We start from the raw sequence: 116246 nt of genomic DNA on the forward strand, positions 1-116246 counted from the left end.
ATTGCCCTTGTAACCCTGGAGAAGATCATTGGGGACTATGGTTTTGATGAGAAGAAGTGGGCTGAGACTATGCTGGATGTGCTTCGGAGAAACCCTGGCACCTGGCTGATGGATGTAAGCAGAGTGAGGCAACCCTGCCCGCCACAGCTCTTGGGAACTGAAGCCATTTGAAGGCAGCAATGAGCTGTGGGAAGGGCAGTAATAACACAGCCTGGGAGGCAAATGGCTGCAGTCCAGTGGCAGCAGCAGTCTCCCTGTGTTCTCACAACAGGTGCCAGAGATTCTGGGATTCATCCACGCCAACCTGAAGATCCAGAGCACATCAGTTCAGCAGATCCTGCTCTCAGTGCTGGATATGCTGACCGTCCAGTTTCCCAGGGATGTGCTGAGGAGTGTGTTGACCGACCTCCCACAGAATGACAGGTATCAGCCCAGACAGCCCCACACATTTGTTCCACGTGAAGAGCAGGGCTCAGAAATGGTCTGGCTGCCAGAGCCAAGGAAAGCTGCAGGACATCCCAAGGAGCAGGCCCTCCATCCCACTGTGCTTTCCAGTGCTGGTGGGCAGCTCAGGGCTGCAGCAGCCAATACCAACCATGGCAGCCCAGAGCCCCCCATCAGGCTCCTGCCTGAGCCATGGTGCTGTGGCTAAGGCAGCCCTGCTGACGCAGCATTGCTCTCTGTTTATAGCACTACCCTGGACATACTGAAGAGTGTGCTGACCCTGCTGGAAGCATCCAAGCGGATCTGGGATGAGCTCAGCAGTGTTCTACAGGACCAACAGCTGTGTGAGATATTGAGCATCAGCACAGAGGAGTTGGGCCTCCTTCGCTTGACTGTGAGTTACTGGACAATGCACCGTGCTCTCCTACAGAGCACTGGTAGCTCAGGCTGGGCTGTGTCTCCCTAGTGCCCTGCCTTGAGCTGCCAGAGCAGCCAGGAGCTGCAGGGTGCAGGATGTCCTGCTGCCTCTGCCTGCCTCTCACTGCTGTGTTGGTTTCAGGCGATGCCTCCCACTGAAGAGCTGGTGAAGGAGCTGTGTAAGCCAGCACTGCTCCAGAAGCTTCTGAATGTGGAAAGCCTGCCAGTGCTCTGGCTGGTGCTCAGACGTCTCGTGCTGCTGTCTGATAGACCTGAGACGGTGAGCAGGACCTTGTCAAACGAAGGCCTCATGTTGACAGCCTGGCGCTGGGGCAATGGGCAACACTGTGCCTTGGCATCTGTCCTCCTGATGGAAAGGAAATTGTGTGTTTTGTACAGGCAATTGAAATCCGGGCCCTGCTTCCAGGCGTCATGGAGAACCTGCTGTTTGCCAACACAGCCATTACTGTGAAGGTGCTGAATATTTTCAGGAATGCAATGCACCATCTGGGGAAGAGGCATGCCAGTCCGTTTGCTCTGGAGCTGGCTGAGAAGATCCTGCCTCTTTTTAATCACGTAAGTCTGTTGTGGGAGGCTGAGCTCTGCGGGTGGGTGCTTGACAGGAGCGTCTTCTCCTTTCTTTCCTTCTCTGGGCTCTCAGGAATGACATGTCCTGTGGGCTCTGTAGCACTGCTTGCCGTGTCCCTGCTAGTGCAGCTTGGTTGTTCTTGGTGATGTCAGGCCCCTGTGCTGGGGCTCAGCCTACACTCATGCTCACCATGGGCAGTGAGAGTGTGCTGCTGAGGTCTGAGGTCCTCCTGTTCTCCCTCAGGCATCATCTGAAGTGCGAGAAGGTTCCATCCGCCTCTTCATGGATGTGATGGATGCTGTGCTGTGGTCTCAGAAGGGAAGCATGAAGAAGATCGTGCGCAGGGCCCTGCACCCTCTGCTCTTTCACATGAGTGACGAGACCCTGAGCGTAGCACAGGTACGAATTTCAGAGCTGAGCAGTGTGCAGGCAGTGGTGTGCTGACAGTTCAGCTGTGATGTGCAATTGAGAGCAAGTTCAGCAAGCATTCAGACACTGGGATGTGTGTCTGTGTGTGTGGTGCCATGTCCCTGCATCTGTTGTTCTGCAGGCATCTGGGGAAGCCCTTGTGTCCTGTGCAAAGTTCCTGAAGTGGAAGGAGCTCAAGCAGCAGACCCAGCAGAAGAACACAGTGGGGATCATGAAGTGTTTGGTGAGGACAATCTCACAGCCCCCACCTTTTTGCTGGGGGAAAGGGGATGCTGGAGGAGGGGTTGCAGCAGCAGCTGTGGCTGCTCTGCAAGCCCCATGCTCTTGTTCTCTTCTTCAGCTGCAGCAGGACAGAAAGGGAGTGGAAGGGTACCTGCAGCAGAGCCTGCCATACCTGGAGGATTCTCAGGCCTCCTTGCGATGCGAGGCTGTCAGATTCATTGGTGAGCCCAACCCCTGCGTCCCTCTTTGGGCCCTGCCCTGGCAGGAAGGCACAGCCCTGAAGCCCCCAGGTACAGCCTGCCCATGCCGGTAGCCACAGTGGGTGCCTTGCTCAGGTCCCCCCTCAGGTGCCGTCCCTGCCTGCAGCATGGAAGGGGAAGCAGCTGGGCTGGCGGGGTTGGGGTCTGAGCTTCTGGCAGCATGTTGGGGAGTGGGTGTCTGACAGAGCTCTTTCCCTAGGGCTGATTGGGAAGCACGCCAGGGAGCAGAGTGAGGAGATGCTGAATGAACTCTGCAGTGGTGAGTGAGGGCAGTGCTGTGTGTGTTGGGGCTGGGGGCAGAGCTGGGCAGCATGCAGCTGTGCTTTGCCCTGCTGCAAGGAAATGCTGCAGGGGCAGAGGAGCATTCATGGCAGTCCTGAGCAGTGTCTTCCACTGACCCGTCAGTCTCCCGTGCTCCTCCTGGCCAGGAAAAGCAAGGAGTGGGGCTGGCAAGGCCCAGAGTGGAAGCTGGTGGCTCTCTGTAGACTGGGGGTCCCATCTCTGCTCTGTTTCCTTCTGTTGCAGCCCTTCAGCCTTTGGAAGATGACCCCCATCTGACAGTCTGTTCTATGGCATCTGAGACCATCCAGAAGCTGAGACACCAAAGGCAGAAGGCGGCACCAGCACGGAGAAGGCTCCCAGCACTTTTCCGCTGGTCCTGCATAGCCTTCTGAGGGATAATTCTTGTTCATTAACGTTGCTAGGACACCTGTACAGCAACGTTGCTGGGACATGTGTTCCTGTCACGCAAGACAGACCCCCTGAACAACAGCGGGAGCCTTGGAGCACAGACATCTTGGAAGAAAGAACAGGAACCAAGCTGGTTAGAACTGGGTCTGTAGTTAGCGATTAATTAAATTGAAAAGCACAATTGAAAGCCTTTGGAAGGAAGATATGGAGAATATGACCACTAGAGAGCAGCACGTATGCACACAGATGCAGAACTGATCATAATTACACTGACTAAATTGTAACTCCTCATATGAGTTCTTGGAACTTAAACAAGCAAGCAGAAAAGTTGTGGTTTATTCTAGCTTTTGCAAAGCCGGAATGCTGGGCAGCAAAGCTCCTGCTTGCTTATAGTGCTGTGTGCCTGGACATAAGTGTCATGTGGAAAAAGACAAAGAAACACATTTTCTTTGCCTATGTCTTGGAGAGCCAGGAATCCAGAATTCAAGATCTTTGCTTTTGAGTTTGCAATTCAAAACCGGATTAGAAAGGATTCTGCAAACTTTCTTTGATGACATTAGACTCTTCATTAACAACAATACTGTTTCTAATACTACTAATAACAGCAACACAGCAACAAAATAATGGAAGATGAAGGAAGACATGGGGACAAGAGTCACTGGAGGAAATTTCTCCTTTGAACTGAATTGGTGTTAGTGTCCCCGTGCACAAGAACCAAGGAGAGAGCAAGCATGTTTTGTACTCTTCAGAATGCAGTGTGGTTCATCTTATTGTCATCCAAATGAGACCGGGATTTCACTGCATTGTTGGAAATGGGAAAACAGTGCCAAAGTTGCATGTTTTGAAGCGGAAAAATAGTAATTTTAAAAACCCACAACAATAGAGTAGAGAAGATCACCAGCAAAGCCTGTATCACTTGACCTCAGAGTAAAAGCAACAGTCAACCAAAGAAGCGGATGCTGATCCATTTCATGCACTTTTGTAAGGATGTGAAAGCGAGCAGACTTACCTGAAGGTGGTGTAACGTTAGTGGTAAACATCACCAAGCTCCCTCCAAAAGTGGACTTGACCTTTTGTCTCTGCGACCATCTACGTACAGAGGGAGCTACTGGAGAGCTGTGCTCGGATCCTTCAGTTTTCATGTCTCTTACCATCTCTCTTCCAGGAGATCTTGCGAAGAAAGGCTTTTCCTGTGAGGATGAAACACAGATAGGAAATGTTACATCTAGTTTTGCTGTGGGAGTTTACCTCTGTGTGTGACACATTCATTCTTCTGACAGCTGCTAACACTCAGTTTATTAATAAAAATCATACCTTTATTACTTTGTGCCTTGCAGATTAATCTGAATGTAAGAAAATCGGGTTGACTTTGTTTGCTTCGCTCAACACTGGCCACATCAAGATAACAAAGGACATTGTTTTCAAGAATAATTGCAGCTATCTTCCAGTTGGCTTGTGCTTCTGTGTTTCTGAGAAACACCATCTAGCAATTTCTTTTTCTTCTTTTTTTGCACGAGTCCTGGATGCTGGTGTGTGTTGTGCTCTGTTGTTTGCTGACCAGCAGGTGAGAGGACTGTGTTTTGTGTTGGGTGTTGAGTTTTGTCTATCTCAGGGGCCATCCAATTGGATCCATCCTCTTTTTGCAGTGTTTAGGGACAGTTAATTTGCTGTTGCCTGGAGCTATGTATGAAGTGCAGGACTAGAAGCTGTGATCGCTGAATCTCCTTGGATGAGCCCCAGCTCAGGTTCTCTCACACCAACCAAGAACATTTTTGCCAGCCCTGTTGTATTGCTGCAGCTCAGTGACCCCGACAATCTTCCCATGGAGTGCCGAAGACGGAGGTGGGAGCCTCCTTGCTGAGATCTGCATGCAAAGCCCTGAGCGGCTCTAAGGTCGGAGCCTGTTGGGTCGGTAACACTGTGTCATGGTTTTGTGCTGTTGCTGTCCATATTCCACATCATAACATCACATGCAGTATGAATCATTAATTGAGGGTATAAATAGTGGAATCATGTACAAAGGAAAAAGGGTTAAAGAGAAAGTAACTTTTTGTTTATAACTGAACAATACGGATTGCTAAGGGAACGTTATATGGTATTAAAGGTGTTTGAATGGGACAAACTGTTCTGATGGTATAAGAAAGTGTAACTGAGGGTATGTGGAAGTGTAATAGAGGGTATGTGGAATTGTGATCGAGGGTATGTGGAAGTGTGGAAGGAGGAAGGCTGAGGGACCTGGTCTAGGTCCTGCTATCCTGGAAAGGCAGCCTGGGGATCTGGCAGTGTGTGTGCCAAGTGGCTCTGTGTGCCTATGGGTGTGTACTGAAGGGCACCCAGAACTGCCACTTCCCCTTGGGACATAGGCTTGGAGCATCAGTTGCTATGTTACTCTCTGAGAAGAGGATTCAGGCCCCAAGTCTTGCGTCCAGCTTGGTGATTTGGATTGACTCTGGGGCAGCAGTGGATGATCTGCAGCCCTGCAGCTGAGTGCATGAGGCTGATTGTGATCTCTGCTCTGCCATGTACCTACAGCAAATCCCAAGAGCACACAAAGATTGGGTCTGTACCCTGGCCTTCATCCCTGGCTGCCCCATGTTGTTGAGTGCGTACCAAGGAGGCGTGATCAAAGTCTGGAACATGGATAACTTCGGCCCAGTTGGGGAGATCAAAGGGCAGCCCCATCAACGCCATCTGCACCAACTCCAAGCACATCTTCACTGCCTCCAGGTGAGCCTCGGGCTTGGTGCTCCCTAGATCCTGCAGGAGGTGAGAGTGCCCTGTGTTGACTTGTCATCCCTGGGCCTGGGTGGGTTTGCACTGAGTGGGGCCAGGAGCCTGGAGGGCGAAGAGGGCAGAGGGGATCTTGCAGCTTTCTGGTCCCTCAGTGCCTTCCTCTCACCTTGCTGTCTTAGTCTGTCCCCTGCCCGCTCTCTGGGATATCCCCATGCAGGGTCCCCTCTTCCCTGGCGCTGGGCATCCCCTGCTGTTCTTGGGGAGCATTTTGGCAGCAAGACTCTGAAATCCACTCTCTTTTGTTTGTGCAGCAGCCGGAGCTGCGCATCTGACCTGGCTCACCCTGAGCTTCCCTGCAGAGATCTCTGAATCCCAACTGCAACGTCTGCTGACCCTCTGCTCTTCCCTGGGTACCCACTTTGCTCTGCAATGGGGTGGGGAAGGGCTGCAGATGGGTGAGGATGGAGATGGTTGTGCCAGGAGCGGAGTGTGGACGGGTTGGACCCTGATCCTGCACGACTCCCCCACGGCTGCACACCTGAAGGACAATCCTACAGAGAACGATGGTGCATGGCTGGAGCCCTTCAGAAGGCTGAAGGCTCAGCCCAGGAGTGTCAATGAGGACGCAGCCTCTCCAGCTGCCCTGCTCATGTTTCTCTGCTCAGGGGGCCGACGAGGCCCTGGTCTCACACTGGAGCTTTCTTCTACCTCTCCTGTGGTCCCTTGGAGCATCCCCTGCTCCATCCTGCCCTGCCCCGCGCTGGGCTCGTGGGGGAATGTGGGAATACAAGAAAAGCTGTTCAGAGCAGCAGCTGTGGAGCCAGATCAACAGCCTGAGAACCAAGGACACCTCTGGAAGGAGAAGAAGGGACTCACGGCTCTGATTGGATATGTTAGAAAAAAAAAAACTTGTGAAGGTTTATAATGGATGTGAGAACTTGTAATAAAGGATTTGGATCATTCACATCTGAGTCCGTGCTTCAAATGCTGCAGGGGAATGGCTGCGTTGAGCCCTGGGAGTTGTATTCTCTCCTTATGCGCTCTCACTTCCCTTTGGTCACTGAAGAAACGACTTTTGAACTCGGACTTAAGGATTTCTCTGCATGATCCCATTGGTGCTGAACTCGGATCTCAGAGGAGCTCCAGGATGTGCCCCATAAAGCACAGACCAATTTCTTTCTGCTTTCTGCAGCCCCGTTTGTTTCGTGTCACCAGTCCTTGTTCAAACCACTGCAGGGTGGGAATTTCTGCACACCTTGAAACAGGAGCATCTCTATTGACTTGATGGAGTCTGTCTTTTATCATTCTGGGGATGGGGGGGGGAAGAAGAAAATGCAGTTTCCATGGCCTGGTGGAGGGCACGATGGCATGCGCAGGGTCACCCTGCCATGGACAGGATGGTGGCTGCTCCTGGGTCACAGCTGAGCCCCGTGCTGTGGGGCTGGGCAGGATGGATCACAGGACCCATGGTTGCCCTGTGACGCACAGCACTTTTACAAAGTAAAAGAATCAATTTCCTTAAATATTGAGCATCCATACGTAAATTGCAGCCTAGTGGAATCTTTTCCTATCCAAACAGAATTCTTTATCTATTTCTGTTACATAAGAAAAGCAAATAATTTTTTATCGGTCGACTTTGAAATTCAGGCAAGTGTTCACTTGAAGTGTTATGAAGTGTCAGCTTTTCTAGAGCATTTACTTTTCATGCTCTTAATTTCTCATTATCTCGCCTTATTCTCTTGCCACGTCAGTGTTTTCATTCGATGGCTTCCATGTGACAAGAGCTCTTGCTGTGTGAGCGATACAAATGTAGCTTTAAAAGTGGTACAACTTGCTATTAAGGCAGCTCCCCTCGGGAATTCCTTAAAGCTGCAGTGAGACAAGGGACACAAGAGAAACTTTGCTATGCACAGCAGGCTGAGCCCTCCTGCAGTCCCAGCTATGGAGTGCTCTGCACAATCTGTCTCTTTTTGCTCCTGATGTGCAGAGGTTTGATCTGCTTTTGCACCAGCAAGAGAGAAGTGGCACCTCACACTTATATTTCTGAATATTCTTGCTGCATTCAGTGGGATGTAAGCAATAAATAAAGAAATAAAATAAAAATATTATTGCTTTGGTTCTCAAAAAAAAAAAAAAAAGAACTGCCCAGCTTAATTTTGCTCCAGATCCTTCACTGCTTTGTTGCCTTTCACTGGACAAGATTTAGGGCCTCAATATCTTTCTTATAGTGAGGGGTCCAAAACAGAACACTGATAAACAGACCGGTACTGTGATCAATAGAACTTGAGGAAGAAATTCATCTTTCATGAGGAGCTCCTCTTTGAACAGCACCAGGAACTAAGACAGGTGTTTGATTATTTCCTGCTATGAGGCAAAGATGGATCAGCAGATACAGCTGGAATCTATCTCTCTCCTCCCCACTTTATTCCCCACCTTCAATTCTTTTTGGAAAGGAAATGCTGCAAATCTGGACTTATTTGGGAAATCACCGTGCACACAATGAAGTGAGAAAGCACCGTGCACATGAACAAGGCAAGATCCTGGATCAAGCTTTCAGTGGAAGGGAAATGCCTGAAAGGATTGAGCAAAGTCCTGGCGAAAAATACCTGGGGTTCCTGTTGGTGGGAAGCTGAACATGAGCCAGCAGTGTGCTCTCACAGCACAGAAAGTTAACCATATCCTGGGCTGCATCAAAAGAAGCACGGCCAGCAGGGCAAAGGAGGCGATCCTGCCCCTCTACTCTGTGCTGATGAGGCCTCATCTGGAGTACTGCATCCAGATGCAGAGTCCTCAGTACAGGAGAGACATGGACCTGTTGGAGCATGTACAGGTCACTGATACATGCCATAGAACTGATTCAAGGGCTGGAACACCTCTCCTATGAGGACAGGCTGAAAGAGCTGGGGCTGTTCAGCCTGGAGTACAAAAGGCTCCACGGTGACCTGAGAGCAGCCATGAAATCCTTAACAGGGGAAAGTAGAAAGAAATACAAATAAAAGAGATTTCCATTAGGATATTTAGCAACACAGTCAGTAAGGGAAGTCAGTAAGGCACAGATGATTTGCTACATACTACCAGAAGAAGAAATAAATATTACAATTCAATGGTAAATTCAGTTGTATTCACTTTTACTTCTTCATAGACTAAGATCTGAATACATAGAAAACCAAGAGAAAATTTATTACAGGGATTATAGCTCTTTCATTAAAAATGTCTGAAATCTAATAAAGAAAGTCAGCCAGGGATGGATTTATTGACCATATCAAATATGACCCCTGACTTCAATTCTTTGTGTTGCTTTTTACAAGGAAATGTTCTCTTGGCAGTGGGGTCAGCATATTTGGTGTTGAAAGATGCTGTAGAGCAAGGACTGACTCCACTCAGACATCAGGATGCCCAGGACAAGTAGGGTTCCCAAAAGGGGAAACTACAAGCTGCCATCAACATCTCAAAGTAAAATCTCTTGGAGAAGGCAGGTTTGTGCAGAGCCAGAAAGATCATGAGGCTGCAAACACTTTCAAGGCATATTATGGTAAAAGCGAAGTTCTCCAGCACATGTAGATACCAGGAGGAGAGAGAAGGGGGTCCATGCACTGTCACTGTCTTTCCTCTGATATTCTATATAGTTCCATAGCAAATTAAATTCTTTGGCAGGTGAATTGCTGTAATAACAGAAGTAAAATAATAAAAAAAGCCATCGCCTGGGCACAATGAGGCACACTGAGAAACAGTGAAGGGACAAGAAGGAGAGACCTCAGCTTCCTCTGTTGTGGGTCTTCAAAGTGCACCTGCAGCAGTCAGCTATTTTCCCTTATTATTTGGCTCTTTTCAAGATTTTCTTTGTGATACTGTTTTTATTTTTTTATTATTTTTATTTTTCTGTTTCCTAAGAGTCTCTACATGTTGTAGGTACTTCCCTCATCCAAAATTTCCTTTCTTCTTACGATAAAAGAATACAGATTATTCCCTCAATAATGGGAAAGGACAAATAGAAGCTGCTTCACCCCATCTGAGGTCAGGCTGTTTCCACACATAGGAAAATTGCAGGTAAGTGGAGGGGATTTTATCTAAGTGTAGGAACCAGGGGTGAAAATGTTGATTTTCTCCTCTATGAGAAGGGCAGAGCCAGCCATGCACACCCACAGAGCACAGAGCTTTTCATTGCTTCTTCATTTTTAAGTAAAATCATAGGGAAACTGTCAGACAATCAATGTGCAGAAGTGGTACAATCTCTTGAAAAGCCACTTACAGATCTGCAAAACTTGCAAAAAACAATTTTCTGTTTATCCAATTGTTTTCCCATCTCCAGATAAGACCCCGTGCTCTGATCCATTTTTTGTGCGTGCATCAACAGATTTACAAAAAGAAACAAGTCAGCAACTGGCAATTTATTCAAGGTGTTGAAAGTATCAGACAGTTGGTAGATTAGAAAGCAAACTGATTCCTCCAGAATTTCTTGGGGGACTCTCAGGAAATGGGATCCAGTAGGAGCTGGTCTGAAGTGGGGACTACTCCATTTCTAAGGAACTGTACATCAATGAGGAACTAGTTCAATGCTTTCTCAATCAAAGAAAAACCTGACTTCAGTACACGTCTGACCAAATGCCCAAGCTGTACAAACCTAAGTCAAGGTGTGAATGCAACTCTCTGAAAGGAAATTTTGTCATTTATTTCATTTATTTCATTAGTAAACATGGAAGTTTGGTGGCCCTTCCAGGCAGGGGGGCTGGAGCTTCATGATCCTTGGGGTCCCTTCCAACCCGGGTCATTCTGTGATTCTGTGATTCATTTCTCTGCATTGACAAGACTATCTGCCTTGTGTAAGCAGAAAGAAGAGCTGCTGGAGAGGAGCTCTGCTGAGAGGGACCTGGGCGTCCTGGTGGACGACAGATTGACCATGAGCCAGCAGTGTGCCCTTGTAGCCAAAAAAGCCAGGGGTGGGTAAAAGATCTAACACACATCTCTATGATGGGGGTGGCCCAATCACAAGCAGTGCTGCGCTCAGTTGTTCTGCTTGCCTGCTCCTCGAGGAGTTAGGAGAAATCTATGCCTGTTGCGTGTTCGAGTGCGTGTGCAATGCCATGTGGAGGGCTTATCGCAATAAAGATTGGCGGATTTGCTGCGTAGACCGGTAAGAACTCAGATCTGCGTTGTGCTTCCTGCGGCACCAAACGCCCAACAGTGGCAGTTCCGTGTATTGGCCAGCAGGTGGCAGCAGAGACCACGGAAAGAACGTCTGCGGGACAGACCCTGGGGATCCGTTCTCTTTTGATTATAGGGGAAATATATTGAAAGCTTCAGATTTCATTAATCTTTGTGGGAATCATATAATGTGCAACTCAGATCTACCTCTTCGTGCAGTGACTGCCTGTAAATTTGCTAGAGCCTGATATAATATGGCCTCGTGCTTTCCACTAACTCACCTTCATTTCATTTTCATTAAATTTGCTTGGTAGTCAGATTTTGGTGTGTGGATATTTTAAAACAATCTAACTGACATTGGCAAAAAATTAAAAATAATAAAAAAATGCACGACAGCATCAATTGTATCAATTTTTATAGATAAGATAAAGAAGAGCAGTTTCCCTTAGTTTTCTGTGCCTCTTTACTTTCTTACCCTCTCCCCTTGTGTGAGAAACTCTCAAAGTCAAAGATTTCTAGTTAGGCAAAGATGGCAGCGATAGCAGCAGTGCTTATTCATTACTGCAATACTGCGCGCACATCCCCTGTTGGCAAGGGAGAAACTGCACACCAGTCAGTGAAATCAATTCTGTTCTATGCCCTAAACCCAATGCAGGTGATGCTCTCATGGCTCTCATTGGTTGAGCATCTCAGGCTCACAGACTCCTCGAGACTGTTGCTAGGATTCATTTCCATAGAAGGTCAATTACCAACCTCTTGTTTTTAGGTCTGCCTTGTACTTTTCTGCGGAGAGAGAAGGGCAATGTTTCCAACAGTCAGTACATTCATTCTGTCCTGTGCTGGGCTCTACCCACCCTGTGTATTTATCTTGTGCTTGTCTCAATTCTACCCATGTCAGAATGCCCCCAGTCTGAACTTAACTCTGTTCAGCAACTTTCTTGGTGCAAAAACTACTTATACAGCTGTTTTACAAGAGGGTTATACATTCAGTTAGGGCCTACACTATGTACTGAAAATACTGGAAACTTCCACTGCAAAAACACAATCTACCTCTCCCATCTGTGCAGCCTTGCAGACCCAGAGCACGCCAGGTTATTTCTGCTTTCATAGCATTTGCATGCTGTAGGGTGAGCACAAGGTTCTGCTGCTTGATTCTTCTGCAAGAGCTGCCTACTGGCAAATGGTTGCAGGGATGGAGGATGTGACAGAAAGCATTTGTCTCCACAAGAGCAGAGTTACATTCAGTGCAGAGTGAGAGTCAGGTTGGTGTGGAAAAGCACTGACACGCTGGGGATGATGCAGTGCTCACATGTCTAACACTCACAGACATTACTGTCAGAAGGATGGTGCTGTGTTGTGCTTCTACCTTTGGCAGCCCCTGGAGAAATGCTGTGGCACACAGAACACCTTTGTATTGCACTGACTGCTGCCATGCAGCATGGATTTAACACACCAAATCCAGAGGAGCATGACTGCATCTAACTGCCCTGAGAAAAACTACTGTAGCTGAAGAGATGAGGAGGCAGCTGCTCATCTGCAGAACAAGCAGTACTGCCAGACACTGGGCCAGGTGAGCACCTCCTGCTGCAGCGTGATGATGACAGGGCTGGAGATGATCTGCAAAGCCAGCTTAAAAGTGGGAGACGTGAGTCAACATGGCAGGAGGACAGAGGTGTTAGGGAGCAGCCAAGGCATCAAAGAGTATCAAAAGGCTTTGAAAGGTATCACAAAGCGACAGCCAGGAAGACTGGGATTATCATGAGCAGCAACCTGGATGCTAGAGATTATTTGCTCCCATACAAAATGGTAGAGATCTTGCTGCTGACATCCCAAAGCCAGGCAAAATGGGAACCCAGAGCTCTGCCTGCACGAACCCCACAGCCATAGCATTGCAAGCTGAGCTGCCTTGCTGTTTGTTGCATTCATCCCAATCCCTGTGAATGAAGACTCGGAATGCAGCCAAGGCGATGATTGAGCATGAGAGTGACTTTATTCAATAAAAGACAGGAGGGCTTGAGAGGTCAAGGGTGAAGATAGGACTCCTCTTGTCAAGATGAGAGTGGCTCAGAGCTGGTGCTGCTGCCTGGTGCCTGGGACTGGCAGCCTGACTCTAAGTCCCCATCTAAGATGCTCAGCTTCACCTCACTGATGCTGCCCTGCTCCTGCATGGTGGTGCTGCTGCTGGGGCACTCGGGCTGTGCTTGGGATGGGCAGCACTGCAAAGGCGCTGGGTCACAATCCAGGCAGGTGACTGCTGTGTCTGGCAGGCTCAGGTCAGGAGCTTCAGCAGAGCCAGGAGATATGAGAGCATGAACGTGGATGAGCCCCTTGTGTCCATCACTGTTACCATGTGGAAGGCTGTAATCCGAATTGCAGCGATTTGTGCTTAATAAGAACTCTCCATTGATGGAAACACACTGCACATCACTACTTGGTTTGGATCTTTGGGGTTGACAAGGGCTCGAATTATCTAGGAAGGCATAGAAACACAAGGGTTAGTGTCAAACGTTTGCAAGTTGAATCATGCAAGAGGTTGCTGATACTTGGTAATAGAGTGGCGGCAGGACGAAGCAAATAAGCTTGAAGCAACAGAGCCACTGTCTTGAAAGTGATCCTCGTGCAGGTCCATAAGTTTTGACTCTGCCTGGACTTCATATGGGGCAGTATGACATCACAAAGGGGTGATATGATGTCACAAATGGGCATTATGACGTCACAAATAAGCATTATGATGTCACAAAGGGGAACTATAATGTCAAAAAGGGGCATTATGACATCACAAATAAGCATTATGACGTCACAAAGGGCATTATGACATCACAAAGGGGCATTGTGACGTCACAAAGGATCATTATGACGTCACAAAGAGACATTATAACATCACAAAGGGGCATCGTGACGTCAGAAAGGGGCATCGTGATGTCAGAAAGGAGCATTATGACATCACAAAGGGCATTATGACATCACAAAGAAGCATTATGACGTCACAAAGGGGCATTATGACATCACAAAGGGGTGTTACCATCACCCTGCGCCCAACTCCTCTCTCCCTCCTATTGGCTCCCTCTCCCACCAATCCCCGATCTCCCCTCCCCTTAGGCATTGAATTCTCTTCTCACTACCTCCTCCCAGTCCTTCCCTAGGAACAGAAACCATTCAGATTCTACAGCAAACTACAGCATCTGCACTGCAAGAGCTCACTGAACCACCTGCAACAATGAAAAACGGTTTTGGAGAGTGGGTTTGAAAACACACCTTTAGACAGCTTTCTCCCTGTAGCCAAAAGGAAACCAAGCAGCAAAAGAAGAGTCCAGCCTGAAACATGCCCATGCTACTAGCCCAGGTTTTTCACAGTCAATGCAGAATCCATCCTGTTCATGAGGTGACAAATGACCAGTGGGTCTCCCCTTGCTCCACCCCTTCTCCTTCAAAGCCAGAAAAAGAAAGAAAAAACAAGCTTCTGTACAGCTGCCGTTATTTCTGACAGCGAGTGTAATCACAGAATCATAGAATGGCCCGGGCTGGAAGGGACCTCAAGGATCATGAAGATCAATCACCTCCCTGTCCCGGCTGGCCATCCCCTCTTCTGATGGAGCCCAGGGGACCATTTGCTCTCTGAGCTGCAAGAGCACGCTGATGGCTCACGTTCTGTTTTTCATCCACCAGGACCCCCAGGTCCTTCTCTGCGGGGCTTCTCTTAAGGACTGCTCCTCCCAGGCTGTAGAAATGCCTGGGATTCCTCCAGCCCAAGTGCAAAACCTTGCACTTTGCTGTCTTGAACCTCATTAGATTCACCTAGGCCAACCTCTCGGTTGAGCTCCCTCTGAATGGCATCCCTTCCTTCCACTGCATCAGCCGCACCACTCAGCAAACAGCAGAGGGTGCACTCCATTGCATCATTGGTGTCACTGATAACCATGTAAAAAAGCACTGGTCCCAAGACAGACTCCTGGATGACACCACTTGTTATTGGCCTCCACCTGGACACAGAACCATGAATCACCACCCTCTGTCTGTGGCCTTTCAACCAATCCCTTATCCACCAGGTGGTCCACCTGTCAAATCCACATCCCTCCAGTTTAGAGATAAGGATGTGGTGGAGGGCCATGTAAAAGATCTTGCTCAAGTCCAGGTCAATGACATCAGTTTCCTTCCTTTTGTCCACAAATGCCGTCACTCCATCATAGAAGAGCACCAGATTGGTTAGGCATGGCCTTCCCCTGCTAAAGCCACGCTGACTGTCTTGGATCACATGCTCATTCCTTATGTGATCAAGCATGTCTTTGAGGCGGATCTGTTCTTCACCATCTTCATCACAGTTCTACATTTGAATCAAATAATTGGTGTTGCTGTCACCAAGAAAACCTCTTTGTCTTCTACTCCTGCTGCACATCTGTGCTTTCACCAGAAGCAAAGGGAGAGGCCACCTCCTAGATCCAAATTTTAAGAAACCAACACCCAATAGGTGTCATCTGAAGTAAAATAGCAGAGAAATTAAGATGACTCTTTTGCATCCAGCTTGGATCACTCCCTCACTCAGGCACACCACCATCAGATCAAGGAGATGCTGCCTTCAGCTTAGAGACTGTATGGGAAATCACAGCTTGAACCTCTGATTAATCAGCTGAGGCAAGTGTTGGGCCAGCTGCGGGAGCACAGGTGAGAGTAATCTAGCTGTGCTCCCAGAAGGGGTGGACCTCGACTGCACCTCTTCTGAGACCTCACCTCATTTAAACGCTGACCACCACTAAGGCAGAATCTCTTGGAGACTGCTCCCCAGTTGAGACTGCCTCAGCTTTCTGGTCAAGGCATCAACATTGGTCAGTTTTCCTTTGCTAATAATCTTTGACTATTTACCACCATCTTGGTTAACATCTTTTTACTAGCCACCCTTACAGAGACCATAAGGGCTTGGGCTTCCAAACTCTCAGCAAGCATTTGGATCAGACAGCTTCCTGCTGGGGAGCCCCCTGCATCACTGCTGCCTCCTCGTGTTCCGTACCCGCAGATGCTACAGAGCTCATTAGCATGGACTTCCTTCCTCCCCTCAGCAGCTGCTCCTGCACTCACCTTCATTCCTACTCAGATACCGGCCGCTTCCAGCACCAGCTGACCTGCAAGACACAGAAAGGAAAGGTGGGAGTCATGCAAACGCACAAGCCCAAGGCTGCGTCACCACCACGTATGGCAGCCTCGGGAAGTCAGCTGCAACTACATCCTTTGTCAGAATGGAAACAGGCACCGTCAATTAAGTGTGACCTCTGAACTCATTGCCACCATCAGAAATAGGCACTGAAATCGCTCACTTCACTGCAGCTGGTTACCTCCTGATTTTGGGTAAATGCAGACACTGTCTTGAGGGCTACCAGAAAAACGACATCAACTTCATTGTAGGTGGTTAAGCTTGGAAGCTGGACTTGAGCAAGAAAAGTTTCTCAGCTCAGAATCACAGAATTATCAAGGTTGGAGAAGACCTACAAAATCATCTGGTCCAACCATTACCAATACTTCCCGGATAAATCATACCTCTCAACACAACATCCAAACGTTTCTTGAGCACTCCCATGGTCGGTGACTCCACCACCTCCCTGGGCAGTGCTATCCAATGCCTGAATACCCTTTAGGGGAAGTAATATTTCCTAATGTCCAGCCTGAATCTTTCCTGGCACAGCTTAAAACCATTCCCTCTAGATCTATATCTGATCACACGAGAGAAGAGGCCAAACCCCAGCTCACTACAACCTCCCTTCAGGACGTTATAGAGAGTTATAAGGTCTCCCCTGAGCCTGCTCTTTTCCAAGCTGAACAATCCTAATTCCCTCAGCAGCTCCTCGTAAGGTTTGTGCTCCAGACCCCTCACTACCTTCTTAGCTGAAGACGTTCCAGAACCGCAAGGTTTTCTTGCAGGGAGGGGCCCAAAACTGAATAGGTCAAACATCCTTCTCTCCATCATTGCTGTCACGTGGAAGGCTGTCCTTGGAACTGCAGTGACTCATGCATCCTAACTGCACTCCATTGATGGAAGCACAACGTGCATCATTGCAACTTGCTGGTGGGTTCCTGTATTGGCAAGGGATCGATTCACCTGGAAAGAGTAGATACACAGCATTTAGCGTCAAACTTTCACTGTCCAAGGAGGCAAAGGCTTGGTGCTGCCTGTCAAGCAGGTTTCAAGCAGCTTGTGAGACTCATCTGGGAAAGACAGGAGTCAAACAAAGATGTCAGGCATGGGCTTGAATGCCAGAAGGAGGTACAAGCCCACTGAAAGCATGAATTCTACCTGTGTTGCTGACAAGCAGTGTTTTGAAAGCTGGATTTGCACCCTTACCTGCCAGGACCACGACTTCTGCTTCAGAGGGCTCCCTGGCACTGCTCTGCAGTTGGTGTTTGGCCACAGGGGATGGTTTGCCCAGGCAGAAGCAGGAACGCCAACTGCCAGCTGGTGACTCTGCCCTCTTACTGGGAGAACTCAGTCTGGAGAGAAAACAGAGCATGCTGTCAGTCGTGGTGCAGGGTGAGGGACGAGCTGCACCGAGCCCTTGCCAATAGTTGCCTGTTCCCGCCACTGCCTGCTTTCTGCTGAAACACAGCCTAGAAACACCCTCTGTTTCAAACAGCAGAGGATGCTTCCATTCCTATAGCTCAGCCCTCAAGTCCTGCTGGCTACATTCCTCTCAATGATTTCAAGCAAGATTCGGAGCATGTGAGCAAAGGCTCCACAGCCGGACAGGAAAGGAGCTGGCAGGCGTAACTGCTTTCTGAGGAACCGTACAGTTATAAGGGAAGTTCAAAAGCATCCCTGACTCTTACATTAACACCTCCTCGGCCTCAGCTCACTGCCACCTTTAATTTCTAGTGCCAGCAAGTCTGACCAACAGCTCGACTTACAGGAGAAGCACAATTGGTTTCAGGCACATGGCCCTGAAATCTGGAAAACCCCAAGATTTCCATGTACAGCCAGCACAGAACAGGACAGACGCCAGCGTGGCTTTCTGCATCTTGTGACTGCCTGCCCAACCAGGAAGGAAAGGCACCTTGTGTGGCTCCACTGAGGCCATAGGGCAACTGTGTGTTAGTTGAATCCTCAAAGATATAATGGACAAAAAATAAACCAATAAAAATCATCCGAACAATGATGGTAGAGGCTGGAAAGGGAATTCCTCTTTCTTTATCTTTCAGATGGAAAATCAATGATTGCGTTGAAGTTCCTCAGTACAGCTGCAGGCCCTTCCTCCACTTGTATCTTGCTGCTCCGTGTTGCAACAGGAGAGCTGCTCTGGCCTCTCCTCTCAGCCTGTGCCACCTGCACGGTGAGCAGCTTTGTGGATGGAGAGACCCACACAGACTTGGGCCCAGGCAGAGAACTGTGCCCTGCAAGGGAAAACCACAGCTAAGACAGAAAAGGAAGCAGCAGCACAGCCATCCCCATTCTGCATATCTCTCAGAATTGCTCATCCGAGCCACTGGAAGAAGAGGAGCTCAAAATAACTGTGTGCTCAGTGGTATGCTCGTGGCAAAGGACACAGCCACAATTAAGAGCAACTCACTGTATCGAAAAAGGCAAACAAAAAGCGTAGAAAAACTAGGGGGCAGGGATCTCAGAAAGCATCACTGCCACACTTCAATCAAGTTTCACCTGCTTGCAAAACATCTTAAGAGCAGTGATGGTTTTCTCCATGTAAGGCTTGGACACTCTCAGGACCCATCAACAGGGCACCATATTCTAACCTAAGCCCAGAAGCCTGCTGTCTCCTCAACAGTAACAGAATTTTCAAAGGTCTTGGAGAAGCCCTGGATTGGATGAAGCTGTCAGATTTAGACCAAGCTAATGGAGGAAGATGCTCACCTACTCCCTCTCCCATGGCTGGTGTGGATTTGGAGCAGAAAAGGACGTCTGTGTAAATAGTACTGTTGAAATATCAACTGGTAGAGCAGTGTTGCACATTGTACAAATCACAGTTGGACATCCATGGACAGCTGATGATAAAAGTAATTGTAGGGGAAGAGCTGGATGAAATATTGTTAAAAACAAATAATCATTTTAGCTGCACGTTTGTAAGCATTTCTTTTCATCCTTCTCAAAACAGTTTCATGGCAGAATAAAGAGGACACGTTCACACAGACATTTCCACAGCCAGACTAGGGAATAATCAAAGAATATCAACCAAAACGTGTTTCCTACCAGTTACATGAATCTTGAAGGTGAGTTTCTAGCCAGCAGCCTCGCAGCTGTACTCCCCTTTGTTGCAGTAATTCATTCCTGGATGTAAATCACATGTAGAAAAGTGTTGCTATGATACTAGATGACCAAGAAAGTCCTATAGCCAAAATGTTTTGCACCAGAGAGGCTGTCAGTTGATCCTCCAAATGCAAGACACACCAAATGAAGCGTTCCTTTATCTCTGGGATTCCAAGCATTTTCTCACCTCTGACTTTCACTTGGAATGTTGCTTTGTCATCTTTTGTTTCACAGCTGTAGCTCCCTTGGTCTTTCAGGGTCACATTTTTGACCATGAGGTTGCGGTGCGTCCCCTTGGAGATGATGGTTGTCCTCTGGTCCTGCTTCACCTCTGTTTGATCTTTCTTCCATACGACAGCTCTGCTTGCAGCTGACACCTCACACACCAGCTCCAGGTCTTCAGAAGGACTGACTGATATTTCTGGAGTCATTTTGGGCTTGTTGACAACATTAATGGCTTCATCTGAAGAAAAAAAGAGAAAGTGGTTTACATCCTGACTCAGGCTTATTCAGCACAGCATGAAGATACAGTTAGAACTGATTGTAATGTCTCTGCTCATTACATTTGGGTGATTGAGTTTCACCTCTGGAGGTACTCACATACAAACGTGTGCTTGATTCTCCTGTGTAAGGAAAGAGTAAGTTCTATGCAGACAGTTCTTATTTCTTTTAATCAATTCTGTATTCTGCACACGTTCTTCTGAAGCTAAAATGAAGGCAGATAAGTAACGTGTTTGCAATGCATGAACAAACCTATTCAACACTTTGTCTCTAAGCTAACAAGGAGCGTTTGAAGAACACATCAGTATTTCATGCCCTTCATTCCATCCAGACAGAACCTGCCTGAGGAGCAAGCTGATGGCTGTCAGCTACAGGCAGACCTAGCTTAGCATTGCATTTCTTAGAGCAACAACTGTTGCTTTCAGTCACTGAATATACCAAGGCCAATTGCTATGCCAGGCACATTTATGGCATCAGTGAACAAATAATGAGTTAAAAATTGTAATAGACAGGAGTCATCTATTCTTGTAAAACTAGGTGACCAAAGAAGAACAGTCCCTCTAGATTCAAGCTGTTTAGAACTAATAGCATCAATCAATGTCACGTAGATAGATTACTTCCCTGCCCTAAGACCATCTTGTGACCATTTGTTGCTCCTAATTAAGCCCCCTCTTGATGGCATTTTTGTCTGAGCCACGTGACATTTTGTGATAGGAGTTACTGCTAGTGTTCCCTTCACCCTACACCAAAGTAGGAGGTATCCATTCTCAGGGAATCATGCAGGCTTCCTCTGTATTTGATGCTCAGAGACAGCCCCAGAACTTTTTAAATCTTAGCTTAGCTCTCATCCAATAATGTTCATCAAACAGTGCAACTTGTCCTTTGGGGATGCCTTTGTTCTGCATCAACCAGTTCCAACGGAGTCTTCTCAGCTTGTTTTAGATCAGTTTTTTAACAGATAAAGAAAGGGGCTTTGAATTACAAAGTGAAATTGCAGAATGCATGATTCTCAACCAAACAGAACGGGAGGTGGGATGCAGGGTGAATACCTGAGCCAACACCACCTGCAAGCAATCCTTCAATATCTTAGGAATCTCTAGCCATCCCAAATCCAGTGTTGGGCTTGATCTATCATCTCTGCTGAGTTTTTAGCTAGCTGATGGTGAGCATCTTGGTGGAGATGGGTGAGCAGTCGGACTAGAGGGTCTTAATCAACCTTAAGGATCCTGTGATCAGAGGAATGTGAATGTGCTGTTAAAGGTCACAAGAGCTGCACTGCAGCATGAGCATACACAGCGAAAGGTTTTCAGTAGAGCTTCGGTTCATAAATGAGGACTGGGTTATGGAAAATAGGCTCAAGAAATAAACCAGAAAACAGATCTTAACACCAGGTTCTGTGAATGCAGCCAGCTGAATTTCACAGATATTGAATTTCAATGACAATTTCTTGTGTTATTTTACCCTCCAGCTCCACCCTGAACAGGAACAGGTCAGTGACAAGCATTACTCCTCCAGGCTTGACCTGACAGTGCTTTACTTGTACTATGAGCTAATGCCAGGAAGAGCAGGAAAAGAGTTTCATCCACGTGCCTTCTCCTTCCTTAGTAAAACCAGTGTGAAACTGCAGCCACGTCAGGCTGAAGGAGACGTCTCAGATGTCCTGCCTGGATGCAGGAGCTCACGTGTCAGAGGATGTCTGGCACGTCAAGTCTCATGGCAGTGCAGTGCATGACAAACTGCAACAACACTTTCCTGTGGGCTCCTTTGGGCACGAGGCCCAGCGGGTGACACACCTCTGGCTGCAGCTCTTCAGAGCCTCCCAGCAGCCACGTGATGCCCATGGGAGAGACACAGCTGACCCGCACAGCAGATGATTTACCAGCTCGCTCTGATTTACAGCAAGAGAAGATACAAGTGGTGATGCTGAATGGTGAAATACTGCGAGTGTGTGGCATAGGTATAAGATTTGTGAGCCTGAGGATGTTCAAAGTCAGGATGGACAGGGCTCAGAGCACCTGATGGAGCTGCGGTGCCCCTGTTCATTGCAAGGGAGTCCAACTAGCTGACCCTTAAGGGTCTCTTCCCTATCTATGAGATACACGAAAGCTGATTCTGCAGTAACCAAGCTACCAACAGCAGCTGTTTGTCTTACAGCTTGCCAACACAGATTTTAAAATAACAGCATTGATTACTCATTTGATAGTCACATTACAGTGCAAAGCACATGGAAACGTCCATCAGCTAATTCATTTAATTCTTTGGGCAGACCTGCCAGTATGAAATATTATGCTAACATGACAGAGAGAAGAAAAGCAAAATTAAGACTAGCTGACAAGCCGTGGCAGGAAGTTCTGCTCTCCATCAATTTAGTCCCATTATTCAATTCTGTTTGGAGATGTCTCCACGACTCTCTGGAGTTTGTTCTTTGAGAAGAAGCAATTAAGTAAGCTCTCCAATGCCAAAGTGCATACACTACTCTAGGCCTTTCTTGTTTCTCCATGGATCAACAAGGGTGACAAGCCAGCAGAAGATGATGAAGAGCCTCATCATGCAAACTCATGCATTTTATCCCCCTCACAGATGCACTGACAACTTACAGCATCATCCATTGAGACGTTGTGAATTTTCAGGGTGTGTTTCTTCCCCACAATGTGCAGTTCATATTTTTCACTGGCCCTGAGCTCCTTCCCATCCTTCATCGACTCCACAGTAGCGCCTGTGTCTGAAAGCTCAGCCTGCAGTTTGGCTTCCTCACGCAGCCGAGCGCAGATCTTTTCTACATCTTTGCTCTTATTGGTAAATCTCACTGCAGCACCTGTCAGGAGCAAAGGCCTCGTTAGTTCAATTGATATCAGGCTAACGTGGTCAATGTTTGCTGCAACATCTCTGAAAAAGTATCACCTTCTGTTCCTGCACTCATCATTGTGTCACTGCTGAGCAATTCAAGATATTTCATTTGGTCTTCTTGCCGGATTTACTAAGTAAAAATCAACCAAACATCTCCTTCTACTGATTAATAATGCTCTAAACATGCTTCTGCAGAGGTTTCCACCCAATGACAAACAGGTCCTCCCATCATGAATGTTTATTTGTTCTATTTTGTCATGCAAAGCTGATTGATAGAGATATTATTGGAATGATTGCTCCCCTACTTCTAAACTATTCCAGTGCAATCAGAAAGGCTGTCTGAACCTGGAGCTGAAAGTACTGCTCTATGGTGATGCAGTGGTAAACCTGGTGACTGAATGCACTGGCCAATAGCTGTGAACTGCAGACATTCATCAGCTGGCATGAAGCAATCTGGTTCAGATACCAAGCAGCTGGGTAGACTGGCTTACCCTACACTCAGTGCTATCATGTTTAGGTAATTACCAGGACTCACATCAGTCCATGGGATGCAATTTCAGGTATTTGGTACAGGCAGTGAATGCCTGCAGCCCCAGTTCTAATCAGCAGATCACAGCAACTATGCCTTGACTGTAAGAGGAAAGGAGAAGGATCAAAGCAAATACCTCTCACTCTCATCTTGGTGCTGACATCAACATTTTCGGCAACAAATTTCACTTCTGCTCCACCATCATTCTTGGTGATGTTCTTTATGATTAGGCTGTGAGTAGTTTGGGTTCTCTTGATGATGCAGGTCTCGCTTTCCTGTAAGACTTTACCACTGAGGTACCAAGTGCTGCAACACATTGTTGTAAGATCAGTAGTAAACATGGCATCCCCTCCAGGTACAGCTTCACCAGCTGTTAGGGGGGATTTCACAGCCAGGACTGGTTCTGAGGAAGAACAACATGGATGTCTTAATGCTCTTTAGATGCAAGTCTGGTATCTCATTTAGAGATGGAAGATTAAATCATAGGTACATTTCTACTTCTCCCTTTGCATGAGTGCTGGAAGAAGCACTTCTATGCTTAAGATCTGTTACAGAAAGTTCTGCCTCTTGCACATGTGTGATATCAAAAGATAAGGATATTCATGTCTCTGTCACAGAAACAGAACTTGTATCACTTTAGTGGTAGCTGGAGGTTGATAGGAGATAGGAGAACTAGGAATAAAGGAAAGCCTTTGGTGTGTTAATGCACTACTATCCTTAAAGTCAAAGGAAACATCTTTAGGGAACCAACACAGCTGCTCAGCTCACACTGACCCATTTCCATTGGGGTTTTTGTGCTTACCAAGGTGCACGCTCCCTGGGAATTCCAGAGACGGGCTCTGTCCATGTGCATTGACTGCAGACACTCGGAACTGATCATCAGCCTCTTCAGACAGATTGCTCACCGTGAACTCTGGGACGGGGACATGAGACTCGTGGCACCTCACCCACGTGAAGCCAGTTAGTTTATTGCCTTCCACAATGTAGCCATCGATTGGAATGGGGCGTTGCATCTTCGGAGGGGACCATGCCAGCGTCACTGAGGTTTCTGTTTTATTTTTCACCACGGGGTCAGCTGGGGGCTGGGTGGGAGGTTTTCTGGGAGCTGAACAGAAATAAATACAGAAATATTAGCATAAGGTCATGTAGGCTGGAAAAGACCTTCAAGATCAGCAGACTCAACTTTCAGCATGACCTACTGAGTCCCACCATTAACTACTGTGCTACCTGAGGACATACATGACAAGCTTATTCCTGCAGGTATTTGCATAGTGAATATATTCACCCTCTGGTTGCTTTGGAACATTTTAGAGGTTAAAATCCCATCAGACTTTTTCACTGTGTGCAGCCACTGATACAGGCAGGAGGCTGGGAGTTACCTGATGGGCTCTAGTTACAGACTACTGACACAGTAAAGGATTGATTTCATTTCATTTTGGCCATCAAAAAGTTTGGAGTCTGGTTTAAGTCATCCATCTAGACTCCAATTATAATCATATGGAGAACAGCGCATTTAGGAGAACTCATCTCATCTTAATAAACCTGAATGAAATCACAGAATCATAGGATCACGGGAGGGCTTGGGTTGGAAGAAACCTTCAAGACCATTAAGTTCTAAACACCCTGCCATGGGCTGGCTGCCCACTAACCAGCTCAGGCTGCCCATCACCCATCCAACCTCGCCTTCAACACCAAGGACAGGCACCCACAGCTTCTCTGGGCAGCCTGAAATGGAAGCAATGAGCCACATGTTGAAGATACTCAAACATTCATGACTGTAGAGAGAGCCAAATACTCCATACATATTGCCTGCCTGGTCAATGGTATTAAAATGCCAACAACAGACTCATCCAGCTCATGGAAAATGGTGTGAACAAAGCGTACAGGATTCTTCCAGCAGCGAGTTAGATCTGCAAAGTGTAAAAATAGGAAATCTCAATGCAATGCAATTTTCCCTCATAACATAAATAGACACATAACTGTTTTGGGGTGCACTGTTACCAGCCTGTCAGTTGCTGTTGGTCAGTGCTAGATGCCAAAGGTCCCACTAACATAGCATGAAGCCGAAAGCTAGACGCTGGAATCAGATCTCCTGACCTTACCATCAGAAACGGAGATGTCATATTTTGCTCAGAGGTGCCTGCTTGTAGGAGGGACAGCTTCCGAGCTTTTTCTGCTCCAGGAACCAGCTCCAGCTTCAGGATTTAAACAGCAGTCAGAAATTAAACTGAGCTTTGTCACCTCCATCAAATAGAAGGAGTGGTTGGGTGGTACAGCTTTCCAAATAACTTAGAAACTGGCACAACAATCAGATGCCTACCTTTTCTTTTTGAACTTGTTAATACATAGAGCTTAATAGCATCAGAATGCCCCAAGCACTTCAGATAACACGACAGCTGTAAACCCTTCTTTAAGGATTCCTTTGTTTAACCACTGAGTAACTGTAATTCAGTGGTGCTGGTGGGAGAAGGGAAGTCCTACTCTTCCCAGATGGTGAATAGAGCTGATGTTCACATGCAGACTGGTGCTGCAGCACAGCCAGAAACCACTCATTTGGGAAACACAGCACCAAGAAAATAATGGGAATAGCTTCATAAAATCAGGCAGCTTCACCCAAATTTCATGTCAGGTCCATTATTCTTCCTATTTTCAGGAAGAAAGGTTTTCCCTTTTTCTTGTAGTTTTATTTTCTTTTCCTTTCATGCAAGCAGCTTTGTAGCTTAAAAAATTGTTTTCTAATCACCTCCTGGTGTGGACAAATCACACAGGTTTGACTCCATGTTTTACATAGTTAGCATTTTATATTTGTTCCAGTATGGAACTGTACAGCCATAGAATGGCCTGGGTTGAAAAGGATCTCAAAGATCATCCAGTTCCAACCCCCTGCTATGTGCAGGGTCGCCAACCACCAGACCAGGCTGCCCAGAGCCACAATCCAGCCTTTCCTCATAGGAGAGCTGCTCCAACCCTCTGATCATCACAGTGGCCCCTCCTCTGGACCCACCCCAACAGCACCACAACCTTATTGTCCACAGAAAGCATATAACCCTCATTCAATTGCCCTTCCACTCAGCTTAGAGCACTACTAAAACCAGCATCTTCACCTTAGCTCATCACACTGCTGCAGTTCCTTTTACAAGGATTTCACTGGCAAAAATTAAATCAAAGCCATCACAAGGGATTTAGCACAGTTACGTGTTACTGGCTACGAGAGCTGTCAGCACAGTCACCTGTCAGGCTTTGCTGCTGTTCTCTTTATGTAGAGGCACAACAAGGTTCAGACACCTCACAGTGCAATTCTCACTTGGACTGTAAAGAAAAAGGAGGCTTGAAAAGCAGCGTGTGGAAAACAAAGAAACAAGAATTAGAACAACAGTGGGGCCATGGCACTTGTAGGAATTGTTCTGCCTTTAACAGCAGAGCTTTTCAAGAAGTATGAGGGCATTGCAAACCAGACCAGTTTGGACAGATTAACAACTGCAAGTAGTGGGTTCCAAAATTCCAGACATGAAATCAAAGATAGAAAAACTCTTCACATTTTCATCTCTCAATTTTTCGTACATTGTGCATTACAGTGCAAACAAGTCTTCACATACAACTTGGAAGCTAAAGACAAGTCTGACAAAACAGACTGCACAAAAATGATGGATAATTAACAGAGCAAATTGCTCTTTCAAAAACAGAGTTTATGTCTTCTGGTCATAACACTTCAGAAGCCTCAGAGGCTTCTTCTCCTTTGTATATTTTCATTAATCTTAGATTTTGTTTTCATTCAATGTGACCTCACTAAACAAATATTGTCTAAGACCATGAGTATCACATAAATGTGCAGATCTCAAGCTGCTCACTTATCTAGTACCCTTGGCATGATGCTTTATTTTCCTCAGCTGATCATCTAGATTGTGCCTGTTGATTGTGCAACAACAGCCTGTTGGTCTCGATTACCTGTGAGAGGCTCTAACTTTGGCCAGGAAAAATCATTTGAGGACAAGTAATTCTCTTGGAATCAGTAAGGCAGTCTTCCCATTCTTTCTTACCAGCACCCATCTTACATGTTAATAAAGGATTCTGGAAATCAGTTTGAAGATCAAGAAACAATTCAGTTCAAGCATATGCAATCACAGGATTTGTACGTCACCTGCAAAAGTCATTTTATTCTATCCACAATCTCATCCTACATGCAGTTCCTTAGAGGGTTCCTTAGGCACACCAACCCCATGCTCCTATTACAGACCCTTGCATAAGACAGGTGATATACCTACAAGATTATCTACAGCTTAGACTATGAAAACAGGGAGTCTAGCTAGAGAAAATTATCTACCTGTGCTTCTGAGCAATCTGTTAACCACTCTCACACAGTTCAGGCCAATCCAAACAAGATGCAATGACATGTCAGCCACAGAAACAGCTTGATTTTAAGGAGTTTCTTTGGACAAGCCCCTGTTGCATACGGTGGTCAAACATGCATTACTTGGGGGCACATTGTATTTGATTTAACACATCCTCTTACCTCTGGCTTTGCACAGAGTCCAAAGTCTATCAGCTTCAAATTGTCAATCAGCAGATTTTCCCGGTGGATGAGAAAGCAGTCAGGAATGATATCCACCCAAGTGCCCAAGGAAACATCTTTTCTCTTCTCTTATTTCCTGCTGTGGACAGTGGTTCCCAGTCTACTCAAAGCTCGCTCGCTCTCGCTGTCTCAGAGATCTTCACTGACTGCTGGCAAGTTCCCATCTTCCAATATCCCAGGTGGGAAATACTAGCTTGTATCTGTTGGAAAGGACCTGGGGACTAGGAGGACAAGTGGTGAGAGACCACAGGCTGAATGCAAGCCAGCAGTGTGCTCTGACAGAAAAGAAGTACAACAAGATCATCAGCTGCATTAAAAAGCAGCACAACCAGACCAGGACAAGTCATTCCTGCTTCAACACTCATTGCACCACATCTACAATACTGTATCTGGTTTTTGGCCAGGAAGGATAACAACCTGAAACAAACTCTGAAGCAAGTTCTATGGATGACCTCCAGCCTGTGCAGGGGGCTGAAGCTCCCACTCAGAGAAGAGAAGCTGGGGAGAATGATCTTTGTGACAGAAAATCCATTGGATGGGGCCAGAGGAATGCATCTCACCCCATACCCTCTGTACAGCCACCATTTGTTTAAAGGATCACTCTTCCTTGAGGCACAAAACTAGAGCAGGTTACACAACAGACTGACACCACAAGGGCTTCTCTCGAGATACAAACTGCAGCAAAGAGCATCACAAAAATGTGAAACCAACACTCAGATCAGATCTGTGTCTCTGCTCCGCTCATTAGGAGCATCATGTTTTACTCCCCTTTCAGAGGAAGATACTTCTTCAAGGATAACAAAATCCAGCTCAGCTACAGAACACAGTACCACATAGCAATAAATATCTAACATTTCCTGTAGGGAAAGAATCCTAAGCACAAGTTATTGTCTGAGTTTCAGCTGGGACTGAATTATCTTCTTCAGTGTCTGATATAATACTACGTTTTCATTCTAGAGAAACAATGGAGATAGCGCAGTGATGCTTACAGTTGCTGCCAGGCAGCGTTGTACAGAGCCACAGTCAATCTCAGCTGAGAGCCCAAGGAAGTGAGAAGGAACAGAACTAGGACAGCTGACTTAAACTGGCCAAAGGATATTCCATACTATATGACATATTGTGGAAGGAGTTTTGAAGGGGGTATAACTTCATGTAAATCTCTTCCACTACTAGGAGGCTAACTGGACACTGATTGGTAGGTGGTGAGCAATTGCTTTTGCATTCATCATAACTATTATCCTTTTCTCTATCTCAGTACATAATTCTATCTCAACCCATGAGTTCTACTTTGTGTAGAACTCCCTTCTGTGTTACTTCTCCCCCCTTCAGTTCTCTCCTGCAATCCACTGGAATGGAGTGGAGTACTGTAACTCTCTCTGCCAACAGAAAAATAAAAACACATTCATTATTATTTATGGAAGACTGACTGCAGTTCAGGCTCACTGGTTTGAGGTCTCTGGGCATAACCCTGACTGTGAACAGAAGCAATTGCTGAAACAGTCTGTCAAAAAAAGACTGGAGCTTCCTCTTCCAAAAGGCGGTCCTTAGAAACAATGCAATCAAACAGCTTCCCTGTAAGATAAGGTTATCTGAAAATGCATTTAGAGAGTATCAGAGAAAGATAAGTAAGAAAGACAGCACAGAAAGCAGAAACTATTTCTTACCTCTATGACTATAAATATTTCTTTGATGTCTCTCTTACGTGATCCAATGGGCAAACACGTTGATGACTTCAGTTCTTCATGGCATCAATTTCTGTTTTAGCATGAGGCAAGTCATCCTTAAGAGACCATAAAAGCAAGCGATGAGATTGCTAACTACTGTGACATACCAGGTACCACATCTGACTGCTGTGAAACATAACAAGCACATACGGGACAGTACACAATTCATCATCAACCCAGCAATGACTGACATCACTCCCATAGAAATTCTGAAACAGAGCTGTGAAAAATGAAAAGTAAAACATTCAGCATTTTCATTGGCATTTTGGTAAAGTTGCTGTAATAATGTAACAATAATGTAATGTAATGTAATAACATAATAACTTCCTCCATTTTACAGCCAGAGAATTCTGCCCTCTGAACAACCAGCAACAAGATTTGTGGTGCTCTGTTAAACTTTTTCCAGCTCTACAGCATCTTTCAAAAGGCAATGGGACCAGTAGGCTGCATTCGTATGTACCATCCCACCTGCCCCCGTGTTCTTGAGAACTCCACAACTCCAACAGAAGATATTATCATATTTAAATGCCTTTTGGCTTACCCCTACAGTAACTTTCTCCATGATTTTTAGTGCAACTTTTTCACCAGACAGAAGATGCCGCCCGAGTTTTACCTTGGCAAAACCACCTACAAATCAAAACACAGATGCTTAAAGTTGAGTGTGAATTCTTCTCTAATATAATATTACAATTTCCAACTGGTTTAAAAAACGAATTTCAAATTTATACAAATGAAACCTGACTTAGAGAACTGACAAGAGCTGTTAATCTATTCTCAGATTAATTCTAGAGTGGTGAGACAGACTGTTAGGCGTGCTGTTTCTGTACAAAGATGACACTTACCCGTTCCAACTCTTTCATAGAATTCCTAGTACTTGAGAATTTCCTCGTAGTCACTGACAGACATCCTGAATGTGCAAGAACTGAAGATCCTCCAAGCACATGCAATGAGGAAGTGCCAGCAGTGTTCACATCCTACTTAGGACATATTCTTAGAGGCAGAAGGGACACTCGTGGCAGATCCAGCAATGCTCATCTTCTCACCAACGTGCATCCCCCTCTCACCCAGCAACAACAAAACACAGTGCATGAAGCTGGCTTCACTTAGGTTAACAATATGGAACATCCCTCAGGGCTTTGTGCCACAGAGCAGTAGCAGGGCTGGACTACAGCTTGAGGAAGCAGTGGAAGCCTTTCCCTGTATGGTTACAGTGTCCCTGCACGCACCCCACAGCCAGAGCGTTGCAAGCTGAGCTGTCTTGCTGTTTCTTGTACTCATCCCAATCTCTGCGAATGAAAACTCAGAATTCAGTCAAGGCGTTGATTGAGCACGAGCGTGCCTTTATTCAATAGGAAAAAGGAGGGGGTGTGAGGTCTGGAGGAAAGATGGGACTCATTCTCTGTTGTCTGACGAGAGTGTCTCAGAAGTCGTGCTGTTGCCCGGAGCCTGGGACTCTTGGCCTGATTCTACCTCCCCCTCCAAGATGTTTGGCTTCTCCTCTGTAATGCTGACCTGAGCCTGCATGGTTGTGCTGCTGTCGGGGCACTCGTGCTGTGCTTGGGCTGGGCTGTCCTCGAAAGGCACTCGGTTCAGGCTGGTGCCTGAGGAGTCTGGCAGGCTCAGGTCAGCAGCTTCAACAGGTATGGGATGAACGAGAGCTTCAACGATGATGGCATTCTTCTCTTTATAACTGATGTTATACGGAAGGCTTTCATCTGAACTGCAGCATCCTGTGCTTAGTAACAGTTCTTCATTGATGGAATCACAGGATGCTGCATCGTAACATGCCTGGCGTCTTGGAGATATACAAGGGCTCGGGTCACCTAGGAAGGAGTAGACGCACAGCAGTTAGTGTCAAAGTTTCACAAGATGAATCATGAAACAGGTTCTTGACATTTGGCTATGCAGTGATGGTGGGCAGAAGCAAATAGGCTTCTAGCAACAGTGTCACTGTCTTGAAAGTGATCCTCGTGCAGGTCCAGCTCTTGTGTTGACAAGAGACTCATTTGGGAAACACAGGGGTCAACTGAAGATGTCAGGCACAGGCTTGAATGCCAGAAGGATGTACAAGCCCACTGAAAGCATGAATTCTACCTGTGTTGCTGACAAGCAGTGATTTGAAAGCTGGATTTGCATGCTTACCTGCCAGGACCAAGACTTCAGCTTCAGAGGGCTCCCTGGCACTGCTCTGCAGTTGGCGTTTGGCCACAGGGGATGGTTTGCCCAGGCAGAAGCAGGAACGCCAACTGCAAGCTGCTGACTCTGCCCTCTTACTGGGAGAACTCATTCTGCAGAGAAAACAGAGCATGCTGTCAGTCGTGGTGCAGGGTGAGGGAAGAGCTGCACCGAACCCTTGCCAATAGTTGCCTGTTCCTGGCAATGCCTGGTTTCTGCTGAAACACAGCTTAGAAAAGCGCTCTGTTTCAAACAGCAGAGGATGCTTCCATTCCTACAGCTCAGCCCTCAAGTCCTGTTGGCTAAATACCTCTCAACGATGTCAAGCAGGGACATGGATCCCGAGAATGTTGGAGGCTCAGGCTGCTTCGCTCTCCTGGGGCAGGCCTTCAACAGGGAACGAAGGCAGGAGATGAACTTGCCCCGTTTCTTTGGCTCTGCGCAACAAAACAAAAAAACAAGTTCATTTCAGCCCTGGCTCGGTTGGACGAGGCCGAGTGCAACACATTCAACAGAACACGTAACAACAGAAAGCATGTTCCCAACAAAGACACGCAAGAATGGATTTTCCCCATCCCTGGAGGTGCCCAAGGAGCTTAATGCAGTTCTCTTTCTAAGCTTGCTCAACTCGGGCATTAATGAACCCCCTGAAAGCCACGTTCAGACCCCATTTTACTAACCCGCATTGTCAAATGTAAAATACGCACCTGGCTTTGGCAACGGATGTAGGATGGACTCGGGAAGTTTTCCCCTGATGAGTTCCACGCACTCACCAGGGAAAAAACCAACCTGTAATAAGAACAAAAAGACAGGTGGGCATTAGCCCAAGCCCAGAGCCAAAGGGAAGGTCCTCTGACACCGACACAGGGCAACTGTTTGCATCCAGAAGCCATCCTGTGCAGGCAGAGCAGCTCCAACCGGAGATTCTAGACACTACTGAAGCTGTGCTCTCTAGTCAAAAATGTGTGCCTACCTCAAAGCCACGCTTGCCTCTCCAAAAGGGGCTCATCTCCTTTGGTGGCATATCAACAATGCACACGATGTCTCCAACCTGCAAAAGATTGAAACATCAATCCCAGCTTCAGCACAGCTAAAACAAAAGCCTTCTTCTACGACACAAAATATGAGAGTATTCCCGAGGCGTTCACACTCTATACTAATTCTGTGCACAACAACAAGGAACGCCTGGAACTGCTTACCTCCAGAGAGAGCTCATCCGGCCCCTGGGCGACGTGGCTCCTAATAACATGGGCTGCCGCAATCGCTGGTACGTTTAAAGATGACATAGCACGCACCAGCTGCGGCTCCCGCATGTTATCAGCCTGCAAAACAGAGCACAGGCCGTGGTCAGGAGATGAGGACAAACCAGGAGGATTTCAAGGTGAGGAGCACATCTGCAAAGAAAGCTGCAGCAAATGCGCTCCGTCCTTATCAGGAGCACTTCAGAAGGAGCTGCACGTCTCATCACAGTTATTTCCCTTTCTGGCGTGCATTGCCAGGCCATGCAAAGATGCATCTCTCTCTACCCAGACTAATCAGCAATGGCACTGGCACAGACAGGTGGCCAGGCCCTTTTTGGCCCATTCTTTCCTGCAGGAGAGTACACCTGCAGCTCCTTCTAATGGCTCAACACAGGGAAAAAAGACCGGCCAGAGCTTCATACTGTACCTCCGTCGCCGCCAACTCAGGCTCACGGCTGATCTCACTGCACGCAGCACCCATCACAGCAAGTGTGAACAGCTGGAACAGAGCAGAAACACACTTCTGTTTTCTCTATTCACACAGCACAGTATGGACAGACTTCTTCAGAGCTACCCGCGCATACCCTGCGGCAAAACCATGCGGGGGGACAAAACATGGCACGTACCTGGCAGTGAGATCACCTCAAGCTATCTGCAGCAGTTCCTTGTCGCTTTGCTCGGATGAAATGAGAGCAAAAGCTGCACCGAGGCAGTGGGCGGAGGGTGAGGAGAGGAGAGAGAAAGAGCAGGTCAGTGAGCAGGGCTAAGACAGTCATGGAATAACACACACAGCACAACTGTCCCACCCACTTGCTGCAAGACATGCTGAGTCTCAGGCTACGTGATGCCTGTCCGCCCAGCAACTTTACAATGCTTCCACTACTGAGCAAAGACAATGGAAGAAGCACGGGACAGGTGCCAACTTTACTGATACCCCCTTTGGAACGTGTGTACCGGGGAAAATTACGTCTGATGGTCAAGAGTAAGCAATACGGTGCTGTGAGCTCAAACAGCCAGCAGTTCTCAACACCTCACTGCCCACCCATCCATCCCACGTCAGCTCAGCTTACCTACAAGCTGCTGCACATGACGGTGAGAAGAAAAAGCACTAAAGATACTAACTAAAGCCACTAACTAAAGGCACTAACTAACTAACGGCACTAACTAACTAAAGGCACTAACTAACTAACGGAACTAACTAACTAACGGCACTAACTAACAACAGTAACTAACTAACAACAGTAACTAACTAACAACGCTAACTAACAACACTAACTAACTAACAAAACTAACTAACTAACAAAACTAACTAACTAACGGCACAAAAGGCACAAGAACAACAAGACAACCAACCACTCCGACCACTAGCTCACCCACAAAGGAACACAGAACGCACCGCTCCTCCCCTCATTCCAGACGCTTATGACATCACCAACGGCCAACAGCCTGGTCCACCATGACCCCCCACAAGGCGGGGAGCCAAGACCACGTGGTCACATCTGATTCCAACACGGCACCACAACATTCCAGGACTCAGTGTAGGCTTGGAATTCTATCCTGGTGTGGCAGCGCAATGGGAGGTGTTAGGGCACAGCTGAAGAGCTGACAGACAACGGACGTTTCCAAAGGAGGGTGCCAGATTAACTCTCAGCATTCTCTTGCGGGGCTCTTAGGAATGCTTCAAACCCATTTTCACTGCCTAGCTCATTTCTAGAAAGTCCAGTTGAGAAATGCTCACTTTGTCTGGGGAACGCCTCTATGCATCATGAATGAAAAATAAAATAAAATGGGCACGCGACCCTATGAAACTTACCTCTCTGCTCTTGCTGTCAGCCAGACACCTCAGATGAGCATGACGTGTCCCTGCTCCTGAATGAAGATTCACCCAAGTCTGTGTTCTTCTCTGCTCCATCTCTGGGTCTAAAAGAAACACAGACAGAGATGATTACAAGATCCTTTGTGCAGACAAAAGACAAGCGTGCACATGAATTCTGTTTAGCAAGAAATACTACATTCCCAATGGTAGTACTTGAATCCTCCTTTGGGGCTGGAGCTCAACAGGTCAACACATCAGAAATAACACAAAGTGCATCTGGAAGACGTGTCTCAAAGCCCAGAAAATCCAACACGGGAGGGGGCTGGACAGTGGACCACAAGTGTCCATTTCCATTGCAGCTCCCTGTAGAGAACAGCACCAATCAGCAGGCGTGAATCAGTTCATTCACAAGCTGCACAATGACTCTGTTCTTTACATGATAAAGAAACACACAGAGATTCCTGACCAAAAAGTTGGGAGTTAATAACGACCAAAGAGGTTCCTGTTCCTACGCCTCATCCTCTCACCCCAACTCCTGGGTGATGCCCACAGGCTTCAAGTCAGCTCTCAAATCCATTGAACTCCAGTCACAGAACACCATCAAGAAGGATGTCACACATGTGACACTTACATACATTTTGCATCAGAAACAGTGACGCCAGCAGGAGCAGAGAGGTGACTGTCCCCCTGTACTCAGCACTGGTGAGGCCACAACTCGAATTCTGCGTCCAGTTTGTGGCCCCTCACTGAGAAAAAGACACTGAGGCATTGGAACGTGTTCAAAGAAGGGCAACAAAGCTGGTGAGGGGTCTGGAGCACAATGGGGCCATATGAGGAGAGGCTGCAGGAGATGGGAATGTCCAGCCTGGAGAAGAGGTGGCTCAGGGGAAACCTCATTGCTCTCTATAACTTCCTGAAGGGAGGTTGCAGTGAGCTGGGGGTCGGCCTCTTCTCTCGTGTCATTACTGATAGAACTAGAGGGAATGGTTCCAAGCTGCGGCAGGAGAGGTTCAGGCTGGACATTAGGAAATATTACTTCTCAGAAAGGGTGGCCAGGCACTGGAATGGACTGCCCAGGGAGGTGGTGGAGTCACCCACCCTGGGGGTGTTCAAGGAACGTCTTCAGAAATCCCTGCTGAAATCCTGACCTCTGCTACAGGTGGCTGAGTGACACAAAAGCTGTGTCCTTGGTTCCCGGCCTTACCTTCCCATGCCGTTCATCTTGCTCTGCAGCTCCTGTTCTGAATAGTCTTCTTATATTCCCATGTGATGTACCCTGAAATACATCATTTAGTGAGTCTGAACAAAACATAAGACATTAATTGGAACTGTGAAGAAATGTTTTTTGCACTTTACTTGGAGGATGTTACATGCTATACCTTCTTTTCTCAATTGTAACACATGATTTTTTATAAAAAGAAACATAGCAAGTCAGCTCTTCAGTGTGCATATTGATGAAACTTGGTGAAATACAACTTTAGAAAAAGGTAATTTGAAAATTTAAATATTCTTATCAGAATCTCTGCTATTAGTTACCGTTCCAATGTTCTGATTTGATGATGATTCTCTCAGAGCTGTTTTGTCACTCGCCACCTCAAATGCACTTCAAGTGCTTTAGGAGCATCACTGGAATTTTGAATAAACTCGATATATTTTAGGAAAGCTGCTACAGATGCACGACTGCAGTACTTTGGAAAAATATAATCTTGATTGAACGCTGAACAGTGTTATTTAATTATAATCCAGGTAATTAAATTAATTAAACCAAGGGAATCACCTCCCAGTCAGTCAGCTCCCACCAGGGAACTCGCTTCCCTGCCAAGCAGATGCAACCAACACAAGCTGCTACATCACTCTAGGGCCCCACTGAGTCTTCCCAAGGGGTCTCCAAAGGCTTCCCTGTTGACTTCTGGGAACCTGGAAACACTCACATGGAAACCAGTGCCCCCTAATGTGCCCCAGAGGTTTCTCAGGGCCCTGCAATTAGCTCTACAGACATCCAGACATGCCCCAGAGCAAGTATGTGTGCTGTAGGGAGCCCAAGAGACATTCCAGAGTATGCTAGTACTCCTCAGTGCGCTCAAGGGTTCTTCACCTGTCTCTAAATATGCCATACTTGACTTTGTTTTCTCTTCTGGAGCTTAGTTCTCAGCTTTGCTTTCTCATGCCATTTATCATTCAGTTTAGAGATTATTTTAACTAAAATATTTTAATCCACCATATTTTCTGAAAACTAAGAATTGATCCCGCTCAAGGAAACAGAAGAGAAAAACATCACCCACAGGCTGCAGATATTTACCTCGACTTCTCTACATGCCATCCCCAGTGTGCTTTTCAACTCACCTTGCACAGTGACCCTGGCTTTTGTTTCAGAGTCCTCTGTCTCACAGGTGTACTCCCCGCTGTCCTTGGCGGTAGAGTCATGGATGATCAGAATGGCCCCAGTTCCCTCCTGCTGCAAGTCGTACTTCTGGCTTTTTCTGATTGCTTTGCCATCCTTGTACCACCTGATGTTCACATCTGATTTCGACAGCTCACGGCTCAGGCTGGTGTCCTGCCCTGCTGCTGCTGTCTTATCCTCCAGCTGTTTTTTTACCTCAGTAGGTTTTTCTGAAAGAAAACATGCTTTTTGAGTAACATACACTTAGGGTAGGATGCCTCTCTCAAAATACACGCATCTACATGCTGGAGATAAGTTAGAGAGGCACTTGCAACAGATGCCATCCTACAGCCAGCAGTAATCTGTAAAGTACAGACAATAGAATTCCAGGCACCATTAATTCTCTCTTAAATCTACCCCATTGAGGATGATGAACCATGTCTGAAAACTGCCTCTTCCTTCTCTCCACTGATCACACTGGGAGCCTCAGATGATGCTCTCAGATGCACATGTTCTAGATAGGAATTTGTTGTACAGCTAGATGATGTGAAGGCCATCCCTTCAGCTTATACTTAGAGGATATTTGCTCCCACAGTTCCCTCAACAGATCATTCCTGATTTACTGTTAATGGAACAAGCTGTAGTGAGATGCCCATTTCCAACACTACCCCAGTGCTTTGGGTAGTTCTCACATTTGTGTCAAATGGTTCCTCCTTTTACTTATTTTTAAGAGAAATTCTCAGTGCTTCAAGGTTCAAGTAGAAGGTTGCTATTCACTTTAACCATATTATGAGTTAGCTCTCATGACAATCTTATCAGAAGACAGTTGAAGGAATCAGACCCCAGAATCTCTCCCATCTCATTACCTTTCACAGACAGAGAGGCTTTGGAGGTTAGACCACGGGCAATAAAAACGACTTCCCCAGAGTCAGTAGGAGTCACAGTTTGATAAGGAGAGTCTCTTACCAACCCACGTTAGAAGCTTTAAATCGCCCACCACTTTCCACTCTGCTTCCATTCAGTGTCCACTTGAACTCATCAATGCTTTCATGGGACAGAATGCATTCAAAAGTGCAATCTTCTACCTCCTGGATTTCATTGTTTTTCAGCCGTTTGCTAATGTCAATATTCAGCTCTGGAAGATAAGAGATAGGTTAGTATGAGGTTTAGATGGAGAAAAGGCATTCGTGACCAATGTGAGTAGCAGTACTGGTGTTTGAACTCAGGATTTGCAGATCATGGCTGCGTTCCTCACTGATGTATTCTCTAAGACATTCTCCTCTCAGAATTACCAGAAAGCTATAAAAAAAGAGAGACGTGAATCTCTTGGCTTTGCTCTGGAAGAACTACAAAGAGAGCAGATCAGTCCATGGAGCACAATGAAGATTCAATGAGCTACAGAGGGAAAAACCTAACAGAGAGGACAACTCTAGGATGCTGCGTGAGAAAAAGGGTTTTGCCTACGACAAGACATTAAATGTTTCTATTAGCTAATTTGTTACCATCCTACCCCTACTGGTGTTCAAACCATTTCTCCATTTTAGGGATGTTTAGAAAGGAAACATTTCCAGGACATTCTTGACGTTTTTTGTGATTTTCATGGCAAAAGGAGATACATTTACTTCAAAAGCAATGGGAATTTTCCAGACATCACTGTGCTAAATTGCAGAAATACAGTTCTATTGTAGAAACTATTAAGGCTCGTGGGGGAATAGGTGTAAGACATAGTGACCACACTGAATGTGCTTTTAGCACTCCTTCACTTTCCACAGTACTTACCCTGAACGCCGACATTTGACTTGGCAACATCAGTGCCAATATCACAGGTATAGAAACCTGCATCTGGCTTCTCGAGGTCATGGAGAAGGAGACATAGGGTCTTCCCAGACTGTACCAGCTCATACTTGTTGCCAGAAGTGAGCACAACACCGTCCTTTTTCCTCACTGGTTTGACCTTCTCTTTAGAGACTTCACATTCCAATTTAATCACACCCCGCTCCTCACCAAAAACATCATCCAAGGACTTCATGAAGACAGCAGGCTTCTCTGCAATTAAACAGGCAAAACAGAACAACGTGATACAGAAGTTGAGACATTTCCAGTTGCTTTCAGCTTTTTAAGGAGAGATCAATAAATCTTTACCAGTACTGACAACACCAATATAGAACCTAAAGCGGTTTCATGTCTCTTGACAGAATGCGCTTTAAGGAATTCTGAACTAATCAGTAGGAGAATACAGGGAACAGGAGGGACAGCCTGCATTGCTGTGGGTGGGACTGATATCATATGAAGTTATTGGGATGCAGCTCTTCTAAAGCTGGAGAGCTGGCATTGCCCTCACATGGAGCAGAGCTCATACAACAGGCCACAGGATTAAGAGGATAAGCTGATCTCTCCCTGCAGTCATAAATCCTTGGAGACAACAGCATTGACACTGCATGGCACTGAAGCAGTAAAAAAATTGCTCCTGTAACTCTTCTTGTGTTAAGTAAAATGATGATAAAAAGCAATGGAATGCTTTGGCAGGACACCAAAACCATCCTCCTTCGTTGATATCTGCTGCAATGGAACCTTCCACTGGAAGAAAGCCCCTGATAACTTGTCACCCCAGAGAGGTGAGCTTTAGAAGCAGGATTGCTTCACAATAGAATGAACTGGAGCTCCTTAGCATCTCTTACATCCAGGAGGGCTGTGACCAGACCCACCTATCACCTTCAGGCGCGCGCTTTCTGACACCTTGTCTGACTTCACTGTCACTGTGCCAGCATCTTCAGGCTTAACCTGACTCATTGTCAGTGTGCAGCAACTGCCAACGTTCTTGATGTCATTGTAATTGTTGGTGTAAAGGAGGTTGCCATTCAGGAACCATTCCACGTCCTCGTCATCATGGGACAGCTCGCAGGAGAAGACAGCAGAGCTCTCTTCTTCAGTTTCCACATCATGCAGGTGCTTCGTCACTTCTACATTGCGAGCTGTGGGGAAACAAGGTGAACTGTTACAAAAATAAGAACCTTAAGAAGAGAAATCTGAGGTGAAATAGGACATGGAAGAGGCCACCCTCCATGCTCATACCTTCAGCTGTCAGCGTGGCCTAAGTCTCTGCAATTTCTGCCTTGCACTTGTACACACCAGCATCATCGGGCTTCAGCTTCAGAATCTTGAGCTCTGCTGAATGCTTATCCCTCTTGATCTTGTACTTCTCAGAGGGCTCGATGGGTGGGTGGCCCTTGAACCATTTCACAACCTTTGGAGAAGGCCTGAAGTCACAGGACAGGATGACAGAATGACGTTCCAAAGCTGTCTTGTCCTCCAACTTCCTGGTGATTTCTATATGGTAATCTGCAAAGCAGGGGTGGAAGAGAAGAAAGGATGAGGACAATTGGAAGAAGAGGAAAGTCTCTTGCGTGTATTCCATTCCAATTAATTCCATGTTCACAATTGTTCTTTGAACCACTCTAAAGATAAAACAAACGATTGCCTATAGGGAATGCCATTGACTACATTTCTATAAAGTAATACTGTATATTATCTACTAAATGCAAGGTCCAGCTCTTGTTCTGTGCTTATTAAATTGCTCCCAGTTGAGGCTTTTTTTCAAATAAGAGTGAGTTGAAAATATAACAAGTACTTTAGGATGTGAATGGAGACTCTTACGCTGGGGACAACAGCAGATAAGAAGCCTGGAAGTTTCCTTCAGATGAAATCAATGACAAACTGCATCAAATTTAGGTGCTACCAAACTTAAACTTGTCTAGTTCAGAAATACAATTAATTCCACCTGATTTGACTTCTTTGGTATAGCCAAGGACAAAACCTCAGCTCTGTAGGTCTGAATAGTAATCACATCACAACTATTCAAACAGATCTTCTACTGAGATGCAGCTGTCTTATTTAGTGTCCAACGACTTTTAAAAGGAAATGGAGCAGACCCTCCAGAAAACACACAATATTTCAAAGACTCCAGTGAAGGAAGACTGTACGTTAATTAATTCTTCATCTTCATGATGTAAATCAAGCCAGGATACGTTACCTCTGATGAGCAGATTGGCTGTGGATTTGGATTTGCCAATTGAGAACTCAATGGTGCCTGTCAGATCAGTGGTGGTTTTCGGTATGGTCAGCCGGTGGATGGTGCCTTCTTGCTGCATAATCAAGTTTCTGCCAGCCTGTAAGATTTCTTCACGCAGATACCACTTGGGAGGTTTCATAGAAGGAATGGATATCTCGCATTCAAATTTGGCTTCTTCAGGCTCAGTCACATCCTCATCACACAGCTCCTTTACTAGATTAATGGATTGCTCTTTAAGAAGGATGGAACAAGAGAAAGCAGAGATTTAGAAGGAATATAAAAAACCCATACATTATCACCCTACTTACTCATGTCAGCATTACTGCACATGAACACTACACCTATCAGCTCAAAATGCCTTAAAACATCATTAAAAAAGTAGTAGAAAGAAAGGAAAGTTGTTAAGAAGTCAGACAATAAGACTGACAACCTGAAGAGAGCCCAGATCTTCTGATTCCCAGTCCAACATCCAAATCAAATCATGACCTTCCCATCTCGATATCAAACTCCTCGCATTACGAAATGGAATAGAGGATCAGTGAAACACAGACATTGATAATTACTTTGGTTAAATACAGCAACGTAGCTCTGAACAACAAGTTTTCTCCTAGTAAAGGTCACTGTAGCTCAAATGTAATGACTCTACTTAGGAGAAATTCATTTTCCAGGATGTTCTTGCCCTTATAATTGTAACAGTGGCAAAGCTGGGGACTGAACTCTTGAGTACTGTGCTAACTCAAATGTCTCCCTTTTCTTTACCACACTTAACATCATATATATACCCTAACATTGTATATACTAAAAAAAAACCACAACCTGTGCTCATTTCAAACATACAGAGAAGATGAAGAAAAATTCAAGCTATGTTTTTATCCCTCAACGTTCAAACACAAATCTGAAGTCTAAAGGTAGAAAATCAACTTCCTAAGAAAATCGCCTGTTTTACTTAGCAAAGTAAATCCCAAAAGACAAGCTGGATATTTTGTGGGCAGAAAGGCAGGTAGGTTGGAGCTTTTATTTCTGTGAAAGGTCATGGTGGTGTTTAACTTCCTTGACATTAAAGCAAAGGATGTTAGCTGGTTTATAACATAAGATAATTTAAGCAAAATCGTCATCAGAAGCATAATTACCTTTCACTGTAAGATGGGCACGAGATTCTGCCTTTTCTGCTACAGATTTTATTTCTGCGGCATCCTTGACTTGGTCACGTGTGTAAGTCAGCGAGTAGGTCTTTCCTGAAGCAGAGAACCACAGAGTCACTAAGGCTGGAAAAGACCACTAAGCTCATCTAGTCCAACCGCCAACTCATCCCTACCAAACTGTGCTCTTGAGAGCAAACCCACAACTACACTTGGCTTCCTTGAGCAAACAGCTCTGAGGCACATGGCCAGGCTGAGCATCATCCATCTGGTTTCACAGCATCACTGCCTGTTCTCTCATGTCAATGAAACCAGCCATTCCCCCACATCCACATCCCACCAAAGCTGCTTAGTGTTCCCAAAGCAAATGCTCACCAGTTGTTTCCAACTTGAAGGTCATCTTCTGGCCAGCAGCCTCGCAGATGTATTCTCCAGCATCTTTCTTCTCCAGCTGCTCCACAACCAGACGCCGTGTTTTGCCCACAGATTCCATTCTGAACTTTCTGGAGGAGGCAAGCAGTCTTCCATCCTTGGATCATTTTACTTAGATTGGATCCTGTGCTACTTCACAGCTGAGGGAGGCACTTGCTGCCAGGGCAGCACTCACCTCTTTCTGCACCTTCTCCTGGTTTATAAACACAGGTTTTGGCTCTGAGGGAAGAAAAGAAAAAGTATTGACTGAGGGACTGAAATGAGACCATCTTGCAGGTTTGTATGTACAGGTTGGAACAGGTTTAGGTTACCACTTGTGCCCAAACTAATAGCCTTCACTAGAGAATATCAGCTCTTCTGTTGAAACTAAGTGTCAAATCTAGGCAAGAAAGAACCTAGGAACTGAAGGAACCAAGAGGGTCCTTGAACACCAGTCCCATGGTTGCAAGTCACTATGCAAACATATTGAACCCAAAAGAACATCTGTCCTGCAGGCAACCAAAACCTGAGTTCCTTTTACTTCAGACCCACTGTGAAACATCAAAACACATAAACGTGTGATAGTCAAACCACTGGCTGCCTTTTCATGACCCAGAACAGTACTCCTGGCTTCCTGAACAGACTCCTCATGGCATCTACCATTGCCACAACTGTGACTGTCAAAGACACAAAGGAAATATGCTCACCAATGCAGTCCTTTGTTCTTTGTGTGTGATTTGCAGATATCTATTTTACTTTGAGCTCTGGGAATAGTCAGCTCTACCAGGTCTCTTACTGTGAGGAGCAGACTCACCTATCCAGATGCAGCCTCCAACATAAAGGCATAGGAAAAAGGCAGTGTACTACTAGGAGAAGTTCCTGCTTCTCCTACCATGAAAGCCTGCACGTACAACATGCACTCCAGCCTCACTGCACATACTTATCTTAGTCAAATGTTTCGGTGAACAAGAATTACAGTTTGGGATCTCAGGCACAGGAGAGATTTGAATAATATCTTGAATATTGCTTCCATTGTACATATATCAGTAATTATTATTCTACAGACAGACTGAAACAGGTCTTTGTGCCATACTAAAACCAAATACTTTCTACAAACCCAGGCAATCAAGTCTAGGGAAAAAACCTCAGCACAGACTACTGCAACTGGATCACTGTATAATAGAAACTAGATTTTACTTTACTGTTCTCTGCTGTATTTCAGACAACACCTGTCTCACCTGTGACATGAATCTTGAAGGTGAGTTTCTGGCCAGCAGCCTCGCAGCTGTACTCCCCTGCATCTTTCTTCTCCACCTGGCTCACCACCAGCCGACGCTGTTTGCCCTCTGACTCCACCTTGAACTTCTTGCTCCAGGTGATCAGTTTCCCCTCCTTGTACCACTTCACCTCCATCTTCTCCTGGGCCACCTCGCAGCTCAGCGTGGCATTTTCTGTTGGTGTAGCCTTCATCTCCTTTTGTATCTTGTCCTTCTCTGTAAACACGTCTTCTTTCTCTGCAGGGACATCACAAGAGTCACACAGTTTTGCTGTAGTCTGCTGCAGAGCTTACTCCAGTTGCCCGTTTCCATTATACTTGCACTTCACAGGGAGCATCGTGATGCCTCACTAAGACAGGAAAATACTTTCCCCTCTATTTTCCCTTGGGAAATGATAGACATATCATTTCATGTCATACATATCATATCACATCATATCATATCATATCATATCACATCATATCACAAAGCTAAACATTTTGCAGTCTGATAGCAGATTTGGACATGAGATTTAGAACACCTGCATGCACTGCTGAACCTCCTATCTTATCTTTTTTTCTTCTGATGTCTCTCTACATTTCCAGTAAATCAGAAGGGAACGGTCCTCTAGAACAGGTTGCCCAAGGAGACTGTGGATGCTCCATCCCTGCAGGCATTCAAGGCCAGGCTGGATGTGGTTCTGGGCAGCCTGGGCTGCTGGTTGGCAACCCTGCACATAGAAAGAAGGGGGTTGGAACTGGATGAGCACTGTGGGCTTTTGCAACCCAGGCCATTTATGAGTCTGATTATTGGCATTTTCCACCTAATTGTGTCACTCAAATTTTGTAACCAGATCTCATCAAACACCTCCCCTTTTCTCACTCCTTGCATGCCTGGTGTGCTCTTGCACTGTAACCCTGCAGACACCAGCTGACTACAAGAGCTGCACAAGTTACCCTCCTTGCCTATGGTTTGTTGCAGTAATTCATTCCTGGATGGAAAAGCACATGTAGAAAAGTGTTGCTATGAGACTAGATGACAGAGAAAGTCCTAGAGCCAAAATGTTTTGCACCAGAGAGGCTGTCAGTTGATCCTCCAAATGCAAGACACACCAAATGAAGCGTTCCTTTATCTCTGGGATTCCAAGCATTTTCTCACCTCTGACTTTCACTTGGAATGTTGCTTTGTCATCTTTTGTTTCACAGCTGTAGCTCCCTTGGTCTTTCAGGGTCACATTTTTTACCATGAGGTTGCGGTGCGTCCCCTGGGAGATGATGGTTGTCTTCTGGTCCTGCTTCACCTCTGTTTGATCTTTCTTCCATACAACAGCTCCGCTTGCAGCTGACACCTCACACACCAGCTCCAGGTCTTCAGAAGGACTGACTGATATTTCTGGAGTCATTTTGGGCTTGTTGACAACATTAATGGCTTCATCTGAAGAAAAAGAGAGAAAGTGGTTTACATCCTGACTCAGGCTTATTCAGCACAGCATGAAGATACAGTTAGAACTGATTGTAATGTCTCTGCTCATTACATTTGGGTGATCGAGTTTCACCTCTGGAGATACTCACATACAAACGTGTGCTTGATTCTCCTGTGTAAGGAAAGAGTAAGTTCTATGCAGACAGTTCTTATTTCTTTTAATCAATTCTGTATTCTGCACGTGTTCTTCTGTAGCTAAAATGAAGGCAGCTAAGTAACGTGTTTTCAATGCATGAACAAACCTATTCAACACCTTGTCTCTAAGCTAACAAGCAGCGTTTGATGAGCACATCAGTATTTCATGCCCTTCATTCCATCCAGACAGAACCTGCCTGAGGAGCAAGCTGATGGCTGTCAGCTACAGGCAGACCAAGCTTAGTATTGCATTTCTTAGAGCAACAACTGTTGCTTTCAGTCACTGGATATACCAAGGCCAATTGCTATGCCAGGCACATTTATGGCATCAGTGAACAAATAATGCATTAAAAATTGTAATAGACAGGAGCCATCTATTCTTTTAAAACTGGGTGACCAAAGAAGAACAGCCCCTCTAGAGTCAAGCTGTTAAGAACTAATAGCATCAATCAGTATCACATAGATAGATTACTTCCCTGCCCTAAGACCATCTTGTGACCATTTGTTGCTCCTAATTAAGCCCCCTCTTGATGGCATTTTTGTCTGAGCCACGTGACATTTTGTGATAGGAGTTACTGCTAGTGTTCCCTTCACCCTACACCAAAGTAGGAGGTATCCATTCTCAGGGAATCATGCAGGCTTCCTCTGTATTTGATGCTCAGAGACAGCCCCAGAACTTTTTAAATCTTAGCTTAACTCTCATCCAATAATGTTCATCAAACAGTGCAACTTGTCCTTTGGGGATGCCTTTGTTCTGCATCCACCAGTTCCAACGGAGTCTTCTTGGCTTGTTTTAGATCAGTTTTTCAACAGATAAAGAAAGGGGCTTTGAATTACAAAGTGAAATTGCAGAATGCATGATTCTCAACCAAACAGAACGGGAGGTGGGATGCAGGGTGAATACCTGAGCCAACACCACCTGCAAGCAACCCTTCAATATCTTAGGAATCTCTAGCCATCCCAAATCCAGTGTTGTGCTTGATCTATCATCTCTGCTGAGTTTTTAGCCTGCTGATGGTGAGCATAATGGTGGTGATGGGTGAGCAGTTGGACTAGAGGGTATTAATCAACCTTAAGGATCCTGTGATCAGAGGAATGTGAATGTGCTGTTAAAGGTCACAAGCGCTGTACTGCAGCATGAGCATACACAGCAAAAGGCTTTCAGTAGAGCTTCAGTTCATAAATGAGGACTGGGTTATGGAAAAGAGGTTCAAGATAGAAACCAGAAACCAGATCTTAACGCCAGGTTCTGTGAATGCAGCCAGTTGAATTTCACAGATATTGACTTTCAATGACAATTTCTTGTGTTATTTTATCCTCCAGCTCCACCCTGAACAGGAACATGTCAGTGACAAGCATTACTCCTCCAGGCTTGACCTGACAGTGCTTTACTTGCACTATGAGCTAATGGCTGTGCTTACAGCACCTCAGGGAGACACCTCAGAGATCACAACATCCTTCGGGTACAGCAGGAGACACTCAACTCTCCAAATGTGGAGTTTAATTTGTCAAAAGAGGAGACTGGATTCCCATGCTAAGAACTTAGGACCGTTTCAGTCATAGGTTTAAAGATGATGTAAGTGCTGAGGCAATTCATGAACTAGAAGAATGAAGCCCAGATGTCAGGGCTCAAGTCGTGACTCCAGTTGTCTCTTTGTTTATGAAGTTTGCCAGTGCTGAAACAAAATATGGGCACACAAAATATGTACGATGGTAAAGAACTGCAGGGACATTGCTGACCATGAGGCATTCATTTATCATAAGGCCAAACTTACACGTTTAATCCTAGTTCTAATTGCTAGATTCTAATTCAGAAGCTGGCAAATTGGCAGCTTTTATAAACCACGTACCAGATTACCTTATCTCCACAAGTTGAAAGACATACACTGTACAGGGGACAGAGCCAAAGGAAGAAGCCCAGGGCTTAAAGAAAATGTCTAAACTCGGAAAACTGAGGAAAGAATTGGAACAAGCAAACTAGAAGGAAATAAATGGAGGGTGTTCTATTACTGCATTGTAACCCCCTGGAAAACAAATTGAGCCTAAAAGATGGAGACAACACTTAGGACTGAAAAGAAAAACAGAATTCCTTTATGGAAGTTAATTGGAGCGCAAAAGTTAGATGATGAAACTGGCCTCTATTAACACACAGTGGAATAATTGTAGTCACCTCACCACTGCTGTATGTGAGCCCAGCCACACAAAAGCAGCTGCTGGTTTTCACTGCAGATACTGCAGGAAGGAGGAACAGCCTCCGGACTGGACCAGCTGAGCGTGGCCCTACCAGGATTTGCTCCAAAAGTCTTATTACCAGTAGTGCTTCCTGCTGAAATACATGGAGGTCCTCCTTTGATTCCAACCCCAACCCACCCCACCATGCCCCCTGATAACATCCATCAGGGCCACATCTCCACAGTTCCTGAACACCTCCAGGGATCCCACCACCTCCCTGGGTAGCCTGTGCCAGTTAATTCTGAGGGCAGACCTGCCAGTATGAAATATTATGCTAACGTGACAAAGAGGGAGAAGAAAAGCAAAATTAAGACTAGCTGACAAGCCTTGGCAGGAAGTTCTGCTCTCCATAAGTTTAGTCCCGTTATTCAATTCTGTTTGGAGCTGTCTCCATGCCTCTCTGGAGTTTGTTCATTGAGAAGAAGCAATTAAGTAAGCTCTCCAATGCCAAAGTGCATACACTACTCTAGGGCTTTGTTGTTTCTCCATGGATCAACAAGGGTGACAAGCCAGAAGAATATGATGAAGAGCCTCATGCATACTCAGTGTAAAAAAGAACAAGGCAATTGTTGCTGGGAAGAAGGTGCATTTGCATTTGTGTCTTCTGCAGAGGGTACTGCAGAAATGGAAAGTCTTCCACTGGAGCAAACAAAGGGCTCTCATTTATTGCAATCAAGGCCCAGCGTGTGGATCTTGGAGATCAGACCTAAACCCTGCAGCAAAACAGAGACCTGCGTGGGAAAGTTCAGTTTCTCCCTACATCTGTGTAAGAAAAAGCCCACCATGGAATGACAGCTAAGTAAACATCCCTGTGACTCATCACAGGTCTCTTCTACATGTCAGTGCTGAGCAATTCAAGATATTTAATTTGGTCTTCTTGCCAGATCTACTAAGTAAAAATCAACCAAACATCTCCTTCTACTGATTAAGAATGCTCTAAACATGCTTCTGCAGAGGTTTCCACCCAGTGACAAACAGCTCCTCCCATCACGAATGTTTATTTGTTATATTTGGTCATGCAACGCGGATTGATATTATTGGAATGATTGCTCCCCTACTTCTAAACTATTCCAGTGCAATCAGAAAGGCTGTCTGAACCTGGAGCTGAAAGTACTGCTCTATGGTGATGCAGTGGTAAACCTGCTGACTGAATGCACTGGCCAAGAGCTGTGAACTGCAGACATTCATCAGCTGGCATGAAGCAATCTGGTTCAGATACCAAGCAGCTGGGTAGACTGGCTTACCCTACACTCAGTGCTATCATGTTTAGGTCATTACCAGGACTCACATCAGTCCATGGGATGCAATTTCAGGTATTTGGTACAGTCAGTGAATGCCTGCAGCCCCAGTTCTAATCAGCAGATCACAGCAACTATGCCTTGACTGGAAGAGGAAAGGAGAAGGATCAAAGCAAATACCTCTCACTTTCATCTTGGTGCTGACATCAACATTTTTGGCAACAAATTTCACTTCTGCTCCATCATCGTTCTTGCTGACGTTCTTTATCATTAGGCTGTGAGTAGTTTGGGTTCTCTTGATGATGCAGGTCTCGCTTTCCTGTAAGACTTTACCATTGATGTACCAAGTGCCGCAACACGTTGTTGTAAGGTCAATAGTAAACATGGCATTCCTTCCAGGTACAGCTTCACCAGTTGTTAGTGGGGATTTCACAGCCAGGACTGGTTCTGAGGAAGAACAACATGGATGTCTTAATGCTCTTTAGATGCAAGTCTGGTATCTCATCTAAAGATGGAAGATTAAATCATAGGTACATTTCTACTTCACCCTTTGCATGAGTGCTGGAAGAAGCACTTCTATGCTTCAAATCTGTTACAGAAAGTTCTGCCTCTTGCACATGTGAGATATCAAAAGATAATAATATTCATGTCTCTGTCACAGAAACATAACTTGTATCACTTTAGTGGTAGCTGGAGGTTGATAGGAGATAGGAGAACTAGGAATAAGGGAAAGCCTTTGGTGTGTTAATGCACTACTATCCTTCAAGTCAAAGAAAACAACTTTAGGGAACCAACACAGCTGCTCAGCTCACACTGACCCATTTCCATTGGGGCTTTTGTGCTTACCAAGGTGCACGCTCCCTGGGAATTCCAGAGACGGGCTCTGTCCATGCGCATTGACTGCAGACACTCGGAACTGATCATCAGCCTCTTCAGACAGATTGCTCACCATGAACTCTGGGACGGGGACATGAGACTCGTGGCACCTCACCCAGGTGAAGCCAGTTAGTTTCTTGCGTTCCACAATGTAGCCATCGATTGGAATGGGGGTTGCATCTTCGGAGGGGACCATGCCAGCGTCACTGAGGTTTCTGTTTTATTTTTCACCACGGAGTCAACTGGGGGCTGGGTGGGAGGTTTTCTGGGAGCTGAACAGAAAGAAATACAGAAATATTAGCATAAGGTCATGTAGGCTGGAAAAGACCTTCAAGATCAGCAGACTCAACTTTCAGCATGACCTACTGAGTCCCACCATTAACTACTGTGGTACCTGAGGACATACATGACAAGCTTATTCCTGCAGGTATTTGCATAGTGAATATATTCACCCTCTGGTTGCTTCTGAACATTTTAGAGGTTAAATTCCCATCAGACTTTTTCACTGTGTGCAGCCACTGATACAGGCAGGAGGCTGGGAATTACCTGATGGGCTCTAGTTACAGACTACTGACACAGTAAAGGATTGATTTCATTTCATTTTGGCCATCAGAAGGTATGGTGTCTGCTTTAAGTTACCCAATTATAATTTAAGAGTCCAATTATAATCATATGGAGAACAGCGCATTTAGGAGAACTCATCTCATCTCAATAAACCTGAATGAAATCACAGAATCATAGGATCACGGGAGGGCTTGGGTTGGAAGAAACCTTCAAGATCATCCAGTTCTAAACACCCTGCCATGGGCTGGCTGCCCACTAACCAGCTCAGGCTGCCCATCACCCATCCAACCTCGCCTTCAACACCAAGGACAGGCATCCACAGCTTCTCTGGGCAGCCTGAAATGGAAGCAATGAGCCACACGTTGAAGACACTCAAATATTCATGACTGTAGGGAGAGCCAAATACTCCATACATATTGCCTGCCTGGTCAATTGCATTAAAATGCCAACAACAGACTCATCCAGCTCATGGAAAATGGTGTGAACATGGCGTACAGTATTCTTCCAGCAGCTAGTTAGATCTGCAAAGAGCAAAGACAGGAAATCTCAATGCCATACAATTTTCCTGACCCATCCTGACACATAACTGCTTTGATGTGCACTGTTACCAGCCTGTCAGTTGCTGTTAGTCAGTGCTGGATGCCAAAGGTCCCACTAACATAGCATGAAGCCAAAAGCTAGACGCTGGAATCAGATCTCCTGACCTTACCATCAGAAATTGAGATGTCATATTTTGCTCAGAGGTGCCTGCTTTTAGGAGGGACAGTTACCGAGCTTTTTCTGCTCCAGGAACCAGCTTGAGCTCCAGAATTTAAACAGCAGTCAGAAATTAAACTGAGCTTTGTCACCTCCATCAAATAGAAGGAGTGGTTGGGTGGTACAGCTTTCCAAATAACTTAGAAACTGGCACAACAATCAGATGCCTACCTTTTCTTTTTGAACTTGTTAATACATAGAGCTTAATAGCATCAGAATGCCCCAAGCACTTCAGATAACATGACAGCTATAAACCCTTCTTTAAGGATTCCTTAGAGTAACTGTAATTCAGTGGTGCTGGTGGGAGAAGGGAAGTCGTGATCTTCCCAGATGGTGAATAGAGTTGATGTTCACATGCAGACTGGTGCTGCAGCACAGCCAGAAACCACTCATTTGGGAAACACAGCACCAAGAAAATAACAGGAATAGCTTCATAAAATCAGGCAGCTTCACCCAAATTTCCGTCTGATCATCACAGTGGCCCTCCTTTGGACCCACCCCAACAGCTCCACATCCTTCCCAGGCCTGGACACAGTGCTGCAAATAGGGCCTCACAAGAGCTGAGCAGGAGGGGACAATCACCTCCCTCTCCTGCTGGCCACCCCTTTTTCAGTGCAGCCCAGAACACACATGGATCTATCTTTTTCATATGTATATTCCCATAGATGTACATATATATACCACACCTACACCCCCACAATCTGCTACAACTTCATATTCCTCCCCACAGTCCCCGACAGCCCCCAGTAGCCCCATATCACCCTAAGGCCCCCACAACCCTCTATCTCTCCATACACCACCCCTTAAAGCCCCATACCTGCCCATATCCTCCAATAGCTCCCCACAACCCCTACACACCCTCACAGCCCCCTAGAGCCCCTAGTCCTCCTATGGCCCACCACAGCCCCATATCCCCCCTACAGTCCCCCTCAGCTCCTTTTACAGCCCCTGCACAGCTCTATAGAACAGTCTGATAGAACTACCTCTAGTAGAAGCAATACTCCACACAGAGATCCTTTCCCAGTGGCACTCAGCCCTTCAGTGGGGTCTAAGAGAGCTGCAGCCAGACTCAAACACAACTGCTCACACAGCTCAGCTGCCTTCACCTGTGCTCCTGACGCTGACACATTGCAGCCCCACATCCCCCTCTGCCCCCCCACAGCCCCACACCCCCCTCTGCCCCCCCCACAAGGGCCACTCCCGCGCACTGCGGCTCAGCCAATCGGAGCCGGCGGAGCTGCCGCTGCCCAATGGGAGGCCGGGGGAGGCCGGCGCTGGGACGGGGAGAGGAGAGAAGAGACAGAGGCAGCACTGAGGTGGGATGGGCTGATGGGGAGTGCGGGGAGGACAGGGGGGTGTGGGGGTGTGGGGGGGCAGAGGGGGATGTGGGGCTGCAATGTGTCAGCAATGTGTCTTTTCTTCCCTCAGAGTTATGATGAATGCCAAAGCAATTGCTCACCACCTACCAATCAGTGTCCAGTTAGCCTCCTAGTAGTGGAAGAGATTTACATGAAGTTATACCCCCTTCAAAACTCCTTCCACAATATGTCATATAGTATGGAATATCCTTTGGCCAGTTTAAGTCAGCTGTCCTAGTTCTGTTTCTTCTCACTTCCTTGGGCTCTCAGCTGAGATTGACTGTGGCTCTGTACAACGCTGCCTGGCAGCAGCTGTAAGCATCACTGCGCTATCTCCATTGTTTCTCTAGAATGAAAACGTTGTATTGTATCAGACAGTGAAGAAAATAATTCAGTCCCAGCTGTAGCTCAGACATCCTTCATTATCTTGTGCTTAGGATTCTTTCCCTACAGGAAATGTGAGATAATTATTGCTATTTGGTACTATGTTCTGTAGCTGAGCTGGATTTTGTTATCCTTGAAGAAGTATCATCCTCTGAAAGGGGAGTAAAACATGATGCTCCTAATGAGCGGAGCAGAGACACAGATCTGATCTGAGTGTTGGTTTCACATTTTTGTGATGCTCTTTGCTGCAGTTTGTATCTCGAAAGAAGCCCTTGTGGTGTCAGTCTGTTGTGTAACCTGCTCTAGTTTTGTGCCTCAAGGAAGAGTGATCCTTTAAACAAATGGTGGCTGTACAGAGGGTGTCGGGTGAGATGCATTCCTCTGGCCCCATCCAATGGATTTTCTGTCACTGAAGACTTGAAGCACAGGTTAGGTACTGGAAGGCTTGAATATTTCCTCACCAGTAGGTTAGAGCTTTGCATTTTGTAAGCTGCTGGTATCTCGGAGTAAAGCAAATCATTACAGCACGAGCATTTTCCTAGGCATCTTATGAAATCCCTCTATCTAAGGCTACTGGAAGGCACTCTGAACAAAGATCATTCTCCCCAGCTTCTCTTCTCTGAGTGGGAGCTTCAGCCCCCTGCACAGGCTGGAGGTCATCCATAGAACTTGCTTCAGAGTTTCTTTCAGGTTGTTATCCTTCCTGGCCAAAAACCAGATACAGTATTGTAGATGTGGTGCAATGAGTGTTGAAGCAGGAATGACTTGTCCTGGTCTGGTTGTGCTGCTTTTTAATGCAGCTGATGATCTTGTTGTACTTCTTTTCTGTCAGAGCACACTGCTGGCTTGCATTCAGCCTGTGGTCTCTCACCACTTGTCCTCCTAGTCCCCAGGTCCTTTCCAACAGATACAAGCTAGTATTTCCCACCTGGGATATTGGAAGATGGGAACTTGTCAGCAGTCAGTGAAGATCTCTGAGACAGCGAGAGCGAGCGAGCTTTGAGTAGACTGGGAACCACTGTCTACAGCAGGAAATAAAAGAAAAGATGTTTCCTTGGGCACTTGGGTGGAAATCATTCCTGACTGCTTTCTCATCCACCGGGAAAATCTGCTGATTGACAATTTGAAGCTGATAGACTTTGGACTCTGTGCAAAGCCACAGGTAAGAGGATGTGTTAAATCAAATACAATGTGCCCCCAAGTAATGCATGTTTGACCACTGTATGCAACAGGGGCTTGTCCAAACAAACACCCTAAAATCAAGCTGTTTTTGTGGCTGACATGTCATTGCATCTTGTTTGGAATGGCCTGAACTGTGTGAGAGTGGTTAACAGATTGCTCAGAAGCACAGGTAGATAATTTTCTCTAGCTAGACTCCCTGTTTTTGTAGTCTAAGCTGTAGATAATCTTGTATGTATATCACCTGTGTTATGCAAGGGTCTGTAATAGGAGCATGGGGTTGGTGTGCCTAAGGAACCTTCTAAGGATCTGTATGTAGGATGAGATTGTGGATAGAATAAAATGACTTTTGCAGGTGACGTATAAATCCTGTGATTGCATATGCTTGAACTGAATTGTTTCTTGATCTTCAAACTGATTTCCAGAAGCCTTTATTAACATGTAAGATGGGTGCTGGTAAGAAAGAATGGGAAGACTGCCTTATTGATTCCAAGAGAATTACTTGTCCTCAAATGATTTTTCCTGGCCAAATTTAGAGCCTCTCACAGGTAATCGAGACCAACAGGCTGTTGTTGCACAATCAACAGGCACAATCTAGATGATCAGCTGAGGAAAAGAAAGCATCATGCCAAGGGTACTAGATAAGTGAGCAGCTTGAGATCTGCACATTCATGTGATGCTCATGGTCTTAGACAATATTTGCTTAGTGAGGTCACATTGAATGAAAGCAAAATCTAAGATGAATGAAAATATACAGAGGAGAAGAAGCCTCTGAGGCTTCTGAAGTGTTATGACCAGAAGACATAAACTCTGTTAAAGCAAACGTTTCTCTCTCTTTTTTGTGTTCTTCCAGGGAGGCCTTGATTACCGCCTGAACACATGCTGTGGAAGCCCAGCTTATGCAGCACCAGAGCTAATCCAGGGCAAAGTGTCTATTGGCTCAGAGGGATGTAGAGCGGTGTTTGTTTTCCCCTCTTTCCCTTCCCTCTGCACAAAGCATTGAAAGGCAGTGGAGCTCAGGTAGGCTCTCTTGGTTTCCCTTCTGAATTCTGCTAGGTTGCATTGCTTGGTAGCTCTCAGAAGCTGTCAGTGGCCACAGACTAGAAAAGTGCAATTGGTCTCAGTTCACACAGCTGGCTGGTTTGTCTCTGGCTAATCCTGAACTGCCTCAAGCGACTGCTTTGGGGCTCTACAGAACAGCAGCTTCAGAGATCTCTTTCTATTACTAAGTTTTTGAAAGAGCAATTTGCTCTGTTAATTATCCATCATTTTTGTGCAGTCTGTTTTGTCAGACGTGTCTTTAGCTTCCAAGTTGTAGGTGAAGACTTGTTTCCATTGTAATGCACAGTGTACTAAAAACTGAGAGATGTCTGGAATTTTGGAACCCACTACTTGCAGTTGTTAATCTGTCCAAACTGGTCTGGTTTGGAATGCCCTCATCCTTCTTGAATCGCTCTGCTGTTAAAGGCGGAGCAATTCCTACAAGTGCCATGGCCCCACTGTTGTTCTAATTCTTGTTTCTTTGTTTTCCACACACTGCTTTTCAAGCCTCCTCCTTTTTCTTTACAGTCCAAGTGAGAATTGCACTGTGAGGTGTCTGAACCTTGTTGTGCCTCTACATAAAGAGAACAGCAGCAAAGCCTGACAGGTGACTGTGCTGACAGCTCTCGTAGCCAGTAACACGTAACTGTGCTAAATCCCTTGCGACGGCTTTGATTTAATTTTTGCCAGTGAAATCCTTGTAGAAGGAACTGCAGCAGTGTGATGAGCTAAGGTGAAGATGCTGGTTTTAGTAGTGCTCTAAGCTGAGTGGAAGAACAATTGAATTAGGGTTATATGCTTTCTCTGGGACGATAAGGTTTTTTTTTCTTGAGATAAAGAGCCAGCTTTTCATGGGCTATATGTGGGCTTTGGCAAGGGCAGACAATCCAGTCTGTCAGGAAGCCATTTGAGGTGCTTCAGGTTTGTAAGCTTGTCTTTTTGTTTTTTGAGGCGGATATTTGGAGCGTGGGTGTTGTGCTGTATGCTCTGCTGTGTGGGTTTTCCCTTTGGATGATGACAATATGATGGGACTCTACAGGAGGATACCAGTGGATATCAGTGGTACTAGAATACATTGAGAAGGGAAATAGCTGAGCTTGACAAGAGGCCTTGCTTTTCGGATGGCAGAACATGCTGAGCTGTGGGTAGAAAGGCCTGTCTGCTGAATATTGTCCCTGTTTTTGCTGCTTTGTCTGCCAGTATTTTGTGGATTTGGTTCTACGCTTGGTTGGCCTATGTGGCACTGTAGCCTGATTCTATACCATGATAGCATACAGAATTTAAGGAGAAGTATTTTCTTGCCAATGGGCGGATTTTTTGTATCTGGTTCTTCAACTGGCTGCTCCCTATACTATCTGTAGTAAAAATAGAGACACATCATTTGATTTCCCAGAAATGAATGTTACTAAATGCCAGCTCTTCTCATGTCTACGAAGAGCAAAGTTCTGCATTTGCTATTAGAATTTCCTCTTCCAGAATCAGGAGGTAATGTAGGACCCCACAGATTGCCTTCAGAATCCAACAGTTAGTTCTGTTTCCTTTGGGAGTGCATAACAACCTGAGCACATGAACTGAATGACGTGGCTTTTCAGTCTGGTACAAACTCTGCTGTACACTGAAACTTGGTCCATTTGTAAGCAGGACTTTGTCCATTTCTGCAGGACAGCAGAAAACCCTTTGTGCTAATCATGATGCCAAGAAGCATAATGCGGCAAATGGCAGATGATCCCACTGCTTCAGGTGTTCATTTCCTTAAAACTGAGAATAGTTTTGGACTGAGAGTTTGTAAGCAGAACGGAGCTCTTAAAGCTGTCAGAGATTATTTCTGCACTGCTCAATTCTATCTGCCTAACATACACAGGATCTCAGAACTGCGTTGCGTGAACTGGTGGAACTTGTTGAAGTGAACTGGGATGAGCAAATTTTAGAACTTAGTCATAACGCAGTAAAAAATGAATAATCTCATGGGTATTAAGGTACAGGCTTGCTATTTCTGCACTGAATTTGTTTTTATTTTACATGGTTGTGATCTGAAAGTTGCTTGAAACGCAGGCACCTCGGCACTGTTGTGTAACTGAATTTCACACATTATAGACCCTCAAATATCCTGGAATCTAAAACTCTGACTTGTTTTAAGTCTGCTGCTTGAGTCTATTCAGGGTCATAGTGTCTGTGTGAAGTGGAGTGTGTGGGGAGATTGTTGCTGCAGATCCTGGGAAGTTGCTGTGTATTTGCAGACAATGGCTGCTGTTGGTCACTGGGTGCCCCTGTTCCTCTGCAGAACAGCTGTGCTGTGCATGCAGCACAGCATGCTGTGCACGCCATGGAACTAGGAATCAAGAAGAGATAGAAGCTTGGCCTTGATGGCACGGGCTGTGCCAGGAGGGGTGTTAACTCTTTGAAAGGGCTGATAATATCAGGACAAGGGGAAATGGTTTTAAGTTGAAAGAGGGAAGATTTATGTTGGTTGGTAGGGGAAGTTCTTTACTAGGAGAGTGCTGAGGTCCTGGAACAGGCTGCCCAGGGACGTTGTGGATCCCCCATCTGTAGAGGTATTCAAGGCAAGGTTAGATGTGGCCCTGGACAGACAGGTCTAATAAATGTGGAAGATAGGTGGCCCTGCCAGGCAGGGGGAGTGGAGCTTCATGATCCTTGAGGTCCCTTCCAACCCGGGTCATTCTGTGATTCTGTGTTCCCCAGATGCCTCTTGGAAGTCATCAAGTCTGCCTCAGTGCTGACCACCAGTGCACTGTCCCCATGGGACTTAATGAGACACTTGGTGTCTCTGGCTGGGATCTGCTCGGTGATAAACATGGACGCGAAGAACTTAGCAATTGTGTGGGCTCCAAACCTCTTAAGGTAAACTTCTTTTTCCTTTTCAACACGATGCTTAGTTCTGCTCTCCTCCAACCCCAGGGGAACAATTTCTAGATGACAGTTTCTACTCACTTGTTTAGCTGGGACTGCTGTGTCCCTGATCATCCAGGATAATTTCGTCAGTGGCATCACTGTTTGCCCACTGCGGAAATCTCCGGAGCCCAGTTTGACAGTTTTTGGCTACAGAAATTCAGACTTGGGGAAATGATCTTGGGGAAATGACTTGTAAGATCTGCCTTTTCTTCAGATCCCAGCAGAGCCAATCTCCCTGCGCCAGTGAAGCTGCCTGCATGGAGCTGCAGACCCAGTCAGCTGTTGTGGAATTCCTCATCAGCCACGCAGATGTCCTCTTCTGCTCCAAATCCACACCAGCCTTGGGAGAGGGAGTAGGTGAGCACCTTCCTCCATTAGCTTGATGTTGATCTGACAGCTTCATCCAATCCAGGGCTTCTCCAAGACCTTTGAAAATTCTATTACTGTCGAGGAGACAGCAGGCTTCTGGGCTTAGGTTAGAATACTGTGCCCCGTTGCTGGGTCATGAGAGTGTCCAAGCCTTACATGGAGAAAACTATCACTGCTGTTAAGATTTTTTGCAAGCAGGTGAAGCTTGATTGAAGTGTGGCTGTGAAGCTTTCTGAGATCCCTGCCCCCTAGTTTTTCTACGCTTTTTGTTTGCCTTTTTCGATACAGTGAGTTGCTCTTAATTGTGGCTGTGTCCTTTGCCACGAGCATACCACTGAGCACACGGTTATTTTGAGCTCCTCTTCTTCCAGTGGCTTGGATGAGCAATTCTGAGAGATATGCAGAACTGGGATGGCTGTGCTGCTGCTTCCTTTTCTGTCTTAGCTGTGGTTTTCCCTTGCAGGGCACAGTTCTCTGCCTGGGCCCAAGTCTGTGTGGGTGTCTCCATCCACAAAGCTGCTCACCGTGCAGGAGGCACAGGCTGAGAGGAGAGGTCAGAGCAGCTCTCCTGTTGCAACACAGAGCAGCAAGATACAAGCGGAGGAAGGCCCCGCAGCTGTACTAAGGAACTTGGATGCAATCATTGATTTTCCATCTGAAAGATAAAGAAAGAGGAATTCCCTTTCCAGCCCCCATCATCATTATTTGGGTGATTTTTATTGGTTTACTTTTTGTCCGTTACATCTCCAAGGACTCAACTTACACACAGTTGCCCTACGGGCTCAGTGGAGCCACACAAGGGTGCATTTCCTTCCTGGTTGGGCAGGCAGTCACGAGATGCAGAAAGCCACACTGACGTCTATCCTGGTCTGTTTTGGCTGTACCTGGAAACACTGGGGTTTTCCAGATTTCAGGGCCACACACCTGAAACCAATTGTGCTTCTCCTGTAAGCAGAGCTGTTGGTCAGACTTGCAGGCACTACAAATTAAAGATGGCAGTGAGCTGAGGCCGAGGAGGTGTTAACGTAAGAGTCAGAGATGCTTTTGAGCTTCCCTTATGGCTGCACCATTCCTCAGAAAGCAGTTACGCCTGCCAGCTCCTGTCCTGTTCTGCTGTGGAGACTTTACTCACATGGTCTGCATCTTGATTGACATGGTTGAGAGGAATGTAGCCAGCAGGACTTGAGGGCTGAGCTGTAGGAATGGAAGCGTCCTCTGCTGTTTGAAACAGAGCGCGTTTCTAAGCTGTGTTTCAGCAGAAAGCAGGCAGTGCCAGGAATGGGCAACTGTCATCAAGGGCTCGGTGCAGCTCATCACTCACCCTGCACCACGACTGACAGCATGCTCTGTTTTCTCTCTCCAGACTGAGTTCTCCCAGTAAGAGGGCAGAGTCAGCAGCTGGCAGTTGGCGTTCCTGCTTCTGCCTGGGCAAACCATCCCCTGTGGCCAAATGCCAACTGCAGAGCAGTGCCAGGGAGCCCTCTGAAGTAGAAGTCTTGGTCCTGGCAGGTAAGGGTGCAAATCCAGCTTTCAAAACACTGCTTGTCAGCAACACAGGTAGAAGTGTTTCTTCTTCTTTCACAAGCTTTCAGTGGGCTTGTGCCTCCTTCTGTATTCCTGCGTTCGAGCCCGTGCCTGACATCGTTGGTTGACTCCTGTCTTTCCCAAATGAGTCTCGCAAGCTGCTTGAAACCTGCTTGACAGGCAGCACCAAGCCTTTGCCTCCTTGGATAGTGAAAGTTTGACGCTAAATGCTGTGTATCTACTCTTTCCAGGTGAATCCATCCCTCGCCAACACAGGAACCCACCAGCAATTTGCAATGATGCACGTTGTGCTTCCATCAATGGAGTGCAGTTAGGATGCATGAGTCACTGCAGTTCCAAGGACAGTCTTCCAGGTGACAGCAATGATGGAAAGAAGGAGCTCTGACCTATTCAGTTTTGGGCCCCTCCATGCAAGAAAACCTTACGTTTCTGGAACGTCTTCAGCTAAGAAGGTAGTGAGGGGTCTGGAGCAAAACCTTACGAGGAGAAGCTGAGGGAACTAGGATTGTTCAGCTTGGAGAAGAGGAGGCTCAGGAGAGACCTTATAACTCTCTATAACGTCCTGAAGGGAGGTTGTAGTGAGCTGGGGTTTGGCCTCTTCTCTTGTGTAATCACTGATAGAACTAGAGGGAAAGGTTTTATGCTGCGCCAGGGAAAATTCAGGCTGGACATTGCGAAACATTACTTGTCGGAAAGGGTATTCAGGCATTGGAATGCACTGCCCAGGGAGGTGGTGGAGTCACCGATCATGGCAGTGTTCAAGAAACGTTTGGATGTGGTGCTGAGGAATATGATTAAGCCGGGAAGTATTGGTAATGGTTGGACCAGATGATCTTCTAGGTCTTTTCCAACTTTGATAATTCTGTGATTCTGAGCTGAGAAGCTTGTCTTGCTCAAGTCCTGCTTCCAAGCTTAACCACCTACAATGAAGTAGATGTCAATTTTCTGGTGTCCTTCAATTCCATGTCCGCATTTTCCAAAAGAAGGAGGTAACCAGCTACAGTGAAGTGAGCAATTTCAGTGCCTATTTCTGATGGTGGCAATGAGTTCAGAGGTCACACTTAACTGATAGTGCCTGTTTCCATTCTAACAAAGGCTGTAGTTGCAGCTGACTTCCTGAGGCTGCCATACGTAGTGGTGATGCAGCCTTGGGCTTGTGCGTTTGCATGACTCCCACCTTTCCTTTCTGTGTCTTGCAGGTCAGCTGGTGCTGGAAGCGGCCGGTATCTGAGTAGGAATGAAGGTGAGTGCAGGAGCAGCTGCTGAGGGGAGGAAGGAAGTCCATGCTAATGAGCTCTGAAGCATCTGCGGGTTCGGTATCAGAAGAAGCGGAAGTGATGCAGGGGGCTCCCCAGCAGGAAGCTGTCTGATCCAAATGCTTGCTGAGAGTTTGGAAGCCCAAACCCTTATGGTCTCTGTAAGGGTGGCTAATATAAAGATGTTAACCAAGATGGTGGTAAATAGTCAAAGGTTGTTAGCAAAGGAAAACTCACCAATGTCAATGTTTTGACCAGAAAGCTGAGGCAGTCTCAACTGGGGAGCAATCTCCAAGAGATGCTGCCTCAGTGGTGGACAGCCCTTAAATGAGGTCTCAGAGGAAGTGGAGTTGAGGTCCACCCCTTCCAGGAGCACAGCTAGATTACTCTCACCTGTGCTCCCGCAGCTGACCCAACACTTGCCTCAGCTGATTAATCAGAGGTTCAAGCTGTGATTTCCCATACAGTCTCTAAGCTGAAGGCAGCATCTCCTTGATCTGATGGTGGTGTGCCTGAGTGAGGGAGTGATCCAAGCTGGATGCAGAAGAGTCATCTTAATTTCTCTGCTATTTTACTTCAGATGACACCTATTGGGTGTTGGTTTCTTAAAATTTGGATCTAGGAGGTGGCCTCTCCCTTTGCTTCTGGTGAAAGCACAGTAGTGCAGCAGGAGTAGAAGACAAAGAGGTTTTCTTCGTGACAGCAACACCGATTATTTGATTCAAATGTGGAACAGTGATGAAGATGGTGAAGAACAGATACACCTCAAAGACATGCTTGATCACATAAGGAATGAGCATGTGATCCAAGACAGTCAGTGTGGCTTTAGCAGGGGAAGGCCATGCCTAACTAATCAGGTGGTCTTCTATGATGGAGTGACGGCATTTGTGGACAAAAGGAAGGAAACTGATGTCATTGACCTGGACTTGAGCAAGATCTTTGACATGGCCCTCCACCACATCCTTATCTCTAAACTGGAGGGATGTGGATTTGACAGGTGGACCACCTGGTGGATAAGGGATTGGTTGAAAGGCCACAGACAGAGGGTGGTGATTCATGGTTCGATGTCCAGGTGAAGGCTGATAACAAGTGGTGTCATCCAGGAGTCTGTCTTGGGACCAGTGCTTTTTAACATGGTTATCAGTGACACCAATGATGCAATGGAGTGCACCCTCTGCTGTTTGCTGAGTGGTGCGGCTGATGCAGTGGAGGGAAGGGATGCCATTCAGAGGGAGCTCAACCGAGAGGTTGGCCTAGGTGAATCTAATGAGGTTCAACACAGCAAAGTGCAAGGTTTTGCACTTGGGCTGGAGGAATCCCAGGCATTTCTACAGCCTGGGAGGAGCAGTCCTTAAGAGAAGCCCCGCAGAGAAGGACCTGGGGGTCCTGGTGGATGAAAAACAGAACGTGAGCCATCAGCGTGCTCTTGCAGCTCAGAGAGCAAATGGTCCCCTGGGCTCCATCAGAAGAGGGGATGGCCAGCAGGGACAGGGAGGCGATTGATCTTCATGATCCTTGAGGTCCCTTGAAACCCGGGCCATTCTATGATTCTGTGATTACACTCACTGACAGAAATAATGGCAGCTGTACAGAAGCTGGATATATTTTGGGACAGTTCTTGTAACCAGCTGATTTTAAGACCTTGCCCAAGTCGTGAGTCTTAATTGCATGTCAGAAGAAAGCTGGGAAAGTGGTTATTGCTCATTCTTTCTCATTTGCTGATTCTTTCTTTAGTGTTCCTTTTCCAAAGGAGATTCTGGTGATGGAAGCAGTTGAAGAAAGAACCAAAGCAGCTCTTGCCAAGAGTGCTTGAAGTCCCTGTGGAGAGAAGCAAAGAACTTGGGCTTCCTCTGGGATGCTCCCCACCATGTCTCAGGAAGGAGACCAACTGCTGTTCCACTTTCTGCTCTGTGTGTGGAAAGGTACGTCTGGGTTTCTTCTGCTTGTTTTTTCTTTCTTTTTCTGGCTTTGAAGGAGAAGGGGTTGAGCAAGGGGAGACCCACTGGTCATTTGTTACCTCAAGAGCAGGATGGATTTTACATTCACTGTGAAAAACCTGGGCTAGTAGCATGGGCATGTTTCAGGCTGGACTCTTCTTTTGCTGCTTGGTTTCCTTTTGGCTACAGGGAGACAGCTGTCTAAAGGTGTGTTTTCAAACCCACTCTCCAAAACCATGTTTCATTGTTGCAGGTGGTTCAGTGTGCTCTTGCAGTGCAGATGCTGTAGTTTGCTGTAGAATCTGAATGGTTTCTGTTCCTAGGAGAGGACTGGGAGGAGGTAGTGAGAAGAGAATTCAATGCCTGAGGTGTATCTTAGTGAGAAATGTTGGCATGAGGTGCTGAAAGTCTTGAGCTGTCAAAGGCCAGTGAGGCTCAGACTCCTTAACCTGCTGGAGCAGGGTGGAAGCAAGGAGTGGGCACTGCCGTCCCACAGGCTGCACTTGGTTCTGGTCTGCCAGGTCTGTGCTGGCCTGGATTTCTTCTGAGAAGTTTGTTGGAGCTGCTTGGAGTAGTGAAGGGTGTGGAAGAAGTGCTGCTCAAGAGCTAAAGCTCTGCTTGATCATTTTGGATGGATTTAACCATGGTATCTGAAGACATAGTTTCCATCAGAATGATCCCAGCATTGTGCAAGTGTCTCAGCTGAAGCCCCTGAGCAGATGTGTGAGAGCACCCTCCTACTCCAGCTGAGCCATAGGAAAGCTGACTGTGCCCAGTAATTACAGCTTCTGCAGATTGAATGTGCTTCCAAGTGTTTTCCTTAGTGATCAATCATGTCCCAGCACTGTGATATTCCATCTCTGGCACAATCTGGAGCATCTCTGCAATCCTTGGGTGCCCATTCCCACCAGCATTTCTTCCTTTCTCTCTTTAGAATCAGTGTGGTGCAGTTCCCTGTGTTTGTGAGCAGCAGCCAGCAGGCTGCAAGAGATCCAATGGCAGCTTTCAGCACACAGAGGGATGTGATGGGGACAGACTGTCCTTAGTGCCATGCAGAAGGGAGTTTTTACTGTCCTCTATCAAGAAGTATGAAAGAATAGAGTTTGAATGATACATGTGAGCAGGTGCTGTGCTGTAGGGGATGTCAGGTAACCATTAATTTGGGGGTGCAGGAAGGAGCAGTGAAAGTGATGTATTAGTTTGTGTTTTGACTGTTGGAGTGCAGTTCCATTTTTGGGAGCAAAACTATGGGCTAAGATGGAAAACAAGGGAGAAGGCTGATACCTGGATAGTGGGCTGAGCTTTGGTGACTGCAGCCATCTGCAGTAGAAGTTAGAAGTTTTGCACAGTGGGGTTCAGAATGGGAGCTGATGATGAATGGGAGCTGCTCAAGGGACAGACTTCCACATACAAGTTCCAGTGCCTCAATGACTTTCTTGTAGCGAGGAGCCCAAAAGTGAACATAAGACTTGAGGCACAGCCTCTCCAGTGTTGAGTCCAAGGGGATGATTACCTCTCCGCTCCTGCTGGCCACACTATTTCTTATACAGGCCAGGATGCCGTTGGCCTTCTTGGCCACCTGGGCACACTGTTGGCTCATGTTCAGCTGAGCATCGACCAACAGCCCCAGGTCCATTTCCTCTGCACAGTCCTGCAGCCACTCAGCCCCAGGCCTATAGCGCTGCATGGGGTTATTGTGGCCAAAGTGCAGGACCTGGCATTTGGCCTCACTGAACCTCATCCCATTCACCTCAGCCCAGTGAGGTTGATCCAGCTTATCTAGATCCCTCTGAAGGGGCCTCCCTTCCCTCAGGCAGATTGACACCAGCTCCCAGACAAAAGACAAAAAGAGAAGAAAGCAGAAATGAAGAAGGCTTCTCTGAGAGCTGCCCCTGCACCTGCAGAGGTGAGTCCTTGTTATGGACAGACACAGCTCTTGTTGTCAGGGCCTCCATCTGTCAGACATGAATGAGACTGTAAAATCCTGAGGGAAGTGGCGTCCTGTTTCTGCACTTGCTTTGTTTCTTTGCAGTGTTTGAAGTGTTACACAAAATGAAGGATAAAGCTCTAAAGCAGGTGGTCGGGATGCCGGCATGATGATGTTACTTATGTAATTAGTGCTATTATTTTGTAGTATGTTAGCAGTTTGCTAATAAACAAAAAACAAGGGGGGGTTGGAGGGGTCGGTAACAGAGGAAGGGGTCCTGGTAACAGAGGATGCTGAGAAGGCGGAAATACTGTATGCTTTCTTTGCTTCTGTCTTTAGTGAAAAGGCATTCCCTGAGGAATCCCAGAACCTGGAGGTTAATGAGAGAGTCTGGGGAATGGGAGATTTCCCTTTAGTCAGGGAAGAGGTGGTCCGTGAGTGCCTAGGAAACATTAAGGTCCATAAATCCATGGGACCTGATGGGGTGCATCCACGGGTGCTGAGAGAGCTGGTGGAGGTCATTGCTGAGCCGCTCTCTGTAGTCATTCAGAGGCCTTGGAAACTGGGGAGGTGTCTGAAGACTGGAGGATGACCAGTGTCACTCCGGTCTTTAAAAAATGGCAAGAAGGAGGACCCAGGTAACTATAGGCCAGTCAGCCTCACCTCTGTCCCAGGGAATGTGATGGAACAGCTTGTGCTGGATGCCATCTCCAGAGAACTGGGAGTAAAGCAGGTTATCAGGAGTACTCAGCATGGGTTCACCAAGGGGAGGTCGTGCTTGACCAACCTGGTGGCCTTTTATGAAGATGTCACTGGCTGGGTGGATAGGGGGAGAGTGGCAGATGTAGTCTACCTTGATTTCAGAAAGGCTTTTGATATTGTCCCCCATGACATCCTTATAACAAAGCTGAGGAAGCATGGAATAGATGAGTGTACAGTGAATTGGGTCAAGAACTGTCTGACTGGCAGAGTGCAGAGGGTTGTCGTTGGCGGTGCTGAGAGGGGATTTGATCCAGGTTTATAAATACCTGAGGTGTGGGGGCCATAGTGGCACGGCTGGTCTCTTTTCAGTAGTGCGTGGGGACAGGACTAGGGGTAATGGGGTGAAACTTCTGCATAGGAAGTTCCGCACGAATGTGTGCAAGAACCTCTTTACAGTGAGGGTGACGGAGCACTGGAACAGGCTTCCCAGGGAGGTGGTGGAGTCTCCTTCTCTGGAGATATTCAAGACACGCCTGGACACCTACCTGTGCAACGTGGTGTAGGGAACCTGCTTTGGCAGGGGGGTTGGACTCAGTGATCTCTAGAGGTCCCTTCCAACCCCTACAATTCTGTGATTCTGTTGGAATGTGGGAATGCAAGAAAGAATATTCTGAGCAGTAGCTGTGGAGCGAGATAAATGGCATGAGAAAGCAAAGCTGAGAAGTAAGGAAGGCTCCAGAAGAGAAAACAAAGTCCAATAGGGCATATTTAGAGACAGGTGAAGAACCCTTGAGCGCACTGAGGAGTACTAGGGTGCCCTGGAATGTCTCTTGGGCTCCCTACAGCACACATACTTGCTCTGGGGCATGTCTGGATGTCTGTAGAGCTAATTGCGGGGCCCTGAGAAACCTCTGGGGCACATTAGGGGGCACTGGCTTCCATGTGAGTGTTCCCAGGTTCCGAGAAGTCAACAGGGAAGCCTTTGGAGACCCCTTGGGAAGACTCAGTGGGGCCCTAGAGTGATGTAGCAGCTTGTGTTGGTTGCATCTGCTTGGCAGGGAAGCGAGTTCCGTGCTGGGAGCTGACTGACTGGGAGGTGATTCCCTTGGTTTAATTAATTTAATTACCTGGATTATAATTAAATAACACTGTTCAGCGTTCAATCAAGATTATATTTTTCCAAAGTACTGCAGTCGTGCATCTGTAGCAGCTTTCCTAAAATATATCGAGTTTATTCAAAATTCCAGTGATGCTCCTAAAGCACTTGAAGTGCATTTGAGGTGGGGAGTGACAAAACAGCTCTGAGAGAATCATCATCAAATCAGAACATGGGAACGGTAACTAATAGCAGAGATTCTGATAAGAATATTTAAATTTTCAAATTACCTTTTTCTAAAGTTGTATTTCACCAAGTTTCATCAATGTGCACACTGAAAAGCTGACTTGCTATGTTTCTTTTTATAAAAAATCATGTGTTACAATTGAGAAAAGAAGGTATAGCATGTAACATCCTCCAAGTAAAGTGCAAAAAACATTTCTTCACAGTTCCAATTAATGTCTTAGGTTTTGTTCAGACTCACTAAATGATGTATTTCAGGGTACATCACATGGGAATATAAGAAGATTATTCAGAACAGGAGCTGCAGAGCAAGATGAACGGCATGGGAAGGTAAGGCCAGGAACCAAGGACACAGCTTTTGTGTCACTCAGCCACCTGTGGCAGAGGTCAGGATTTCAGCAGGGATTTCTGCAGACGTTCCTTGAACACCCCCAGGGTGGGTGACTCCACCACCTCCCTGGGCAGTCCATTCCAGTGCCTGGCCACCCTTTCTGAGAAGTAATATTTCCTAATGTTCAGCCTGAACCTCTCCTGCCACAGCTTGAAAACATTCCCTCTAGTTCTATCAGTAATGACACGAGAGAAGAGGCCGACCCCCAGCTCACTGCAACCTCCCTTCAGGAAGTTATAGAGAGCAATGAGGTTTCCCCTGAGCCACCTCTTCTCCAGGCTGGACATTCCCATCTCCTGCAGCCTCTCCTCATATGGCCACATTGTGCTCCAGACCCCTCACCAGCTTTGTTGCCCTTCTTTGAACACGTTCCAATGCCTCAGTGTCTTTTTTGCAGTGAGGGACACAAACTGGACACAGAATTAGAGTTGTGGCCTCACCAGTGCTGAGTACAGAGGGACAGTCACCTCTCTGCTCCTGCTGGCATCACTGTTTCTGATGCAAAATGTATGTAAGTGTCACATGTGTGACATCCTTTTTGATGGAGTTCTGTGTCTGGAGTTCAATGGATTTGAGAGCTGACTTGAAGCCTGTGGGCATCACCCAGGAGTTGGGGTGAGAGGATGAGGCGTAGGAACAGGAACCTCTTTGGTCGTTATTAACTCCCAACTTTTTGGTCAGGAATCTCTGTGTGTTTCTTTATCATGTAAAGAACAGAGTCATTGTGCAGCTTGTGAATGAATTGATTCACGCCTGCTGATTGGTGCTGTTCTCTACAGGGAGCTGCAATGGAAATGGACACTTGTGGTCCACTGTCCAGCCCCCTCCCGTGTTGGATTTTCTGGGCTTTGAGACACGTCTTCCAGATGCACTTTGTGTTATTTCTGATGTGTGACCTGTTGAGCTCCAGCCCCAAATGAGGATTCAAATACTACCACCGCAGTCCATTGGGACTGTAGTATTTCTTGCTAAACAGAATTCGTGTGCACCCTTGTCTTTCGTCTGCACAAAGGATCTTGTAATCATCTCTGTCTGTGTTTCTTTTAGAGCCAGAGATGGAGCAGAGAGGAACACAGACTTGGGTGAATCTTCATTCAGGAGCAGGGACACGTCATGCTCATCTGAGGTGTCTGGCTGACAGCAAGAGCAGAGAGGTAAGTTTCATAGGGTCGCGTGCCCATTTTATTTTATTTTTCATTCATGATGCATAGAGGCGTTCCCCAGACAAAGTGAGCATTTCTCAACTGGACTTTCTAGAAATGAGCTAGGCAGTGAAAATGGGTTTGAAGCATTCCTAAGAGCCCCGCAAGAGAATGCTGAGAGTTAATCTGGCACCCTCCTTTGGAAACGTCCGTTGTCTGTCAGCTCTTCAGCTGTGCCCTAACACCTCCCATTGCGCTGCCACACCAGGATAGAATTCCAAGCCCACACTGAGTCCTGGAATGTTGTGGTGCCGTGTTGGAATCAGATGTGACCACGTGGTCTTGGCTCCCCGCCTTGTGGGGGGTCATGGTGGACCAGGCTGTTGGCCGTTGGTGATGTCATAAGCGGCTGGAATGAGGGGAGGAGCGGTGCGTTCTGTGTTCCTTTGTGGGTGAGCTAGTGGTCGGAGTGGTTGGTTGTCTTGTTGTTCTTGTGCCTTTTGTGCCGTTAGTTAGTTAGTTTTGTTAGTTAGTTAGTTTTGTTAGTTAGTTAGTGTTGTTAGTTAGCGTTGTTAGTTAGTTACTGTTGTTAGTTAGTTACTGTTGTTAGTTAGTGCCGTTAGTTAGTTAGTTCCGTTAGTTAGTTAGTGCCTTTAGTTAGTTAGTGCCGTTAGTTAGTTAGTGCCTTTAGTTAGTGGCTTTAGTTAGTATCTTTAGTGCTTTTTCTTCTCACCGTCGTGTGCAGCAGCTTGTAGGTAAGCTGAGCTGACGTGGGATGGATGGGTGGGCAGTGAGGTGTTGAGAACTGCTGGCTGTCGGAGCTCACAGCACCGTATTGCTTACTCTTGACCATCAGACGTAATTTTCCCCGGTACACACGTTCCAAAGGGGGTATCAGTAAAGTTGGCACCTGTCCCGTGCTTCTTCCATTGTCTTTGCTCAGTAGTGGAAGCATTGTAAAGTTGCTGGGCGGACAGGCATCACGTAGCCTGAGACTCAGCATGTCTTGCAGCAAGTGGGTGGGACAGTTGTGCTGTGTGTGTTATTCCATGACTGTCTTAGCCCTGCTCACTGACCTGCTCTTTCTCTCTCCTCTCCTCACCCTCCGCCCACTGCCTCGGTGCAGCTTTTGCTCTCATTTCATCCGAGCAAAGCGACAAGGAACTGCTGCAGATAGCTTGAGGTGATCTCACTGCCAGGTACGTGCCATGTTTTGTCCCCCCGCATGGTTTTGCCGCAGGGTATGCGCGGGTAGCTCTGAAGAAGTCTGTCCATACTGTGCTGTGTGAATAGAGAAAACAGAAGTGTGTTTCTGCTCTGTTCCAGCTGTTCACACTTGCTGTGATGGGTGCTGCGTGCAGTGGGATCAGCTGTGAGCCTGAGTTGGCGGCGACGGAGGTACAGTATGAAGCTCTGGCCGGTCTTTTTTCCCTGTGTTGAGCCATTAGAAGGAGCTGCAGGTGTACTCTCCTGCAGGAAAGAATGGGCCAAAAAGGGCCTGGCCACTTGTCTGTGCCAGTGCCATTGCTGATTAGTCTGGGTAGAGAGAGATGCATCTTTGCATGGCCTGGCAATGCACGCCAGAAAGGGAAATAACTGTGATGAGACGTGCAGCTCCTTCTGAAGTGCTCCTGATAAGGACGGAGCGCATTTGCTGCAGCTTTCTTTGCAGATGTGCTCCTCACCTTGAAATCCTCCTGGTTTGTCCTCAGTGCCCTGACCACGGCCTGTGCTCTGTTTTGCAGGCTGATAACATGTGGGAGCCGCAGCTGGTGCGTGCTATGTCATCTTTAAACGTACCAGCGATTGCGGCAGCCCATGTTATTAGGAGCCACGTCGCCCAGGGGCCGGATGAGCTCTCTCTGGAGGTAAGCAGTTCCAGGCGTTCCTTGTTGTTGTGCACAGAATTAGTATAGAGTGTGAACACCTCGGGAATACTCTCATATTTTGTGTCGTAGAAGAAGGCTTTTGTTTTAGCTGTGCTGAAGCTGGGATTGATGTTTCAATCTTTTGCAGGTTGGAGACATCGTGTGCACTGTTGATATGCCACCAAAGGAGATGAGCCCCTTTTGGAGAGGCAAGCGTGGCTTTGAGGTAGGCACACATTTTTGACTAGAGAGCACAGCTTCAGTAGTGTCTAGAATCTCCGGTTGGAGCTGCTCTGCCTGCACAGGATGGCTTCTGGATGCAAACAGTTGCCCTGTGTCGGTGTCAGAGGACCTTCCCTTTGGCTCTGGGCTTGGGCTAATGCCCACCTGTCTTTTTGTTCTTATTACAGGTTGGTTTTTTCCCTGGTGAGTGCGTGGAACTCATCAGGGGAAAACTGCCCGAGTCCATCCTACATTCATTGCCAAAGCCAGGTGCGTATTTTACTTTTGACAATGCGGGTTAGTAAAATAGGGTCTGAACGTGGCTTTCAGGGGGTTCATTAATGCCCGAGTTGAGCAAGCTTAGAAAGAGAACTGCATTAAGCTCCTTGGGCACCTCCAGGGATGGGGAAAATCCGTTCTTGCGTGTCTTTGTTGGGAACATGCTTTCTGTTGTTACGTGTTCTGTTGAATGTGTTGCACTCGGCCTCGTCCAACCGAGCCAGGGCTGAAATGAACTTGTTTTTTTGTTTTGTTGCGCAGAGCCAAAGAAACGGGGCAAGTTCATCTCCTGCCTTCGTTCCCTGTTGAAGGCCTGCCCCAGGAGAGCGAAGCAGCCTGAGCCTCCAACATTCTCGGGATCCATGTCCCTGCTTGACATCGTTGAGAGGTATTTAGCCAACAGGACTTGAGGGCTGAGCTGTAGGAATGGAAGCATCCTTTGCTGTTTGAAACAGAGCGCTTTTCTAAGCTGTGTTTCAGCAGAAACCAGGCATTGCCCGGAACAGGCAACTATTGGCAAGGGTTCGGTGCAGCTCTTCCCTCACCCTGCACCATGACTGACAGCATGCTCTGTTTTCTCTGCAGAATGAGTTCTCCCAGTAAGAGGGCAGAGTCAGCAGCTTGCAGTTGGCGTTCCTGCTTCTGCCTGGGCAAACCATCCCCTGTGGCCAAACGCCAACTGCAGAGCAGTGCCAGGGAGCCCTCTGAAGCTGAAGTCTTGGTCCTGGCAGGTAAGCATGCAAATCCAGCTTTCAAATCACTGCTTGTCAGCAACACAGGTAGAATTCATGCTTTCAGTGGGCTTGTACATCCTTCTGGCATTCAAGCCTGTGCCTGACATCTTCAGTTGACTCCTTCCTAGGTGACCCGAGCCCTTGTATATCTCCAAGACGCCAGGCATGTTACGATGCAGCATCCTGTGATTCCATCAATGAAGAACTGTTACTAAGCACAGGATGCTGCAGTTCAGATGAAAGCCTTCCGTATAACATCAGTTATAAAGAGAAGAATGCCATCATCGTTGAAGCTCTCGTTCATCCCATACCTGTTGAAGCTGCTGACCTGAGCCTGCCAGACTCCTCAGGCACCAGCCTGAACCGAGTGCCTTTCGAGGACAGCCCAGCCCAAGCACAGCACGAGTGCCCCGACAGCAGCACAACCATGCAGGCTCAGGTCAGCATTACAGAGGAGAAGCCAAACATCTTGGAGGGGGAGGTAGAATCAGGCCAAGAGTCCCAGGCTCCGGGCAACAGCACGACTTCTGAGACACTCTCGTCAGACAACAGAGAATGAGTCCCATCTTTCCTCCAGACCTCACACCCCCTCCTTTTTCCTATTGAATAAAGGCACGCTCGTGCTCAATCAACGCCTTGACTGAATTCTGAGTTTTCATTCGCAGAGATTGGGATGAGTACAAGAAACAGCAAGACAGCTCAGCTTGCAACGCTCTGGCTGTGGGGTGCGTGCAGGGACACTGTAACCATACAGGGAAAGGCTTCCACTGCTTCCTCAAGCTGTAGACCAGCCCTGCTACTGCTCTGTGGCACAAAGCCCTGAGGGATGTTCCATATTGTTAACCTAAGTGAAGCCAGCTTCATGCACTGTGTTTTGTTGTTGCTGGGTGAGAGGGGGATGCACGTTGGTGAGAAGATGAGCATTGCTGGATCTGCCACGAGTGTCCCTTCTGCCTCTAAGAATATGTCCTAAGTAGGATGTGAACACTGCTGGCACTTCCTCATTGCACGTGCTTGGAGGATCTTCAGTTCTTGCACATTCAGGATGTCTGTCAGTGACTACGAGGAAATTCTCAAGTACTAGGAATTCCATGAAACAGTTGGAACGGGTAAGTGTCATCTTTGTACAGAAACAGCACGCCTAACAGTCTGTCTCACCACTCTAGAATTAATCTGAGAATAGATTAACAGCTCTTGTCAGTTCTCTAAGTCAGGTTTCATTTGTATAAATTTGAAATTCGTTTTTTAAACCAGTTGGAAATTGTAATGTTATATTAGAGAAGAATTCACACTCAACTTTAAGCATCTGTGTTTTGATTTGTAGGTGGTTTTGCCAAGGTAAAACTCGGGCGGCATCTTCTTACTGGTGAAAAAGTTGCACTAAAAATCATGGAGAAAGTTACTGTAGGGGTAAGCCAAAAGGCATTTAAATATGAGAATATCTTCTGTTGGAGTTGTGGAGTTCTCAAGAACACGGGGGCAGGTGGGATGGTACATACGAATGCAGCCTACTGGTCCCATTGCCTTTTGAAAGATGCTGTAGAGCTGGAAAAAGTTTAACAGAGCACCACAAATCTTGTTGCTGGTTGTTCAGAGGGCAGAATTCTCTGGCTTTAAAATGGAGGAAGTTATTACATCATTACATTACATTACATTATTGTTACATTATTACAGCAACTTTACCAAAATGCCAATGAAAATGCTGAATGTTTTACTTTTCATTTTTCACAGCTCTGTTTCAGAATTTCTATGGGAGTGATGTCAGTCATTGCTGAGTTGATGTTGAATTGTGTACTGTCCCATATGTGCTTGTTCTGTTCCACAGCAGTCAGATGTGGTACCTGGTATGTCACAGTAGTTAGCGATTTCATCGCTTGCTTTTATGGTCTCTTAAGGATGACTTGCCTCATGCTAAAACAGAAATTGATGCCATGAAGAACTGAAGTCATCAACATGTTTGCCCATTGGATCACGTAAGAGAGACATCAAAGAAATATTTATAGTCATAGAGGTAAGAAATAGTTTCTGCTTTCTGTGCTGTCTTTCTTACTTATCTTTCTCTGATACTCTCTAAATGCATTTTCAGATAACCTTATCTTACAGCGAAGCTGTTTGATTGCATTGTTTCTAAGGACCGCCTTTTGGAAGAGGAAGCTCCAGTCTTTTTTTGACAGACTGTTTCAGCAATTGCTTCTGTTCACAGTCAGGGTTATGCCCAGAGACCTCAAACCAGTGAGCCTGAACTGCAGTCAGTCTTCCATAAATAATAATGAATGTGTTTTTATTTTTCTGTTGGCAGAGAGAGTTACAGTACTCCACTCCATTCCAGTGGATTGCAGGAGAGAACTGAAGGGGGGAGAAGTAACACAAAGTAGAACTCATGGGTTGAGATAGAATTATGTACTGAGATAGAGAAAAGGATAATAGTTATGATGAATGCAAAAGCAATTGCTCACCACCTACCAATCAGTGTCCAGTTAGCCTCCTAGTAGTGGAAGAGATTTACATGAAGTTATACCCCCTTCAAAACTCCTTCCACAATATGTCATATAGTATGGAATATCCTTTGGCCAGTTTAAGTCAGCTGTCCTAGTTCTGTTCCTTCTCACTTCCTTGGGCTCTCAGCTGAGATTGACTGTGGCTCTGTACAACGCTGCCTGGCAGCAACTGTAAGCATCACTGCGCTATCTCCATTGTTTCTCTAGAATGAAAACGTAGTATTATATCAGACACTGAAGAAGATAATTCAGTCCCAGCTGAAACTCAGACAATAACTTGTGCTTAGGATTCTTTCCCTACAGGAAATGTTAGATATTTATTGCTATGTGGTACTGTGTTCTGTAGCTGAGCTGGATTTTGTTATCCTTGAAGAAAGGATAACAAAAAAAGGATTTACTCCTCTGAAAGGGGAGTAAAACATGATGCTCCTAATGAGCGGAGCAGAGACACAGATCTGATCTGAGTGTTGGTTTCACATTTTTGTGATGCTCTTTGCTGCAGTTTGTATCTCGAGAGAAGCCCTTGTGGTGTCAGTCTGTTGTGTAACCTGCTCTAGTTTTGTGCCTCAAGGAAGAGTGATCCTTTAAACAAATGGTGGCTGTACAGAGGGTATGGGGTGAGATGCATTCCTCTGGCCCCATCCAATGGATTTTCTGTCACTGAAGTCTTGAAGCACAGGTTAGGTACTGGAAGGCTTGAATATTTCCTCACCAATAGGTTAGAGCTTGGCATTTTGTAAGCTGCTGGTATCACTCAGTAAAGCAAATCATTACAGCACGAGCATTTTCCTAGGCATCTTATGAAATCCCTCTATCTAAGGAACCTTTCCCCTCTGAAAAATGAATCATTGTCTGTATGTTTTAGAAGCAACTGGCTTCCAGCTGAGAAGCTGATGGATTTATGGGCTTGGACAGGAACTGGGTGTGGAGGTGACTTGTAGAGATTTGTGCCTGAACCTGCTGCTCTGGGAATCGTGAGACCAAGTTTCTCAAGAGCTTTTCCCACTCTCATCATCACTTTCTGCGAGGGATGAGGCTGCATGTTCTCTCTGGGTAATATGTTCAGTGCTTGGAAAGCTATTTCCTTCTATCTAGTCTGCTGTTTAGGTGTATGACTGTTTCCTGTCACAATCCCATCGTGACCTGCTGGCCAGAGCCTCAGTCAATCTTCATACGCACCCCCTCTCCCCACCCCGTAGGCATTGAGAAGCTGCCATGAGGTTCCTCTGCACCCTGAACAAACATCTTTCTCCCCAGCTTCTCTTCTCTGAGTGGGAGCTTCAGCCCCCTGCACAGGCTGGATGTCATCCACAGAGTTTGTTTCAGGTTGTTATCCTTCCTGGCCAAAAACCAGATACAGTATTGTAGATGTGGTCCAGTGAGTGTTGAAGCAGGAATGCCTTGTCCTGGTCTGGTTGTGCTGCTTTTTAATGCAGCTGATGATCTTGTTGTACTTCTTTTCTGTCAGAGCACACTGCTGGCTTGCATTCAGCCTGTGGTCTCTCACCACTTGTCCGCCTAGTCCCCAGGTCCTTTCCAACAGATACAAGCTAGTATTTCCCACCTGGGATATTGGAAGATGGGAACTTGCCAGCAGTCAGTAAAGATCTCTGAGACAGCGAGAGTGAGCGAGCTTTGAGTAGACTGGGAACCACTGTCCACAGCAGGAAATAAGAGAAAAGATGTTTCCTTGGGCATTTGGGTGGAAATCATTCCTGACTGCTTTCTCATCCACCGGGAAAATCTGCTGATTGACAATTTGAAGCTGATAGACTTTGGACTCTGTGCAAAGCCAAAGGTAAGAGTATCTGTTAAATCAAATACAATGTGCCCCCAAGTAATGCATGTTTGACCACCGTATGCAACAGGGGCTTGTCCAAACAAACTCCTTAAAATCAAGCTGTTTCTGTGGCTGACATGTCATTGCATCTTGTTTGGATTGGCCTGAACTGTATGAGAGTGGTTAACAGATTGCTCAGAAGCACAGGTAGATAATTTTCTCTAGCTAGACTCCCTGTTTTCATAGTCTAAGCTGTAGATAATCTTGTAGGTATATCACCTGTCTTATGCAAGGGTCTGTAATAGGAGCATGGGGTTGGTGTGCCTAAGGAACCCTCTAAGGAACTGCATGTAGGATGAGATTGTGGATAGAATAAAATGACTTTTGCAGGTGACGTACAAATCCTGTGATTGCATATGCTTGAACTGAATTGTTTCTTGATCTTCAAACTGATTTCCAGAATCCTTTATTAACATGTAAGATGGGTGCTGGTAAGAAAGAATGGGAAGACTGCCTTACTGATTCCAAGAGAATTACTTGTCCTCAAATGATTTTTCCTGGCCAAAGTTAGAGCCTCTCACAGGTAATCGAGACCAACAGGCTGTTGTTGCACAATCAACAGGCACAATCTAGATGATCAGCTGAGGAAAAGAAAGCATCATGCCAAGGGTACTAGATAAGTGAGCAGCTTGAGATCTGCACATTTATGTGATACTCATGGTCTTAGACAATATTTGTTTAGTGAGGTCACATTGAATGAAAACAAAATCTAAGATTAATGAAAATATACAAAGGAGAAGAAGCCTCTGAGGCTTCTGAAGTGTTATGACCAGAAGACATAAACTCTGTTTTTGAAAGAGCAATTTGCTCTGTTAATTATCCATCATTTTTGTGCAGTCTGTTTTGTCAGACTTGTCTTTAGCTTCCAAGTTGTATGTGAAGACTTGTTTGCACTGTAATGCACAATGTACGAAAAATTGGGAGATGAAAATGTGAAGAGTTTTTCTATCTTTGATTTCATGTCTGGAATTTTGGAACCCACTACTTGCAGTTGTTAATCTGTCCAAACTGGTCTGGTTTGCAATGCCCTCATACTTCTTGAAAAGCTCTGCTGTTAAAGGCAGAACAATTTCTACAAGTGCCATGGCCCCACTGTTGTTCTAATTCTTGTTTCTTTGTTTTCCACACGCTGCTTTTCAAGCCTCCTTTTTCTTTACAGTCCAAGTGAGAATTGCACTGTGAGGTGTCTGAACCTTGTTGTGCCTCTACATAAAGAGAACAGCAGCAAAGCCTGACGGTGACTGTGCTGACAGCTCTCGTAGCCAGTAACACGTAACTGTGCTAAATCCCTTGTGATGGCTTTGATTTAATTTTTGCCAGTGAAATCCTTGTAAAAGGAACTGCAGCAGTGTGATGAGCTAAGGTGAAGATGCTGGTTTTAGTAGTGCTCTAAGCTGAGTGGAAGGGCAATTGAATGAGGGTTATATGCTTTCTGTGGACAATAAGGTTGTGGTGCTGTTGGGGTGGGTCCAGAGGAGGGGCCACTGTGATGATCAGAGGGTTGGAGCAGCTCCCCTATGAGGAAAGGCTGGATTGTGGCTCTGGGCAGCCTGGTCTGGTGGTTGGCGACCCTGCACATAGCAGGGGGTTGGAACTGGATGATCTTTGAGATCCTTTTCAACCCAGGCCATTCTATGGCTGTACAGTTCCATACTGGAACAAATATAAAATGCTAACTATGTAAAACATGGAGTCAAACCTGTGTGATTTGTCCACACCAGGAGGTGAATAGAAAACAATTTGTAAGCTACAAAGCTGCTTGCATGAAAGGAAAAGAAAATAAAACTACAAGAAAAAGGGAAAACCTTTCTTCCTGAAAATAGGAAGAATAATGGACCTGCCATGAAATTTGGGTGAAGCTGCCTGATTTTATGAAGCTATTCCCATTATTTTCTTGGTGCTGTGTTTCCCAAATGAGTGGTTTCTGGCTGTGCTGCAGCACCAGTCTGCATGTGAACATCAACTCTATTCACCATCTGGGAAGATTAGGACTTCCCTTCTCCCACCAGCACCACTGAATTACAGTTACTCAGTGGTTAAACAAAGGAATCCTTAAAGAAGGGTTTACAGCTGTCGTGTTATCTGAAGTGCTTGGGGCATTCTGATGCTATTAAGCTCTATGTATTAACAAGTTCAAAAAGAAAAGGTAGGCATCTGATTGTTGTGACAGTTTCTAAGTTATTTGGAAAGCTGTACCACCCAACCACTCCTTCTGTTTGATGGAGGTGACAAAGCTCAGTTTAATTTCTGACTGCTGTTTAAATCCTGAAGCTGGAGCTGGTTCCTGGAGCAGAAAAAGCTCGGAAGCTGTCCCTCCTACAAGCAGGCACCTCTGAGCAAAATATGACATCTCCGTTTCTGATGGTAAGGTCAGGAGATCTGATTCCAGCGTCTAGCTTTCGGCTTCATGCTATGTTAGTGGGACCTTTGGCATCTAGCACTGACCAACAGCAACTGACAGGCTGGTAACAGTGCACCCCAAAACAGTTATGTGTCTATTTATGTTATGAGGGAAAATTGCATTGCATTGAGATTTCCTATTTTTACACTTTGCAGATCTAACTCGCTGCTGGAAGAATCCTGTACGCCTTGTTCACACCATTTTCAATGAGCTGGATGAGTCTGTTGTTGGCATTTTAATACCACTGACCAGGCAGGCAATATGTATGGAGTATTTGGCTCTCTCTACAGTCATGAATGTTTGAGTATCTTCAACATGTGGCTCATTGCTTCCATTTCAGGCTGCCCAGAGAAGCTGTGGATGCCTGTCCTTGGTGTTGAAGGCGAGGTTGGATGGGTGATGGGCAGCCTGAGCTGGTTAGTGGGCAGCCAGCCCATGGCAGGGTGTTTAGAACTGGATGATCTTGAAGGTTTCTTCCAACCCAAGCCCTCCCGTGATCCTATGATTCTGTGATTTCATTCAGGTTTATTGAGATGAGATGAGTTCTCCTAAATGCGCTGTTCTCCATATGATTATAATTGGAGTCTAGATGGGTGACTGAAACCAGACACCAAACTTTCTGATGGCCAAAATGAAATGAAATCAATCCTTTACTGTGTCAGTAGTCTGTAACTAGAGCCCATCAGGTAATTCCCAGCCTCCTGCCTGTATCAGTGGCTGCACACAGTGAAAAAGTCTGATGGGATTTTAACCTCTAAAATGTTCTAAAGCAACCAGAGGGTGAATATATTCACTATGCAAATACCTGCAGGAATAAGCTTGTCATGTATGTCCTCAGGTACCACAGTAGTTAATGGTGGGACTCAGTAGGTCATGCTGAAAGTTGAGTCTGCTGATCTTGAAGGTCTTTTCCAGCCTACATGACCATATGCTAATATTTCTGTATTTATTTCTGTTCAGCTCCCAGAAAACCTCCCACCCAGCCCCCAGCTGACCCCGTGGTGAAAAATAAAACAGAAACCTCAGTGACGCTGGCATGGTCCCCTCCGAAGATGCAACGCCCCATTCCAATCGATGGCTACATTGTGGAAGGCAATAAACTAACTGGCTTCGCGTGGGTGAGGTGCCACGAGTCTCATGTCCCCGTCCCAGAGTTCATGGTGAGCAATCTGTCTGAAGAGGCTGATGATCAGTTCCGAGTGTCTGCAGTCAATGCGCATGGACAGAGCCCGTCTCTGGAATTCCCAGGGAGCGTGCACCTTGGTAAGCACAAAAACCCCAATGGAAATGGGTCAGTGTGAGCTGAGCAGCTGTGTTGGTTCCCTAAATATGTTTCCTTTGACTTTAAGGATAGTAGTGCATTAACACACCAAAGGCTTTCCTTTATTACTAGTTCTCCTGTCAACCTCCAGCTACCACTAAAGTGATACAAGTTCTGTATCTGTGACAGAGACATGAATATCCTTATCTTTTGATATCACACATGTGCAAGAGGCAGAACTTTCTGTAACAGATCTTAAGCATAGAAGTGCTTCTTCCAGCACTCATGCAAAGGGAGAAGTAGAAATGTACCTATGATTTAATCTTCCATCTCTAAATGAGATACCAGACTTGCATCTAATGAGCATTAAGACATCCATGTTGTTCTTCCTCAGAACCAGTCCTGGCTGTGAAATCCCCCCTAACAACTGGTGAAGCTGTACCTGGAGGGGATGCCATGTTTACTAGTGATCTTACAACAATGTGTTGCAGCACTTGGTACCTCAGTGGTAAAGTCTTACAGGAAAGCGAGACCTGCATCATCAAGAGAATCCAAACTACTCACAGCCTAATCATAAAGAACATCACCAAGAATGATGGTGGAGCAGAAGTGAAATTTGTTGCCGAAAATGTTGATGTCAGCACCAAGATGAGAGTGAGAGGTATTTGCTTTGATCCTTCTCCTTTCCTCTTCCAGTCAAGGCATAGTTGCTGTGATCTGATGATTAGAACTGGGGCTGCAGGCATTCACTGACTGTACCAAATACCTGAAATTGCATCCCATGGACTGATGTGAGTCCCGGTAATGACCTAAACATGATAGCACTGAGTGTAGGGTAAGCCAGTCTACCCAGCTGCTTGGTATCTGAACCAGATTGCTTCATGCCAGCTGATGAATGTCTGCAGTTCACAGCTATTGGCCAGTGCATTCAGTCACCAGGTTTACCACTGCATCACCATAGAGCAGTACTTTCAGCTCCAGGTTCAGACAGCCTTTCTGATTGCACTGGAATAATTTAGAAGTAGGGGAGCAATCATTCCAATAATATCTGTATCAATCAGCTTTGCATGACAAAATAGAACAAATAAACATTCATGATGGGAGGACCTGTTTGTCATTGGGTGGAAACCTCTGCAGAAGCATGTTTAGAGCATTCTTAATCAGTAGAAGGAGATGTTTGGTTGATTTTTACTTAGTAAATCCGGCAAGAAGACCAAATGAAATATCTTGAATTGCTCAGCACTGACACAATGATGAGTGCAGGAACAGAAGGTGATACTTTTTCAGAGATGTTGCAGCAAACTTTGACCACGTTAGCCTGATATCAATTGAACTAACGAGGCCTTTGCTCCTGACAGGTGCTGCAGTGAAATTTACCAATAAGAGCAAAGATGTAGAAAAGATCTGTGCTCGGCTGTGTGAGGAAGCCAAACTGCAGGCTGAGCTTTCAGACACAGGCGCTACTGTGGAGTGGATGAAGGATGGGAAGGAGCTCAAGGCCAGTGAAAAATATGAACTGCACATTGTGGGGAAGAAACACACCCTGAAAATTCACAACGTCTCAATGGATGATGCTGTAAGTTGTCAGTGCATCTGTGAGGGGGATAAAATGCATGAGTTTGCATGATGAGGCTCTTCATCATCTTCTGCTGGCTTGTCACCCTTGTTGATCCATGGAGAAACAAGAAAGGCCTAGAGTAGTGTATGCACTTTGGCATTGGAGAGCTTACTTAATTGCTTCTTCTCAAAGAACAAACTCCAGAGAGTCATGGAGACATCTCCAAACAGAATTGAATAATGGGACTAAATTGATGGAGAGCAGAACTTCCTGCCACGGCTTGTCAGCTAGTCTTAATTTTGCTTTTCTTCTCTCTGTCATGTTAGCATAATATTTCATACTGGCAGGTCTGCCCAAAGAATTAAATGAATTAGCTGATGGACGTTTCCATGTGCTTTGCACTGTAATGTGACTATCAAATGAGTAATCAATGCTGTTATTTTAAAATCTGTGTTGGCAAGCTGTATGACAAACAGCTGCTGTTGGTAGCTTGGTTACTGCAGAATCAGCTTTTGTGTATCTCATAGATAGGGAAGAGACCCTTAAGGGTCAGCTAGTTGGACTCCCTTGCAATGAACAGGGGCACCGCAGCTCCATCAGGTGCTCTGAGCCCTGTCCATCCTGACTTTGAACATCCTCAGGCTCACAAATCTTATACCTATGCCACACACTCGCAGTATTTCACCATTCAGCATCGCCACTTGTATCTTCTCTTGTTGTAAATCAGAGCTAGCTGGTAAATCATCTGCTGTGCGGGTCAGCTGTGTCTCTCCCATGGGCATCACGTGGCTGCTGGGAGGCTTTGAAGAGCTGCAGCCAGAGGTGTGTCACCCGCTGGGCCTCGTGCCCAAAGGAGCCCACAGGAAAGTGTTGTTGCAGTTTGTCATGCACTGCACTGCCATGAGACTTGACGTGCCAGACATCCTCTGACACGTGACCTCCTGCATCCAGCCAGGACATCTGAGACGTCTCCTTCAGCCTGACATGGCTGCAGTTTCACACTGGTTTTACTAAGGAAGGAGAAGGCACGTGGATGAAACTCTTTTCGTGCTCTTCCTTCCAGACCTTTCAACCTGTGATCCATGCTGGTGGAAAAACAGAGATCTCAGCAACATCCATCCTTTTCAGGGAGGTTGGGAAGAGGAGATGGTGTTATCCCATAAAGGGAGGTGGGGAACTCGCACAGGCTGCCCAGGGAGGTGGTGGGATCCCTGGAGGTGTTGAGGAACTGTGGAGATGTGGCCCTGATGGATGTTATCAGGGGGCATGGTGGGGTGGGTTGGGGTTGGAATCAAAGGAGGACCCCCATGTATTTCAGCAGGAAGCACTACTGGTAATAAGACCTTTGGAGCAAATCCTGGTAGGGCCACGCTCAGCTGGTCCAGTCCGGAGGCTGTTTCTCCTTACTGCAGTATCTGCAGTGAAAACCAGCACCTGCTTTTGTGTGTCTGGGCTCACATCCAGCAGTGGTGAGGGGACTACAATGATAAGAGACAGTTCCTGAAAAAATGAATTAAATTTGACTGTATGATAGGATGGAGTTAAATGTATTTACAGGATCTCAGGCATCCCAGTGTCCATCAGCTGGCTCTCGAGCTCCTAAAAGACAGGCGTTCTGTAGAACGTTGTTGAATTTGTATTATCCATGCGTGTTCTTGGAACTGCAGAACAAATGCATGCATAATCCAGACTTTGATTTTAGCAGCTCTGACTGTGCTGTCTCAACAGACCCAACTCAGTTGTGTGCGCTGTTTTGAAATGATATGTTAACAAGAAGTTGGAAAACAAACTCCATTACCTGGAGTAAAATAGGACCGTGGCCTTAGGCTTAAACCTTTGGCTAAGACAGTGGTGAGATTTTGAATCTTTGCAGTCAATTATTCCACTGTGTGTTAATAGGGGCCAGTTTCATCATCTAACTTTTGCGCTCCAATTAATTTCCATAAAGGAATTCTGTTTTTCTTTTCAGTCCTAAGTGATATCTCCATCTTTTAGGCTCGATTTGTTTGCCAGGGGGTTACAATGCAGTAATAGAACACCCTCCATTGATTTCCTTCTAGTTTGCTTGTTCCAGTTCTTTCCTCAGTTTTCCTATTTCAGACATTTTCTTGAAGCCTTGGGCTTCTTCCTTTGGCTCTGTCCCCTGTACAGTGTATGTCCTTCAACTTGTGGAGATAAGGTAATCTGGTACGTGGTTTATAAAAGCTGCCAATTTGCCGGCTTCTGAATTAGAGTCTAGCAATTAGAACTAGGAATAAACGTGTATCTTTGGTCTTATGATAAATGAATGCCTCATGGTCACCAATGTCCCTGCAGTTCTTTACCATCATACATATTTTGTGTGTCCATATTTTGTTTCAGCACTGGCAGACTTCATAAACAAAGAGACAACTGGAGGAGTTATCAGGGCAGTTGCTGGAAAACACGCTGAATTTGTTTCTGAGACCTCTGAAGCCAATGTCATGGTGAAGTGGTACAAAAATGGCAAAGAAATCACGACCAGTAAGAAATTCACAATGGAAGATAAAGGGAAACTGCATAAGCTTGTGGCTTCAGCTGTAATGAAAGAAGACGAGGGAACATCTGCAAAATTGGAGATGACACTCTGATTTTTGATTGGAAAGTCTCAGGTAAGTTTGTGAGGCAAACATGGGATCACAATCCATGTAAAGCACTTCAGACTTAATTCATTTTATTTGTCCAGCCCTGTGGGTTTCCAGTATTTAGGACAAAGATTGCATAGCTCTATTGAAGCAATTCTGACCTTACTGTTGTCCCTATGCAAATCCACAGGATGAGCAAATAATGTAACTGTGTTGTGATGCATTCAGGACAGCCTTAGCTCCAACTGACGCTGGAGTCATGACTTGAGCCCTCACATCTGGGCTTCATTCTTCTAGTTCATGAATTGCCTCAGCACTTACATCATCTTTAAACCTCTGACTGAAATGGTCCTAAGTTATTAGCATGGGAATCCTGTCTCCTCTTCTGACAAATTAAACTCCACATTTGGAGAGTTGAGTGTCTCCTGCTGTACCCAAAGGATGTTGTGATCTCTGAGGTGTCTCCCTGAGGTGCTGTAAGCACAGCCATTAGCTCATAGTGCAAGTAAAGCACTGTCAGGTCAAGCCTGGAGGAGTAATGCTTGTCACTGACATGTTCCTGTTCAGGGTGGAGCTGGAGGGTAAAATAACACAAGAAATTGTCATTGATATTCAATATCTGTGAAATTCAGCTGGCTGCATTCACAGAACCTGGCGTTAAGATCTGTTTTCTGGTTTCTATCTTGAGCCTATTTTCCATAACCCAGTCCTCATTTATGAACTGAAGCTCTACTGAAAGCCTTTCGCTGTGTATGCTCATGCTGCAGTACAGCGCTTGTGACATCTAACAGCACATTCACATTCCTCTGATCACAGGATCCTTAAGGTTGATTAAGACCCTCTAGTCCAACTGCTCACCCATCACCACCATGATGCTCACCATCAGCTAGCTAAAAACTCAGCAGAGATGATAGATCAAGCCCAACACTGGATTTGGGATGGCTAGAGATTCCTAAGATATTGAAGGATTGCTTGCAGGTGGTGTTGGCTCAGGTATTCACCCTGCATCCCACCTCCCGTTCTGTTTGGTTGAGAATCATGCATTCTGCAATTTCACTTTGTAATTCAAAGACCCTGGCTTTATCTGTTGACAAACTGATCTAAAACAAGCCAAGAAGACTCCGTTGGAACTGGTGGATGCAGAACAAAGGCATCCCCAAAGGACAAGTTGCACTGTATGATGAACATTATTGGATGAGAGCTAAGCTAAGATTTAAAAAGTTCTGGGGCTGTCTCTGAGCATCAAATCCAGAGGAAGCCTGCATGATTCCCTGAGAATGGATACCTCCTACTTTGGTGTAGGGTTAAGGGAACACTAGCAGTAACTCCTATCACAAAATGTCACATGGCTCAGACAAAAAAGCCATCAAGAGGGCTTAATTAGGAGCACCAAATGGTCACAAGATGCTTTAGGGCAGGGAAGTAATCAATCTACGTGATATTGGTTGGTGCTATTAGTTCTTAACAGCCTGACTCTAGAAGGACTGTTGTTCTTTGGTCACCTAGTTTTAAAAGAATAGATGTCTCCTGTCTATTACAATTTTTAACGCATTATTTGTTCATTGATGCCATAAATGTGTGTGGCATAGTAATTGGCCTTGGTATATTCAGTGACTGAAAGCGACAGTTGTTGCTCTAAGAAATGCAGTACTAAGCTAGGTCTGCCTGTAGCTGACAGCCATCAGCTTGCTCCTCAGGCAGGTTCTGTCTGGATGGAATGAAGGGCATGAAATACTGATGTGCTCATCAAACGCTGCTTGTTAGCTTAGAGACAAGGTGTTGAATAGGTTTGTTCATGCATTGCAAACAGGTTACTTATCTGCCTTCATTTTAGCTTCAGAAGAACATGTGCAGAATACAGAATTGATTAAAAGAAATAAGAACTGTCTGCATAAAACTTACTCTTTCCTTACACAGGAGAATCAAGCACACGTTTGTATGTGAGTACCTCCAGAGGTGAAACTCAATCCCCCAGATGTAATGAGCATAGACATTACAATCAGTTCTAACTGTATCTTAATGCTGTGCTGAATAAGCCTGAGTCAGGATGTAAACCACTTTCTCTTTTTTTCTTCAGATGAAGCCATTAATTCTGTCAGCAAGTCCAAAACGACTCCAGAAATATCAGTCAGTCCTTCTGAAGACCTGGAGCTGGTGTGTGAGGTGTCAGCTGCAAGCGGAGCTGTTGTATGGAAGAAAGATCAAACAGAGGTGAAGCAGGACCAGAGGACAACCATCATCTCCAAGGGGACGCACCGCAAGCTCATGGTCAAAAATGTGACCCTGAAAGACCAAGGGAGCTACAGCTGTGAAACAAAAGATGACAAAGCAACATTCCAAGTGAAAGTCAGAGGTGAGAAAATGCTTGGAATCCCAGAGATAAAGGAACGGTTCATTTGGTGTGTCTTGCATTTGGAGGATCAACTGACAGCCTCTCTGGTGCAAAACACTTTGGCTATAGGACTTTCTTTGTCATCTAGTGTCATAGCAACACTTTTCTACATGTGCTTTTCCATCCAGGAATGAATTACTGCAACAAACAATAGGCAAGGAGGGTAACTTGTGCAGCTCTTGTAGTCAGCTGGTGTCTGCAGGGTTACAGTGCAAGAGCACACCAGGCATGGAAGGAGTGAGAAAAGGGGAGGTGTTTGAAGAGATCTGGTTACAAAATTTGAATGACACAATTAGGTGGAAAATGCCACTAATCAGACTCATAAATGGCCTGGGTTGCAAAGGCCCACAGTGCTCATCCAGTTCCAAACCCCTCCTATGTGCAGGGTTGCCAACCAGCAGCCCAGGCTGCCCAGAACCACATCCAGCCTGGCCTTGAATGCCTGCAGGGATGGAGCATCCACAGTCTCCTTGGGCAACCTGTTCTAGAGGGCCGTTCCCTTCTGATTTACTGGAAATGTAGAGAGACATCAGAAGAAAAAAAGATAAGGGAGGAGGTTCAGCAGTGCATGCAGGTGTTCTAAATCTCATGTCCAAATCTGCTATCAGACTGCGAAATATTTAGCTTTGTGATATGATGTGATATGATATGATATATGATATGATATGATATGATATGATATGATATGATATGATATGATATGATATGAAATGATATGCTTATCATTTCCCAAGGCAAAATAGAGGGAAAAGTGTTTTCCTGTCATAATGAGGCATCACGATGTTCCCTGTGAAGGGCAAGTATAGTGAAAATGGGGAACTGGAGTTAGCTCTGCAGCAGACTACAGCAAAACGGTGTGACTGTTGTGATGTCCCTGCAGAGAAAGAAGACGTGTTTACAAACAAGGACAAGGTACAAAAGGAGGTGAAGGCTGTACTGACTCAAAATGCCACGCTGAGCTGCGAGGTGGCCCAGGAGAAGACTCACCAAGATTCATGTCACAGGTGAGAGAAATTGTTTGGACTGTATTGAACCCCCCAACAAAGAATGAGGGGAAAGTTAAGTGGTTTGACACATTCAGCCCCAGCATTCAGTGATGTAGACCGTGCTTAAATTCTGTTTAATTCATGCACTTGTTTGCCTTCTGAAGCTATTACTGCAGAGGACTTGGGTAGCCTCAGCTTAAGATGGGCTGGAAATAACTGGGGAATTTCCCTGGGGATCTCAAGTAGATGCAATGATAGCAAAATGAGAAGTCAGTAATTACAGGGGAAATTAAAGAATATTAAAGATATCTTCAGGGCACAAGCACACCTCTGCAAATGCTTCTTCCTAAATAGTCTCAGAGACAGCATTTGGTCACAATGCTAGAAGGCAGCATTGGTGGTTTCTATTAAATTAAAGAAACCTGCAACTAAAAAGGTTTTCCTGTATTTTCTTTTGTTTTCTTCTCTATAGCAGGTACAAAAGAAATGCTTAAAAACAGAAAGGCTTCAAGCTGGTGCTTTTCTTTCCAGAAATGGAGGAAGACAGGCATTCTATTTATTAGTAGAGTCTGATAAGAAAGTGGAAAAAGGCTTTTTACCAGGGTCTGTAGCAACATAACAAAGGGCAATGGTTTCAAAAGTGAAGAGGGTAGACTCAGTTTGGACATGAGAAAAGTTCTTTATGATGAGGGTGGTGATACACTGGAACAGATTGTCCAGTGAAGGTTGTGGGTGACTCATCATTGGGAGTGTCCAAGGGCAGGCTGGATGGGGACCCTGGGCAGCCTCATTTAGTGAATGATGTCCCTGACCACGGCAAGAGGTTGGACTGGATGATCTTTAAAGCTTCCTTCTATACCCAAACCATTCTATGATTCCATATGGGAAACCATTTTATTACTGCCTCTGAAAACTCAGGAGATATTAGAACTGTTTTCAGAAATAAGTAGGTGAGAAAAATACATTTCCTCACTATGACTTAATCACAAACAGAATTTAACCTTGACCCTCACCTGGCTTTTGCTGGCAAAGCAACTTACAGCTGTCAGCTTGTTTGGACAATGTAATGCCTGTCCCCGTGTATGAAACAGACTTTTCAATGACTGCGTATGCTGGTGTGCTGCTGGACAGTGGGGAAAGGGGTGTTTTTTAATTTTTGAAGATTTTGGAACATGATACTGGTGGAAATGAAAACAAGTTTAGGGCTATCTAAGCTGTTTTGGTCTGGCAGGGAGGAAGTTCTTCACTGGCAATTGATATAGTTCAGATGTTGGCATTCAGTTCATAGCACTGTCAGGAAATGTGAGTGGGAAAGCTGTCCTCAACGGTACAGTCCAAAGACTAATTTGGGCATTTGGGGAATGCTGTGTAGAAAAGATTCATGTCTTAAAATGTGCCCATTTGCCTTCAATTCCAGAAGCAGAAGATGTTTTTATCAACAAGGAGAAGGTGCAGAAGGAAATGAAGGCTGCACCAACAGAAAATGCCACACTGTGCTGCGAGGTGGCCCAGGAGAAGATGGAGGTGAAGTGGTACAAGGAAGGGAAACTGATCACCTCGAGCAAGAACTTCAAGGCTGAGTCAGAGGGCAAACAGCGTCGGCTGGTGGTGAGCCAGGTGGAGAAGAAAGATGCAGGGGAGTACAGCTGCGAGGCTGCTGGCCAGAAACTCACCTTCAAGATTCATGTCACAGGTAAGACAGGTGTTGTCTGAAATACAGCAGAGAACAGTCAAGTAAAATCTAGTTTCTATTATACAGTGGTCCAGTTGCAGTAGTCTTTGCTGAGGTTTTTTCCCTATACTTGATTGCCTGGGTTTGTAGCAAGTATTTGGTTTTAGTATGACACAAAGACCTGTTTCAGTCTGTCTGTAGAACAATAATTAGTAATATATGTACAATGGAAGCAGTGTTCAAGTAATTATTCTAATCTCTCCTGTGCCTGAGATCCCAAACTGTAATTCTTGTTCACCGAAACATTTGACTAAGATAAGTATGTGCAGTGAGGCTGGAGTGCATGTTGTACGTGCAGCCTTTCATGGCAGGAGAAGCAGGAACTTCTCCTAGTAGTACACTGCCTTTTTCCTATGCCTTTATGTTGGAGGCTGCATCTGGATAGGTGAGTCTGCTCCTCACAGTAAGAGACCTGGTAGAGCTGACTATTCCCAGAGCTCAAAGTAAAATAGATATCTGCAAATCACACACAAAGAACAAAGGACTGCGTTGGTGAGCATATTTCCTTTGTGCCTTTGACAGTCACAGTTGTGGCAATGGTAGAGGCCATGAGGAGTCTGTTCAGGAAGCCAGGAGTACTGTTCTGGGTCATGAAAAGGCAGCCAGTGGTTTGACTATCACATGTTTATGTGTTTTGATGTTTCACAGTGGGTCTTAAGTAAAAGGAACTCAGGTTTTGGTTGCCTGCAGGACAGATGTTCTTTTGGGTTCAATATGTTTGCATAGTGACATGCAACCATGGGACTGGTGTTCAAGGACCCTCTTGGTTCCTTCAGTTCCTCGGTTCTTTCTTGCCTAGATTTGACACTTAGTTTCAACAGAAGAGCTGATATTCTCTAGTGAAGGCTATTAGTTTGGGCACAAGTGGTAACCTAAACCTGTTCCAAGCTGTACATACAAACCTGCAAGATGGTCTCATTTCAGTCCCTCAGTCAATACTTTTTCTTTTCTTCCCTCAGAGCCAAAACCTGTGTTTATAAACCAGGAGCAGGTACAGAAAGAGGTGAGTGCTGCCCTGGCAGCAAGTGCCTCCCTCAGCTGTGAAGTAGCACAGGATCCAAGCGAAGTAAAATGGTACAAGGATGGAAGACTGCTTGCCTCCTCCAGAAAGTTCAGAATGGAATCTGTGGGCAAAACACGGCGTCTGGTTGTGGAGCAGCTGGAGAAGAAAGATGCTGGAGAATACATCTGTGAGGCTGCTGGCCAGAAGATGACCATCGAGCTGGAAACAACTGGTGAGCATTCAGAAATTCTCAGCCAGGATTTTGTAGCCTTGTTGTGAACTGGGTTTTAGGGTGAAATCTCAGTTTTCTTTGCACCTGACAGTGTGAGAATTTGCTCTGGCCCTTTGTGTACCTCCCCAGTGCTCAGCTGTTCCTTCCCTTACTTGGGGATAACGTCATTTATTCAAGGTGATGTCCAAACGGGCTTGTTAACAGTCCTCTGCAGTGCTTTAAGCTGTCATATTTCAGCAAGAATTTATGCATGTTCTATAGCCATTCCTACATGTTGAAAACACTGCACTGTGCTTAAGCTTCAGCATATGTTCCAGTAAGTACAGTTCCATTAATTCTACGGAATTGGGTGAATTAGGCATAGATCTGAAGGCTGCCTTTGCCCAGTGCAGAGATGGAAGGACTAATGTAGATTTGACTTGATATTTTCCCTTCTAGGATGGGAAGGAGCTCCGTCAAAGTAAAAAAGTGGACATTACTTCCCAGGGAAATAAGAGAAGTATCATTATTCACAGGCGGTGAACTCTCATTTTCTCTCTCAGTCTGCAACCAGGCTGGGTTGCTGTTTCAGTACTGGCTGTTTTATGCAGGAACTCTGCTCCTGAGGTTAATCCAAGTTGTATCCAGGCCCTTCAGAAGGAAAGGGAAATAGCAGCACAGAAATATGGTCTGATTCTGACATAAAGAAGTGCAGACCTGGAGAGTTAAAAGGGATTGTGTGATGTTCAAGGGATTTTGAAGCAAAGATGTCCCCTAGGTAAGATTTGTGGCTGACATTCCCCATACACTGTGGGCACACAAGGTAAGGAGAGACGAGTGATGAGCATGCAGAGAAGCCAATGATTCAGACAGGTTTGTAGTGACACGACACTGTAGAGTTCTGTCTAGTTCTCCTTGGCATAGTTTGGAAAATAAAGATGAGGTGATGGTGGTAACCAGTATGGCTTCCTAAAATTCAAGCCATGCCTGACAAACTTGGTGGCCTTTCATGATGGAGTAACAGCATCAGTGGATAATGGGAGAGCAACTGACATCATCTACTTGGACTTGTGCAGAGCATTTGATCCCGTCCTGCATGACATCCTGGTCACCAAACTGGAGAAAAATGGTTTTGATGGATGGACCAGTTGCTGGATAGGGAACTGTCTGGATGGTCACACTCAGAGAGCAGCAGTCAATAGCTCAGTGTCCAGGTGGAGGGTGGTGTTGGGACCAGTGTTATTTAACATTTTTGTAGGCAACATGGACAGTGGAATCAAATGCAGCCTCAGCAAGTCTACAGATGACACCAAGCTGAGCGGTGCTGTTGATGTGCTAGAGGGAAGGAATGCTACTCAGAGGGACCTGGACAGGCTGGAGAGGTGGGCCCTTGGCAGCCTCATGAACTTGAGTGTGGCCAAGTACAAGGCCCTGCACCTGGGTCAGGGCAATCCCAAGCACAGGCACAGGCTTAGAGGAGAATGATTTGAGAGAAGCCTTGACCCTGAGGAGAAGAGTTGGTCTGGAGGGAGGTGTCCCTGCCTATAGCAGGGGGACTGGAACTAAATGACCTTAAAGATTCAGTCAGTTCTATTGTTTTTCTACCCTTAATTTTGCTTGAAAGGTTTTAGAATAAATGAGATTCTGGTTTCCATGAAAACTGTTTGCAGGGAGCTCCATTGTAGCTAGTAAGTCTATCTTTAAGTTCAAGGGCAATAATGCATTGACTGTGTTGAAGAGAGAAATGACTCAGGAATGGATGATGGTTTAGAATAAAACATAATCCTACTCATTTTCTATGCAAATATGTGTAAGGAAAAGATGCTGCACTCAGTTCTGGAAATATCCTGACAAATATATCTCTAGTGCTTCACAGCTGGAGATATCAAGATTGTTAAAGCACTGGAAGATGTGGAAGTGAATGAATATGGGAGTGCATCTTTTGTCTGAGATTTCACACGATGAGGTTCAGAGCCAGTGGTACAAAGAGGACAACAAGCTGAAGGCTGATGACAACATCAGAATGCGGCAAGATGGTAGGGTGTAAGAGGGGGATCTTTCTCCTGAGTGGGGGGTGGGTTGGAGATCAAGCATATAAGACATCTGAAATGAAGTGAAGAAGGTTCAGAAGGGAGTTCCCCTTTTGTTTTGGGACTGAGGTTAGGGTGGAACAAGTGACATGGTGGGATGCTTAGTGTGGGAAGTGTGATGCTATCCCACCATCCCACACTGCTGGGAGCAGGTAGGAAATGAGTGCAGTTATTTCCAAAGTGGGGGTGAACAGGGCAGTCAGTTCACCTCTCCAAAGAGGTTTTGTCTGACAGTGAGTGTGATCCTTCTGTATCAGGTACTTTGAAGGTGACAACAGCCACATTTGGTCAGTCCTTGTAGAAGCCATGTTTAGATTACACTTTGGTGGGGATGTGGATGTGGGGGAATGGCTGGTTTCATTGACATGAGAGAACAGGCAGTGATGCTGTGAAACCAGATGGATGATGCTCAGCCTGGCCATGTGCCTCAGAGCTCTTTGCTCAAGGAAGCCAAGTGTAGTTGTGGGGTTGCTCTCAAGAGCCCAGTTTGGTAGGGATGAGCTGGCGGTTGGACTAGATGACCTTAGTGGTCTTTTCCAGCCTTAGTGACTCTGTGGTTCTCTGCTTCAGGAAAGAGCTACTCGCTGACTTACACACGTGTCCAAGTCAAGGATGCAGCAGAAATAAAATCTGTAGCAGAAAAGGCAGAATCTCGTGAATCTTGTGCCCATCTTACAGTTAAAGGTAATTATGCTTCTGATGACGATTTTGATTAAATTATCTTATGTTATAAACGAGCTAACATCCTTTGATTTAATGTCAAGGAAGTTAAACACCACCAGGACCTTTCACAGAAATAAAAACTCCTACCTACCTACCTTTCTGCCCACAAAATATCCAGCTTCTCTTTTGGAATTTACTTTTGCTAAGTAAAACAGATTATTTTCTTAGGAGGTTGATTTTCTACGTTTAGACTTCAGCTTTGTGTTTGAACGTTGAGGGATAAAAAACATAGCTTGACTTTTTCTTCATTTTCTCTTGCTGTTTGAAAAGAACACAGGGTTTTGGTTTTTTTTTTAATATATACAATGTTAGGGTATATATATGATGTTAAGTGTGATAAAGAAAAGGGAGACATTTGAGTTAGCACACTACTCAAGAGTTCAGTCCCCAGCTTTGCCACTGTTACAATTATAAGGGCAAGAACTTCCTGGAAAATGAATTTCTCCTAAGTAGAGTCATTACATTTGAGCTACAGAGACCTTTACTAGGTGAAAACTTGTTGTTCAGAGCTAAGTTGCTGTATTTAACCAAAGTAATTATCAATGTGCGTGTTTCATTGAACCTCTTTTCCATTTCGTAATGCGAGGAGTTTGATATTGGGATGGGAAGGTCATGGTTTGATTTAGATGTTGGACTGGGAATCAGAAGATCTGGGCACTTTTCAGATTGTCAATCTTATTGTCTGACTTCTTAACAACATTCTTTTCTTTCTATTATTTTTTAATGATGTTTCAAGGCATTCTGAGCTGATAGGTGTAGTGTTCATGTGCAGTAATGCTGGTGTGAGTAAGTGGGGTGATAATGTAAGGGTTTTTTACATTCCTTCTAAATCTCTGCTTTCTCTTGTTCCATCCTTCTTAAAGAGCAATCCATTAATCTAGTAAAGGAGCTGTGTGATGACTATGTGACTGAGCCTGAAGAAGCCAAATTTGAATGCGAGATATCCATTCCTTCTGTGAAACCTCCCAAGTGGTATCTACGTGGGGAAGTCTTACAGGCTGGCAGAAACTTGATTATGCAGCAAGAAGGCACCATCCACCAGCTGACCATACTGAAAACCACCACTGATATGACAGGCACCATTCAGTTCTCAATTGGCAAATCAAAATCCACAGCCAATCTGCTCGTCAGAGGTAACATATCCTGGCTTGGTTTACATCATGAAGATGAAGAATTAATTAACGTACAGTCTTCTTTCACTGGGGTCTTTGAAATATTGTGTGTGTGTCTGGAGGGTCTGCTCCATTTCCATTTAAAAGTCGTTGGACACTAAATGAGACAGCTGCATCTCAGTAAAAGATCTGTTTGAATAGTTTTGATGTGCTTACTATTCAGATCTACAGAGCTGACGTTTTGTCCTTGGCTATAGCAAAGAGGTCAAATCAGGTGAAATTAATTGTATTTCAGAACTAGACAAGTTGAAGTTTGGTAGCACATAAGTTTGATGCCATTTCTCATTGATTTCATCTGAAAGAAACTTCCAGGCTTTTTGTCCGCTGTTGTCCCCAGCGTAAGATTATCCATTCACATCCTAAAGTACTTGTTATATTTTTAACTCACTCTTATTTGAATAAAAGCCTCAACATTTGGGAGCAATTTAATAAGCACAGAACAAGAGCTGGACCTTGCATTTGGTAGATAATATACAGTATTACTTTATAGAAATGTAGTCAATGGCATTCCCTATAGACAATCGTTTTTTTTATCTTTAGAGTGGTTCAAAAAACCATTGTGAACATGAGATTAATTGAAATGGAGCAGACGCAAGAGACTTTCCTCTTCTTCCAATTGTCCTCATCCTTTCTTCTCTTCCACCCCTGCTTTGCAGATTACCATATACAAATCACCAGGAAGCTGGAGGACAAGACAGCTTTGGAACGTCATTCTGTCATCCTGTCCTGTGACTTCAGGCCTTCTCCAAAGGTTGTGAAATGGTTCAAGGGCCACACACCCATCGTGCCCTCTGAGAAGTACAAGATCAAGAGGGATAAGCATTCAGCAGAGCTCAAGATTCTGAAGCTGAAGCCCAATGATGCTGGTGTGTACAAGTGCAAGGCAGGAATTGCAGAGACTGAAACCACGCTGACAGCTGAAGGTAAGAGCAGGGGGGGTGGTCTCTTACATGTCCTATTTCACCTCAGATTTCTCTTCTCTTGGTTGATTTCTGCCGTTCTCTCCTGCTAACTTTATAAATGTATAATCTTCACTGAGAATACTACACAAAGATCGTCTAGTCCAACCATTCTACCACATCCCAGTATGATTTATAGTAACAGTGGTAACAGTTCACCTTGTTTCCCCACAGCCCGCAATGTAGAAGTAACGAAGCACTTGCAGGATGTAGAAATTGAAGAAGAGAGCTCTGCTGTCTTCTCCTGCGAGCTGTCCCATGATGACGAGGACGTGGAATGGTTCCTGAATGGCAACCTCCTTTACACCAACACTTACAATGACATCAAGAACGTTGGCAATTGCTGCAAACTGACAATGAAGCAGGTTAAGCCTGAGGATGCTGGCACAGTGACAGTGAAGTCAGACAAGGTGTCAGAAAGCGCACCTGAAGGTGATAGGTGGGTCTGATCACACCCCTCCTGGATGTAAGAGATGCTAAGGAGCCCCAGTTCATTCTATTGTGCAGCAGTCCTGCTTCTAAAGCTCACCTCTCTGGGGTGACAAGACATCAGGGGCTTTCTTCCAGTGGAAGGTTCCATTGCAGCAGATATCAACGAAGGAGGATGGTTTTGGTGTCCTGCCAAAGCATTCCATTGCTTTTTATCATCATTTTACTTAACACAAGAAGAGTTACAAGAGCAATTTCTTTTACTGCTTCAGTAACATGCAGTGTCAATGCTGTTGTCTCCAAGTATTTATGACTGCAGGGAGAGCTCATTCAGTGTGTGTTTTGCCTCTGGAATGACTAATGACCAGGCTGTGAGTAACCTGATCTAGCTGTGAATGTCCCTTTTTATTGCAGGGGAGCTGGGCTAGATGGCCTTTAAGGGTCTCTTCCAATTCTAAGGATACTGTGATTCTAATCTGCTCTCCCCAGCAATTAAGCTCTTTTACTCCATGCACTCCAGAGTTTGAAGGATTTCATTTTTCTCCTTTCTTTTGCATTTGGTGGGTGTTTTTTCCCCATTATAAACATCTGATGTGTGAAATAGAAGATAGATAAAAGGAGTCAATAAAACAGGAAAATCAAAATTGTTCAGCAGCTTATCCTCTTAATCCTGTGGCCTGCTGTATGAGCTCTGCTGTATGTGAGGGCAATGCCGGCTCTCCAGCTTTAGAAGAGCTGCATACCAATTACTTCATATGATATCAGTCCCACCCACCGGCAATGCAGGCTGTCCCTCCTGTTCCCTGTATTCTCCTCCTGATTAGTTCAGAATACCATAAAGCGCATTCAGTCAACGGACATGAAATCGCTTTAGGTTCTATACTGGTGTCGTCAGTACTGGTAAAGATTTATTGATCCCTATTTAAAAATCTGAAAGCAACTGGAAATGTCTCAACTTCTGTATCACGTTGTTCTGTTTTGCCTGTTTAATTGCAGAGAAGCCTGCTGTCTTCATGAAGTCCTTGGATGATGTTTTTGTTGAGGAGCGGGGTGTGATTAAATTGGAATGCGAAGTCTCTAAAGAGAAGGTCAAACCAGTGTGGAAGAAGGACGGTGATGTGCTCTCTTCTGGCAACAAGTATGAGCTGGTACAGTCTGGGAAGACCCTATGTCCCCTTATCCATGACCTCGAGAAGTCAGATGCAGGTTTCTATACCTGTGATATTGGCAGTGATGTTGCCAAGTCAAAGGTCGGCATTCAGGGTAAGTACTGTGGAAAGTAAAGGAGTGCTGAAAGCACATTCAGTGTGGTCACTATGTCTTACACCTATTCCCCCACGAGCCTTAATAGTTTCTACAATAGAAGTGTATTACTGCAATTTAGCGCAGTGATGTCTGGAAAATTCCCATTGCTTTTGATGTAAATGTGTCTCATTTTGCCATGAAAATCACCAAACACGTCAAGAATGTCCTGGAAATATTTCCTTTCTAAATTTCCCTAAAATGGAGAAATGGTTTGAACACCAGTAGGGTAGGATGGTAACAAATTAGCTAATAGAAACATTTGATTTCTTGTCATAGGCAAAACCCTTTTTCTCACGCAGCATCCTAGAGTTGTCCTCTCTGTTAGGTTGTTCCCTCTGTGGCTCATTGAATCTTCATTCTGCTCCATGGGCTGAGCTGCTCGCCTTGTAGTTCTTCCAGAGCAAAGCCAAGAGATTTACGTCTCTTTTTTTTTATAGCTTTCTGGTAATTCTGAGTAGAGAATGTCTTAGAGAATACATCAGTAAGGAACACAGCCATGTTCTGCTAATCCTGAGTTAAAACACCAGTGCTGCTACTCATGTCAGTCACAAATGCCTTTTCTCCATCTAAACCTCATACTAACCTATCTCTTACCTTCCAGAGCTGAATAGTGGCATTACCAAACGGCTGAAAAACAATGAAATCCAGGAGGGAGAAGATGGCACTTTTGAATGCATTCTGTCCCATGAAAGCATTGATGAGTTCAACTGGACACTGAATGGAAGCAGAGTGGAAAGTGGTGGGTGATTTAAAGCTTCTAACGTGAGTCAGAAATAGGCTCTCCTTATCAAAAGTGTGACTCCTACTGACTCTGGGGAAGTCGTTTTTACTGCCCGTGGTCTAACCTCCAAAGCCTCTCTGTGAAAGGCAATGAGATGGGAGAGATTCTGGGGTCTGATTCCTTCAACTGTCTTCTGATAAGATTGTCATGAGAGCTAACTCATAATATGGTTAAAGTGAATAGCAACCTTCTACTTGAACCTTGAAGCACTGAGAATTTCTCTTAAAAATAAGTAAAAGGAGGAACCATTTGACACAAATGTGAGAACTACCCAAAGCACTGGGGTAGTGTTGGAAATGGGCATCTCACTACAGCTTGTTCCATTAACAGTAAATCAGGAATGCTCTGTTGAGGGAACTGTGGGAGCAAATATCCTCTAATTATAAGCTGAAGGGATGGCCTTCACACCATCTAGCTGTACAACAAATTCCTATCTAGAGCATGTGCATCTGAGAGCATCATCCGAGGCTCCCAGTGTGATGAGTGGAGAGAAGAAAGAGGCAGTTTTCAGACATGGTTCATCATCCTCAATGGGGTAGATTTAAGAGAGAATAAATGCTGCCTGGAATTCTATTGTCTGTACTTTGCAGATTACTGCTGGCTGTAGGATGGCCTCTGTTGCAAGTGCCTCTCTAACTTATCTCCAGCATGTAGATGCATGTATTTTGAGAGAGGCATCCTACCCTAAGTGTATGTTACTCAAAAAGCAATGTTTTCTTCCAGGAAAACCTACTGAGGTTTCAAAACAGCTGGAGGATAAGACAGCAGCAGCAGGGCAGGACATCAGCCTGAGCTGTGAGCTGTCAAAACGGATTAGAACATCAGGTGGTACAAGGATGGCAAAGCAATCAGAAAAAGCCAGAAGTATGACTTGCAGCAGGAGGGAAGTGGGGCCATTCTGATCATCCATGACTCTACTGCCAAGGACAGTGGGGAGTACCCCTGTGAGACAGAGGACTCCATAACAAAAGCCAGGGTCACTGTGCAAGGTGAGTTGAAAAGCACACTGGGGATGGCATGTAGAGAAGTCGAGGTAAATATCTGCAGCCTGTGGGTGATGTTTTTCTCTTCTGTTTCCTTGAGCAGGATCAATTCTTAGTTTTCAGAAAATATGATGGATTAAAGTCTTTTCCTTAAAATAATCTGGAAACTGAATGATTCTCCAGTGTGATGTGGATCTGGGCAGCCTGGTCTGGTGGTTGGTGACCCCTTTGAGGGGGTTTGAAACTAGATGATCTTTGAGGTCCTTTTCTACTCAGGCCACTCTATGATTCTGTGATCATTCTATGATTCTATGATCTTGGGTGTTAGTGAGCCACGAAAAGATGGCAATCTGAATTAGTCTATATTGAATATGTGTAATCAAAACTATATGCAGTTGATCAGATGAGATCCTACCAGCGCATGTATAATGGTATTGAACTTTGCAGATATCTACTGGAATTATCAAACCTATGTAAATGGGTGGACTCTGTGGTCTTCTTAGACTCTTTGCATCTCTATGTGATATTCTGAAATGAGGGCAAAGGAGATTCAGGACACCTCTGTATGCTTGGGACTTGTTGGGGTAACAAATCCCTTTGTCCTACACCCTCATCCTTTTTTTTTTCCTTCCAGAAAAACCTAATTACTTTATCAAGGAACTTTCAGATGTGAAAATTGAAGAAAGTGGAAGTGCACTTTTTACATGTCAGAGCGAGAAAGCCGCATCCTTCGTCATATGGAGGAAAGGCATTGCTGTGCTCAGGCCTGGCAGGAAATACAAGAGGGCACAGAAAGGACGAGACCTGCAGCTGTGCATAAAAAATCTGGAGAAAAGTGACAGTGATGTGTACACCTGTGACATTGGTGATGCCCAGTCCAGAGCCAAGCTGGTTGTACAAGGTATGTGTGAGAGCCATATGACTGCGCATCCTGTTTCTCCACTCCCAAGACATTATCCTGGTAGAATTTGTACATTTATGGCAGGTCTTTGGGGCTGCAGCTGTCTGGCCTGAATAGCAGTTCACAAGCCATGCACAGAGCAAGCTGCACAGAAAGGGAAAGAACTACCGACTAGAGCAGTGCTATTGAGAACTTTATGTATCATTTAAAAACCAAAAATGCTGATGTACGGTGAGGCTGGTGACCCAGAAATCAGTGTGAACTTTCTCTGACCTTTCTGAGTTAAAAATAGTCCTCCAGAGTTCTAGGCAAAAATTCCCTTATGCTGCATTCTGGGTAGTTGTCACGGTTTAAACAAAAATCTACCTGTGTCCGTGACAGGGGGGCCACAGGCAAGCGAGGTGCTAGAAGGAGCTGAACCTCTGTCCCAACTACTTCAGAAGCAGCCCAAACCCCCTCGTACACGGCTAAGACTTTCTCAGTTGGAGTGTAGCACTCCTCAGACCCTTTATATGCTCGACTCCAAAGTCCCGGGGGTTGGCCTTGGGTTTCTCCTAAAGCTCTTTGCCACAAACTCCAAGTGGGACCTTTCTCTCCAGCAGCAGTGTAGAGGATGTTCTTTACATCCTGTCCTGTCTGTACTGGCCCCAAGGCCACGGCACGGGCTATCTCTTGTTTTCTCTGCTCAAAAGCCTGCTGCTGCTCAGGACCCCGTGAGAAATAATTCCTCTTCCGTGTTACCTGATAGAGGGGGCTCACTATGTGGCTGTAGTTTGGGACATGCATTCTCCAAAAGCCCACTACTCCCAGAAAAGATTGGGTCTCTGTCTTGGTGGTGGGAGGAGACATAGCAGTGATTTTTTCAATCACATCTGCTGGGATGTGTCGATGCCCATCTTGCCATTTTACACCTAAGAACTGGATTTCCTGGGCAGACCCCTTCACCTTGCTGCGCTTAATGGCAAAACCAGCTTGCAAAAGAATTTGGATTATCTGTTTTCTTTTCTTGAAAATCTCTGCTGCTGTATGGCCCCACACGACAATATCATCAATATACTGCAAGTGTTCGGGAGCAGTAAAATTATTCATGCTTTATATGACGTTATGATGTGGAATACTGATAGCAAAATTACAAAATTATTAAACCATGACACCCTGGTATTTTTCTTTTTTTTTTCTTAAATATTTTCCTTTTTACTATTTAAATGTTATGGGCACATCTTGTAGAAACACAAGGCTGTTTACAAAGAAGTGCATGCTGTGTTGCTGTATGATGAGCAAGATACATCTATTCTTCATCTAGCAGGAATAGTTGCTGAGCCTTAAGAACAGTTTCAGAAAGCTTTGGGAATTTTGGCATTTTCCTTGTTTCTGCAACACAAAATGAAAATTTACGCTGTATACAAAGAAAAGGGGAGTCCGAACTTGTACGTTAAATTTGAAGGAGATCAATCTGGGGTAATATTTAAAAAAAAAAAAAAAAAAAAAAAAAAAAAGGGAGCGTGGTCATCAAATACTATGAAATATATTAGCTGTTACTAGAATGCCACTTATCTTCCCCCCATATGAATCACTGTCATGTTGTATGTGAATTTGTGAGGTGGGTTTTGAAGCTGAAATTAAAAACTTCTTGTATGGCTGTCTTCATAGTGGCTATCCAGACTATCTGTAGAAATAACAGCTATTATGTAGTCAGCTATTCACCAGTTTTAACTGATTATAAATTACGTTTCAGGGTGGAGAACATAGCATAGTGCCTGACACCTGTGTTGATCCTGAGGGCATTCTTGATTCTATGCATTATGATGTCATGGATATTAAAGAGCAAGCTGAGGCAGCACATAGTTCCATTGTATCCCTGGAGGACCCGAAGGAAGATATTGGCTGGTTTGAAAAGCAGCTGGAGAAAACTAACTTTGAACTGATGGAGACCAAAGAAGAGCTAACAGAGAAAAACACCAAACTACTTAAAACTGAAGAAGAGCTGATGCAGAAGAACAAAGGTGAGTTATGCGATGTGAAAGGTAGAAGACAGAAATAGTTCATTAATCTAAAAGAGAAATAACCAGTTTGAGTAGGAATTAGAGGAGATGTTCTACCTTTGGAACCATAGCCTGTAGATAAGTGATAGTTTGTTCCTTGTGTATATTCAGGTTCAGCAATTCCACGGTTTTTGGTTATTTCTTTTCTTTTTTCCCCCCTCTCCTTTAAACTGCAACTAGCAGCTTTACGCTTTCATAAGTATGGGGTTAAATATATCTTATATATCTATATCTTGATTTTTACTTTTATATTGTAATCTCTACTCTTCTTTATGTCTTGTTGATGCAATGTTTTCGTTCCAAGAAATATAGAAAACTTTTGAATCACTCCCAATAAGTGAAGACCACATGCAAATTAATTAATCTGTTCAAAAGCTACCTAAACATTAGAATATCTGGAAAAATTGATTACTTAATAAACTATCTATTGGCTACTTATGTAATACAACCTTTTCTGTGTGTTACAGACTTTGAAATGCAGATGATTAAATTGGATGAGTCTGATGAGCAACTTAAAGAAGCAACTGAGGTAACTTTATCAAGAAGATGTTGTGTAAAATTGTTTTAATACCAACTTGTGGTAGCTTAAAATGCTATTCCAGTAGGCTCCATTAATAGATTTCTTACCGAGCTTAGCTTAACTGAATTTGCCTTTAATGCATTGTGTAATTCAGCTACTTAACACTCCATTAGAAACTGATGACTGAATTTTTTTTATTTTTTATTTCTAAGAAAATGAATGCACAAAATGAAAGGATTCGAGAGCTAATGGACATCGTGGTGCAGAAAGATGACATTATTACAGAGCTACAAGACTTAAAATCTCATTTAGAGGAAAAAGTAAAAGATTATGTGAGTTTTACACATCTCCATATCCTTATACAAAAAAAGGAAAACACTAATTCTATGCTTGTAATCAACACATTTTTGGAAAACTGATTTTCTGTGTGTAGCTGGTACTCGCTTGAAATTGTAAACAATTCAAATTTATCTGAAGGTAGTTGTTGTTAACACAAACAACAAAAATATCAGTGTGTTCCACTAACTCCTGCCTCACACTCCTACATCAGAGGAAGAGCAACAGTAAAAGTATGTTGAGTAGAGTTGGAAGTACGAGTATGAATGGTCAGGATATCTCCATGTTCTATGCAGTCCATAAAACTTTATCCTGACTAATGTACTGCGAGCTACTGAATATGTGAAGACTAGCTTGATTAAGTATGTGTGCATACCACTTCTGGTGGTTTTTGTTCATTTTTTGATGTTTGGTAGCCTGAAGTAGCTCTGAAAACATTTATAGTTAATTCTGTCACTCAGATCTCTAACCTTGTAAGCTTAGCAACTTGACCCTTCTTAGTCTTTGACTGTCTGTATCACTGCAACTTAGTATTTCCATGGTGTTAAAGCTGACTGTGATGAGTAGTCATGTCCTCACCTATTACTTCTTCCAAGAACAAGGCTCCAACTCTATCTGTGAGATTGTGTGGCCTGAACACTTCTGAGGCTTTTCTTTTCATAAGTTACTAAAGATGAATAATCAGTCCTTGGCAGTGCCAGCATGGCTTAACAATCGTCATCTTGTAAGTAAGGAAGCTTCACTTGTGGTCAAGGACACAATCTAAAATATGCGTGACAGATCTGACTAAGCTTTAAGGTTGGATTATATCTGTCACGATGAAAGTGATTTTAGCAGCTTAGCAGAAGTGTGATGTGATGAACTTGTATGAGAGCTGACCATTTGCTCTTTGACCATGTTTGTAATTTTGTTGACTTCTTGGAAACAGGAAATTCTTTGATAAACTGGTAAACTCTTGATTGTGTGCAAGTCTTTTACTTTGTAACCTGCTAGGCTCTTGCTTTCCCTTGTATACTCTACCAAGTATTGCACTTGTCATTATCTGAAGGTGTACTTGTTCTGTCTGCTATTGAGATTTGTAACTGATGTCTATTGAGTCACCGGGTAAATATTTTAGCTGTATGGTTTTGTGTAAATATTTGCCTACAGAAGATTACTGAGACTTAAATGCTCCTTTTGTTAAGCTTCAATGTAACTGATCTTATATCAATACAGGAAAAGACTACCTACCATTTAACTACCATTAAAGCAGAACCGGGAGAAGAGAACACTAATAAAGGAACTGAAAGCAGCCAGTTTTCAGTGCTTTCAGTTAAAGCACTGAAACAAGAGAAAACTGAGTTGGAAGTGGGAAGAAAGCGCAGTAGTGATGAAGATAAGCCTACTGTGGAAGAGCCACCTCCAAAGAAAGGTACAGTTTCTTCCATCGTTGAACAGGGTGTCTTCCAAAACAATAAATTGCTTCCTATTCCGGATAGGAAGCAAAAGGCTGTGAAGCGCGTACCTTATGGTATAAGGAGAAAAGCCACTGTGTTAAACTGTAAATAGAAGTAACTGTTATGTAAATATCCCTTTTTCAGAAGGTCCTATGCTGTTCATTTTTGAATGCTTAAGAATAAAAGTTTTTTGCACTATTTTTTTCCTTTTTGCTGCTTTTTCCTCATCTGTTGATGCACTTGCAGATTTGGTAATAGTTTTAAAGCAGTTTCTTTAGGATTGTTTCAACTGCTGTTGCTGATCTTCTGAGTAGCATCAGCTGCTCAAGTGCTTTTTTTTGTTTGTTTTGTTTTTCCTGAAGCAACTATCAAAATTGTTGACGACCTGCTAATTGCTCACTCATGGGCAATATTTGAGCAAAATGGTTTGGATAAGCTCTGATGCATTTAACTTCACTTCTGGGCACAGCTGAGCATCAGTGTTCCTAGAATTACGGAAGGCATATACAATGTAGAAGGGAAAATCTAAAACTTAGCTGTAGTCCCTTCCTTTCTTGTATTCCTCTTGGAAAATATGTGCAAGGGAGAAAGTCAAGGCCTTCTTTGGATGAGATGCTGTTCTTGGATGATTTGTCCCTGCTGCCTTTATTTGGCATAAATATTGAATCCTAATGTGACCACTGAATGGCATCACATATAAGCATCTTACCAGAGACTGAGGGAGGGATGTGGACTCCTCCATACTCCAAATAGTAGTGGGTTTGTTCTAATCATATGACCAAAGCTCTCATTTAACAATTAATGACAGCAACGCTCCACATAGGAATTAAAATGGGTAGCTGATAGTCACAATGTCAGCATGAAGTTTTCTGTTAAGAAGTACTGAGTATTCAATCATGTTAAAATTTTCTTCTATTTGTGAGTATTAATAGCGTCCAATTTCAAAAACTGCTTAATATATATTCTTTAGCTATGTTAAATATACACAGTAGAACAATGAGCACAGGTATGTTGTGCTGGTTCTTTTGTAGAATTAGTTATATAAGTAGCACGAGCAAAAGTGTTTTAGGAGATGCTAGGTTATCTCAGCTTCAAGTTCAGGGTATTTACACCATTCTCTGAGCTTTTAGGTCTTGTTTCCTATGCTCTGTAATAATGCTTTTTCCCTACTTCCTGTGTAAGGAGCTTCTAGACTGAACATTACACATCTTCTCCCTAGTCTTATTTATCTTGCTTAGTGCTTGCTTGTTGTTTTCAGCATAAAGTGTTTAGATTACTTATAAATCATATTCCCCTCACTAGTGTTGCTGGGAGCAGCAATCAAACCAAAACCTGGTTTGGGGTGGAATATGCCACTGCTGTTTCTTCAGTATGACTTTTAAATCAGTTGAGGGCTGTATATAAAACTCCTTAGATGAGTTAAGAGGCTGTTTCCATGCAGTACATGTGAATCTGTATGTAATGCAGGCTGCACGTGGGCGCTATAAAATTCTGCATTTCTGTAGTTGTAGTAATAAAAGGACTGTACAAGAATCACCATGGAATATATTGTTGTGGTGACACAATCCCTAGTAAGTCTTGACTTATATTTATTTTTTTTAATACTTAAAGTATGCATATTATGGAATGGACATAACTGGATTCTAAAGCAATGATGAAATACAGCAGAAGTCACTTTTGATAGAAAGAAAATGCATGTGATTTTAGCTAATTGCTCACCAGTTAAAGAAAAAAACAGCCCCAAGCTAATGGAATATTTATGGAAACTTGAATCTGCAAATTTGTACAACTTTATGAGTGAACTTTATATGCAAAAGAGTAAGTGTGGACAGAAGTAGGAATCCTCATATTTTGTTTAGAGATCAACTGAATAAGAGAGACAGATATCAACACTTAAGTGATCAACTTGTCCAGGGTTTTATCTTTCTTTTGAAAGTAAGAGGACTGTGAGTTGGAATGAAATTTCTTCGAGAACTGTTTATCTACCATTTAGATGTAGATGGAGTGATTCCTGGCTGCCTTATAGGGATTGCTGAAGCAGGGAAGATAGAAAGAATATAGCTGTGAATTATCTATCTCGTTCCCATGTTTCTTAGATCTAATAAGATTTTCTACTGGTGTGAAGTGGAAGGTTTGAGTAGTGCCATGGTAAAAGTGTTCTTCCAGACTGAAAACCTTTTGCTGTTAATTCTGTATAGAAATCTGAGGCACCTGATTACGTGTTCAAAGGACTTTAATTCCTTCACTAGTATCAAATACTATGTGATGTGAGGGCATGGCTTGCATATTACGACAGTTTTTCAATTAGAAGTTGCTACTTGGTGTTGTGAACTGCTATGTAATAATGATTTTAATCAATCTGAGCTACATTCCTTTTCCCTTTTTTTTGTTTGTTTGTTTGTTTGTTTTACAGTAGTTGTAAATGAGAGAAAGAAAAAGAACACTGTAGAGCAAAAGAAAATTGAACACATGAAACAAAAGTGCTCCACGTACCGAAAGGAAGTACTAGCACTGAGGGAAAGAACTGAAATCTTGGAACATCATTTAGCTGTGCTTGAAGAACAATGCAGAAGAGAAAAAAATAAAAGATTTCAGTAAGCAGGTAACAAGCCTGCGTATTGAGCTTTCTTTTTCTGAAGAAACAGCTGATGTCCTCCGTGAACAAATTCTGCAGGGTCAAGCTGACTATCGGGAAATTGCTTCTGAACTGGATGAACAGAAATCTATAAATATGACACTAGAAGACAAAAATGCCCAACTAACTAACAACATAGAAGTTGCCAAAGAATATATAATTGGTAAAGTGTCACAAGTAAAAGAAATGCGGACCAAATTAGATGAATTATACAAATGTCACTTAGAGTTTCACGCCATCGGTACTGACTTTGTCAGTGTAAAGGATTCCTCAGACTCTGAAAAGGATGAGACAGGGACATCTCAAATTAGTTCTGCATGCATTCAGTCACAGACTTCTTCCATCTCAGATCTTGTGCAGGACCTCTCCTTTAACTATAGTCTTGAAAGGATTTGGGAAGTATGCAGAAGTATTGTTGATGTTTCCTCACAAAAAAGTCAGCACATCAAAGCACTGCTTCAAGACAATGAAAACCTAAAGGCGGGACTGAATAATGCTGAAAATCATAATCGTCAACTTGTAATGAAGCTATGTGAGATTACAACTCACACTAGTCAGGAAGATGATCTTGTGAATCAGTTACATGAGCAAATAGAAAAGAAAACTCAGGACTTTGAAGAAAAGACTGCAGAAGATCAGAGAGTGATTGCACAATTTCAGGAGGAAGTTGCCAACTGTGAGGTAAAAATAAAAGAGCTTGAATATCGCCTGGAGGCTTACAAGACAATGGAAGACAATGTGTCAAAACTCAATGAATTACTTAAAGAAAAAGAATCTATTATTGTGAATCTGGAGACAGTTACAGCAACTCTGCAGGAGAAGTCTGCAAATGCAGACAAAAAGTTTGAAGAGTTAAGTAGCAATGAAGCAAATCTGATTCAAGAAGTTATGCAGCTGAAAAACAGCTTGGAGCAGATGAAACATTCTCTTCGGGAAAAGGAAAAGAGTGAAATGGAGAAAGTGCAACGTATAGAATCGTAAGTAACCACTGAGTTAACTTAGAGCCCTTTGAGAATGAACTAGAGTTAAAAATAGTTAATGGGAACATCCCTTTGACTTAATGCATCTGCATGCTTATCAATGGCCAAACTACTACTTTAGGATGCTTTGGTATGCTACTTGAGTTCCAAGGGAAAACAGGAGTGTGCAAGGAAATGAAGAATAATATGGGGATTTCTGGTGGTTTTGTTGTACATCCCTCAGAATAGCATCTGAATAATTTATTGCTTCAGCATCTGATTATGAGAAGCAAGCTGAAATTCAAAAGTAATTGTTTAAATCTTGTCACTGGTCTAGATAGATTTAAGAGTCTATTTACAAATAGAAACCAACAAGCAGGGCATGGATTAAGCTGTAATTGCTGTTTCCATGAGATGTGTAACAGTAATGTTCTTTGTGTCTTTATTTTTAACATAAGGCTAGAAAATATTCTTTCTGAGAGTTCTGCCCTTGTACTGAATTTGAAAAAAGATTTGCAGAGGAAAGAAGAAGAGTATGCAGATCTAAAAGACAAACATTCTGATGCCGAGAAACAAATTCAGCAACTACAAAGCGAGGTTTGTAGTCAACTGAGATATTTTTTTCTGTAAGATTATGCTTGGCTTTCTGCTGTTAAAACTTCTCAAACTTTAACTATGAAGCTGGAAATTTCACACTAGTGTGGCTAGCAGCAAATCTTAGGTAAAGTTGCCATTGAAGCTCTAGAGGGGACCAGAAGTTAAAACATGGTTTCACATAGATAATGAACAGAGGAAAGTAAAGTTGGTTGGTAGTCTGGAATAAGGTTTGTGAAAAGCATAGCTAATCTGCCTCTGGAGGGGACTTGTTATTATCTCTACGTTACTGGTGACTTGCCATTGGTATCCGTGGTAACTCCAAAGCCTAAAACCTAAGTCTTGTGAAAAAACGCTGATAACTGGGAAGAAGAATGCTATTTACTTGAAGAGAAATAGACTAATTTCCGGAGGCTCTTTAATATAAGCATGTATATTTTTTTTCTTCAATTTCAGCTTCAGTGATGTTAATAGTTAAAATTTAATTATTAAACAAGAAGATATCTTAAAACCCATTTTGCAGGATCTTAGTCTGAAAGTTTATTGGGTGTGCTTGGGGTGGAAAATTGAAGCTTAAAAATGAATTCATGTCTTCCTTGGTAACCTTGCACTTGCTGTCGTTTTCCTACTCAGCACTTGTTTGTGAATTCCTCTTTATTTAACAAAGAAGTATTTGGCCAGGTTGGATTACAGAAGTCTTTTAATGAACCGTGAGCTGTGCTTACATTACAGGTGTCCACGATGTGTTCTGTGGAGGAATCCCTCAGGAACAAGATGGAAGAACTTGAAAGGATTAATAACCAGTTTAAGGATGAGCTGGATTATAAAGACTATACTATCCAACAACTTAAACAGGTATTTTTCTTGCTCTTAATTTTTATTAAATGAATGATGCAGGTTTTCCAAGCAACAGGAAAAAGGTCAAAAAAAAAAAAAAATTGGAGCAAAATGAAAGTGGCCAACTGAAATTAGTGGTAGACCATGAAAGATATTCAAATAATTAGTCACTACAGAGCACTGGCAGATTGCTTTAAATACAATAATCTGCATAGTAAATACATATGTTATACATGCATATAACCTGATCTTGTTGAGTGACATCACGATATGTTAATTGAAATGTCTTACCATAAACTCTTTTTATCAGCTTGAGTCCTTATTTATGCTATATGAAAAACTTATTAATTCTAGGCTGTCTTAAAAATTCTGCTTGTTTCTACTGTGTATGCTTTTCTTTCATCATGAAATATAGGAGCTGGAGGAAAAGGACCATAATCTTCAAAAGTGGCGTGAGGAGAGAGATCAGTTAGTTGAAGCTTTGGAAAAACAGCTCAAAACTTTGGCTTCTAATGTCATACAAAAAGAGACAGAAATAGCAGAACTGAGACAATCTGCCTTAAAGGATTCAAGCAAGGTCAGCTCTCCTTTCCTCCTACCTGATTAGCTACCCATAAATTCTGTAAGACTCCTGTACCTGCTCTTTGTATTCTGGGTGTGGTTCTGTTCTTGAACACTGTCGTATTGACATCATGTGCAACTAACCAAAAAAAGCACCAGCTTTTATTTTTGTTCTTCAGAAACAGAATTTATGTTAATTACTAAAATTTCAATTTTTTCAGTAGTTCAGATAAGCAGATGTCAGTTTGATGCTTATGATCCTACAATCATACTGGACATCTGTAGCTTTTTCCGATAATTCACAGCATTTCCGGATCCCAAGCTAGGCTCAATACTCAGACAGTAGTTCTGTCTCAGGTTTCTTACTTTCTTTGCTTTCTCTGAGGTAGTATCTACAATGGCATGAAAAGACAGAAGGGGACGTGGAGAGAGATTAAGGGAAGCATCAAAAAGCAGACGGGGGATGATCTCTGGAAGTTGCATTTCTTATTTCAACATCCAGCTTTTAATCAGGATAGCCAATCTAAGCCGTAGCATAGAATTTCAGAAGCTAAACAGAAGACTAAATGAGTTGTGCTCTTTTGAGAATGTTTGGATTCACTTTCTCTGAGAAGAAAGATGTTCTCATAGCAAAACTTCCCCTACAACTGCCGACTTTCTCACAGTACCGAGGATTTGGGAACAAATAAAAGCTCGCGTTATTATATCTTAAGAGAGATGAAGGCTGAAGCACATAAGTAAAATAGAAGAATCAAAATATATTGTATTACAACTTCCCAGGCAATTCTGTGACTACTGCACTTGTAACAGTGACCGTACAAATCCGTGAAATGTTACTGTTCTTGAATAGTTAAGTGTTCTAGCCTGCAATTCTAAAACTGATGCTACTAAGTAATTGCAATACTGCTTGTGTGTGTTAATTCCTTTTGCCAATCCCACAACTCAGCAGTTTTTACTGTTTATTAGGATAATGCAACTGTGATAGAAGAGTTAAGAAAAGAACTGGCTGACAAAGATGACTTTATAAAGGAATTAAAACAACGCATTAACCACAGTAGCCCTCAGTGTTTGCCAGAAATACCTTTACTTGAAGAAAGACAAAGTAGAAGGAATGACTCTGTAAATGAAAAGGTATGATTATATTTATAGAAAGTCAGTACTTAACATCTTGTTAACCCCTTTTTGTTCTTCTGTTTTCCTAGGAGATACTGGAGCTGGAATCATTTTTCTTAGCATATAGTCCTTTAACTACATATTCAGTGATGAGTACTTGTTGGTTCTTTTTGTCTTCCACTCAAACATGCAGTTTTCCATGTATTCGTATGTGGATGCTGAAGATTAGGCAGAGGTTTAGCCTTTGGTGTTCTAACATAGCAGCTGTGAGCGTGCAGAGTATGGGGGGAATGGATGACAAAACGACCAGCGTTACAGATTTTGTCCCTAAATAATGTCTCGCTTTCTCTCTTTTGGAGGCAGAATACTGCCTGAGACTGTTAGTGAGACCCAGTAGGGTGTATCTGAAGATCACACAATGAATAGATGTTACTACCTTCCCACACTTGTGCTGTGTTTCAGCTTACGTGTTCATGTGGCGTCTGAGCTTGAGGTTTTACACTGTAACTTTAGAAAACTCGAGATATTTTGGAGGTCTAATGCATAGCCTAATCTTTACTCCTTTTAAATATTTACAGCCTAGGAAACAACAAAGCAAAACTAAAACTGGAGAAAGTATTCCATTAAGATGCAAAGCTGAAGACAATTATTTGTCACGTCCATGTACTAGGAGCCTCACTTCATTAAATGAATCTGAGGTTAGTATGAAACTTCAGATCTGAAAATGTTGTGATTGTATTGCTTTTGATAAGGAATGAGTAGGAAAAGATCTCACGTTCTCTAAACAATTCCCAAGTTTTAATTTATTTATCTCTTTCAAGGTGATCAGATCACCTGTTTTTATAGCCTTTGATAGGAATAAAAGCTGTTGAAACAATTGTGTGATGAATTTTTGTCAGGTGCTGTTGAAAACTCTCCTCATGTTAATGCTTATGAAGTGGCTCATGATTAGATAAGTTACTTGGAAAAAATTCATGGAGCCACTGAAACGGGCACAGCAAATTGAACTTATTTTCTTCCTCTGCAGGATTTCTGGATATTGTTTTGTTAGCAGATGATGTTAATCATTCCTATATAAGTTTTTAATTGCTAACTTTCATAAAATAGCAGTTACATAGATTTTAAAAACAAAGTATTTATTAACCAACTTAATTCTTGGAAATACAGTGGGTGGTGATACTCCATTCAGATTCTTAGCAGAGCCTGATAAAGTGGCTCTGACTACTTTTTGTCTTTCTACAATCTTTGGTAACTTTTTGAGAGGAAGAAGACTCCCCTCAGAGGGTCGGAACAGTGTAAGTAGTAAAAGCTGCTAGTCTGTGTTTGGGACACTGGAGTTTGCTAGTTACTAGCAGCAGTAGAAGCAGCCATCTACCATTTTCTGATGTCCCCAGCAGCCTGTCTTCCATGTGTTCAACCAGCATCTGAACTCATTTTTGATATGCTAGCTGAATTCCTGCCATAGAGAAGGAGGAGTCCAGGTGATCTCAGTTCTGACTTTGTTGTTCCTGTTGAGAAAAACAGGATTGGGTGGATTGTGGACAGTAAGTGCTGCTGGAGAAATGCATACTGACATTTCCCTGTCACTTAGCTGTGAATTTGCTGCCATTTGACCATGAGCAGGTACATGATAGCCTTCAGCTTAAGTACGGTGTCATTGCTTGAATGTCTGTATTAGCAAAAATGTTTAAAGTGTTCACTTTTGTGTCATCAATTGTTCTTTCCAAAAGAATCATGGCTGAAACTTGTCTTATTTTCCCAGGATTTTGTGAAAAGTGAGAACACGAAAAATACAAAATCTGTCATGGCTTTTAATTCACCCTCTGCAAGTGACGAGAAAATGGTTGGTTTTTGTTCTAGTTTTGAAGCTAGCTTGGGACTTCCTGTAATTGTGTGGTCACACGAAAGAAGCAGTGTCTTATCCTTATGTGTATACCTGAATGGGAATCTTACATGCTTATGAGCTCTTCCTATTAAATTCCATAAGCTAACCAAAGGGCAAGTCAGTCTGTCCCCAGAGCGTGTAATGGCTGTACTGTGTAATGATTTGGAGGGAAGGATATTGCACACTGAATAGTTGGGAAGAGAAGCTTTAGTGTATTATCGTGTGCTTTTGTAAGTGAAGCCCTTGTATTAAACTAAGGTTCATATCATTAATATGCATGGCAGTTATTAAAAACAGATGTTCACGTGTGATAGCAGTATCCTTGGCATGGTCAGAGTATGAGTAGTAGATTTTTCCCATCTGTTGTCTTCTGTTTTGTATGTTTGTTTATTTTATGTAATTAGAGCAGCTTATGTAAGAAACAACTCCACAGCTTGGGAGCTACTTTTAAAGAAACTACTGCCTTATTAAGAAACTTTAAGAAACGTATGCCTTGAAATAGCTGAGATTTTGACAACTCCCTAAAGGGTATAAAATTGTCTACATTACTTGCCGTTGTGGTATCATCAGCATAATGAACAGAGGTGTCAGTAGTAAAGCTCAAAATGTCAACTTAAAATAACGTTGAACTAAAATGAAGTTTAAACAATGCTCTTGTTTCACATGTTCACATCTCTGTTGAACAGAAATCCGGAAAAGACTACTTCCTGAGAAAGCGAGTACATGCTTCAAGACTGACTAAAAAGAAGGATGAAACACTGCAAAAAGTTGGAGATTTTATTCAAAGCTCTCCTTCTATTATACACTCTAAAGGTTGTTGTAGAATAAGTTTTATTCCATGTTTTCTAGACATTGTAGAATGGCTTGTTTCTGCTGTAGGCTATTAATGTATGTGTTCTTAGAGAACTTGTCTGCCATGTTAAGTTGTCCTTTGATTTATGAAGTAAATGCATTTATTCGTCTCTTCAGAGATTCATTATTACATTTGTGAAAACCTACAAGTATACAGAGAAAGTTGGTTCTGTCTTGTGCTTCTGTCAGCACGAAAGTTAGGCCTGTTGTTTAACTCCTGCTGAAGTTTCTGACTTCCAGCGACTTCTGAGCCATGATTGTCTTTCATACTCCATTTTAATGCGTGCTTTAAGCTGCCGTACCTGAAGCTATAAACTGTTTCAGCTATAGAAGCAATAAAGAACCTCGACGAACAAATACAGTTTCTGAGTATTTTCACTTAAATTTTACGTGTCATTTATAAACCAAGTTTGTTACGAAGCTTTTTTTGCATTCATTGATTTAAAGACTCACAAAACCAGTAAGTTGATTGGTTTATGTATCAAAACAAATTTCTTCTAGCCAAGAAGCTGATGTCAGCAGTAAGTTCTCCTAAATCAAACGAACCTGAAAGTCTCGAAGAAGGAGAGACCAAGCCAAAACGATCCAAAAGGAAGCTGTATTCCACTGTCGTTTCTGGCCCTCTAGATATACCTGCTTCTTCGGTAAGTGATTATACTGTAGTCTTGGCTTAAAATAAACTACTAAGGAGTCCAAACAGACTGGAGGTTTCATCTATTTGCAGGAGAAGGTTGAAAGTACTGAGGTATTTCTTTATTCTACCAAGTCATTCTTGTTGGTCTTCCTGCTGTTCTGTTTTAGTTTCTCCTCAAAGATCTCTGTGTTTGGCTGGCTTACAGTTTACTAAGTAGGTGATGTAGCAATCACGGAGATGTCTTCTAATTTGGAATCATAGATAATTTCAGTGTGTCGGAGTGGGATTATTCTACTACACGCTTTTCTAGAGCACAACTTAGACAGCTTTTTAGGTATGCTTAAACTATGATCTCCTGTCTAAGCCAACTTGCAAAGGATCTGATGTGCCAGTTTCATGACTCTGTCGGCAGCTATTGTGCTAAGAACATTCTTGCTCTGTTGGAACTGCATCTTTTAATTATATTAGAGTCCTTTTTCTGTTCAGCAAAGTGATCATTTGCCCATACTGTAATATCCCTTTGAATTTTTTGATGATTTGACGAATGATAGGGGCAGAAACCAAAATGTTATTTTTTTTTGTTAGATGATGAAGAAGATGAGACAATTTCTTTTCTCACTGTAGTTCTGAGAACATGGAACTGAACCGAGAACTGAAATTCTGGGCAAGTCATAGCTACAGGGATTGAGGCTAAAAATGTTTTCTGAACGCTTCATGTTTCACAAAACAAGTATTATAGTACTCTTTTGAAAACAAGTATTTCAAAATGAAAGCTGCCTTCAGGCTTTCCTCAGATGTGTGTGCTTTTTTAAGATAAACAGGATTTTGTACATTCTCCATATTTGTTCCTTGTGATTAAGCTGCATTAAAATGATCTCGGTATCCCATAGTTTTCTGAATAAAATATAATAAGCAAATGCCATTCTGAAATCCATTTAGGGGAAGAAATATGTTTGCGTGTGTCAAGAAGAGCTTGTCAGTCTTGTGTGAAAAGATGAGTAACTTTTGAAATGTTTTCTTCAGGAATCTGAGGAACAAAAGAAGGAAAGTGATCATCTGATCATCAAGCGACGGCTGAGATCCAGAACAGCTAAAAAACCTTGAAGAAGCATGTTTGTTCCCCTTTCTCAGGACATACTTTTATCGTATTATTAAAACTGGTTGTTAATAAACAGTAACAGTTACTCCGTTGTGTTCTTAAATTTGTATATAGGTGTACAGTGTCTCTCTGACAGTTTCAAACTGACTCCATTGAGGCTGAAATAAATACAAGCTTTCTTAAACTGGGTTTGGATTTTATTGTGGTTAAGGGTTTATTTATTTTTGTCTTGCCTCTCCTGTATAGGAACAGTATCTCTAGGACTGATTGCTATTTACCCATTGTGCAGTAATAACTGTACTTGTTCAGGATGGCCTGGCTTGCTTTTTTCACGTGACTGGTGTACTTAGCAGAACTCTGGCAGAGAGAAGAGCATGAATACACATTAATATTTATGTATACTTAATTTTTGGGCCTTTTTAAAGAATTTTCTTTGGAGAGAAGATGGTGCCAATTCCTCAGTGTGGAAGAAAGGTGCTTTCCCTCACTTGTGCAAATTCAGCTTTAAATTAATAAACTTAGAAAAATAAACCCAATACATTTGGGGGGAATTCTAATATCCCAAATACTGTTCTCCCCCTCAGTGACCTTCGAACCTTTAGATGCTGTTGGATGAATTAGCTGAAAGGTTCTCAGCTGGCAGTATGTCCTTGTGTTGTCTCCAAGTCCAATAGTTCCTATAGATTCAATTGCTCAGGAGGTAAAAACATGGATGAAAGCCGACTTGGGTGAATATTTGAGAGTTTGATGGGAGTGAATTGCCTTAAAAGCAGCTGGTGATAGAACAATATACTGATTGTATTTAAAAAAAACCCACAATCGTACTATTTGTTGCTGTGCCGATAAGCTTTCTCCTTGCTTGTAGGCTTGTGAGATCCAGGTTTGCAGAAAACAGTCTGTGAAAAATCATGGGAATCATGTGGTTTTATGCTCAGCAATCTCATTAAAAACTTGAACTGACTTTTAGAAGCTTTTCTCCATGGTGTTAGCTGGACAAATCTGCATGTGGATGTCAACTTGGAGGCTTTTATTGACCTGGAGTAGAAAACAGCATTCATACCTACCAGGTGAGATGGGCAGCTACTGCACAGGTACACAGAAGAAACTGATGGAAGCATAAGTACTTGAAATCACCCTCCCTCCTATTTATTGACCTATGTATGTGAATGCCGTGCATGAATGCCTCATAGCCAGATGTCAAAATGGAACAATGCTGCCTGAAGTGG

At 44.5% G+C, this 116246-nt stretch overlaps 6 protein-coding genes and 4 long non-coding RNA genes across 11 annotated transcripts in view; 9 read left to right on the forward strand and 1 right to left on the reverse strand.

The window, feature by feature from the left end:
* LOC146754275 (uncharacterized) overlaps nucleotides 1-4370 on the forward strand; it is a 7006-nt gene extending 2636 nt beyond the window's left edge. Inside the window, exons 9-18 of the mRNA XM_085527681.1 lie at nucleotides 1-114; nucleotides 272-423; nucleotides 691-838; nucleotides 1004-1141; nucleotides 1261-1437; nucleotides 1694-1849; nucleotides 2001-2102; nucleotides 2220-2322; nucleotides 2561-2620; nucleotides 2887-4370. The exon at nucleotides 1-114 is cut by the window's left edge and continues 39 nt beyond it. Coding sequence (XP_085383807.1) covers nucleotides 1-114; nucleotides 272-423; nucleotides 691-838; nucleotides 1004-1141; nucleotides 1261-1437; nucleotides 1694-1849; nucleotides 2001-2102; nucleotides 2220-2322; nucleotides 2561-2620; nucleotides 2887-3035 — 1299 coding nt within the window. The 3' untranslated portion in view covers nucleotides 3036-4370. The remainder of the gene's footprint in view (nucleotides 115-271; nucleotides 424-690; nucleotides 839-1003; nucleotides 1142-1260; nucleotides 1438-1693; nucleotides 1850-2000; nucleotides 2103-2219; nucleotides 2323-2560; nucleotides 2621-2886) is intronic.
* Nucleotides 4371-4912: 542 nt separating this feature from the next.
* LOC146754276 (uncharacterized) lies at nucleotides 4913-6206 on the forward strand. The gene is made up of 3 exons (XR_014938953.1): nucleotides 4913-4944; nucleotides 5584-5778; nucleotides 6096-6206. It is a non-coding gene; the product is annotated as an uncharacterized LOC146754276 (long non-coding RNA).
* A 31704-nt stretch (nucleotides 6207-37910) lies between these two features.
* On the reverse strand, nucleotides 37911-40270 carry LOC146754277 (immunoglobulin superfamily member 22-like). Its single transcript, XM_085527503.1, has 4 exons — nucleotides 40021-40270; nucleotides 39654-39920; nucleotides 38728-38994; nucleotides 37911-38083 (listed from the first exon to the last, which is right to left on the reverse strand). Exons 2-4 carry the CDS (start codon nucleotides 39736-39738, stop codon nucleotides 37911-37913), a joined length of 525 nt encoding a protein of 174 aa, XP_085383629.1. The 5' UTR covers nucleotides 39739-39920; nucleotides 40021-40270.
* A 12952-nt stretch (nucleotides 40271-53222) lies between these two features.
* LOC146754278 (rho GTPase-activating protein 32-like) lies at nucleotides 53223-59186 on the forward strand. 2 transcript variants are annotated; one of them, XM_085527598.1, is made up of 5 exons: nucleotides 53223-54010; nucleotides 54881-55047; nucleotides 57769-57927; nucleotides 58193-58335; nucleotides 58811-59186. In XM_085527598.1, the coding sequence occupies exons 3-5, from the start codon at nucleotides 57836-57838 to the stop codon at nucleotides 59011-59013; spliced, it is 438 nt and encodes a 145-aa protein (XP_085383724.1). In that variant the 5' UTR covers nucleotides 53223-54010; nucleotides 54881-55047; nucleotides 57769-57835; the 3' UTR covers nucleotides 59014-59186. The 2 variants fall into 2 exon arrangements, with proteins under 2 accessions (XP_085383724.1, XP_085383725.1); XM_085527599.1 differs by lacking the exons at nucleotides 53223-54010; nucleotides 54881-55047 and having other exon boundaries at nucleotides 57550-57927.
* Nucleotides 59187-73601: 14415 nt separating this feature from the next.
* On the forward strand, nucleotides 73602-75348 carry LOC146754279 (uncharacterized). The gene is made up of 2 exons (XR_014938877.1): nucleotides 73602-73700; nucleotides 75053-75348. It is a non-coding gene; the product is annotated as an uncharacterized LOC146754279 (long non-coding RNA).
* A 5707-nt stretch (nucleotides 75349-81055) lies between these two features.
* Nucleotides 81056-86315, forward strand: LOC146754280 (uncharacterized). The gene is made up of 3 exons (XR_014938878.1): nucleotides 81056-81265; nucleotides 83609-83877; nucleotides 85928-86315. It is a non-coding gene; the product is annotated as an uncharacterized LOC146754280 (long non-coding RNA).
* Nucleotides 86316-91120: 4805 nt separating this feature from the next.
* LOC146754281 (obscurin-like) lies at nucleotides 91121-95911 on the forward strand. Its single transcript, XM_085527505.1, has 3 exons — nucleotides 91121-91133; nucleotides 94816-95082; nucleotides 95293-95911. The coding sequence occupies exons 1-3, from the start codon at nucleotides 91121-91123 to the stop codon at nucleotides 95565-95567; spliced, it is 555 nt and encodes a 184-aa protein (XP_085383631.1). The 3' UTR covers nucleotides 95568-95911.
* Nucleotides 95912-98375: 2464 nt separating this feature from the next.
* On the forward strand, nucleotides 98376-106551 carry LOC146754282 (uncharacterized). Its single transcript, XM_085527781.1, has 7 exons — nucleotides 98376-98622; nucleotides 99251-99517; nucleotides 101253-101520; nucleotides 102027-102088; nucleotides 102292-102411; nucleotides 103631-103826; nucleotides 106265-106551. Exons 2-7 carry the CDS (start codon nucleotides 99461-99463, stop codon nucleotides 106447-106449), a joined length of 888 nt encoding a protein of 295 aa, XP_085383907.1. The 5' UTR covers nucleotides 98376-98622; nucleotides 99251-99460; the 3' UTR covers nucleotides 106450-106551.
* Nucleotides 106487-111299, forward strand: LOC146754283 (uncharacterized). Its single transcript, XM_085527780.1, has 5 exons — nucleotides 106487-107463; nucleotides 107904-108042; nucleotides 108772-108894; nucleotides 109292-109453; nucleotides 111129-111299. Exons 1-5 carry the CDS (start codon nucleotides 106583-106585, stop codon nucleotides 111270-111272), a joined length of 1449 nt encoding a protein of 482 aa, XP_085383906.1. The 5' UTR covers nucleotides 106487-106582; the 3' UTR covers nucleotides 111273-111299.
* Nucleotides 111300-113130: 1831 nt separating this feature from the next.
* On the forward strand, nucleotides 113131-115137 carry LOC146754284 (uncharacterized). The gene is made up of 3 exons (XR_014939049.1): nucleotides 113131-113248; nucleotides 113789-113931; nucleotides 114945-115137. It is a non-coding gene; the product is annotated as an uncharacterized LOC146754284 (long non-coding RNA).
* Nucleotides 115138-116246: the final 1109 nt, after the last annotated feature.

The sequence above is a fragment of the Coturnix japonica genome, chromosome W (assembly GCF_054131305.1).
Source record: "Coturnix japonica strain WE chromosome W, WE-NBRP24, whole genome shotgun sequence".
Taxonomy (NCBI): domain Eukaryota; kingdom Metazoa; phylum Chordata; class Aves; order Galliformes; family Phasianidae; genus Coturnix; species Coturnix japonica.

Bases quoted from the DNA above. Each gene is read 5' to 3' on its own strand.
- LOC146754277 (XM_085527503.1), bottom strand. From the start codon at position 39,738: ATGAGTCAGGTTAAGCCTGAAGATGCTGGCACAGTGACAGTGAAGTCA. The intron at 38,995-39,653 runs GTGGGTCTGGTC...GTTTAATTGCAG, and splicing joins CGCGCGCCTGAAGGTGATAG to AGAAGCCTGCTGTCTTCATG. The intron at 38,084-38,727 runs GTAAGTACTGTG...CTTATCTTCCAG, and splicing joins GTCAAATGTCGGCGTTCAGG to AGCTGAATATTGACATTAGC.
- LOC146754278 (XM_085527598.1), top strand. From the start codon at position 57,836: ATGAGACACTTGGTGTCTCTGGCTGGGATCTGCTCGGTGATAAACATG. The intron at 57,928-58,192 runs GTAAACTTCTTT...CCTTTTCTTCAG, and splicing joins TGGGCTCCAAACCTCTTAAG to ATCCCAGCAGAGCCAATCTC. The intron at 58,336-58,810 runs GTGAGCACCTTC...TTTCCCTTGCAG, and splicing joins AGCCTTGGGAGAGGGAGTAG to GGCACAGTTCTCTGCCTGGG.
- LOC146754281 (XM_085527505.1), top strand. The intron at 95,083-95,292 runs GTAAGAGCAGGG...GTTTCCCCACAG, and splicing joins AACCACGCTGACAGCTGAAG to CCCGCAATGTAGAAGTAACG.
- LOC146754282 (XM_085527781.1), top strand. From the start codon at position 99,461: ATGTGTACACCTGTGACATTGGTGATGCCCAGTCCAGAGCCAAGCTGG. The intron at 101,521-102,026 runs GTGAGTTATGCG...TGTGTGTTACAG, and splicing joins GCTGATGCAGAAGAACAAAG to ACTTTGAAATGCAGATGATT. The intron at 103,827-106,264 runs GTACAGTTTCTT...TTTGTTTTACAG, and splicing joins AGAGCCACCTCCAAAGAAAG to TAGTTGTAAATGAGAGAAAG.
- LOC146754283 (XM_085527780.1), top strand. From the start codon at position 106,583: ATGACACTAGAAGACAAAAATGCCCAACTAACTAACAACATAGAAGTT. The intron at 107,464-107,903 runs GTAAGTAACCAC...TTTTAACATAAG, and splicing joins AAAGTGCAACGTATAGAATC to GCTAGAAAATATTCTTTCTG. The intron at 108,895-109,291 runs GTATTTTTCTTG...CATGAAATATAG, and splicing joins CTATCCAACAACTTAAACAG to GAGCTGGAGGAAAAGGACCA.